Source organism: Hyperolius riggenbachi, chromosome 2 (assembly GCF_040937935.1).
Source record: "Hyperolius riggenbachi isolate aHypRig1 chromosome 2, aHypRig1.pri, whole genome shotgun sequence".
NCBI classification, from domain to species: Eukaryota; Metazoa; Chordata; class Amphibia; order Anura; family Hyperoliidae; genus Hyperolius; species Hyperolius riggenbachi.
In genome coordinates this window covers 92,755,425-92,899,603 of record NC_090647.1, presented here as the reverse complement: position 1 = coordinate 92,899,603, position 144,179 = coordinate 92,755,425, and the positions used below count along the sequence as shown (strand labels likewise).

Here is a 144,179-nt window from a genome sequence, read left to right as displayed (position 1 = left end):
AAGAATCCCAAGTGTTAAAGGACTATATTGATGAGAACCTGAAGAAGGGGTTCATCCGTCACTCCACTTCACCAGCCGGGGCAGGAATCTTCTTTGTGGAGAAGAAGGACGGCTCACTCCGTCCATGCATTGAATACAGAGAGTTGAATAGAATCACGATCAAGAATCGGTATCCTTTGCCACTCATGTCGGACTTATTTCAAAGACTTCGTACTGCCCGGATATTCTCCAAGTTGGACCTCCGTGGAGCCTACAATTTAGTCCGCATAAGAGAAGGAGACGAGTGGAAGACGGCTTTCCGTTCCAGGTTCGGACACTTTGAATACTTAGTTATGCCTTTCGGGTTATGCAATGCCCCAGCCACGTTCCAACACTTCGTGAATGACATCTTCCGGGATTTCATCGATGACTTCATGGTTGTGTATCTGGACGACATACTGGTATTTTCCTCATCTCTGAAGGAGCACCGCATTCACGTTAAGAAGGTACTGTCGCGACTCAGAACTCATGGACTTTATGCAAAACCCGAGAAATGTGAGTTCGAGAAGGGGTCTAACCAGTTCCTGGGTCTAAGGATTTCCCCAGAGGGGTTAGAGATGGACCCACAGAAGGTCTCATCCATTCTGGACTGGCCAGTTCCTTCAGACAGAAGAGCCGTACAAAGGTTCATCGGATTTGCAAACTTCTATAGAAGATTCATCAGGAATTTCTCCCGAGTTGTGGCTCCCATCACGAGGTTGAACAGTACCCGACAAACCTTTCACTGGACTTCCGAAGCTCAGGAAGCTTTTGAGAGACTGAAGACTTGCTTCACTTCAGCACCCATTTTGAGACATGCAGAACCCTCTAGACCCTTTATCCTGGAGGTTGATGCCTCGGAAATAGCTATTGGAGCTATCCTGTCGCAACGGTTTGATTCGAAAGACATTCTTCACCCCATTGCCTTCTTCTCCCGGAAGCTTAACAGTGCTGAGAAGAACTATGATGTGGCAGATCGGGAACTCCTTGCTATCAAGGCAGCCTTGGAGGAATGGCGCTACTTGCTAGAAGGAGCAGAGCATCCTATCCTCATCTTCACAGACCACAAGAATCTCGAGTATCTCCGTTCAGCCAAAAGATTAAAGCCTCGACAGGCCAGATGGTCCCTGTTCTTCTCAAGATTCAACTTCCACTTAACCTACCGCCCCGGCTCTAAGAATACCAAACCGGATGCCCTGTCACGCATGTTCCATTCAGAGGCCAGCCCTAACTCCGTTCCAGAGAAGATCCTTTCCTCACAACATTTTCTACTCCTCCAATCAAGCCTACTTACCTCTATCCAGCAAGAATCCGCTCTCCTCGATACCCCTTCTGACCTCCTTCTCAAAGATGGCCTTTACTATCATCAGGACAAGATTTTTGTTCCCCGCAAGTCACGACTTCTGGTCCTGCAGGCCTGCCACGATGATAGACTCGCAGGTCATTTTGGAGTTTCCAAGACTCTCGATCTACTTCTGAGAACCTTTTGGTGGCCTGAAATTTCCAAGGATTGTAAACACTTTGTGAAGACCTGTGAGAATTGTGAGCGATCCAAGAGCTCCCGCACTAAGCCATGGGGTTTGTTGAACCCATTACCAGTTCCAGAACGGCCCTGGGAGGACATCGCCATGGACTTCATTGTTGAACTACCCCCTTCTAAGGGGTTCACAACTATCCTGGTAGTGGTTGATCGCTTCTCCAAAATGGCGCACTTTCTCCCTCTCCAAGGGTTACCTACGGCTGCAGAGACTGCTGAGATCTTCCTGAAAGAAATAGTCAGGTTGCATGGTTTACCCAAGAACATTGTCTCAGATCGGGGAGTCCAGTTCACTTCTAAATTCTGGCAGGAACTGTGCAGGAAACTTAAGATTCATTCTTCATTATCTTCAGGTTACCACCCGCAAACGAATGGTCAGACAGAACGGACCAACCAAACTCTTGAACAATACCTCAGGTGCTTCACCTCTGCTTCACAAGACGACTGGTCCTCACTGCTGGCTACTGCAGAATTTGCCTTTAATAACACGGTCCATACCTCCACTAACCAATCCCCATTCTTCATGAACTATGGATTTCATCCCTCATTCCTACTAGATATCAAGTCTGAATCTAAGTTACCCGGAGTCCAGGAGAGAATATCTTTTATCACTAAAAACTTCACTAAGATACAGGAAGCTCTGAAAGCATCTCAAGAAAGGGGAAAAAGATTTGCAGACAGACGCAGAAAGGAGGGGCCAAGTCTTGTACCAGGAGATCAGGTTTGGCTCTCCACAACTAACCTGAAACTGCGCTGCCCTTCGAAGAAACTTGGGCCAAAGTTTATTGGGCCTTTCCCTGTTCTGGAACAGATTAATCCAGTGGCTTTTAGACTATCCTTACCAAGATCCTTACGGGTCCATCCAGTGTTCCACGTCTCCTGCTTGAAGAAGGTTGAGGTTAGTGACTTTCCGGGACGTTCTGCTTGTCCTCCTGCTCCCATCCTGGTTGAGGGAGTGGAGGAATTTGAGGTCGAGAAAATCATTGATAGCAGAAGGGTTAGAAATTCCATCCAGTATTTGGTAAAGTAGAGGGGGTTTGGGATAGAGGAGAACTCTTGGGAACCAGGCCAGAATGTTCATGCTCCCAGATTAGTCAAACAGTTTCATCAAAGATTCCCACAGAAACCTAGACCTGGAGGCACCCAGAGGTTGCCCGTAGGGGGGGGGGGGCAATGTCATACTCACCAGGTCAAGGACTCTCAGCTTGCTCAGGCAGGGGGCTTCACGCGTACGCGCGGAGGAACGCTGGGCCTGGTAGTTCCTCTCAAATCCAAGATGGCGCGCGGCGCGGGGCGCTGCATGCGCATACACAGAGTTGTGCGCGCGCACGCCGCTGCGCACAGCGCTTGCGCATGAGTGCGCGCGTGCACGGAGCATTGCGCACTGCGCACGCGCAGGCGTTAATTCTGGCGCCAGAATTCAATTGGCCACCAGTATTTAAGCAGCACTGCCCTTCACTGCAGTGCTGCTTGTTCTGGCAGTTTGGCTTAGTGTTCCTGTGCAGTACCTATTGATTACCTGATTTCCTGTTGTGACCCGGCTTGTGACCTTGACTCCGCTTGATCTCTGCCCGCCCTGACCCTTGGCTTGTGACCTCGATAACCTGGATTGCCGCCTGCCCTGACCTCAGCTTGTGACCCCGACCATCCTTGATATCCGCCTGCCCTGACCTCCGGCCTTGCCTTGTGGACTACGCCTATTATCATCAGTCCTACACCCATCAGTATTCACCTGTTCTCCGAGTCACTGTGGAGCTATTTCCAGCGCAACCTGGTGGGCACTAGGCAGCGAAGCGCGGCATCCCCATTAGGGGGGTGTTCCGGCATTCCCTTTAGGGGAGTGTTGGTGAAGACCCGTGGTCACTTAGACTCTGCGCTGGGGTAGTTCTATCTCAGTGGTAAGGTCAACAGTCTCCTGGACTCTAACACTCTTATCTGGAACATCTACTGCACACAGGAAGTTGCAGGGTTTGCTGGGTTTTCTTTTTTTCTGCTTTACTTTCCCCTCAGACAAAACTAAAGCCTCTTTCTCTCCTGTTTTCCCCTCCCACACCTTTGATCCTCTCTGATTGGCCAATATTTCTCTTGCTGAGACAATGCTCTTTCTAATGCAGAGCCGGGTGAGAGTGTCTGAAGACTGGGAGGAGGGCGGGCAAAGCATACATAAACAGAGTAAGGTAGGAAATTATGTTAGGATGAGCTTCAAGATAGGCAGATTCAAAATGGAAAATCCTAAGAAGGATTTTCTCTTTTTTTTCTATAGAAAAATCACTAAAATCAGAATGTGTACAGTGCAATTCATATGTTATGTAAGTAGAGCAAGAATGTATCTACTAATATATGTTAGTTAGCTAGAGATCGTTTGGCTGACAGCTCCTTTTAAAGAGGTATAGTGGGAACAAGGCAAAAAAAAAAAAAAAAAAAGCTTTTTCAAAAATACCTTTGTAGTTTTTTTTTTTTTTTGCAAAGGTTTTGAAACCATTTTTCTAAGTTTAAAAATCATTTTTCTTTGCATTTTCAAAATCCCCCAAAAAAATATCAAAAGATTGTCATTTACAGAGGTATTTCTCCCACCCAGCATGGGTATGTGTAAAAATACACCCCAAAACACATTATGCTACTTCTCCCGAGTACGGCGATACCACATGTGTGGCACTTCTTTGCACCCTAACTGTGCTAAGGGGCCCAAAGTCCAATGAGTACCTTTAGGATTTCACAGGTCATTTTGCGGCATTTGATTTCCAGAGTACTCCTCACGGTTTAGGGCCCCTAAAATGCCAGGGCAGTATAGGAACCCCACAAATGACCCCATTTTAGAAAGAAGACACCTCAATGTATTCTGTTAGGACTATGGTGAGTTCATAGAAAATTTTATTTTTTTGTCACAAGTTAGCGGAAAGTGACACTTTGTGAAAAAAAAACAATAAAAATCAATTTCCGCTAACTTGTGACAAAAAATAAAGTACGGCAATACCACGTGTGGCACTTTTTTGCAGCCTAACTGCGCTAAGGGGCCCAAAGTCCAATGAGCACCTTTAGGCTTTACAGGGGTGCTTACAATTTAGCACCCTCCAAAATGCCAGGACAGTAAACACACCCCACAAATGACACCATTTTGGAAAGTAGACACTTCAAGGTATTCAGAAAGGACCATGGTGAGTCCGTGGCAGATTTCATTTTTTTTGTCACAAGTTAGCAGAAATGGAAACTTTTTATCTATTTATTTTTTGTCACAAAGTGTCATTTTCCGCTAACTTGTGACAAAAAATAAAATATTTATGAACTCACCATGCCTCTCAGTGAATACTTTGGGATGTCTTCTTTCCAAAATGGGGTCATTTGGGGGGTATTTATACTATCCTGGAATTTTAGCCCCTCATGAAACATGACAGGTGGTCAGAAAAGTCAGAGATGCTTCAAAATGGGAAAATTCACTTTTTGCACCATAGTTTGTAAACGCTATAACTTTTACCCAAACCAATAAATATAGGCCGATTGTTTTTTTTTTTATCAAAAACATGTTTGTCCACATTTTTCGTGCTGCATGTATACAGAAATTTTACTTTATTTGAAAAATGTCAGCACAGAAAGTAAAAAAAATCATTTTTTTGAAAAAATTCATGTCTTTTTTGATGAATATAATAAAAAGTAAAACTCGCAGCAGCAATCAAATAGCACCAAAAGAAAGCTTTATTAGTGAAAAGAAAAGGAGCCAAAATTAATTTAAGTGGTAGGTTGTATGAGCGAGCAATAAACCGTGAAAGCTGCAGTGGTCTGAATGGAAAAAAAGGGTCTGGTCCTTAAGGGGGGTAAAACCTGCGGTCCTCAAGTGGTTAAAGTGGTCTGAAAGCCAGAATTTCTACTTTGCTCTAAAAGATTCCTCGCAACTTTAAAGCTACTGTCCCGGAAAAAAAATTGTAGTAAAACATCACTGAAATGGTTAAACAAAGCACTTTGTCCAGCTATTCAGCTTCAAATTCGCATCCAAACTGGAGATAACAATATCTTTGTTTACATTCCAATGTTGTTACATTAAAACAAGTAAAAAACACTTTCTGAGAAGCTGTCTCTGCTTCAGGCACACACAAAGTTTAGAACAACTCATTAGAAGATTTTAATATATAATAAAAAGCAGCTGGAATAAAATGCAATGGCAGCTTTCAGGGCAACAAAAACGACACTATGGAAACTTGTAATTTGTAGACAGACAATATTACTTGTGCACAAAAGCAAATAAGATAACTGTATGAATAATAAAAAGAATGTTATGTCAGAGTTTCAGACCATTAAGAAGACAAGGATAGTAATGAAAACAGGACATACTGTATATTCTACCGCTTCCCTCATTCTAAATAAAATAAGAAAAAAAATAGCTGGCGTTCTGCTTTAATACAACCAGAATTCATCTAAAAATTGAGTCATGTTTTTTGGTTCAGGGTCCTTTTACTCCTAATCAGATGCTCTCAGTTATAACTGAAAGACAACTAATTTTCAAAGTTATGTCCAGGTTTTCCTATGAGTCAGTTCCCACTATATACATTTTAACTGAAAGCTTTTTCACAATGCCAGTGCATTGTGAAAAAGCTTTCAGTTAAAATGGAGAAAAAAAAACTGCGTACTAACGTATTAAGTGTAAAAGGACCCTAAGGCGTAGATCTTCAAATGTATGCCTCTTAAAGTGTATGTGAATGGACATATGTCCGGCTCTGTCAGGGGCGTGACCAGCTCTGTCATGGGCATAACTATAAAGTCATGGAGTCCCCCAGGAAACTTTGATGGCACCCCCAATGTTTACACTCTTTCACTTGCTAACCCCTTGTGACCCTCACAGCCTGGTGCCTGTCTTGCAAGGGTCATAACACAAATGTGGCCATCACGATTTATACACCCATCAAAAACTTGATCTGAAGGATGGACCCATTTGTCAGAGGAAGTGAAATAATAGTTTGGGCCCCCTACAGCTCTGGGCTCCCCTGATGTCACTGGGACTGCTCCCTTCTAGTTACACCCCTGGGTTCTGTCATTTTAAGCCTAGGTACTCTTTAACCATTTATGCCGCGCGAACGTGAGCTTCACGTTCACAGCGTCAGCTGCTAGAGCCGCAGAGACGCGCTAGTCACGTCCCTGCAGTTTGGGGGGTCTGCAGGACAAAAGTCCCCTGTGCCAATCCGAGCATGTCCACCGAGAATAAACTGTTTTTGTTCAAAAACAGTGTTTATTCTTACATAGAGCTGCCACTCTCCCGCCGCTGATTTCCACCACCCAATCTTTAAATTTATGAATGGAAACAATGTTTCCATTCATAATCTCCCAGCCAGCAATGTGATTGCAGGTTTCCGATGGAAACCTGCGTCACTTCCTTAGTTACAATGTAGTGATACATACATTGTATCCTATGTAGCGTACAAAGTACGCTAATAGGATTTTTGCTTGTGGCCAAATAGTAAAGTACACCTACTGACTTTAGGGAAGATAAAAAAAATTATATTTATGACAAGAGGGCTTATAATTATGAAATAATGGGCTAAAAATGAGTGATGGATGAAAAATGCACCTTTATTTCCAAATAAAATATTGTCACCATACATTGTACTAGGGATATAATTTTAACGTTGCAATAACCGGGACAAATGGCAAAATAAAATGTGTGGATTTTAATTATGGTAGCATGAATTATTTTAAAACTATAATGGCTGAAAACTGAAAAATAATGATTTTTTTTCCATTTTTTTCCTTATTATTCCCTTCATAATGCATTTAGAATAAAATAATTCTTAGCATAATGTACCACCCAATGAAAGCCTAATTGGTGGCGGAAAAAACAAGGTATAGATCATTTTGTTGTGATAAGTAGTGATAAAGTTGTTGGAGAATGAATGGGAGGAGTGCTGACAGGTGAAAATTCCTCTCGTCCATAAGGTGAAAAATACCCGCGGGCTGAAATGGTTAAATAAGACTGATTCCCTGAAAACAAAGTTACTTGATGTAGGATATGTTACTCTAGTTGAACCACTATTATGATTCCCCTTGAACTGCTGTTCTTTCTCACTAATGTATTCTGAAGCAGTCAGCTGAGCGCCTCTATCAGTTTCAATTAAAACATGAGATGGAAGCAGTGTGCAGCCATTGTGTAGGTTGTACATCATGATTACTGCAACAGACTGGGCTGGTCAGTTTACTTAATATATTGCCTCAAGTCATACTTCTAGAGCAGCCTTCCTTCACAAGATAACAAATCACACAGCACCGGCTCAATATTGGCAGGGTGACCTTCCGTTCTGAAGTATGACTAACAACAGTGACCCTTCAATGACTGAGCGCGGTGGGAACGGCAGCGCATGCAGAGAGACAGCTGCGTTTCAGAAAAATGTCATTGCCGCAGGTAAAATTACACACTTCCAGAACATGCTTCACAAAATATCATTCAGATATAAAGATGTATTTTGTGGAGCAGATTACATGCTTTACCACTAGTGGCACTGCTAGATACATCTTTTAAGGCTTACACCGCCATACAAGGATATTGAGGGATGGCTGATGAGATGTTAATTATTTTATTTTGGCTTGCATGCAGATTGTATGCAGCTTAGAAATGAGCCAATCAGAATTGGCAGGAAGTGTATTTGATTGGCCAAGATCCAAGTTACATAAAGCTTGCCTTAAATTAGCACCTGCTAAATTCCGATGCCTTCTGCATAGGTGGCTCCATGTCACGATGCAGCAGAGCTCGGGAAAAGTCTGTAAAGTGTATCTAAGACAAAGATTACCTAATAAATGGGATACAGAGGCATGTTCCCTTCCCAATCACATAATTCTGTGTTCTCTCTGTGCTGATCTCCGTCCACCCTGGCCTCCGCAGTCACCCCCCCCCCCCCAAAAAAAAACAAAAAAAAAACGTATATCTGACAGGGAGTTCTGGGTACTGTTCTAGTATAGAGTTGGGCCGAACGGTTCGCCTGCGAACGGTTCCATGCGAACTTCCGTGGTTCGCGTTCGCGTCCCGCAGGCGAACGTTTGCGGAAGTTCGGTTCGCCCCATAATGCACCATGGAGGGTCAACTTTGACCCTCTACATCACAGTCAGCAGGCCCAGTGTAGCCAATTAGGCTACACTAGCCCCTGGAACCCCACCCCCCCCTTATATAAGGCAGGCAGCGGCGGCCATTACGGTCACTCGTGTGCTGCCTGCATTAGTCAGAGTAGGGCGAGCTGCTGCAGACTCTCTCTCATAGGGAAAGATTAGTTAGGCTTGGCTTGTTCCTGGCTGCATACCTGTTCTGTTCAGTGAGCCCACTGCATACCTGTTCAGTGAACCTGCCACTGCATACCTGTTCTGTGAACCCACCACTGTATACCTGTACTGTGAACCCACCACTGCATACCTGTTCAGTGAACCCACCACTGCATACCTGTTCAGTGAACCCACCACTGCATACCTGTTCAGTGAACCTGCCACTGCATACCTGTTCTGTGAACACACCACTGCATACCTGTTCTGTGAACCCACCACTGCATACCTGTTCTGTGAACCCACCACTGCATACTTGTTGTGTTCAGTGAACCCGCCACTGCATACCTGTTCTGTTCAGTGGACCCGCCACTGTATACCTGTTCAGTGAACCCACCACTGCATACCTGTTGTGTTCAGTGAACCCGCCACTGTATACCTGTTCTGTTCAGTGAACCCGCCACTGCATACCTGTTGTGTTCAGTGAACCCGCCACTGTATACCTGTTCTGTTCAGTGAACCCGCCACTGTATACCTGTTCAGTGAACCCGCCACTGCATACCTGTTGTGTTCAGTGAACCCGCCACTGTATACCTGTTCTGTTCAGTGAACCCGCCACTGCATACCTGTTGTGTTCAGTGAACCCGCCACTGCATACCTGTTCTGTTCAGTGAACCCGCCACTGCATACCTGTTCTGTTCAGTGAACCTGCCACTGTATACCTGTTCTGTTCAGTGAACCCGCCACTGCATACCTGTTGTGTTCAGTGAACCGGCCACTGTATACCTGTTCTGTTCAGTGAACCCGCCACTGCATACCTGTTGTGTTCAGTGAACCCGCCACTGTATACCTGTTGTGTTCAGTGAACCCGCCACTGTATACCTGTACTGTTCAGTGAACCCGCCACTGCATACCTGTTCTGTTCAGTGAACCTGCCACTGTATACCTGTTCTGTTTAGTGAACCCGCCACTGCATACCTGTTCAGTGAACCTGCCACTGCATACCTGTTCTGTGAACCCACCACTGCATACCTGTTCTGTGAACCCACCACTGCATACCTGTTCAGTGAACCCACCACTGCATACCTGTTGTGTTCAGTGAACCCGCCACTGCATACCTGTTCTGTTCAGTGAACCCGCCACTGTATACCTGTTCAGTGAACCCGCCACTGCATACCTGTTGTGTTCAGTGAACCTGCCACTGTATACCTGTTCTGTTCAGTGAACCCGCCACTGTATACCTGTTCAGTGAACCCGCCACTGCATACCTGTTGTGTTCAGTGAACCCGCCACTGTATACCTGTTCTGTTCAGTGAACCCGCCACTGCATACCTGTTGTGTTCAGTGAACCCGCCACTGTATACCTGTACTGTTCAGTGAACCCGCCACTGCATACCTGTTCTGTTCAGTGAACCCACCGCATCAGTGCGCATACCTGTGCAGTTAAGTGAACCCACCTACCTACGTGAGTGCACGCAGTGTGATATACCACTCCGTGCATACCCGATATGGACAAAACAGGTAGAGGAAGAGGTAGTGCCAGAGCCAGAGGAAGGCCACCCGGCAGGTCTGCACGAGGTCGTGTAAATGTAATTTCGTGTGGACCTGGCCCACAGTACAGTGCTCGGAAGAAGGCACGTCCCATCACCTCCCAAGATTGTCAGGACGTGGTTGAGTATTTAGCGACACAGAACACCTCATCTTGCTCAGCCACCAGCGCTACTACTAGCACCACTTCCGCTGCATTTGACACTTCGCAAGAATTATTTAGTGTTGAAATCACTGATGCACAGCCATTGTTGTTACAGCCAGATGAATTTTCACCAGCTCATATGTCTGAGTTACGCGGCAACACTATGGATGTAACGTGTAAGGAGGATGAAGGACCTACTGATGGTGCATGTTTGGATTTTTCTGAGGCAAGCGAAGCTGGGCAGGATGATTACGATGATGACGATGATAGGAATCCTCTGTATGTTCCCAATAGAGGAGATGAAGAGGGGGACAGTTCAGAGGGGGAGTCAGAGAGTAGTAGGAGGAGAGAAGTTGCTGAAAGAAGCTGGGGCAGCTCTTCGTCAGAAACAGCTGGTGGCAGTGTCCGGCACCATGTATCGCCACCTATGTACAGCCAGCCAACTTGCCCTTCAGCATCAGCTGCTGAGGTCCCCATAGTGCCCACATCCCAGGGTAGCTCAGCGGTGTGGACATTTTTTAATGTGTGTGCCTCAGATCGGAGCAAAGCCATCTGTTCGCTCTGCCAACAAAAATTGAGCCGTGGAAAGGCCAACACTCACGTAGGGACAAGTGCCTTACGAAGGCACCTGGAGAAAAGGCACAAACAGCAATGGGATGGCCACCTGAGCAAAAGCAGCAGCAGCACACAAAAGAAAAGTCACCCTCCTTCTCCTCTTCCTCCTTCAGGTGCATCATCTGCTTCTGCCGCTTTCTCCCTTCCACCTTCACAGGCACCCTCCTCCACTCCGCCTCTGCCCTTGAGCGCTTCCTGCTCCTCTGCCCACAGCAGCAGTCAGGTGTCCGTGAAGGAAATGTTTGAGCGGAAGAAGCCAATTTCGGCCAGTCACCCCCGTCTGACAGCTGGCGTGGCGGAACTGTTAGCTCGCCAGCTGTTACCATACCGGCTGGTGGACTCTGAGGCCTTCCGTAAATTTGTGGCCATCGGAACACCGCAGTGGAAGATGCCAGGCCGCACTTATTTTTCGAGAAAGGCCATACCCCAACTGCACCGTTGAGAGGCAAGTGGTGTCATCTCTTGCGAAGAGCGTTGGGTCAAGGGTCCACCTGACCACGGATGCCTGGTCTGCCAAGCACGGGCAGGGCCGCTACATTACGTACACAGCCCATTGGGTCAACCTGGTGGTGAACGATGGCTAACAGGGCGCAGCGGACCAAATTGTGACACCTCCACGGCTTGCAGGCAGGCCTCCTGCCACCTCCTCTCCTCCTGCTCTATGCTCTTCGCTGTCCTCCTCCTCCTTGGCTGAGTGGCAGTTCTCCTCTCCAGCTACACAGCCCCAGCTCCGCAGGGCCTATGCTGCATGCCAGGTACGACGGTGTCACGCCATCTTAGACATGTCTTGTCTCAAAGCGGAGAGTCACACTGGAGCAGCTCTCCTGGCTGCTCTTAAGAAACAGGTGGATGAGTGGCTGACCCCGCACCACCTGGAGATAGGCAACGTGGTGTGCGACAACGGCAGCAATCTGCTTGCCGCTTTGCATATGGGGAAGCTGACACACATACCCTGCATGGCACATGTCATGAATCTAGTTGTTCAAAGATTTGTGGCAAAGTACCCTGGCTTAGCGGCTGTCCTGAAGCAGGCCAGGAAGTTCTGTGGGCATTTGAGGCGGTCTTACACAGCCATGGCACGCTTTGCGGAAATTCAGCGGAAAAACAACATGCCGGTGAGACGCCTGATTTGCGATAGCCCGACTCGCTGGAATTCGACCCTGCTCATGTTCTCCCGCCTGCTAGAACAGAAGAAAGCCGTCACCCACTACCTCTACAACTACAGTAGAATGAAACAGTCTGGGAAGATGGGGATGTTCTGGCCCGACAACTGGACACTGATGAAAAATGCATGCAGGCTCATGCGGCCGTTTGAGGAGGTGACCAACCTGGTGAGCCGCAGTGAGGGCACCATCAGCGACTTAATTCCCTACGCTTACTTCTTGGAGCGTGCTGTGCGTAGAGTGGCGGATGAAGCTGCAAATGGAATGAGCGTGACCAGGAACCGTTACGGCAGGAACAGGCATGGGACCAATTTTCATCAGACCCAGCTGTTTCCTCAACACCTGCGGCAGCACAGAGGGGGGAGGAGGAGGAAGAAGAGAAGTCGTGTGCAGAAGACGAGTCAGACTCAGAGGATGATGAGCAAGGTGTTTCTTTGGGGGAGGAGGAGGAGGAGGGGATGGCGGCAGGAGAACAACTGCAGCAGGCGTCGCAGGGGGCTTGTGCTGCTCAACCTTCCTGTGGTATTGTTCGTGGCTGGGGGGAGGAGGTTGACTTACGTGACGTCACTGAGGAAGAGCAAGAGGAGATGGAGGGTACTGGATCCGACTTTGTGCAGATGTCGTCTTTTATGCTGTCCTGCCTGTTGAGGGACCCCCGTATAAAAAACCTCAAGGGGAATGAGCTGTACTGGGTGGCCACACTACTAGACCCTCGGTACAGGCACAAAGTGGCGGACCTGTTACCAACTCACCTGAAGGTGGAAAGGATGCAGCACATGCAGAACCAGCTGTCAACTATGCTTTACAATGCCTTTAAGGGTGATGTGACAGCACAACGCCAGCAAGGTACCACTGCCACTAATCCTCCTCCCGTGTCCACGCAGTCAAAGACAGGACGCTCCAGCGATCTCATGGTGATGTCGGACATGCGGACGTTCTTTAGTCCAACGCCTCGCCGTAGCCCTTCCGGATCCACCCTCCACCAACGCCTGGAACGGCAGGTAGCCGACTACCTGGCCTTAAGTGTGGATGTAGACACTGCTGTGAACAGCGATGAGGAACCCTTGAACTACTGGGTGCGCAGGCTTGACCTGTGGCCAGAGCTGTCCCAATTTGCCATCCAACTTCTCTCCTGCCCTGCCGCAAGCGTCCTGTCAGAAAGGACCTTCAGCGCAGCTGGAGGCATTGTCACTGAGAAGAGAAGTCGCCTAAGTCACAAAAGTGTTAAGTACCTCACCTTTATCAAAATGAATGAGGCATGGATCCCGGAGGGCTGCTGCCCGCCCCAAGACTAAGTCAGTCCCCGCACACACAGCATCTCTGCCTGCACGCCGTGTGACTGGCTGCCTGGCCTGCCCCAAGAAGACTAAGTCGCTCCCAGTCCCTCCACACAGCATGTCTGCCTGCAGGCCGCTTGACTACCTTCTCCGCCACCACCAACAGGGTCCGGGACTCCGGGCGGATTGCTGAATGTTTAGGCCGCTGCTAGCAGCGGCCACTGTAATTATTTTTCTGGTGCGTGTACATGACTGCCGAATTTTTCTGGCTGCACTGTGGGCAGCTGCAACAACAAAAGAAAAGGCATGTACATGCGCCCATTCCCCTTCGTGATCATTACCTTGCCGTGATGAAGGGGCTTGCGTATCACAATGAAGCAATGACCGGCGCCTAGATGAGTGTCTCGGGGGGCACACAAAAGACAATAAGGTCGTTGCTTCATTGTGGTCAGACCAAATTTGATCAGCTGGACAGTCACTGTTCTGTCATTCAGCTACATCAGCCAGGCGACCATATGGGCTGTAAAGCCACCAAAACCTGCACTCTCGCCATGGTGCGCACCAGTCCAGCACGGCCGTCACTACACAAACAGCTGTTTGCGGTGCGTTACACGGTGAGTTTGGTGTGTCAGTGTGAAGCAGTACCTTAATTAAACTACCTGATTGATGTATACACATGCAAGATGTTTTAAAGCACTTTAGGCCTGTCATTTAGCATTCAATGTGATTTCTGCCCTTAAAACGCTGCTTTGCGTCAAATCCAGATTTTTCCCGGGGACTTTTGGCGTGTATCCCACTCCGCCATGCCCCCCTCCAAGTGTTAGACCCCTTGAAACATCTTTTCCATCACTTTTGTGGCCAGCAGAATTTTTTTTTCCAAAGTTCGCCTCCCCATTGAAGTCTATTGCGGTTCGCGAACTGGTTCGCGAACCTAAAATCGGAGGTTCGGCCCAACTCTAATCTAGTATCGCTTAGCAGATCTCGGAACAAGAGCCTAAAAAAGAGTCTAGATTTTAGAGAAGGAAGTTAAATCTGGTGAAATGTGAGGGCAGGTGGAAGGGAGCTGCACAAATAGGAAGATCGGTTGAGTATAACTAATGTACAGACATGCAATATGTGTCGTTGATCAGGGATCGGGGCTCAATCCCTCAGGCAACAGTTTGTGGCCAAGTACCATACAGATTCATCACTAGCCTGCAGGCTAGGGATGTGTTTGTTTCCTTGGAAAGGGGAAGAGGGACAACGAGTGGTGCCCTACACAGGGCCGGATCTAGGGGGGGGGGGGGGCAGGCGGGTCTCTTGCCCCAGGCGCAGTTTGTTGAATTCTTAAAAAGGCGGCAAAATTTGGATGGGGAATGGCAGTTTAGGCGCCAAAACCTGATCTTTAGGCGCCAAAACCTGACCTTTAGGCGCCAAAACTGGATGGGGAATGGCAGTTTAGGCGCCAAAACCTGACCTTTAGGCGTCAAAACCTGACCTTGCCCCAGGCTCAACTTGGTCTAGATCCGTCCCTGGCCCTACAGAGTGCCTTCTCACGGCAGGGAGGTGGGAAAAACTATGCACTCAGTGGTAGCTCAGGGGTCTTGCATAAAACATCCTTAAAGGCTTTAAATGGAGGCTACAGAGATGTGTCTCCATTAGTGCAGAGGTTTACCGATCACACCTGTGCTGCTCCGTTCCCCTGCTAAAGGCCCCATCATTAAGGTTGGTGACTTTGATGAGTTGCTGACCTTTAACCTGGCTGTGCAGTATGCACGATTCACATCCCCTATGACTGCGCTCCTCTAGCTCCTGCATGCCAGGCACGCACGCTCCCATCCAGACCACAGTACAAGGGGGTGGATTGGGCATACTGCACACGTGCATCATTAACATGTTTGGGTTCAAGATCGGCACCTCAGCCAAGTCACGGCCACTAACGAGGCCTTTAGCAGGGGAACTGAGGTATAAACAGTAAGCCTCTGCACTGATGAAAACAAATCTGTTTGTGACAAAAGACAAAAGCAAACCTGGCACTGCTGCAAAAAACTTGCCTGCAATTTATTTAGCAATGGTGCATAGACTGTGATCAGATGCAGACATCAATCAAGTATACGGTGCAAGAAAATGCATATTGTGGACCCAGGGAATGTAGGTGGACAGTGGGTGCGTGCACCCGAGAGCCTGACAGCCGTTTTGCGCTGGGCCGTGCTTCCTCTGTGGCCTCCATTTAAACATATCTGTTTTATCTCAGGTATCCTTTTTAAGTGATGTTGGGCAGTCACCATAAACCCACCAAACGTGTTCACAATTCTCGTCTGAGGAGGTATAGTGTGTGTCCACAGCTTTAGATGTGGGGAAGTGACAGAAGCAGAAACATATCGGAAGCGATCTGCCACAATACGCACATCAGAACAAAGTAAGACTCTGGAATAATGTTTGCCTGAATGCTTGCACGTACAGAGCCATCCTGCAGCAGATGGATCGCTGCTGTTTCAGCAGAAATAGGGTTTTAATATAACATTTAAGGTGTCAGAACACTCACCGCTGCCCACAGACACCGAACATAAGTTGCTGCATTTATGAGCCTATGTAGGATGACGATACCTAATGAAAACATGTATTTTAGTGCTGCGTCCTGATGGCAGACAACTCCCATATTGAAACAGATTACGTTCATGAATCCACAGTGTGCCTCTTGTCTGATGGGATGTGTTGTGTCTAATTAAAGTTTATGGAGTAGCTCCAATCACAGCCACAGGGAAGTAGTCAGGAGAGCCATGCTATCAGAGATTCTGGCACACAGGAGCGATACCTCCGTGTGAGTGATGAGGTTATAAGTGCAAGTTTGTAATCACAAACAGGTTTTCATTGTAATGACTCGCCCATTCAGTTTAATGATTTAAAATAAATATTGTGCCACAAACCAACCTGATTACGAGTGTTACGGCGCTCAGAATTACGCCGCGTCTCATTTTCATTTCGCGGAGAGGTTAATCAAACGCGCCGGCACTTCCCTGCTTTTTTGGTTAATATAACGAGGATGCGAAAACTCCTGAAAGCTTTTTGATTTAAAGCATAATTATAACAATCAGTCCGAGCTCAATTAGATAACTAATTTCAATATAAAATTCACTCCGCTGCTTTGATAAGTGTGCCGCTACAAATCAAAAACGAATTTATGCCCTGCTAGCTGCAGGTAACATTTTAAAAAGTAAATCTGCAACAGAATGACTGTATAATTTTGTTACCTACTTTAGATGCTGTTTGTTCTCAACCCTCCTGGCGGTAACCCCGGGGTAGTTCGGGGTAAGCCGCGCAGGAGGATTTCTCAGGCCCTGCTGGGCCGATTTGCATATTTTTTTTTTTGCTACACGCAGCTAGCACTTTGCTAGCTGCGTGTGCACACCAATCACCGCCGCTACCCGCCGCCCCCCCCAGACCCCATGCGCTGCCTGGCCAATCAGTGCCAGGCAGCGCTGAGGGGTGGATCGGGACTCCCTTTGACATCACGACGTTGATGACGTTGGTGATGTCATCCCGCCCGTCGCCATGGCAACAGGGGAAGCCCTAATGGAAATCCCGTTCAGAAAGGGATTTCCGGACGGGCTCGATCGCCGGAGTTGATCGAAGAGGGTGGGGGGATGTCGCTGCACAGCGGCTGTCATGTAGCTAGCGCTAGGCTAGCTACATGATTTTTTTTTAAAAAAACTGCTGCGCTGCCCCCTGGCGGTTTTTAATAGACCGCCAGGAGGGTTGAAGAGGACCTGAATTCTTGCACAGGACAGAAAGAAAACATAAAATAATACACTCTGTATGTACTTAGAGAGTGTAGCCTGTCTAATTCCCCCTCATCTGTGACTAATCACCACTGTAATTTGATCTCTCAGCCATGTCAGCTGGCTGCCTAGGCAGAGCAGCTAATTTGTAAACACAGGCTGTTAACCTTATGTCTGCTTCCATGAGAGCAGAAAGTAGGTACACTGCAGATTTGTTGCAGGAATTGTAACAGCTGTAACAAAGAAAGGTTTTCCTTTAAAGGTTATTATGCTGTTACTTATCTTTTACTAGCTGATGACCCGGCGTTGCCCAGGTATGCATTTGGCTGCTGTTGGCCCACTTTTTCTAACCTTGACATACAGTCGCTCAATGATTAAAGGGAACCAGAGACGTTGGGGGAAAGGTTTTATACATACCTGGGGCTTCCTCCAGCCCCATAAGCCTGGATCGCTCCCACACCGCCGTCCTCCGCTGCCTGGATCCGCCGGTACTGGGTCCCGTCATTGCCGCGAGTCAGCCAGTTGACCGGCGGACGCGGCCAATTGTCCGCATCACAGGGGCTCCCTACATATACCTACGCGTGCGGCTGCATACTGCGCAGCCGCATGCGTAAGGGTATGGAGGGAGCCCATGGGATGCGGACAATTGCCCGCGTCCGCCGGAAGTGACGGGGCCCGGTACCGGCGATACAGGAAGCGGAGGACGGCGGCGTGGGAGCGATCGGTGCTTATGGGGCTGGAGGAAGCCCCAGGTATGTATAAAACCTTTTGCTATTTTTCCCTATCCTTCCTCTCCGGTTCCCTTTAAATTTGTGAGCTTTGTGTTCCTTGGCATCAATAATTTAAATTTCCCTACTGAAATGAAACAAATCTGATTGGCTTTTTGTGGCTTCGCCCCTTTTCTGAATTTGAACTCCAGTCACTCAATGACCGAGTGTACCAGTTTGAGGCCTCTGTCATTAACTGTGTAAGAATGGCAGCAAATTAAAAATTACCCTTTAAAATCATGAATTTTGATTAGCTGTTGTAGGCTCCACCCACTTTCCTTAATATTAATCCCAGACACCCAGTGGCCAACTGTGTCAAGTTTGAGAACCCTGCCATTAGCAGTGTAAGAATGACTGCAATTTATATTTTCCCATTTTAAATGTAGTTGAAGTCCCAGATGACATACGACAGGTTTATGAGAGGCTATATGCACACTGTTAGTCGACTGATAAGGAAAGTAGCCTTATACTTATCGTCCAATTCCAGTGGCATACCAAGAATATCCAGTAACAGTCCTAGTCGGATCAGGTGGCAAGCAAGGGATGTCCAGTAACTAGCAGAAGTCAGTACAGATGGCAAGCAAAGGGTTTCCAGGAATCAAGCAGAGGTTAAACACAACAGAGTGTAACGATTGTGGAATTCTCTCCGTGATCAAGACGTGCGCTGACACTGCAGAAATCCTCCACAAGCGTGTAATTTGAGGGAACCCAGCAAAAGGTGCAATGCACCTGTAGAGGGAAATTCCTGTCGGCAGGTGGAGCTGAGGAGTGCAGAGGAACTGCTCCTCTGCCCTACCACACACGCCAGACAGGAATTGCACGAAGGGAAGAAACGCAGGGCAAGATAGCCCTGAATGAGATTGAGCAAAGGGACAGATTGTATGTGTGTGCACCAAACTAGTCGCCAACCCGCGACGGTGCATACACAACAGCAGATATGAAGTAGGAACGCAATCGCGAGAGAGGCGATTGCCAGAGGCGACACAAGGCTACAGCAAGGCAGAGCACGAGAGTAGCAAAGGCACAGCAAATCATACAATGAGAAGATACAGAAAATAACAAACGCTAGCTAAACGCGAACACCGCACTCATTCGCAACAGTGCACGCGTTTATGCGCGGTCTCCGCGTGATAAGCACAACAGAGACAAGCACGCCTAACTAACCACTGACAGACAAACATGAAACAGAGGACGCGAGCGCTTGCTTAACGGTTACCTCACCGAGCCTCCAGCAAGCGTTCGTAGCAGACAAGACAGATACACGAAAACAGGAATAAGTGAGAGATAGGATCCAAAGCACTAGCGCAAGAGGCTAGTGCGATCCAGGAAGACAGAACAGAAGGATCCACAGCACTAGCGCAAGGCGAGTGCGATCCAAGTACAGCAAGAGAGTAGCAGACCAGAAGGATCCATAGCACTAGCGCAAGGCGAGTGCGATCCAAGTATAGAAAGAGAGATGGAGATCAGACGGATCCACAGCACTAGTGCAAGGCGAGTGCGATCCTGGCAAGACAGATCAGATGAGATAGCTGGTAGCAACCGCTGCTCCAGCTATACTCCAAGAACAACAGATCAGAACGACTTCCTGTCGACCACCGCTGGGACAGGACAATCGCAACAGACAAACAAAACAGATATGCAATCCTAACTGCACTAGGGAAACTGCCTAGTGCAGTTCCAGGAATTACTCTAAGCTAATCTTCAAACAATGAGCAAGGCTGACACTCAGGAGTGTTCCACAGGACTAACTCTTATGACCAGCAAAGGACTCTGGGAAACATAGCTCTTTATACTGCCAGTCATCAAAGGAGGCAGGTAGGGGATTTGCATAACGAGTGTATGCAAATTCCTCAGCAGCAGAAATGACCAGAAACTTGTAATGGAAAGACAGGTCTCTCTTGCAGAGACCTGCAGCCCACAGACTAGAGGAATGGTCAAACAGCTGTCTGCCAGTGCATCCAGCTGAGCGGATCATTACAGTACCCCCCCTTCTAGGGTCGGATTCCAGACGAGCCTCTAAACTGATATTTGCAAAAGACTCTAACTGAAGACTCATGAAGGTCGGGGCAGCCCGACAAGGCCCAATTACAGAGTCAGCCCACCCGAAACCGACCTCATCGGAAGGAGAAGCCACCGAAACATGCCCATCAGCACCACAAGTCTCAGCGTAACACCCATCAGTACTGTGAATGCCAGAGAAGAAGCCATCGACACCCACCGAGCCATGCCCTACACCTTCCAAGGACTGTCCAAAAACACCAAACCTGCCACAATACCCATTCGAAGTGTCCCTTTCCACAAAGCACCCACTGCTGATCTCATCCAAGGTACCAGGAAATATTTCTCCCAGGATCTCCCAGAACACTTTGAAGCTACGCAGAGATCCCAGGAGGGCAGAACGATCACCAGGCTCACATGGAGAACTATCAAGAACCCCTATGGAACCAATGACAATTCCGGATTCAGAATTACCAGGGCAAGCATCAAGAACAGGGCCTTCAGGGACCACCTCTGGGCATGCAGGCAGGCAGGCAACATCAGAACAGGTTTCCACTGAGGAAGCATCTGAGCAGGCTGGCAACCGAGACACACTTGGGCTTTCTGGGTCACAGAACACATCGGGGTACACTAGCCCAAGGGGAACCTCAGGACACGTCGAGGAACAGCCAACCTCAGAGTCTGTCACGACAAGACCAAAACCAGAACCGGGCAGAGAATCATCATGAGCAGTGGTCTCAAGCACTGGACTTTCAAAAAAAAACTCGGACTCAGGCTTAGAAGTCTCAGTGACTGTAATGGTATCTGATAAAAACTCATCATTAACTACGCATAACTGAAGCTCCACAAGAGCTACAGAAGTAGTCAGCATGGCAGGAATGCCTACTGAAGTGGGCAACACCCCAGAAGGACTTGGGGGGCAGGAGACATCTCCTACAAGTTCTGCACCCTTTGGGAGGAACTCGGAGGTCTCCAGGACATCAGACAAGACCTCAAGAACATCATTTTCCAAGTTTTCTAAGAAGGATTCTGAACTATCCATGTTACAGGGCGAAACTGGAACTTTATTTTGTGGACAGGGCAGATGTCCCAGGGAAGGTTCCACCATAAACTGAGACTGAATTTCATCATCATGAGCGGAATGTACAGGAATATTTACTGGAACATACACTGACTCCCTAACTTTAACCACTTCCCGACCGCTCACTACACAGGGGCGGCGGGGAAGTGGAGCCCTGCAGGACGGCCTCACCCACAGAGGCGGCAGTCCATTTAAGGGCATGGGCGGAGCGATCGCGTCATCCGTGACGCGATCCTCCGCCCGGGATCGAAGCACGGGCATTTTGTCTCCGCTCGCCGGCCACTTAGCAGAGCCGGCGAGCGGAGGAATCCGCAGGATCAGCCAATCCCTAAGTATAAGGCACTTTGTTAGGTAAACAAAGTGCCTTATACGTGCTTCCTCCTCGCCTCGTGGTCTCATTGTTCCAGAGACCACCAGCGAGGAGGAAGCACTTGTAAGTCTCACTGCACGCAGCTTGATTTTGCCCACAGCCTCCCTGATCACCCACCCCAGGCCTCATACCCCCCCTGATCACCCCAGCAGACCCCTGCCCAGCACCCTTGCACCCCTGCAAAACCCCCACCCCCCCCACCTGCCACTAACTAGCGACGCTGCCCCTTAGTTTAGGTCCCTAACTGCCTCCTAGTCACCCCTGATCCCCCCTCCCTACCTTTAGATCACCCCCACACCCCATCCCAGACTACCCCCCTGTATACTGTATACATTTGTATACAGCTACATTACCCTCTGATCCCCCTCTGATCCCCCTCTGATCACCTGTCTATCACCTGTCCATCAGCCCTCAGCACCCCCACCCATCAGAGCAGACCCTAACTGCCCCGCGGGGGTAACCGATCACCTGCCCAGGCCCTCGATTGCCCTCGTACCCCCCTTCTGATTACATCCCCTGCTGTTTGTTTACATCTGTCCTCCCCAGCAATCACTAACTGATCTTTGATCAGTAACCCCCTGTGTCTGCCTCTCATCAGATCAGGACTCAGTCTGCCCCGTGCAGGCTCCTGATCAACCCCCCATCCCCTCAAATCGCCCTCAGACCCCCCCCCCCTAATCACCGTCCAAGTGCATTGTATTTGACTGTGCTGCGCTTGTATTCGATTGTGCTGCGCTTGTATTCAATTGTGGTGTAATTGTATTTGATTGTCCCGTGATCGGCTTCGATTGCCCCGTGATTGTTTGATTGCCTGAGACCCCACTTCCCGCCACACCCAACCCCACCCTCCCCCCCACCACACCCAACCCCACCCCACCCCCCCCCCCCCCCCCACCACCACCTCCAACCACCACCTTCCGAGTGCATCAGATTTGCTTGTGCTGTGATTGGAGTCGATTGTGCTGTAATTGTATTTGATTGTCCCGTGATCGACTTCGATTGCCCCGTGATTGTTTGATTGCCTGAGACCCCACTTCCCGCCACACCCAATCCCACCCTCCCCCATCACCTTCCGAGTGCATCAGATTTGATTGGGCTGTGATTGGAGTCGATTGTGCTGTAATTGTATTTGATTGTCCCGTGATCGGCTTCGATTGCCCCGTGATTGTTTGATTGCCTGAGACCCCACTTCCCGCCACACCCAACCCCACCCTCCCCCCCACCACACCCAACCCCACCCCCCCACCCCCTCCAACCACCACCTTCCGAGTGCATCAGATTTGCTTGTGCTGTGATTGGAGTCGATTGTGCTGTAATTGTATTTGATTGTCCCGTGATCGACTTCGATTGCCCCGTGATTGTTTGATTGCCTGAGACCCCACTTCCCGCCACACCCAATCCCACCCTCCCCCATCACCTTCCGAGTGCATCAGATTTGATTGGGCTGTGATTGGAGTCGATTGTGCTGTAATTGTATTTGATTGTCCCGTGATCGGCTTCGATTGCCCCGTGATTGTTTGATTGCCTGAGACCCCACTTCCCGCCACACCCAACCCCACCCTCCCCCCCACCACACCCAACCCCACCCCCCCACCCCCTCCAACCACCACCTTCCGAGTGCATCAGATTTGCTTGTGCTGTGATTGGAGTCGATTGTGCTGTAATTGTATTTGATTGTCCCGTGATCGGCTTCGATTGCCCCGTGATTGTTTGATTGCCTGAGACCCCACTTCCCGCCACACCCAATCCCACCCTCCCCCCATCACCTTCCGAGTGCATCAGATCTGCTTGTGCTGTGATTGGAGTCGATTGTGCTGTAATTGGATTTGATTGTCCCGTGATTGTTTGATTGCCTCTGAGACCCCACTTCCCACCAACCCCAATACCTCTCAAATACTCCCTTTTTGCTAGGTAGGTGCTCTTTTTTTCTGGGTAGTCTCGGAGGAAAACCCCATAAATTTAGCAATCCAAAATGGCAAGAAGGGGGCTTTCCGATGACGAGGTATACAGGTACATGGACCAGTCGGATGAGTTCTTTTGGGAAGAATCATCCGTCGAATCTTCCGGGTCCGATTTTGAACCTGTAGAAAGCAGTGGTTCCCTGACCGATACTGATGACGAGGCTATGGTCCCGGCTAGAGCCAGGCGTACCAGACCCCAAGTCGTTAGACCGCAGGTGGCGCAGGATCCGCCTCAAGGGCAGCAGGGTGGTGCTAGCGCTGTTGATAGTTTTCTTGGTGAGGCAGGCACCAGCAGCGCAGCATCTCCTGGACTTAGTGCCAGTGCTTCCGTAGACCCTGACGAAGTGGTGAGCGTCAGCATGGAAGTTGAAACTGGTACGGTGGCAAGTGCAGTAGTACCCCCGTCGCAGCCACCAACAAGAAGACGGGCCCGTAGTACCCATAGACTCCCAGAGGTGCTGGCACAACCAGATTGGCAATCCCCTGATTCCGCCGCACCCGTAGTGCCCCCTTTCACCGCCCAGTCTGGAGTCCAGGTGGCGACAGCTCATCTAGGAACGGCCCTAGACTTTTTGCAGCTGTTCATCACCCAGGTTCTCTTGGACTTAATTGTGGTTGAGACCAACCGTAAAGCCACACAATTCATCACCGAGCACCCGGAGAGCATGTATGCCCAGCCTTTCGGGTGGAAACCAGTCCAAGTTTCCGACATTAAAATCTTTTTGGCCCTTATCCTTCACTTGGGACTAATGAAACAGAATGTACTGCGGTCGTATTGGTCTACGAACCCAGTAAATCATGTTCCCTTGTACCCTGCTGCCATGTCCAGGACACGATTTGAGTCCATCCTGCGCTTCCTGCACTTCAACGACGACAAAACCTGTCATGAAAAGGGCCACCCTGCTTATGACCGGCTCCACAAAATTCGGCCCCTCATAGACCACCTGTCATCAACATTTGCAGATGCTTATATCCCTGAACAGAACATCTGCGTAGACGAGTCCCTCTTACGCTTTACCGGGCGCCTTGGCATCAAACAGTACATCCCAAGCAAGCGCGCCCGGTATGGGGTGAAACTGTATAAGCTCTGTGAAAGGGCCACAGGCTATACATGTCGTTTTAGGGTCTATGAGGGAAAAGACTCAAAATTGGAGCCGGTCGGATGCCCTGACTACCTGGGGAGCAGTGGAAAGGTTGTGTGGGACTTGGTGTCACCCTTGTTCCAGAAGGGGTACCATCTTTTTGTGGACAATTATTACACAAGTGTGGCCCTCTTTCAGCACTTAAAGTTAGAAGGAATCCGATGCTGTGGCACTGCGCGGCCTAGTCGCCAGGGCTTCCCCCAACGGCTCGTTACCACCAGACTTTTACGGGGGCAGAGGGTCGCCTTGCGTACTGAAGACCTGCTCGCGGTGAAATGGAGGGACAAGAGGGACGTTTACTTTCTGTCCACCATTCACACAGACACGACAGTCCAAATTCAACGGGCAACTGCGGTCATTGAAAAGCCCCTTGTCGTCCACGAATATAATGTCAACATGGGAGGGGTGGACTTCAATGACCAGAGGTTAGCGCCCTATTTAGTTACCCGGAAAACAAGACGCTGGTATAAGAAAGTGTCTTTTTATCTGATTCAATTGGCAGTTTACAACAGCTTTGTTCTCTACAGTAAGGCTGGGAGAACTGGATCTTTCCTCCAATTTCAGGAAGAGATCATTATGGACATCCTGTATCCAGGAGGTGCCAGGCCCCCCCCCCCAGATGCAACTAGCCGACTGCATGGAAGGCATTACGCCTATCAGCTTCCGTGTGCCCCAGGTCAACGCATCCGAAGAAAACGTTGCCGTGTCTGCAGCAGGGCTGGAACAAGGAGTGACACCGTTTATTATTGTCCCCGCTGTCCTGACCAGCCTGGTCTATGCGTAGGGCCGTGTTTTGAGAGGTACCACGAGCAGGTACACTATTAGAACCTAGGGAACTCCAGACACAGGAGTAGGCACACACTCAGTGGTCTTTCGCACATTGTCGCAGGGAGAGGAGAGGTAAGCTTGAAGACCAAACGGGTAAGCATAAAAATGGGAAGAAGGATCGGTTTCCATGCTTGATATTGCTGATCTGTCCTGGGTTGGCGATATAAGACGGCATGTTTGAATTTCCCTTGAGTGTGGACACCCCCGGTTTATATGTGATTTGGGCCTATGATGATGCTTTAATGCCACACAGAGTCATCTCTATTGGCAGGCATATTGCTGTATCCTACAGGCATAATGCTGTATACTAAAGTTCTGAGGCCCAGTCACATAAGTTGGTGGCTCACCCTGAGTGCAGGGTGGCACGGGGTGTCTCTCTCCTGAGGTTATCACTGCCATTGATGTGGAGGAAGATCTGCCATTGATGTGGAGCAAGGTATGTTTGCCGTTCATTTTTCCTTTCAGCCCAGAGTGCATTACTTGTATACCCAATATAAGGAGTATAGCAGAAACTCCTAATACTGGCCATACATGTAATGATTGCAGAGACCCTAAAATGCCAGGACAGACTCCACAAATGACCCCATTTTGGAAAGAGGACACCCTAAAGTATTATGTGAGGTGCACGGTGAGTTCATAAAAGATTTTAGTTTTTGTCACAAGTTAGCAGAATTTTTTTTTTTATTTTTTTTTAACAAAGTGTCATTTTCCGTTAACTTGTGACAAAAAATAAAATTTTCAATGACCTCACCATTCCCCTCATGGAATACCTTGTTGTGTATTCTTTCCAAAATGGAGTCATTTGTGGGGTTTGTTAACTGTCCTGGCAAGTGGGCGGGGTGCTAAATTTTGAGCACCCCTGTAAAGCCTAAAGGTACTCATTGGACTCTGGACCCCTTAGCGCAGTTAGGGTGCAAAAAGGTGCCACACATGTGGTATCGCCGTACTCGGGAGAAGTAGTACAATGTGTTTTGGGGTGTATTTTTACACATACCCATGCTGGGTGGGAGAAATACCTCTGTAAATGACAATCTTTTGATTTTTTTACACACAATTGTCCATTTACAGAGTTATTTCTCCCACCCAGCATGGGTATGTGTAAAAATACACCCCAAAACACATTGTACTACTTCTCCCGAGTACGGCGATACCACATGTGTGGCACTTTTTTGCACCCTAACTGCGCTAAAGGGCCCAAAGTCCAATGAGTACCTTTAGGATTTCACAGGTCATTTTGCGGAATTTGATTTCCAGACTCCTCCTCACGGTTTAGGGCCCCTAAAATGCCAGGGCAGTATAGGAACCCCACAAATGACCCCATTTTAGAAAGAAGACACCCCAAGGTATTCCGTTAGGAGTATGGTGAGTTCATAGAAGATTTTATTTTTTGTCAAAAGTTAGCGGAAAATTGATTTGTATTGTTTTTTTCACAAAGTGTCATTTTTCGCTAACTTGTGACAAAAAATAAAATCTTCTATGAACTCACCATACTCCTAACGGAATACCTTGGGGTGTCTTCTTTCTAAAATGGGGTCATTTGTGGGGTTCCTATACTGCCCTGGCATTTTAGGGGCCCTAAACCATGAGGAGTAGTCTGGAAATCAAATTCCGCAAAATGACCTGTGAAAGCCTAAAGGTGCTCATTGGACTTTGGGCCCTTTAGCGCAGTTAGGGTGCAAAAAAGTGCCACACATGTGGTATTGCCGTACTTGGGAGAAGTAGTACAATGTGTTTTGGGGTGTATTTTTACACATACCCATGCTGGGTGGGAGAAATACCTCTGCAAATGAAAATCTTTTGATTTTTTTACACACAATTGTCCATTTACAGAGATATTTCTCCCACCCAGCATGGGTATGTGTAAAAATACACCCCAAAACACATTGTACTACTTCTCCCGAGTACGGCGATACCACATGTGTGGCACTTTTTTGCACCCTAACTGCGCTAAAGGGCCCAAAGTCCAATGAGCACCTTTAGGCTTTCACAGGTCATTTTGCGGAATTTGATTTCCAGACTCCTCCTCACGGTTTAGGGCCCCTAAAATGCCAGGGCAGTATAGGAACCCCACAAATGACCCCATTTTAGAAAGAAGACACCCCAAGGTATTCCGTTAGGAGTATGGTGAGTTCATAGAAGATTTTATTTTTTGTCAAAAGTTAGTGGAAAATGACACTTTGTGAAAAAAACAATAAAAATCAATTTTCCGCTAACTTTTGACAAAAAATAAAATCTTCTATGAACTCGCTATGCTACTAACGGAATACATTGGGGTGTCTTCTTTCTAAAATGGGGTCATTTGTGGGGTTCCTATACTGCCCTGGCATTTTAGGGGCCCTAAACCGTGAGGAGTAGTCTGGAAATCAAATTCCGCAAAATGACCTGTGAAATCCTAAAGGTACTCATTGGACTTTGGGCCCTTTAGCGCAGTTAGGGTGCAAAAAAGTGCCACACATGTGGTATCGCCGTACTCAGGAGAAGTAGTACAATGTGTTTTGGGGTGTATTTTTACACATACCCATGCTGGGTGGGAGAAATAACTCTGTAAATAGACAATTGTGTGTAAAAAAAATTAACAAATTGTCATTTACAGAGATATTTCTCCCACCCAGCATGGGTATGTGTAAAAATACACCCCAAAACACATTATACTACTTCTCCTGAGTACGGCAATACCACATATGTGGCACTTTTTTGCAGCCTAACTGCGCTAAGGGGTCCAAAGTCCAATGAGCACCTTTAGGCTTTACAGGGGTGCTTACAATTTAGCACCCCCCAAAATGTCAGGACAGTAAACACACCCCACAAATGACCCCATTTTGGAAAGTAGACCCTTCAAGGTATTCAGAGAGGGGCATGGTGAGTCCGTGGCAGATTTCATTTTTTTTTGGTGCAAGTTAGAAGAAATGGAAACTTTTTTTTTTTTTTTTTCGTGTCACAAAGTGTCATTTTCGGCTTACTTGTGACAAAAATTAATATCTTCTATGAACTCACTATGCCTCTCAGTGAATACTTTGGGATGTCTTCTTTCCAAAATGGGGTAATTTGGGGGGTATTTATACTATCCTGGAATTCTAGCCCCTCATGAAACATGACAGGGGGTCAGAAAAGTCAGAGATGCTTGAAAATGGGAAAATTCACTTTTTGCACCATAGTTTGTAAACGCTATAACTTTTACCCAAACCAATAAATATACGCTGAATGGGTTTTTTTTAATCAAAAACATGTTTGTCCACATTTTTCGCGCTGCATGTATACAGAAATTTTACTTTATTTGAAAACTGTCAGCACAGAAAGTTAAAAAAATCATTTTTTTGCCAAAATTCATGTCTTTTTTGCTGAATATAATAAAAAGTAAAAATCGCAGGAGCAATTAAATAGCACCAAAAGAAAGCTTTATTAGTGACAAGAAAAGGAGCCAAAATTCATTTAGGTGGTAGGTTGTATGAGCGAGCAATAAACCGTGAAAGCTGCAGTGGTCTGAATGGAAAAAAAGTGGCCGGTCCTTAAGGGGGGTAAAGCCCTAGGTCCTCAAGTGGTTAATCTCACTGCACCCAGAATTCTGCGTAGCAGTCAAACTAGCTTGCAACTCCAAAACTGCAGAAAAACAGGTAAGTATAGTAGCAATACCTAGACGAGCCTCTAGGGACACTGCAGGAGACTCTAAACAAGGCCATATTAACTCATCCAGAGTACAGGGTGCAGAATCAGCATTTTCCTCAGAACAAGAAAGGGACTCACAAATGTCAGTGCGAGTGGAGATCTGGTTTTCATTCATGGTACAGGGCAGATTCAGAGAAAGCTTCTCTGGGCAAAGCAAAGAAGCTTCAGCATCAGATTCGCAAAACCGAAGCGCTGTCTCACTCTTAGATTCGGTTAACAATGTCAAATCCGAGGAGTCAGAACGCAAAACTTGCGAATCAAAAATCGCTTTAGGTTGTGAAACTGACGCTTGCATAGCGCAAACCTCCGCGATCTGCAGGGCAGACTGTAAGGCGTTCAGGACAGAAACACTGGAGCCACTGTCACCAGGCAACGGGCCCTTACAGGTGTGAACAGGGTGAGACAAAGACGCATTTGCAGTAGAAATAGCGACAACATCAGGAAAAAATGTTATTAGACATATTAATTTTACTTTTGATGCTGCATAATTTAGGAATTTTAACCATAGCAGGATCACAGATAGAAGATCTTAAAGATCTGTCTCTAAATGACAAGGGGTCCCACACATCCTTGAGAAAACTGGCACATCCATGCCGATCACAATCTGCAGGAACATCCGAGAAACAGGCATCAGATCGCACAGATTCAAACTGCACGCAGTCAGGAGAGGATCCTCCAGGATTCGCACAGGAGTCAACCACAGTGGTACACCCACTCATTTCAGATCGCACAATGTCAAGACTCACATGCTTTACCCCAGAAAGGCAGGAACAACCATCCGACAACGATGTCTCTTTATCGGAATCAATTGATTGGTGTGTGTGCAACTCATCCAAAATCGTCTGCCATACATAAATCATCAGATCCACATCACCCTCGTCACATTCATCGGAATCAATCAAAAGGTACATAGAATCGAGACAATCATTCAAGACATCTTCGCTTTTTGCGATGTAAAAATCGCAAAAGGCTTTCCAATCAAAATCAAATTCCTCCATCAAGGCCCCAATGTCCCATGAGGCAAATGGAGGTTCAAACAAGCCAGTATCCAGATAATCTCCATATGGGTGGAGTTCAGGAACAAGAACAGATCTTTTAACTGCTTTAATATAGTGTGCGATCCTACCTATAATAGGATCCACATAAGCTTTGGATTGGGGCAAAAAACCCGGAGACTGAGAAACATCATTGTAAACATCATTATCATACTGAATGGTTTTGCACATTTCAGACTTGACAGAAATAACCTCTTTATTTGTGGTTGCTATGGGCAACAAATCTTTTGGCTGACAAGCCAAATCAGCAGATTGGCCTGCAAGCACCAATTCATTAACATATGGTAATGACACAGAAATGTTGCATAACCTAATCTGATCAGCATCATGCACTGCAGGCAAAAACTCATAGAAATAACTTGGCATGCAAGTTCCAAGCTTACGAGAAAACACGTGATCGAGAAATCTGCGAGGGTTATGTTTCAGATTCTAGTGTCTGGCATACTCATCAGCTCACACAAACAGATTCCCTTGGAAAAGATTGTAAGCAATCTGACCACTCCAAGTGGAAATATTGGTGGCCTGAAATTCAGGATTTACCAAGAATCTGGAACATTCTGAAATGAACTCATCTCTGGTTTCAGAGTCCAGTATCTTAAACCTCTTAAAGACACAGGACCCATATTTGACCAAATCGTACAAATCGGAAATTCCCTCTACACTGGGAATTTCGGTTTGGCTGGCCATACTGTAACGATTGTGGATTTCTCGCACAAGACGCGCGCTAACACTGCAGAAATCCTCCACAAGCGTGTAATTTGAGGGAACCCAGCAAAAGGTGCAATGCATCTGTAGAGGGAAATTCCTGTCGGCAGGTGGAGCTGTGGAGTGCAGAGGAACCGCTCCTCTGCCCTACCACACATGCCAGACAGGAATTGCACGAAGGGAAGAAACGCAGGGCAAGATAGCCCTGAATGAGATTGAGCAAAGGGACAGATTGTATGTGTGTGCACCAAACTAGTCGCCAACCCGCGACGGTGCATACACAACAGCAGATATGAAGTAGGAACGCAATCGCGAGAGAGGCGATTGCCAGAGGCGACACAAGGCTACAGCAAGGCAGAGCACGAGAGTAGCAAAGGCACAGCAAATCATACAATGAGAAGATACGGAAAATAACAAACGCTAGCTAAACGTGAACACCGCACTCATTCGCAACAGTGCACGCGTTTATGTGCGGTCTCCGCGTGATAAGCACAACAGAGACAAGCACGCCTAACTAACCACCGACAGACAAACATAAAACAGAGGACGTGAGCGCTTGCTTAACGGTTACCTCACCGAGCCTCCAGCAAGCGTTCGTAGCAGACAATACAGATACACGAAAACAGGAATAAGTGAGAGATAGGATCCACAGCACTAGCGCAAGAGGCTAGTGCGATCCAGGGCAGATGAGAGGAAATATCCTGCACGCTGGTGCCCCCTGCTGGTCATATAGCCATTGTCTATATGCAACTGAAGCCCTCTCCAACGATTGGCTGACCTGCTCAGCTTCTGCTTGATTAATCACTGCAGACTAGGTGTAACATGGCTCTTGGGGGTGGCAGCTCCAGGGCTTGACTGCACTCATATATGGTGCTACATGCTGGTTCTGGGGCCCCGGGCAGTGAGAGTTCCTGGGGCCCCAGGCTGGCTTGTGCACCATTGTTTTTAATTTTATTGTAGATTCCCATGCAGTTTAGTTAAGAGGGGGGCAGATGAGAGAGAATATCCTGCACGCTGGTGCCCCCTGCTGGTCATATAGCCATTGTCTATATGCAACCGAAGCCCTCTCCAACGATTGGCTGACCTGCTCAGCTTCTGCTTGATTAATCACTGCAGACTAGGTGTAACATGTGTGTGCACTTCTTATTGGCTTATTAGCAGCCTGCAGGCTTTATAAAGCAGCAGAGGACTGTTTGGGAGTGAGCATTTCCCTTTGTGTGTTTGGTAAGTTTCAGAGCAGTTGGGGACAGGCTCTTGGGGGTGGCAGCTCCAGGGCTTGACTGCGCTCATATATGGTGTTACATGCTGGTTCTGGGGCCCCGGGCAGTGAGGGGACAGGCTCTTGGGGGTGGCAGCTCTTGGGGGTGTAACATGTGTGTGCACTTCTTATTGGCTTATTAGCAGCCTGCAGGCTTTATAAAGCAGCAGAGGACTGTTTGGGAGTGAGCATTTCCCTTTGTGTGTTTGGTAAGTTTCAGAGCAGTTGGGGACAGGCTCTTGGGGGTGGCAGCTCCAGGGCTTGACTGCGCTCATATATGGTGTTACATGCTGGTTCTGGGGCCCCGGGCAGTGAGCGTTCCTGGGGCCCCAGGATGGCTTGTGCACCATTGTTTTTAATTTTATTGTAGATTCCCATGCAGTTTAGTTAGGAGGGGGGCAGATGAGAGGGAATATCCTGCACGCTGGTGCCCCCTGCTGGTCATATAGCCATTGTCTATATGCAACTGAAGCCCTCTCCAACGATTGGCTGACCTGCTCAGCTTCTGCTTGATTAATCACTGCAGACTAGGTGTAACGTGTGTGTGCACTTCTTATTGGCTTATTAGCAGCCTGCAGGCTTTATAAAGCAGCAGAGGACTGTTTGGGAGTGAGCATTTCCCTTTGTGTGTTTGGTAAGTTTCAGAGCAGTTGGGGACAGGCTCTTGGGGGTGGCAGCTCCAGGGCTTGACTGCGCTCATATATGGTGTTACATGCTGGTTCTGGGGCCCCGGGCAGTGAGCGTTCCTGGGGCCCCAGGATGGCTTGTGCACCATTGTTTTTAATTTTATTGTAGATTCCCATGCAGTTTAGTTAGGAGGGGGGCAGATGAGAGGGAATATCCTGCACGCTGGTGCCCCCTGCTGGTCATATAGCCATTGTCTATATGCAACTGAAGCCCTCTCCAACGATTGGCTGACCTGCTCAGCTTCTGCTTGATTAATCACTGCAGACTAGGTGTAACGTGTGTGTGCACTTCTTATTGGCTTATTAGCAGCCTGCAGGCTTTATAAAGCAGCAGAGGACTGTTTGGGAGTGAGCATTTCCCTTTGTGTGTTTGGTAAGTTTCAGAGCAGTTGGGGACAGGCTCTTGGGGGTGGCAGCTCCAGGGCTTGACTGCGCTCATATATGGTGTTACATGCTGGTTCTGGGGCCCCAGGCAGTGAGAGTTCCTGGGGCCCCAGGCTGGCTTGTGCACCATTGTTTTTAATTTTATTGTAGATTCCCATGCAGTTTAGTTAGGAGGGGGGCAGATGAGAGGGAATATCCTGCACGCTGGTGCCCCCTGCTGGTCATATAGTCATTGTCTATATGCAACTGAAGCCCTCTCCAACGATTGGCTGACCTGCTTAGCTTCTGCTTGATTAATCACTGCAGACTAGGTGTAACGTGTGTGTGCACTTCTTATTGGCTTATTAGCAGCCTGCAGGCTTTATAAAGCAGCAGAGGACTGTTTGGGAGTGAGCATTTCCCTTTGTGTGTTTGGTAAGTTTCAGAGCAGTTGGGGACAGGCTCTTGGGGGTGGCAGCTCCAGGGCTTGACTGCGCTCATATATGGTGTTACATGCTGGTTCTGGGGCCCCAGGCAGTGAGAGTTCCTGGGGCCCCAGGCTGGCTTGTGCACCATTGTTTTTAATTTTATTGTAGAATCCCATGCAGTTTAGTTAGGAGGGGGGCAGATGAGAGGGAATATCCTGCACGCTGGTGCCCCCTGCTGGTCATATAGCCATTGTCTATATGCAACTGAAGCCCTCTCCAACGATTGGCTGACCTGCTCAGCTTCTGCTTGATTAATCACTGCAGACTAGGTGTAACGTGTGTGTGCACTTCTTATTGGCTTATTAGCAGCCTGCAGGCTTTATAAAGCAGTAGAGGACTGTTTGGGAGTGAGCATTTCCCTTTGTGTGTTTGGTAAGTTGACAGAAATAACCTCTTTATTTGTGGTTGCTATGGGCAACGAATCTTTTGGCTGACAAGCCAAATCAGCAGATTGGCCTGCAAGCACCAATTCATTAACATATGGTAATGACACAGAAATGTTGCATAACCTAATCTGATCAGCATCATGCACTGCAGAAAAAAACTCATAGAAATAACTTGGCATGCAAGTTCCAAGCTTACGAGAAAACACGTGAGCGAGAAATCTGCGAGGGTTATGTTTCAGATTCTAGTGTCTGGCATACTCATCAGCTCACACAAACAGATTCCCTTGGATGAAATTCAGGATTTGCCAAGAATCTGGAACATTCTGAAATTGACTCATCTCTGGTTTCAGAGTCCAGTATCTTAAACCTCTTAAAGACACAGGACCCATATTTGACCAAATCGTACAAATCGGAAATTCCCTCTACACTGGGAATTTCGGTTTGGCTGGTCATACTGTAACGATTGTGGATTTCTCACAGAAGACGCACGCTGACACTGCAGAAATCCTCCACAAGCGTGTAATTTGAGGGAACCCAGCAAAAGGTGCAATGCACCTGTAGAGGGAAATTCCTGTCGGCAGGTGGAGCTGTGGAGTGCAGAGGAACCGCTCCTCTGCCCTACCACACATGCCAGACAGGAATTGCACGAAGGGAAGAAACGCAGGGCAAGATAGCCCTGAATGAGATTGAGCAAAGGGACAGATTGTATGTGTTTGCACCAAACTAGTCGCCAACCCGCGACGGTGCATACACAACAGCAGATATGAAGTAGGAACGCAATCGCGAGAGAGGCGATTGCCAGAGGCGACACAAGGCTACAGCAAGGCAGAGCACGAGAGTAGCAAAGGCACAGCAAATCATACAATGAGAAGATACGGAAAATTACAAACGCTAGCTAAACGTGAACACCGCACTCATTCGCAACAGTGCACGCGTTTATGCGTGGTCTCCGCGTGATAAGCACAACAGAGACAAGCACGCCTAACTAACCACTGACAGACAAACATGAAACAGAGGACGCGAGCGCTTGCTTAACGGTTACCTCACCGAGCCTCCAGCAAGCGTTCGTAGCAGACAAGACAGATACACGAAAACAGGAATAAGTAAGAGATAGGATCCACAGCACTAGCGCAAGAGGCTAGTGCGATCCAGGAAGACAGAAGGATCCACAGCACTCGCGCAAGGCGAGTGCGATCCAAGTACAGCAAGAGAGTAGCAGACCAGAAGGATCCACAGCACTAGCGCAAGGCGAGTGCGATCCAAGTATAGAAAGAGAGATGGAGATCACACGGATCCAGAGCACTAGCGCAAGGCAAGTGCGATCCTGGCAAGACAGATCAGATGAGATAGCTGGTAGCAACCGCTGCTCCAGCTATACTCCAAGAACAACAGATCAGAACAACTTCCTGTCGACCACCGCTGGGACAGGACAATCGCAACAGACAAACAAAACAGATATGCAATCCTAACTGCACTAGGGAAACTGCCTAGTGCAGTTCCAGGAATTACTCTAAGCTAATCTTCAAACAATGAGCAAGGCTGACACTCAGGAGTGTTCCACAGGACTAACTCTTATGACCAGCAAAGGACTCTGGGAAACATAGCTCTTTATACTGCCAGTCATCAAAGGAGGCAGGTAGGGGATTTGCATAACGAGTGTATGCAAATTCCTCAGCAGCAGAACAGACCAGAAACTTGTAATGTAAAGACAGGTCTCTCTTGCAGAGACCTGCAGCCCACAGACTAGAGGAATGGTCAAACAGCTGTCTGCCAGTGCATCCAGCTGAGCGGATCATTACACAGAGTAGTTCAATACAAGCTGCGGTCAAATTCCAGAATATCAATAACGATCAGAGTGCGCACCCAGCAACTAGCCAAAGCTATGCTTATCACGGGCGATGACTGGGAGCACTCTGCAGGTTTAAATACAGAACAGCATCCAATCAGTGGTGGGCCACACTCCACACAACCAATAACATGGCAGGGCCCTGCCTAGGTGTCAGCTGAATGATCAGCTGACACCACTCTGTTTGCTGACCGGAGTCAGCTGATCACTGTTTACCTTTGTGGAGGGTGTACTGGGAACGTGCGGCCTGTGAGTCACCGACAGCGTCATCAGCGGGGAACAAGCGCTGAGAACCCGGAAGTGGCAGACTCAGCCCGGGTCTCGGCGGAATCATGCCCCACAGGTATATTCCTTATAGCCGCAGTTTACATTTCCCGAGTGTAATTTATTTTTGGCTCCACCCACTTTTTGTAACCTTGATACACAGTCGCTCAATGACAAAGTTTGTGCGTTTGCAGGGCCATCAGCATCAACAGCAAATCAGATTGGCTGTTTGTGGCTCCACCCCCTTTAGCGAATTTGAACCCCAGTCATCCAATGACCGACTATAGCAAGTTTGAAGCATCTGCGATTTACAGTCAAAGAATAGCAGCAGTTTCAATATTCCCCTTGAAAGTCAATAGGTAAATTTTGATCGGCTGTTGTAGGCTCCACCTACTTTCCTGAATAATAATTCCTGTCATCCAGTGACCAAGTCTGAAAACCTTAAGTCTTAAGAACCTTAAGAAAACCAGTCTTAAGAATGGCTGCAGTTTACATTTTCCCATTGAAAATGTATGGCTGAAATTTGATTGGCTGTTTTATGCCTGCACACTTTGCCCGAATTTTTTCACCTCAGTCACCTCAGTCACAAAGTGACCAACTGTGCCAAGTTTGGGGACTCTGACTTTACTGTGAGAATGGCAGGCTTTTACACTTTTCCCATAGACATGAATGGGTAAAATCCGATTTGCTGTTGTGCAGGTGTGCAGGGGGGATGCAAGACCCCCAGAACATATCATCCCAGGTAGTAAGGGATCTGTATACCAAGTTTCATTGAAATTGGTAAAGGTGTTTTCCAGTGATCATGGCACATACACGCACGCACGCACGCGCACACACACACACACACACACACACACACACACACACTGCGTTCAGGTCCACTTTAAAGTGGAGCTATAATACGAAGGAAATAACAGAGGTGCCAAAAATCTGAAAATTCCTATAAAACTATTTTTTTTTTGCATAAAGGAGGTAGTGGTACACTTACCTCCTATTACTCAGACAGTCAATATCAGAAAGTTACTTTTTATTGGTCACTTTTTAAAAAACTCCAGGATGCTATGCATTTCTGGATGGGGTAGCTAGTGTGTTAGATGCCTCTGTGAGAAACTTATAAATACATGGACTCCTGTGCACTATGCAAAGAGAAATTATTTGCTTTATTAGAATAAAATCAATTAAATGAATACAATTCACAGTAAAAAACGGTCAAAGATGTCTCTAGCAAACACTAGAAAACACACCCTTAGCTGTCTAGCAAAATATCCTGCGAGCAATCTCACACCTCATCCACACCACCATACACACTGTGAGATCTCGAAAGATAATTGGACAGATCACAGGGATCGCTTCTGCAATGTTCCTGTAAATAGAGCCTCCTTCTGGCTCCTGAAACAAGATAAAATGTATACAAACACCAATATCCATGTGTAGATAGCATAGGACATCGAAATCCACTTGTGTTTTGGCAATCCTAAATCGGTTTCATATCTTGCACAGTTTATATAGAGCAGCACAATAGCGGCATTCGATAGGAGTGTATCTCCTGGTATTCACGGCTCCACTCGATTAGCGTGTCTTTCAGTCCGATTTGCCGTGCTCCAACAATCGATCAATGTCCTAGTGGAGCTGCGGCATCTGTATGTGGGCTGGGGAAACGGAGAGATTCGATTCCGACCTACTCGACTGCTGCAGAGCTCCGGCCGGTGGCTTCCGCAGTCAGGAGTATAACAGTAGAATCAGTCTGTTGCTATGCTTGCAGTCCAAAAAAAAGACCCGGAAGTTGTGCTGTGTGACGTCATGGTGCCAACTACCAACCTCGCCAAGGCCAAGTACTGCAGAAAGCGACTTCACAAGCCAGAGTGGGGTCGGGTCTGATCTCCTCACCTGCCTTTACAGTGGTTACCTTATTTATTTTATTTATTTCAGTATTTATATAATGCCGACATATTACGCAGCGATGTACAGAGTATATATTGTCACTAACTGTCCCTCAGAGGGGCTCACAATCTAGCCCTTGAAGGTAACCCAGACTTGTGAGTATAGACATTCTCTTAAATCACACACTTTACTTCCTGGTGTATTCAAATACGCTCACTATATTGGGCTCTCAGGTGTCTTTTCCTTTGTTTAAAGTGGATCTAAACTCAGAACTTTCTCTCTGCTCTAAAAGATTAGCCACAGCATAACAACCTTTAGGGGGAAAAAAAGTCATTACAATTTATGGAAAGCCTAAAAAAAACCCTTAACTTCATATTGGTTTTGTATTCCTGGGAGCACAGAAAGGGTTACGCTTGGTTTACTTTACCAGGAGGCAGCCATGACTCTCACAGAGGAGGCAGCTCTGATTCATATCTGCTGATAAGATTAATTGGACACTCTGCTATGCCTAAACAGGAACAGAACAGAGCTGTACATTTATTAAGCAACTATGTGTTGAATAAAGACTTTTAAAGAGATACCTAAGCCTTAAAAAAAAATCAGTTTTACTCACCTGGGGCTCCTATCAGCCCCCTGCAGCTGTCCCGTGCCCTCGCAGCCACTCTCAGATCCTGTCCCCTGCCGCCAGCCGACAGGCTCACTTTTTTTGGCCAACAGGCTCTCAGCGCCTGGCCTGGCCGCATGTCACCTTCTTCGCGTTCCTGTCTGCAATAGCGCTATTGCGGACGGGAACGCGAAGAAGACTACGCGTCACCAGGCCTATTGAAGAAACAAAACTAGCTGATGGCGGGGACAGGAGGATCTGCAAGTGACAGTGAGGGCACAGGACAGCTGCAGGGGGCTGGTAGAAACCCCAGGTGAGTAAAACTGATTTTTATTTTTAAGGCTTAAGTATCTCTTTTTATTTGTATGCTTTCCTATAGTTTGAGTCCACTTTACGTAACATACTGCAACCTGTTGTTCCGCAACACACCCGTTGCATTGTTAAAATAAGTTTATTATAAAACATATTTCCCTAATTTCACAATATTGTTAGGTAGTAATTAAAAGGGTTCTCTTGTATTTTTAAAAAAGCTAAAACTGATACTTACCTGGGGCTTCTATCGGCCCCCTGCAGCTGTAATGTCCCACGCGATCCTCCTCCAATAATCCGTTCCCAGCCGCCGGTAACCTGCTAATTATTCGTCTAACTAGACGAATAGAACTGCAGCTGCGCGGACGTGGCCATAAGCGTGCTCGCTCCCACGCGCGTCATCAGGAGCTTATTGCGCAGAAGCAGTACAAGAAAACGTCGTACTGCGAAGTAAGCTCCCGATGACATCCGCGGGAGCGAGCGTGTGGCCACGGCCGCGCAGTCGCTGTTCTATTCGTCTACTTAGACGAATAATTAGCAGGTTACCCGCGGCGGGGAAGGGGGCATCGGAAGAGGACGGCGTGGGACATTACAGCTGCAGGGGGCCGATAGAAGCCCAGGGTAAGGGTTGCAACCTTTATCCAGTTTGTGTAGTCTGCTGATATGTTGGCAGCCTATACCTCCATCTTCCAAATATAATATTTTGTATTTATCTCTGATCCTACATGGTGGGATGAGTGAATAAGTTAGGAAAAGTGTATTATGGTGCTTGACAGAAAAGCATTCTAGCTGGGTCGTATAAGGAGAACCGTCTGGCACATTACTATCAAAACAAAAGCAAAGATTTCTATTACATTATGCTCACAAACAAGACAATATTAAACCAGAAAATCTGATTTGTGAGCTCCCCAAATAGATCACAACTCAAACTAACACGACTTGGAACACATATAAGACTTTTGTTTTCGGAAGCTGCACTGTCTCTTTCCCTGTGCCTAAATTGTGGCATAGTCTAAGTTCTGGACTCACACTTTTTGATCCCCTTGGCCAACTCTTGAATCCCAGCCAGGGCACTACACCGTCTGCACAGTTTGTATGTTCTCTCTGCATCTGTGTGGGTTTCCTCCAGGCTCTCCGGTTTCCTCCCACATCCCAAAAACATACAGATACAGTAAGTTAATTGGCTTCTCCCTAAATTGTAGTTGTAGGCTTGTAGCTTGAGTTTATTTTTTGGTTTTGTTTCACAGCTTTATGAACTACATGAAGAAGTTCTACAGATAATTGCACCAAGTGTTACTTTAAAATATCTTTTTCAAATAAGCTATAGCGTCTATAAAAAGTCTTCACCCCTTTGAGGTTTTTATGCTTTATTGTCACATAACATTGAATCACAGTGGGAATTTTTTTTTCCCAACTAGATAACAGAAATACATTAAACTCGTTCATATTAACCACCCTGGCGTTCTATTAAGATCGCCAGGGTGGCTGCGCACTGTGCAGCAGTATTTTTTGAATTTTTATTTTTTAAATCATGTAGCTAGCCTAGCGCTAGCTACATAATTCCCCCCTTCCTGCTGCATCCCTCCCACCCTTCCGATCGCCGGCGGCGATCAAACCCACCAGGAAATCACGTTCTGCTTATCCATACCGCCAATGAGGTTAAAATGAAGACATATCTCTGCAAAGAACGTACATTTAAATTGTAATCCCAGTGCCGGGTTTTTACAAAGGCCACATTTGCGGCTGCAAATGGAAAAGGGAATGGATGCAAATGGAGGAGGATGCAGCTAATAGAGTAGGGAGGTTGCAATTAAAGAGAAACACATAGAAGAGGGAAGTTGGCTCCCCTAGAGGGGCTATATATTGGAAATTGTAATTGTATTCCACCTGTGTGGATGTTCATGGGTGATTCTGAACTGGGCATGCACGAGCACGACTTCCAAACCATACATGCCCAGTAGCAGAAAGCGCTCATAGGGCTGGTGCACACCAAGAGCGGTTCTGAGCATTTTTAAAGACGCTTTTGGGCTGAAAACCGCTTGGCTAATGTATTGCAATGGGATGGTGCACACCAGAGCAGTTCGTTTTTTCCACAAATGCAAACTCGGGTCCTGCAGCATTTTTGCGGTTTTCTGAGACATTCTAACTCAATGTAAAGTATAGGAAAGTGGAAAACTGCTGTGACAAATGCTAGATCAGAGCGGTTTTCTAAGTGTTTTTGTCACAGAAGCTGTTCAGTTATCTATGCAGAAGAGCTTCTCTGAGCTAGTTGACCAAACTAAGTGCTGTTTTCTGAAGAGCTTAAAGCAGAATATAACCCTGCATTTCAACTTTGCTCTAAATCATTATTTACAGTATATTATATGCAACCAGTATTTTTTTTTTTTTTTACTAGACCAGCATTGGAAGGGTTACACAGTGCTTTAAAGTTCCTGGAGATTTCTGCAGACGCATCCGAAGCTGACATAGATACATTTTGTTTACATAAATGTATCTAAATGTTGAATGTGACTCATCTCTCTGACTGAGAAGGAGTTGGAGGACAGCCAAAGAGTGTGTCACATTTCTCAATAGATACATATAACTAAATAGAATGTAACAATCTGAACTTCTGCATATCTCTCCACGGAACTTTAAACCTCTGTGTTTAACCCTTCCAATGCTGGTCTAGTAAGAAAAAATGCTTTTTGCATATAATATGCTGTAAATAATGTTTTAGAGCAAAGTTGAAATGCAGGGTTATATTCCGCTTTAAACAGCCAAGAAACAGTGAGAGACTGCTTGAGATAAGGTTTCATTATTATTATTTCTTATTTATATAGCGCCAACATCTTCCGTAGTTTTAAACATAGTATAAAACAAATATTTGGGAACATATAAACATGAGACGTTAAAGACACCGTACAGTCAACAGTACAAGTACAAATACATACATAGTTAATGTGTAGTTTGAGAAATCTCTAAAGTTGGTACAAGTGCATATGGTAAATTACAGCAATATAAGAAACACTAGAAGGAGGTCTGCAGGAAAGTTCAAAGGGTCATTACTTCTGCTTTATATTACAGCTTAAAATACTTAGTTCTGATTCTAAAATGCAACTGTGATAATCTGATGCAATGTTATAAATAAAGCTATATAACATAAATTAAAATATGAGACTCTTATTTGCTAGTAATGTTCTATTTATTATCCGTACTACACACATAATTCATTATCTCCTACGTTTTATTTTCGTTTTGCTTTAAGGGATACTTTATTATTGATATTTTGTTTTCACCTTGTTATTAAAACAGTTTTGTTTGTTGAGTGCTTTTTATATAGATGAGGTGAAAAAATATAAAGGATAGCTAACCGATAAAATAAGTTGTAAATCAACCCTATAGTGGCCACTGTATCCCTTCAGTTTATGGCATTTGCTGACCATATTGCTGTTTATTTGCTTTTAGAAAATTGCAGATTCTGACTTTGTAGAATACATTAGGGTATGTTAGCATTTTTATGTTATGTGTCAAATAATTCCATAAAATCAGATTTCTCTGGTAGCAAGTTAAGAAGCACAGAATTATCCCTATATATCTACTTAATTCTGATCACAGGAAATCTTTGATGTTAGAACACCAGATATAGAGCCCTACTGCGTACAAAATTTGTATGTAAGTTGAGTCCCGTGTTAAACATGGATACATTATTTACTTTCGGACAACTCTGGATTTGCACATATAGTATAAACCATGTTTTTTGGTTGCTTTGAATGTGGTTTGAACTACTTATAACAGTTTATACAATACTGTAATATTTACCAACAAAAATATGTAATTAAAAAAATGGTATATTTTGTAGATAAAGACAACATTGTTTGTATCTCTGAAACATTGTAACTTGAGTCATTTGTAAGCAGGGGACTATCTGAAGTGGCTCCTCAAGTGACATCATCAAGCTGGGACCAAGTACTTGTACAAGGCTGACAGCTGTACTGGTCATATGGAAAAAGGCAATAGCCAGTTTAACGGAGAGAGATGACATCATACTTACCTGGGCTTTTCTTCGGGGGAACTGAGGCTATGGGGGGCTGGATTCCAGGGAGGGCTTCACTAGTTTGGATGCAGCTAATAGTGAGCACAGGCATGTGCTGGCATGCTTGCTGTGCTCATTAACTGTAGCTTACAAATATCTATGTTTTGGTGCCTATAGTGGTGCCACAGAGGACACAGATACACTGTGGTCAAGGAAGAAGTGGTTAAAGAGGAACTCCAGTTAAAATAACGTAATGAAAAAAAAGTGCCTAATTTTTTACAATAATTATGTATAAATGATTTAGTCAATGCTTGCCCATTGTAAAATCTTTCCTCTTCCTTATTTACATTCTGAAATGTATCACAAGGCGACATTTTTACTGCTGGCAGGTGATGTCCGTGGAAAGAGATGCTTTCTGCTTTTTTGGCAGTTGGAAACAGCTGTTATTTCCCACAATTCAACAGGGCTCCCACAGTGTGATGTCAGCACCCTGGTGCTGACAGCACACTGTGGGAGGGGATTGAAAGGAGTGGTATCTATTTAAGTTCATGTCAGATATCAGATGCTTTAGACTACTTCATTTCCTGGTGCCAGGACATAACGTGGTTAACAGAACACACACACACAGGAGTTGTGAGCACAAATTATGCTGCCTCTTTATTACAGTTGCTTTCCTTATATCCTACTCAATACAGGATTTTGCTCATGCGCAGTATATCATCATATGTCACCATAATTACAGAAAGTCATGTGATTTACGAGAATTAACACAGTTCAATGATCACGGGGAAAACATGTTATTTATGACCTTCCAGGTGTCCCTATTTGGGGCATTTATGGGTTTTGCCCAGAGAGAAGAATTTGGCTATTCTCTACCTCATGCAGCCAGCTCTTCCTGCACAGATGTGTGTGGGTGGCTGATTGTTCTATAGACACATTAATATCACACTGAATAGATACATGAGGCACAGACTTAGATACATGTATGCTTGTATATGAAATTGATCTATATACTAATATATATACATACATATATATATATATATATATATATATATATACATATATACCTACATATCCTTTCAGTCCCCCCTTTGGTCATTTCTTCCAAAGGAAGAAGATGACCATACTAAAGCCAATACCTAGAACAGGCAGAGCTAGCATCATAGTGGGCAAAATTTTGTTCGAAGTCTCCTAATGGTCAAACCACGAATAGCTATTTGGTAAAGTACTCATAACAAAGAAAATGATTAACTAACCTGTAACCTTAAATAATCAATTAAACAATGTTGGCCAATCTAATGGCTGAACAAATCAGAAAAATCAGAAAAGAACCCAATCAGGAATTATTCAGGAAAAAACCCAACAATTATTTTTCCTGATGCAGATCAGAACTAAGAACAATTCTCTTTCCTGATGTAATTTAGTAAAAATCTTATGCGGACTGCATGCATGGAGCACGCTCATGTGTTTAACTTAGCCTGCGGCAGGAATATTTCTCTTAGATCAATATAAGAAGCTTTCTTATCTCATCACTTACTCCAAGAGAAACTTCCATCTGCTCTATTTTAGAAAAGGGCTTGTCTAAATACTAGGCCTCAGGTAGGCCAGGGTCAAAAACCCTTATGATGGCAACTAACTCATGCATAAGGTGGCTATATTTGGGAGATGGTGGTCTTGACTCGACAACCGTTTGTGAGGCATGGCAAACTTCTCACCTTCCATCAGCCACTGTACTCCAAGCTATCTCTGTATCCTTTACTCTAAGTCACACACTCCTGTTAACCCAGGGGGTGGACACCAACCCAACTACAATCATACTCAGGTCTTAATGCCCAGAGTACAGAGGCTGAGTTCAGAAATACAAGAGTACTGCCAGAACTCACCAAACAAATCAAAACGTAGCTACAGGCCTCAGTACAGGATATATTTGTGAGAAGGAATGCACAGATCACAGCAGGAGACTTAGGGAACAAGGCTACATGAGACCATCAACATCTCTGGCCTTCCAATTATCCCATATTAAATATACCAATCAGGTTGCTCAAGGCAACTGTGTTGCTGTGAATTTGTAGTCCATCACACCAATCATACTGACAAAAGCCTGTTATGCTTGCTCAGACAACCAGATAAACAAACTGATTTAACAAGGGAAGGGAATGTTAACTAATTGACTTTTGACCACAGTAATGGTAAATATCTAAACAGACATACTACAAATCAAAGCAGAAAAAGATGTAACTAATAGCAACCGCTGCCAAAGATACTCTTTCTAGGTCAGGACTAACAGGACAACTGTAATGATGGCTACCTTCAGATTTAACCATACTAGAAGGACTCTGCTAATCACACATATGGACACTCATCAATTATACTCACAATCAGGATAGGACAAAACACAATAGCAACATGAACCCTTCGCAAAACAATTATGGCCAGATTAAATCTACTAATGACCAAGGTATCAAAAAGTAGGAGACTTGTTCCCTGAAAATCGCCCACTGAGATCAGGCCTGCTGAATTATATGTGTCGTAACACATATGAGTATGTATGTATATATATATATACATTTTACTGTCTGATAAATATACATAGTTGAAGAAAGATGTGTGTACATAAAGTTTAACCAAAGCAAAGCACCCCACCGGCCCATTTCACTGCTGGTCCAGAGGAAGGCGAAAAACCCTTATAAGGCATAGTGTAATTAGCCCCAGAAAGGGAAAATTCCTTCCCGACTCCAAAATGGCAATCAGAAAAAATCCCTGGATAATCAGCACTTGGCCTTATTTAGTAATTGAGATAAAAAAATTATCAGCTCATTACATATCAACCCATTATCTAACTTACAAAAACCCTAATCCTAATCTTTACTTAAAGAATGATATAGCAAAAATAAAGGCTTTTTACTATTCAGAAAGCATTAACCCATAATGTGACTTCCAACTAACTCTCCATCTAGAATATCCTTAATATCGTAGCCCACCCCTCTAGTACTGAACCAATAGAAGTTATTTTTAGATAAACCAAGGTTTTCCCCATAGCTACTATTAATAGCTTTCCTACGGGCCCAATACACATAAGAATGTCCCACAATCCATACAATCTTCCTGGGTCTGAGATCCAGATCTTGTTCCATTCTTCAACAGATGACACAAGCAACCTTGAAACTTTTATCAGAGCACGCGTTACTGTCCACCTGATGAATAGTCTCTTTTTTTCTTGGGATTCAGGACTTAGTCGAACTATTTCACCCGATACAGTGGATCCAGTAGGAAATCCTTCTGTAAAGATAGCCTCAGGATAGCCTCTGGTCAGACTCCCACTGGATGGATTACCTTCCGGATGGACTCTGGTAAGGCAGTCAGCTCTTATCCTCCTCAGGATAGATGTCTGGCAAGTTGTTTCTGAAAGAATAAAGAAAAATGTGCGAGTATCATGTTTTTCCCAAAAATCCAATAAGTCATTTATTTTTCCTAGTACTTGTAATACTAATATGATTCATACTCTCCACCATGAACTTCAAAACATACTTATCGGATCTTTCTATGATCCTAACGGATCTCTCGCAATACCCCGTTCGCATGACGTCGTGTCGCTGTACCCGTGCGAGTATGTGACTCCATACATGGCAGAGAGGATAAATTCCCAATGAATTTTTACACCATAATGAATTCCCATTTTTCATTCTTCCATTACAAGTCACATTCTCATTCCATCATACCTTCCACAATCATACCAAACCCTAAATAGTGATGTATTTAAAGAACTTAGGTGGCCCTAGTGCAATATCTACCTCACTACCCCTTCTTACTACACCACTACATGAAATGACATGACACAGATCACTAGGCCTGGGCAGGGCTGGACATGTGTATAGACAACAAACTAACATGACCGTTCCATATACCTCCTTTCCCCCATTTGACCATACATTAAAGTTATTTTAATGTCTGGTCAGAGTTAGTAAAAGGCTATATGGCATAATATGAGCAGGGTCACAGTACAGCGGAAAAGTGGCCAGCACTGTCTCCCTGTAATAGGATTGGGTCCCCTTTCAGATTTAAAGCTACCGACATACAAAGAACCTCTTATAGTGTTCTTATCCCTATAGTGCGCTTAAGGTACTACAGCTATATTTGTCCCCGAGACACACTTCTATAGGCACATATACAAAGAACAGCACTACAGAGACTAGGCTAAGGCCTCCTTACTAAACAGACACTGAACTACAGATCAAGCAGAACTGAAATTAGAATCCTGTCAGAGGTAAAGCTTCTAACCAGCACACTATAAAACAGTGTATTTTTTTCTCTGGAGTCTTCAGAACAGTGAAAAATCCATAAAATAATTGTCATACCAACATCAAATGATTCTGCAGTTTGTCAAAAAGTTCAAGCAAACTAAAATAAACTATTTTCCTAAGGATGAAAAAATGTACTTATTTTCCTATGCTGCGTGCAAGGATTTTGGGCTTACAAAAAACCATATATTCTCACTAAAACCACGAGTGACTTAGAGTCAGAGCCTTAAACAACTCTCTGCTAATATATGTCATTAATTACATACACGCAAAGATGTTGTGTCACCCGGAGAGGAGATATTAATTTAAAGGAGATGGATTTATTAACAGGAAGAGGGGTTATTAAGGTCAAAATCCCACTATTGGAAAAGAATTCCCATAATCTAAAGGGTGATATGAAATAAACAGCAATCGTGACCCAGAACTACACATGCGATCTTAATTGACCTAAAACTGTATACCTGTCCTGACTATTTAATATGTCCTCAATGTTTTCCATACATTTTCCCAAATGAATATGGCTTTCACAGTTTCACAATATCCACTAAAATATAAGTACAAACAGTATACAATGCATTATTTTTTCCAATAGTTGCATGGCATTTAGAAATATTGAAGTTACAATAACTGTGCTTTATCAGTGTGGCTTGGAGGAGGAGCAGTTTTCTTATCAACCTCTATATGGCGAAGAGGCTGAGAAAATTTCTTCTACTGGGTGACCAGGCCAGTGAAGAATTAAATCAGGCACAGTTTAGTTACAACAGCAAGTAACACTTCAACAATGAGTTGCAAACAACATTAAATGCCTTTTCTGCTGCGATTTATAAAAAATACAGCCTACCAACTATGATACAATATTCAAGAAGGAACTTATCCATGGAGAACTATTGAGTAAATCATTTGAATCTATATGCTTCAAAGTTACAAGCTATATAAATTCTGTTCAAATATGAACATTATTCTAACAAACTTATGGCCAACTACCATGCCATGGGGAAATGATTTAACTCTACTCACTTGTATAAGTCTGGGTGACAAATGCCATCAGTTAATTAATCCACTTTAGACTAAGGGAATTAGGTTGTACTAAAAACTCAATTCACTTTACACTATGAACCTAAGGTAACACGGTGACGTAGCAGCCAGTGTTCTCGCCTTGCAATGTTATTCAAATCTCTGCCTGGTTAACATCTGCCAGGAGTCCACATGTCCTCCCCGTATCTGCATGGGTTTCCCCCAGGCACTCAGTTTCCTCACCCAAAAAAACACAGACAAATCTATTCTGTAATATGAGAAACTTAATTCACATACATATAGACCGGGGTGACAGTTGGCATCAGTGAATTAATCTAATTTTAATCTAAGGACACTAAGTTTCAGGAGAAAAATAATTCTCAAAAAAACTTCCTATACTAGACTTTTGGACTTATTTAAAGACTGCCACATGTGTAGTGAACACAGAAGCAGGTATATTAAGGAATGATAGGGACAAAACTTATTAGGTCATTATTTATTAAACTCTAACATCTAACTAAGAGAAAAACCTAAGAGGTTGTTTAGATAAATATGACAATTAAATTACATCTTAAAACATTTCCCAAAAGGAATATATATATAAATTATTCACTGTTCCAAATAATCTAATAATCTAACTCATAGAATTCCTTTCTACGTCTATACACATGCATTTTTTTTTCTCTCTGCAAAGTAGTACGTTGTCACTGTGACAGGGTCATGTTAGTTCCTCTTTTTACTTCTGGTGGCATAGTTTCTCAGAGAAAAAAACCCCACATTTAAAAAATGACATTTAACCCTTTCCATACTCTGCCACTATCAAGTATACATCCGTATATATGCAGAAATCATTATTAACAGAGAAAAAGAGATAAAAATACTACTATTTCAGAAGAGGAACCCACACAGATATTGGCGGGCGTAAATTAGATCCCTTAAAAATGACATGTCCTCATTTTTAATCCTTTCAAACGTAAAGGGGAATTTTAACACTTTTTATTAAACCAACTTAAGTATTTCTGACTATTTCAAAATTACATCTGCATTTAGCTAAAAAATCATTACCCATAGCTCTGCAGTATCTGTCTAATTAGAATAACTAATTTAAAGAAGTAATTCCCTAATGAGAAAGAAGAAAATCTATTTTATGAGGCACATATACCCATAGTTTCAACACATACTTTCACGGGTGAACTAAGGAGCTGCGGGCCCTGGTGTAGGTTTTACATTAGGCCCCCCCCCCCCCCTCAAGAACTCTAACATAGCAATTGATACAGGGCGCCAAAACTTGTCAAAGTACAGTGTCAGAGATACAAGAAGGGGATTGGAAACAGTGTGTTAAGGGTTGTTACTATTCAAAGCATCTATAGAAGTGATTATTACCACTACAGGACCAATAGAGAGCTAATACTGTGATAGAGGGTGGACCCTTCAGGGCCCTTGTGAACCAAAGGCCTCGGTGTGGCCACTACCTCTGTAACCCCTATTGTTACGTCCCTGCGGGTATCACCTTTCTATAATACATATCACAAGCATGTACTCAATACAATCTCTCAATTTACACACATATGTGTCAATTTGTACACACTACATATGAATACATTATGATACATGTTATTGTATAACTATACCTTAATTTACAGGAATTAATTACATTACTGTATTTCGGAAATGTTCTCTTACAAAAAAGCTTATATTAAATGACCCATGGATAATTCAGATAATTTTAATGATCGGTCATCCACAAAAACTCAGCATAACAGATCTTTCCAAAGGTGGCGTCTGAAACCAGTTTGTACGTACGTAGAATTTATACTGGCGATTTCAGTAAGTGACCGCTCTCATCTGAATCCCATGAGTGTCTCCAATATTACTAATCATCTCTTTAGAAATCTTCAGAAAATACAGTAATGATCTTATAACACTTTATATAATACTCTATCATCGCTGGCGCAACCAGACGGAGAACAGACATAAAACACACATTACTAGTCAAGATTAACACACAAACAAGACAGACTTGGACATATATAATTCTAATCACCGTTAGACATAGTTCTTTAACCAATTGTATATGGATTGAACTATTATTCCTTTCTCCCCCCCCCCCCCCCCCAAGGGAATGACAGCCCAAGACTAATATACTATATTATATTCTAACCAAGAATGAACAAAATATTTTTCTTCCAGATATTCTGGCAACATAAAGGTTCATAAGTTTCATCTATATTAGGGATTGGGATAGGAAACATTTTGACAATATTTTGACCCATTGATCTAATTTCAGTTTTATACTGTAATTTATTGGCCCTCTATTAAATCTATGTGTCAAATACAAATATAAGATATTGCCGTACCAATAGACAATTCTTAACTAGATAAATTATAATTTATGTATTTTTCAAATTTATCGACACTATTTTTATCAATAACTAATATTTATCAATAATTCTATCTATAATTCTCATCTCATGAGAACAAAACAAACTTTGTCTAGGGATTTTATCTTTCTACAACCTCACTAAACCCAAACTGTTTCTCAGAATTTAATAACTTTTTTTCTTAACCTTACTAATAAAACAGATTATTATTTACAAAACAAACGCAGACAAATAATCCAAAACATCTGAATCTTATCTGACATTATAAAAACCTTACAAAAATAACCTATAATAAACCCATTCAAAACCTAAGAAGAACTACAAGTACCCAGAAATCCATACCATATGGTGCCCTGTTCATTTCCCAAATGAACTCTATTTTCTTGCCAAAAGAAAATTTATTGAAGTTGATCAGACTTCAAATTTGCTAGATTTTTCCCAAAAAATCTATATTTCCCTTAGACCTACTAAGAGAAGTGTAATAGACTTACCAAAAGTCCTTTTCTCCCTAATAATTTTTTTTTTAAATTAAACTAAGGCCTTCTAAAAACCTTATAATCTATATAATTAAAATTATACTATCAAAAAACACAAACTCCAAAACCGGATTCGTTTTGGTATCAACAGAAATTTCACATAAATAATATAGACACCTCTCTCCTTAAAAAAAAATAAAAAGAGAAGTATAGTCATATTACTTACGTGAACTCTGAAGAAGACCATCCGCGGCGAGCCCTCAGCTGAAAGGAGTGGTATCTATTTAAGTTCATGTCAGATATCAGATGCTTTAGACTACTTCATTTCCTGGCGCCAGGACATAACGTGGTTAACAGAACACACACACACAGGAGTTGTGAGCACAAATTATGCTGCCTCTTTATTACAGTTGCTTTCCTTATATCCTACTCAATACAGGATTTTGCTCATGCGCAGTATATCATCATATGTCACCATAATTACAGAAAGTCATGTGATTTACGAGAATTAACACAGTTCAATGATCACGGGGAAAACATGTTATTTATGACCTTCCAGGTGTCCCTATTTGGGGCATTTATGGGTTTTGCCCAGAGAGAAGAATTTGGCTATTCTCTACCTCATGCAGCCAGCTCTTCCTGCACAGATGTGTGTGGGTGGCTGATTGTTCTATAGACACATTAATATCACACTGAATAGATACATGAGGCACAGACTTAGATACATGTATGCTTGTATATGAAATTGATCTATATACTAATATATATACATACATATATATATATATATACATATATACCTACATATCCTTTCAGGGATTCACCACAATATCAGCCATACAGAGCCCCCTGATGGTTTGTTTGAGAAAAGGAAAAGATTTCTCATGGGAAAGGGGGTATCGGCTACTGATTGGGATGAAGTTCAATTCTTGGTTACGGTTTCTCTTTAAGTTGCTGAGGTATAGGGACCCACCCTATATAGTGGCCAATAGAAATGCATGTTAACAGAGTGTCACCAGCAGATGAAACCTAAAAATGCACTAGAAAAATGTGCAAAACTCTAACAGGAAGAGATTTGGAATACCCAAAGCCACAGCAGAATTGACCGTCACAGGAAATGCGTTTAACAGTCATACAGTCATCCAAGTATGGAAGTGTTATTTTCACCTGTCAAAATATAACCTTTAAGTTGCACATTTGACAGATTTTGTGCCAAAAGCTCTGTTACTAAAATGCTAAATAAGAAAAAGAGACTTGCCTGGACCAGGAACCATGACCAGTAGACTACTGAAGGGTGGAAAAAGTTTTTAGGAACTGATTCATCAAACTTAGAAATCTTCAGTACAATATGCAGGGTTTTCTTGTTACTAAGTACATGAAGGAAGGATGTTTCAATGTCTGGTGCCAACAATCATGCATGCAGGAGGAAGAGTGATGACATGGGGCTACTTACTATACCCAAAGATGGCGACTAGGGATGATCAATGAGATGTAAATAATTTCTCCTTGCATTCAGATTTCATGTAAATTATATGCAGCTTGAAATTGGACCAATCACTATAACTTACTGACAGTTTTTATTGGTCCAACTTCATACATTAACATGACATTTAAATGCAAGGAGAAATGAATTGCATTTCATTGATCATCTCTAATGGTAACTTGCATACAGTGACTGGCAACCTTAACCAAAAGACCTAGCACAACCTCTCTGTTCTTTGCCTTATTGGTCGCGATTCCTCCTACAGCAAGACAATGACGCAAATCATGTCTTTGGGCTGTCAGAACTATCTTTATCAAATCTTGGAATGCCAAACAGTTTACAGTCTTAGGAGATAAAACCCCATTAAGCAGATAGAATAAAATGGTCATCGCATACGTCGGCCATCTCAATATCAATATCGAGCACCGTTATCACTGCACACCTGATCGAGCACGTTTGACTAAGATTTTCAAGCACGTCAGAGCAAGATTTACCGAATCAATCATCAGCACAGACGTGCTGCAACACAGATTTCTATCCGATTTGATAAAATTATCGAACCGGATGGATGACCAGTCTTCAAAATTGCTAGATGCATGGCCACTGGGTTATTCGGCTGACATGCCACTGGCGAGCACTTATCTTTTTATCTCATTGTCATCTTTTCATTTTGTTGAACTTATCTGATGTGAATAACGTAAATACATACCTCCCAACTTTTTGAGATGAGAAAGAGGGACACGTAAGCCACGCCCCTGCCACACCCCTGATCACGCCCCCAGCACACCTCGAATGCCACATACCATAAAGATTTCATAAGAAAATTTTTGTTTTATAATTCAAACCACACTGGTCCTTTCTATCTTGGTTCATTTTCCTTCATATTAACATTTGAAAATTAGGAACTATAACAATTTTAAGGATGGGAATAACATTTAGAGCCAATTAAACACATTTTACAGTAGATAAATACATATATTTACATAGAAAGAGGGACAAAGTCCTGAAAGAAGTACAAATGAGGAGAAAAGAGGGACAGGGCTCCCAAAGAGGGACTGTCCCTCCGAAAAAGGGACAGTTGGGAGCTATGTAAATACATCTATTAATTTGCGCTACCTATCTAATGCTCTTGCCTGATTAGACGTACAGCCCCGTGTTTCTTGAAGGAAGCAGAGAAGAAAAAATATCGCCATGGTAACAAATTACTGTCATCATCTCTGAAATGTTGAAAAGCAAAAAATAGCTCTCTCTCTCTCTCTCTCTGTCTGGAAAATGCATTTAAAATGCATGACAGATTAAAGGAAATATTACATAGTTGTGTGTACAAGAGAAGAACAAGTCTCCTCACCTGTTTGAAGAAACATAATGTTCAGCTTTCAACTTTTGTTTTTTGTTTTTTTTTATTATTATGCAAGTTCTTTGTTGAAGGGAACTTTTACTGTATCGTTCATTCTCCTTATCTTTTCCCCTCACATTTCCAGACTCCCATTTTGTCGAAACTTGGTTCTTTTTGGTTTTGCCTTGCAGGAGGATTGGAGGAGGCAGCCTGGGTGAAGCTCCTATTAATAAAACAGACATGACAAAAGTTCTGTAGTAGTTGAGTGTATTTGACTGCTGTGACCTAATGGAATATTGTTGCAGTGGAGGAAGGAATTTGGTGGAGCACACAGTCCTGATTCTTCATAAGACCTAAAGAGGAACTTTACTGAATGTACCTTAAAGGGAACCTAAACCCTAGGAAAAAAAATTAGTTTCACTTACCTGGGGCTTTTACCAGCCCGTTGCACCTATCCTGTGCCCTCAATGGCACTCCTGGATCTTCTGGTCCCCCGCCGGCAGCTAGTTTCGTTTTTGCCGACTCGGAGTCATTACACGCGTTACTGCAGTAACAGGATGCTATAGCGGGTGTCAACACATACAAAGATACGTGTTGACACCCGCTATAGTGTCCTGTTACCACGGTAACGTGAGTAATGATACGCGTGGCGGCCCGCTGACTCCGAGTCGGCAAAAAGGAAACTAGCTGCCAGCGGGGGACCAGAGGACCTGGGAGTGACGTTGAGGGCACAGGATAGGTATGGTGAAAGTTTGTGAGTTTTGAGTCATAGATTGGTTGAATATCTGGGGGTCCCTCACCCCACTGTCCCCATCTTTCACCACCTGCCTAAAATCCACAAGCCGGGCACTCCCCCAGAGGGTAGGCCCATAGTTGCGGGCATTGGTTCTTTGGGGTAGCGCCTTAGTGATTGGGTGGATTCCATGCTGCAGCCTCTTGTGAAAAGACTGCCTGGCTACTTAAAAAATACTAAACATCTGTTGTCTAGCAGGGAGGGGGTATCGACTGGTCCCTCCCTTTTGGGTGGGTCCGGCCGGTCTCCTCCCAGCCTACACCTCTTTTAAACTGTGTACTTTAGCTGTGTTAAGTTGCTATGATTAAGGACCATATTAGGTCCGAAACATGTCAGCATTGTGCATGTCTATCTGTATGGGATAAGTCCTGAATAAACTTTTGAGACATTGAAGCGGGCCTGCTCCTTCCTTCATCCAGCTTACCCTTTGGCCCAGGCCGCCCAGGTCCAGCTCTGTCCATTGCCGGAGTGTAGCGGTATACACATCTTTCCATTTCAATATATAGACATGGGAAGTGTTGCTGGAACCAGGATAATTAACTTAAAATCGGGTATCCTGAAAAATCTATTAGAGTCTACTATATGTATGGTGACTCTTTAAAAGGAACCTAAACTGGGAGAAAAAAACAGCAGTTTTACCTCCCTGGTGTTATGATTATTTCCAGATTTAGGCCCAGTGCACACCAAAAACCTTTAGCAGATCTGCAAAACGCTAAAGGTTTTTGAAGCAGATTTCAGGGTGATTCTAGGCATGTTTAGAGACGATTTCTAAACATGGCTAGCGTTTTTTGGAGCGTTTTTGTGTAGCAGATTACAAATATTGTTACAGTAAATCTGTTACTGAACAGCTTCTGTAACAAAAACGCCTGGAAAACTGCTCTGATCTAGCATTTATCAGAGCGGTTTTCCACTTTCCTGTACTTTAACATTGAGGCAGAAACGCCTCAGAAATCTAAAAAATGCTGCAGCCCCCAAGTTTGCATTTGTGGAAAAAATGAACTGCTCTGGTGTGCACCATCCCATTCACTTTCATTAGCGAAGCAGTTTTCCCCCTGCAAGTGTTTTAAAAAACGCTCCAGAACCGCTCTGGTGTGCACCAGCCCTCAGGGTCTAAAAGCCGTGCAATTTTTTCACAAGCTTTTATACCTTAAAAACAAGAAAAAATATATACCACATAGAGATCTACAGCAGCTCCTGCACATAACTCACTCAGGCACGGGATTACCGCTCTGAGCTGTGGATTTCCACCCCGAGCCTGACTCGGGATTACCGCTAAGGAGGTTAACATACCTGGGGCTTTTTTTCAGCCCCTGCAGTCCTTCTGTGCCCATGCTGTGATTCTGCGATGCTCCAGTCCCCCGCAGTGCCCCTCTGCCAGCTGGATGCGTGGCCCTGGTCACGCACCTGCTGATCGCACTCCTGTGCACAGGAGTGTATCGAGCTTGTATGCAGTACGGAAAAAATGTCTACTCTGCTTGCCCAGAATGTTCCCAGTAATGGGAGCATGATCAAGGATGCCTGCTGCCAGCGCCTCGCATGCGCAATGACCGCCGACTGGCTGAGTTCCCCAGCTGACAGAGGGGTGCTGCGGGTGACTGGAGCATCGCAGAATCACGCCGTGGGCACAGAAGGACTGCGCGGGGGATTTGGAAGAAAGTAAGTTCAACTGCAGTTTTTTATTCAGTTTAGGTTAGGTACCGTTTAAAGTGGTCTTTAACGCCGACATAACATTCAATACAAATGTGTTTTCCTACTTTTTATTACTCATACAGTTATCATATTTGCTTTTGTGCATAAGTAATATTGTCTGTTTACAATTTACAGGTTTCCAATGTGTAGTTTAACTTGCCCTGAAACCTGCCATTGCATTTTATTCCAGCTGCTTTTTATTATATATTAACATCTTCTAATTAGCTGTTCTGTGCTGTTTGTGTGCTTGAAGCACAGAAAGCTTCACAGAGAGCTCATTTTCATTACACATTTATCAATATTGGAATGCAAATAAAGATACTGTTATCTCCTGTTTGGATGCGGATTTGCAAATGAATAGCAGGAGAAAGTGCTTAGTTTAACCATTTCAGTGATGTTCTGCTAAAAAAACAATTCTGGGATAGTAGCTTTCAAGCTGTGAGGAATCTTTTAGAGCAAAGTAGAAATGCTGACTTTCAGACCACTTTAAAGGGATTTTGAAGTGAGGTAACACACTTCAGGTTACATACATACATATTTGATGGGAAAGCCCTGGATGAATAGCAATTCAGCACTTGTCAGGCAGTCTTCATAACTATAGTTCTGAAGATGAGCACATCCGTACTACGACTGCAAGTGACTTCAATGGGGATGGCGCAGGAACGACGGGACAGACCGAAGACTAGGAATGCTCCATGGTATCCCGAGTCTTCCTGCTACATAGGTGTATATAAAACCTGAAGTGTATAGCCGGTAATTTGGGCACTGAAGACACCAAGCCGATACTAGCAGGGAAGTAGCCAGGCCAGGATTTACCTCACAGGAGCCTATAGGCACAGATGTCCTGGCACCTTCCACTTCTCCCTCCATTAACCTACAAACCTCCACCTTATTGCACCACAAGTGTCTCAGCTGTCATTTCTCCCTTATTTCCCTTGCCCACGATAGGTAGCTACAGTTGCCCCTTCATATTAGGTAGCCAGAAATACTTCCAATACTAACCAGCTAGAGATGCCCCCAAGTATTAGGTAGCTAGAGGAACCTCAGTATTAAGTAGCTAGAGGTGTCCCTGAGTGAAAGGGGATCTCATCAGTGGAATGCCGAGAGCAGGATGAGTAACCTCTCATTTACACTCTCATCAGGACTCTGCATAGGAAAGGAGGGAGAGAGGAGAGTGAGCCACTTTTCCATCATCCGGCACCTGTAGGCACGTGCCTACAGTGCCGCATGGTAAATACAGCCCTGGAAGTAGCAATGGCACTGAGCATCATAGCAGTGGTGCAGTTATAGTCAGGCTTATCCCAGTAGCCTGATTTTCACTATCATGGTCCTTTAAAACAGACTCTTTCTTCCAATAAGCTCTCAGTCTAACACCTGCTGTCTGTGCGCAGCATACTAACTGTTCCTCTGCATGTGCCAATTTATAGCACATTTATAAACATTCCCTCTGGGCACATTTCTATGCAGTCTCTCCTCTTATAGTTCCTATTCTATCATTTTGTAATGCATTTATTTTAGTCGTATGAAAATATCAAGTGCATTTCAATTTTTCTGGTTAGGATTGTAACTTTCCAAAAGCCTTTGAGTAATTTACGCAGGAAATGAGCCTTCAATATCTTTATGTATCTTCTCAGTGAATCCTATTGACATTTTTATGTTTGCTTCCAAATCCATTAAGAAGGCAGTATAACCACGCTGAGTGGGTTGCCACAGCATAAAGGGACTAAAGTGCAGTACTGTCATCAGGTTCATCACAAACAGAAAACTCAAGGACTTTATTCCTAATAGGTGGTAGATGGTGCTGCAATGTCCAACCCTGAGACCTCTTATTTATTTCATTATGTGAGCCCTGCTGTTACTCTTCTCTTCCTGCTGCTATCGTTTTTTCACCTCTTTATACCTATTTATTCACTGTGTGCCCCTTATGCCACTATTCTCTGTTCTATGCTGCTATTTACCTTTATGGTTCTACCTCAACTTGATCTATTTCTAACACGTACTACCTCATGAATATATATTTTCACTACCTCATGAATATATGCTCTCACTACATGGCTATATGAATTTCATAGTTTGTATGTAAGTTTGTTGTTGAGCACTGGCACTTTATTTATTTGTTAGCAGCAGCGTTTTGAAGGTGTATGTAACCTAAATGTGTGTATGTATGACTCTCTAGTGATTACAGTGGCTTGCAAAAGTATTCGGCCCCCTTGAAGTTTTTCACATTTTGTCACATTACTTCCACAAACATGAATCAATGTTATTGAAATTTCACGTGAAAGACCAATACAAAGTGGTGTACACGTGAGAAGTGGAACGAAAATCATACATTATTCCAAACATTTTTTACAAATCAATAACTGCAAAGTGGTGTGTGCATAATTATTCGGCCCCCTGAGTTAATACTTTGTAGAACCACCTTTTGCTGCAATTACAGCTGCCAGTCTTTTAGGGTATTTCTCTACCAGCTTTGCACATCTAGAGACTGAAATCCTTGCCCATTCTTCTTTGCAAAACAGCTCCAGTTCAGTCAGATTAGATGGACAGTGTTTGTGAACAGCAGTTTTCAGATCTTGCCACAGATTCTCGATTAGATTTAGATCTGGACTTTGACTGGGCCATTCTAACACCAGGATATGTTTTGTTTTAAACCATTCCATTGTTGCCCTGGCTTTATGTTTAGGGTCGTTGTCCTGCCGGAAGGTGAACCTCCGCCCCAGTCTCAAGTCTTTTGCAGACTCCAAGAGGTTTTCTTCCAAGATTGCCCTGTATTTGGCTCCATCCATCTTCCTATCAACTTTGACCAGCTTCCCTGTTCCTGCTGAAAAGAAGCAACCCCAGAGCATGATGCTGCCACCACCATATTTGACAGTCTGGATGGTGTGTTCTGAGTGATGTGCAGAGTTAGTTTTCTGTCACACATAGCGTTTTGCATTTTGGCCAAAAAGTTCAATTTTGGTCTCATCCAACCAGAGCACCTTCTTCCACATGTTTGCTGTGTCCCCCACATGGCTTGTGGCAAACTGCAAACGGGACTTCTTATGCTTTTCTGTTAACAATGGCTTTCTTCTTGTCACTCTTCCATAAGAGCCAACTTTGTGCAGTGCACAACTAATAGTTGTCCTATGGACAGATTCCCCCACCTGAGCTGTAGATCTCTGCAGGTCGTCCAGAGTCACCATGGGCCTCTTGACTGAATTTCTGATTAGCGCTCTCCTTGTTCGGCCTGTGAGTTTAGGTGTACGGCCTTGTCTTGGTAGGTTTACAGTTGTGCCACATTCCTTCCATTTCTGAATGATCGCTTGAACAGTGCTCCGTGGGATGTTCAAGGCTTTGGAAATCTTTTTGTAGCCTAAGCCTGCTTTAAATTTCTCAATAACTTTATCCCTGACCTGTCTTGTGTGTTCTTTTAACTTAATGGTGTTGTTGCTCCCAAGATTCTCTTAGACAACCTCTGAGGCTGTCTCAGAGCAGCTGTATTTGTACTGACATTAGATTACACACAGGTGCACTCTATTTAGTCATTAGCACTCATCAGGCAATGTCTATGGGCAACTGACTGCACTCAGACTAAAGGGGGCTGAATAATTACGCACACCCCACTTTGTAGTTATTGATTTGTAAAAAATGTTGGGAATCATGTATGATTTTCGATCCACTTCTCACGTGTACACCACTTTGTATTGGTCTTTCATGTGAAATTTCAATAAAATTGATTCATGTTTGTGGCAGTAATATGACAAAATGTGGAAAACTTCAAGGGGGCCGAATACTTTTGCAAGACACTGTATCTCTGTGGCACAGTTCCACTTTATTATATATTAATTACTACTTATTTTGTGGCACTGTTTAATATTACTAGTTCGCAGAGTTTCCTGGGTGAGCCATATATTTATTTATTACTAGCGCGGCGTAATATGTTGGCGCTTTATAAATACAATAAATAAATAAATAAATAATAATAAATACTACTAACACAGGGCTTTGAATATATTATTGTACCATTAGGGGCCTATGGCCCAGGTCTCGCTGCCTTGTTTTTAATTGTTCTTAACACCTCCCTAGCGGTATGGACAAATCTATCCATCCATAAAAACATGCTGTGAACAGTATAAACGGGCACACACATCAATACTCTCCTGCACTGTATACTAGACCCTTGCTTGACACATTTTGGCAAGTTGCAGGAAAAAAAAAGTTTTAAAAATACATTTGATCACTTTTTGCACAGAAATCCTGGGAAAATTGAACGCCAGGGAGGTTAATTTGTAGTTGGCTTTCAATAAAGACTGTTATATTTATCTTACATCCTGATTTTTTACAATCATTGCTCATCTCCAAGTATTTACAACAATAGGGGGGATTTCTAGCTTTCTTGCACTTGTTGTAGTTTATTGTTTGAGGTCGGTGACCTATTCCCCCCCCCCCCCCTTAATTTTAGCCTACTATGGCAGTTAGAGTAACAGTGGTTACCTAGTCATGCTTGCTCGTTTGTTTTGGTGCTAAAAGATGGTGCTGCAATGTCAGGCATTTCTCACTTTGCCAAGATGGCGAAAGCCCTTCTTCTCAGCAATCATGGTTTCATTCCCTGGCTGTATCTGAGCTATACATGCTACATGCTAGAACATGAACATGCTACCAGGGGCGGACTGACAACTCATGGGGCCCCTGGGCAATAGGAGATTATGGGGCCCCGTACCAGTGTTGCCCACCTTTCACATTACTTTTTACAAGATATAATAATTTACTGACAATAGATATTTTATACTGATAAAAACCCCGCCGAAAAATGGGTGTGGTCATGCAACAGAATGTAGGAGTGGTTATGGGTGGGGCAAAATATACATGACCTTAGCAGTGGTGTAAAAGGTCTGGCGCGGAAGTTTAAGCTCTGCCATAGTGTTTCCCCACAAAATACATGTAATCTGTCAGCATTTCATAAAAAATCCACGCAATTTGGCAGAGGTTCCTCCTAAATACAGATAATATGGCAGTCGTTCCCCCAAAATAGACGTAATCTGGCAGCAGCGTTTGCCCCAACATACACATAATTTGGCAGCAGTTCCCCAAAATATGCGTAATCCGGCAGCGGTTCACCCAAAATACATGTAATCTGGCAGAAGTGGTTCCCCCAAAATACACATACTCTGGAAGCAGCGGTTCCTCCAACATACACAATCTGACAGCGGTTCCCCAAAAATACACATAATCTGGCTGCTGTTCTCTAAAATACACTTAATCTGGCAGCAGCGGTTCCCCAAAAATGCAGTAGTTAATCTGGCAGCAGTTCCCCCAAAATAGGTGCCCCCAGTATAGGTAACCAGGCTTAAAGGTATCCCCAGTGGAAGTAACCAGGTCTATAGGGGTTCCCAGTACAGGTAACAAGGTCTATAGGTGTCCCCAGTATAAGTAGCCAGGTCTATAGGTGTCCCCAGAATAGATAACCAGGTCTTTAGCTGTCCCCAGTTTAGATAGCCAGGTCTATAGGTGTCCCCAGAATAGGTAGCCAAGTCTATGGGTGTGCCCAGTATAGATAGCCAGGTCTACAGGTGTCTCCAGAATAGGTAGCCAGGTCTGTAGGTGCCCCCAGCACAGATATCCAGGTCTATAGGTGTCCCCAGTATATGTAGCCAGGTGTATAGGTTTTCCCAGTATATGTAGCCAGGTCTATTGGTGTCCCCAGTATATTAGCCAGGTGTATAGGTGTCCCCAGTATATTTAGCCAGGTCTATAGGTGTCCCAAAGATTTGAGGCTGTGCAGTGAAGGGGAGAGGTGTGCACAGCGGCTGGGAAGAGGGGAACGTCTCCCGCCCTTCCCTCACCTTGGGGCCCCTCTTCCTCGCTCTCCCCTCTGGAATTTTTAAGTGTCAGTGGCTGACAGCGGGCGGTGACTTACCGCTGTCTTCCAGCCGCTGGAGGGAGCTCTGCTCAGTGTGCCGCTAATCTGGTCTTGAGTAGACCAGATTAACGGCACACAGAGCAGAGCTCCCTTGCGGCTGGAAGAACAGCGGTAAGTCCCTGCCCACTGTCAGCCGCAGACACTTAAAAATTCCGGAGGGGAGAGCGAGGAAGGGGGGCCCCAAGGTGAAGGAAGGGGGGGAGATGCCCCCCCTTCCCCGCCGCTGTGCACTCCTCTTTCTTTTACTTGCTGCCTCCCCTCCTGCTCAGGGTGCTCTGAAGGGCACCCCCCGCGACCACGGGCCCTCGGTCCATGCCCAAGTGCCCGAGTGGTAAGTCCGCCCCTGCACGTTACCACTAGTGATGGTCATGTCTAGGAGAACTCATAGAGAATCATGTGATTCGCTTGATCAGCTAATAGATTTGCAAAGCTCTGATTTGCTGTGATCACATCCTGCTTTAGCACATGATCATGACTATCAAATCAGAGACTTACATATCTATGTAAGGGGGCTCTGTATTGCTGATTTTGTGGTGAAACCCCTCCCACAATGTGATGTCAGCACCTCATAGCACTGAGGTACTGACATTACACTGTGGGAGCCGTATTGCATTGTGGGAAATAACAGCTGTATACAACTGCCAAAAAAGCAAGCAGCATCTCCTTCCAGTAACATCACCTGCCCGCAGTAAAAATGTCACCATGTGATAAATGTCAGAATGTAAATCAGGGAGAGGAAAGATTTTACAATGAGCAAACACAGATTAAATCCTTTGTACATAATTATTGTAAAAATGAAGCTGTGAGAAAACGCGGAAAAGCCGCTGCGTGTGCTCAGAACAAGGCGGCTGATTCCGCATCCAACGCGGCGGTTTGCACGCGTAGGCCTACATCTGCCAGTATGGCTGAACGCGGAGAGACCGCCGCATGCCCTGATGGCGGTGCGGCTGGTTCCGCGTCCAGTGCGGCGGGTGGTACGCAAGACATATCTGGTGTGGCTGGGACTGATAGTCCACACAGGTTCAGAAGGACGCGCGCTGAGAGGCAGAACTTTTATGACAGCCAGAAGGGAGTCAGCTGACCAAGCCGGTCAGCTGACGATTCAACCAGTTCCCATTGGTCCAGCACTTAGGGGAGGCGCTGGAGAGCCCTGGGCTATATATACTGGGTGGTGGTCATTGGCTGGTTGTCTGCCGTTGCGATCACTACGTGGAAGCACTCAGACCTTATTGTCAGAATCTGTGTTATCATTCTGTTATACTTCAGACTAGTTCCAGGGTGTTGATGATCAAGGACCTCACACCCAAGATTAGGGACTTGTGTTATCATTCTGTTATACTTCAGACTAGTTCCAGGGTGTTGATGATCAAGGACCTCACACCCAAGATTAGGGACTTGTGTTATCATTCTGTTATACTTCAGACTAGTTCCAGGGTGTTGATGATCAAGGACCTCACACCCAAAATTAGGGACTTGTGTTACCATTCTGTTGTACTTCAGACTAGTTCCAGGGTGTTGATGATCAAGGACCTCACACCCAAGATTAGGGACTTGTGTTACCATTCTGGTATACTTCAGACTAGTTCCAGGGTGTTGATGATCACGGAGCTCACACCCAAGACTAGGCATTGTTTATTATCTGTTATGACTTTCTGCTTTCCTGACCACTCTTCTGTTCACTGATTCGGTACTTCGCTATATCTGATACTCTGTTGCCAAACCCTGCTTGCCTTAGGATTACCGAATCAGCCTCCTGTCTTTGTACTTTGTATGTCCGTGTGTTGCCGACCTGGCTTGTCCGACCTTGAGAGCTATCTCCTCAGTTAAGAGATAGTTCACAGATCAGTCAGTGACATCCTCCTATTGGTGTCACTCACGCTCTGGTCCTTTCCTCTCCCAGTCTGACTCCTCCCTGCGGGAGATTCTCAGGCTGCTGTAAGGTACTCATACTCTAGCAGTATTCCTTACTGCCTTTGTACCTGTCCTCCTGATATTGTTCTCAAAGTATTACTGTTGCACCAAACACTCATATCTCTCAGGTGTCCAGAGATTAGTAATATATCTGATTATCGGTGATACTGCAGATCATCAATAATCAGGTATATATATCTGTATTTTTGGTGATACTGCAGATCACCAATAATCAGATCCTCTCTGTGTTACACCGATCGTTACAGAAGCACTTTTTTATTACATTATTTTCACTGGAGTTCCTCTTTAAAGTAAACCTGTAACAAAACAAAGTCCCCCTTGGAGGTACTTACCTCGGGAGGAAGAAGCCTCTGGATCTTAAAGAGACTTCCCCATCCTTCTCAGCATCCGAGATCCAGCGCTGGCACCTCACGAGAATCCACCAACAAGCATAACAAGCCTGGGATGTGCCTCGTGCAGGCGCAATTGCGGCTCTCTGTTTGGGCCCAAACTGTTTGTCCAAATGCCACCCCTAGATTTTTCCGCCTGAATCATGTGATTCAGGTCAGGGCTGGGCCAAGGCAGAGGCTAGAGAGGCTCCAGCAGTGTATGAGGGGCGTACAACTCACTCAGCTATCATTCCCCTATTGTGTTTGAAGCAGAGAAAAATAAGAAAAGGGAATACATGGCAGTGACTACAAGCCAGATAACAAGATTATGGTGCTGGGGAGGGGCGCCTTTTAGTCTAATAGCAATCAGTGTGACGGCTGGGGTGGGAGGGATGGAGAAGCGCACTTTGGTGTCTCAGCCTTGGGTGCTGGAGGACCTTGTCGTCAATACTCTGATTCAGGTGGCTTCATGGTAGGTTTGATTCTGCTTATCACAATATGCTTTTACTAGTACTTTTAGCAAAACCGATTTCTGCAAAAACAGCCTGTGTTTTACAATTATCCCAGTCCAGTTGACTCATCTGGAGAGTTTCAACGGCTTCCATACTGGATCCCTGGATGCAGAGCTGGGACAAGGTCCTCCAGCACCCAAAGCTGAGACACCAAAGTTGGCCCCTCCATCTCTCCCACCCCAGCCGTCACACACTGATTGCTATTAGACTAAGAGGCACCCCAGAGCCCGCAACACCTTAATCTCTAGTAACTGGATGCAGTCACTGCCATGTAACCCCTTTTCTTATTTCTCTCTGCTTCAAATACAATAAGGGAATGATAGCTGAGTGAGTTGTGCGCCCCCCTCCTACACTGCGCCCTGAGGCTGGCCTCTGCCTCGGCCCGGCCTGGATGGTGCTTACACACAGATGGAACAATTGAGGACAGATCAGCAGTGGTTTATCCATTAATACGCTTGCATGCAAAACGATCAACATTGGCATTTTCAGCCATCTAATAAGGTGAGCCGCTCTCTGCATTGAGAGGCGAGGATTTATTTTATACTTTTAAAGTGAGCGTCCAAGGTAAAAAAACAAAGATCCACTTACCTGGGGCTTCCTCCAGCCCGTTGCAGCCGTCCTGTGCCCTCGCCGCAGCTCCGGAGACTCCCGGTCTTCTCCCCTGGCACAGCCGACCTCGACCAGGTCTGGTTCCGGGGCGGCATCTTCTGCGCTCCACCGCGCGTCACGTGGTCCGGCCGACGTCATCAGGACAGTACTGCGCAGGCACAGAACTACTGCGCCTGCGCAGTACAGTCCTGATGACATCGGCCGTGGAGCGCAGAAGAGGCCGACCCGGAACCTGACCTGGCGAGGTCGGCTGCGTCAGGGGAGAAGACCGGGAGCCTCCGGAGCTGCAGCGAGGGCACAGGACGGCTGCCACGGGCTGGAGGAAGCCCCAGGTAAGTGGATCTTTGTTTGTTTTTTTTCACCTTGGATGTTTCCTTTAAACACAAGGAGCACTTCCTTCTTATCTTTTATACAGTTTCCCAGCTGTATTGTGGTATTCTACGGATGAACAGTTGCATACTTGTGTTTTTAACCTTGTAACTATTTACAGTGTGCTCCAAGTGAGCTGCCCCATGGACTGGGGGTTTGCGATACAATTTTACATCTTCAATATGGAATTTAGTTCTGAGCACCATTTGACAGGAGGGACATTATGATTGTAGAGCAGGTGCAGAGACAAGCAACAAAACTGATTAAAGGGATGGAAGGTATCACTTACCAGGAAAGGTTAGATAAACTGGACTTATTTAGTCTGGAGAATAGACCCTTCGAGATCTAATTAGCATGTACTGTATAAATACATCACAGGGCAATATACAGTAAAAGCTTGGCAGATGAGCTATTTGCCCCAAGGCTAGGGAGGAAAAAAGTTTTTGCCATGTGCTAAGGAAAGGGTTTTTTTATAGTAATTACCAGGAAGTAGTTATGGCAAATTCTATATCTGTGTTTAAGGGGGCTGAGATGCTTTCCTTTCATTGAAACACATCCATGGCTATAATAACTAGGTAACTTATGAGGGTGTAGATCCATGGATTTTATTTGATTGCCTTTCGGAGTCAGGAAAGATTTTTCTTCCCTTTTTAGGGCCAATTGGACCAAGCCTTGTAACGTTTTTTCGCCTTCTTCTGGATCTACAGGGATATGTGAGGGTGCAAGCTGATGTTGTACCTTATTTTCTGTGTAAACATGATAGACGTGCTGTATATACTCGCGTATAAGTCTAGACATTTAGGTCTGACTTACGTAATGAAAGTATAGGGGTGGACTAGTACACGAGTCACTGGCAACACTGAGCACATGAGTAATGTGTGTGCTATTTAGTGACATTACCATTTGCAGCAATTTACACAGAGGAAAGTGACATTTTCTTGATAAAGGAAATGCCAAGAAAGCACAGGTCTGAAAGTCCTGGCCACAGCAATTTACAGGGAAAGAGCAGGAGTGCAGCTGTTAATTCTTCCTGGTCCCCAAGTGAAGCCATTAACTTATTGGAGTCGACTTGTATTCAAGTATATATATATATATATATATATATATATATATATATATATATATATATATACGCAGAGATGGATTAGGATGTATTGAAGTCCTAGGCAAGGTAGTAGATTTGGATCCCCCTTGTGGTCCTTTTGGTAAGCTGAAGTGGAGAGAGGTAAGAGAAGGTGGCAGGTAGGCCCCTTGACACCCACTAGGCCCATGCACCTGCCTAGGTTGCCTGGTGGATGATTCTGCTCTGTATATACGTGTCTATTTTCAACCCAAATAACTACTGTATGTAACATGGTCTTTACACCCCTGTCCTGATTAACATGTCTTGCAAAATAGAAATAGAACAATTTCCATTTTCCAGGTGTACATGACAATAAAGGTACACTGCTCTAGCTCAGCTGTTCAGGTTTACATAATAGATAACATGTCTGCATAGAATGCCTGCAATCCACTCATTTGATATTAATGATTATGGCTGTCTGTGGCTCGTCTTATGCAACACATCATGCCGCGGATAAGCTTGTCCCTGCATAGGGTTTAAACATAAAACTATACACATCTAGCTGTGAAAAAAAATCACAGCACATGAGTCATAAACATTTACTTTATGCTATGGTGAATGCCGTCTCCCTGACTGTTGAAGCGGAACATATATAACACACCCTGGCAGTCCGTGAAGGCACTGAGTAAACACTTGCTGCTAAGCTCCTAGTAGATTAGCACAGAGATTCACTAGCACTGAGCGGTTATCGAGCTGTCTACAGAAACAAATCACTCTAGATATCACTGACCTACTTTTACCTCATAACTCTTTCAAGTAAAGCCGTGTGGCTTCCTTTTTATCTTCTTTCGCTATGTTATACTTCTGTTTTTACATTTTGAGCCCCATCATATCAAACAGAATTTGCCACGAGTAAGGCTAAAAATCAAGGTTTTGCTTGAAACAGCTAATGTATTAATTACCTTTTATGTTCTTGTACTTAGAATTTAGAAGGGCAAAATGAACTGCATTAGTACCTTTAACATGGAACATGTTTTATATTTAAAAGAGAAGGTAAAGTTGAGAGCCTTTGGACCAGACTTACCGTATATACTCGCAAGCAAGCCGACCCGCATATAAGCAGACCCTCCAACTTTTACCTGAAAAAACAGGAAAAAATGATTGACCCTCATATAAGCCGGGGGTAGGAAATGCTGGCCGGGTGATCCCCCCAGTGTGTCCCAGTATAGCTAGTATAGTTCCCAGTATAGCTAGTATAGTGCCCAGTATGGGTAGGTAGTGCCCTAGTATAGCTAGTAAAGTGCCCAGTATAGCTAGTATAGTGCCCAGTATGGGTAGATAGTGCCCCAGTATAGCTAGCATAGTGCTCAGTATAGCTAGCATAGTGCCCAGTATAGCTAGTAAAGTGCCCAGTATAGCTAGTAAAGTGCCCCAGTATAGCTAGTATAGTGCCCAGTATAGCTAGTATAGTGCCCCAGTATAGCTAGTAAAGTGCCCCAGTATAGCTAGTAAAGTGCCCCAGTATAGCTAGTATTGTGCCCCAGTATAGCTAGTATAGTGTCCAGTTTGGGTAGGTAGTGCCCCAGTTTAGCTAGTATAGTGACCAGTATAGGTAGGTAGTGCCCAGTATAGCTAGTATAGTGCCCCAGTATAGCTAGTATAGTGACCAGTATAGGTAGGTAGTGCCCAGTATAGGTAGGTAGTGCCCAGTATAGCACCCAGTATAGCTAGTATAGTGCCCAGTATAGGTAGGTAGTGCCCAGTATAGCGCCCAGTATAGGTAGGTAGTGCCCAGTATAGTGCCCCAGTATAGCTAGTACAGTTCCCAGTATAGATAGTGCCCCCCGGCTCCCCCGCCCCGCGGTCACCGCTATCACCTGAGCTGGCGCCGCATCTTCTATTATTCCCATCTCCGCTCGTATAGTAATTCACAGCAGCGCACCCCACGGCGGCTGCTGTGATGACGAGGCAGGAAGCCATAGAGAGAGAGCGGTTCCCATAGCTACAGGAAGCCGCTCTCTCTCTATGGCTTCCTGCTTCATCATCACAGCAGCCGCCATGGAGCGCGTTGCTGTGAATTACTATACGAGCAGAGAGGGGAATAATAGAAGACGTGGCGCCAGCTCAGGTGATAGCGGCAACCACGGGGCGGTGGAGCGGGGGGCGCGGACCACAGGTGACTCGCAAGCAAGCCGACCCCCCCAACTTTTGACCCCCGTTTTGGTTGTCAAAAATTCGGCTTGCTTGTGAGTATATATAGTACTGATGGTCATAAGTAATCTTACAAACCTGACCTGGGTTCAAAAAAGTGGTAGGAAACTCAAAATTATGTTTTTGTTCTAAAATATTGAACACTAGCATACTCTTATGGAGCATAAACAGACTGGTCTAATGTCAGTTGAAGGGAGCATATTTACACTTTACAGAAACTAACTGATAACACCGCGGTCGACAGGCAAATTATGAGATTGTCTAGTAATTAAGTAATTACTGAGCAGAGAAAGTTATCCAAGTCCCTTTAGAGCTTTTCTGCATTGTTTACTCATCTTAGTATAGCTTAACACAATCTAAAAATTTTGGATAGCAACAAAAAAACGTATCAATCGGCTTCTGAGTGGAGTGAAAGTTTGAATTATTAACCCTTCTAATAATTTTGTAAACCAATCATATGTTTTTCCTTTTTAGCTTTCAGATGATATTTGAGTTTCATCCCACTTTAAAAGTTGCTGAAAAAGTACTGTATATACTCGCATATAAGCCTAATTTTTCAGCACAAAAATATGTGCTGAAAAGTTACCCCCTCGGCTTATATGCGAGTCAGTTGAGCAGAATGGATGGTGGAGCAGGTTTTGTTACTGGCAGAGGAGCGTAAGGATTGTACACTAGTGATCCTGCTCTTGCCAGTTGGCTCCCTGCTGTGTCCGTGCTCTCCATCCCCTGCAACATGGTGTGCAGAGTGTGCTGCTCTAGACTACCTGTCTCCCCTGGCTTGTGGAGCGGAGCTGGTGCAATGATCCGGGATTCTTCATATGTGGCATTCACTGTCTCATATATATGACCCCATCTAGTGGCATCTTGAGACACTACTATCATCCTTGTGGCACATGTGGTTATTGGGAGGGGTGCTGACTTGTACTCGGGGCACATCTGGCTACTGTGGAGGGGGCTTTACTGGGGAGGGGGCTTATATGCGAGTCAATCACTTTTTCCTGGTTTCTAAGGGAAACGTGGGTACCTCGGCTTATGTGCGGGTCAGCTTATATGCGAGTATATACAATAAGTATAATGAATCAAATCAATATTTGCTGGGTCAGAATAGATGGGTAGAGAACTCAGATACCGTCATTCCTAACCTTGACATTAATATATCGGTTAGTGATACCGAGTTGTGATGGACAAGTTTTATATATTGATGCAAGATCTCCAGTCTCGATGTCCAAATAATCTTGATGATTTATAATTATGTGATAATTCAATGATTTATTCCATCTGCTTTACTGAAATTTCTGAGTCTATGTGCTGAAATGTACTGATTGTGTTGTTTTTTTGTTGTTGTTTTATACCTGCAATATGGCCAGAAGTACATTTTTGGCTTCCAGATAAAAATTTAAATACAAATTCTCTATTAAAAAAAAAAATTGCTGGGTCTGAAGAGAATAGATACAAGGGTAATCTAAAAAGTAAAAATGTAAAAAGTTGGAATATTAGCGCTAGTGGCAAAGTACCTCCTCAATATAAATACAGAACAATTTACAACAAAAGATACTAATAAATATGTTCAAAGAATAATTAACTGCCACACCAGGCCAGAGATCAGCAGATCTGATTCATGGATAATCTGGTGTCAACCAAAGGTTTGTGTAAATTCACAAGCCAGATGCGGGGAAAAAGAGGTGCCTAAAGAATGGAGGAGGAAATCTGATGAACATATGAAAGAAATAGAATATTACAAGATGTGGAAAGTGGAGATGAATCATCATTCTACGTATAACTGGTTAAATATTAACTAAAATCATGTTAGAAAGAATGAAAGTAGACAGTGTGTTCAGACCGAATCAAATACAATTCTTGCCTAGACTGATTAAAAAATTTAAGAATCTTAACAGAGCAGTTTCCAGAATGGAATTCGATGCTGAGCTTAAACTTTATTGACTTTCAAGGAGCTTTTGGCACACTAAAAATAGCAAACACAAGGGAAATAATGGCATTAAATGGAATATCAGATACATTTATCAAAATAACTTCATCCCACTACAGAGACTTCTCAGCCAAAAACAAATGTAACTTTCCGGACCTTCTAGAAATAAATCATGGAGCTGTACAGGGTTGTATCTTCTCTTCTCACCTTGTTATTAATTATAGTAACAAGGTGGACATAACCACTTTGCATCCAGACCTTGTTTCTCCTCTATAGACCAGAGCAGTTTTGACATTTAGCTATGTCCCTATTTAATTAGCAATAACGTTATCCATTGTTATGACACCTTAATGAAATATATATCTTTTTCTTTTCAAAACAAACTACGGTAGGCTTGCATTGTATAGCATTTTTCCCTCAATTTTGTTTTCTATGCATTTTAATGGGAAAATGATGGGAAAAAATAGAAAAAAAAACGCATTTCTCAGTTTTACCAATTCCAGTTTAAGAATAAAAAACTCTATGGTAGATAAAAAAAACACAAAAAATTTGTTTGGCTATTTCTACCGTTTATAACAAAACTTAGAGTATGTTCCTGTCACAATTTATGGTGAGGAAGGATATTTGATTCTGAAATAATTCTACAGTGTGTATGTAACGAAAAATCCGCAACACCGGATGGATTACGGAAATATGGTCGCATCCAGTCCGGCAAGCGGACCTTCCAACGCGGGATGCGGAAATTCATCCGCATCCGCTGTGCAAACCTGTCCGAGCACTCTGCTCCAAACTCACCAGCATGCTGCTCACCAGGGCTCTGCCATCTTGCCTCTAGGGGGTGTGCCCGCACGCCAGACACGCCTTTATACTCTTAGGGCCTTTTTCCACTAGCCTGCGATTTGCTTCTGATCGCAAATCGCAAGGTACATTAAACTAATGTAAACTGCAGCAGCAATTTCCATTAGTGCAATCTGATTGCGATGCGATTTTGGTCAAAGCGCAATCGTCGTCCTGCCGCGTTTTGTATGCGATTGAGCTGGACTATAATGAGTATAGTAGCTCAATCGCAATCGCATGGTGGAAATTGAAACGCGATTGCAATCGCGATCGCATTTCGTAGTGGATAAGAGCCAGAGACTCCGTAACAAAAATTGCATCCTGTTTTTTATCATCCTACAAGTTCCAAAAGCTATTCTAATGTGTTCTGGCTTACTGCAGCACTTTGTACTATGACAGTCTCTGTAATAAATCAATTTATCTCTCTCTTGTCAGACTTGTCAGCCTGTGTCTGGAAGGCTGCCAAGTTCTTCAGTGTTGTGGTTCTGCTATGAACTCCCCCTTCCAGGCCCCTATATGCACACTGCCTGTGTGTTATTTAGATTAGAGCAGCTTCTCTCTTATCTTTTACAAGCTGGATAAATCGTCCTCTGAGCTGGCTGGGCTTTCACATACTGAGGAATTACAGACAAGGGCAAAGCTGTTTGCAGGAAGAAAAGAGCAGCCTGAAACTTCAGTGCATGAGAGATGCAGGGGGAAAGAAACACACAAATGATCTCTTGAGATTCAAAAGGAAGGCTGTATACAGCCTGCTTGTGTATGGATGTATTTTCTATGTGTGGACATACTGTACATCAACCTACTTCCTGTTTTGGTGTCCATTTTGTTTGTTTATAAACAAACTTTTAAAAACTGTTTTTAACCACTTTTAATGCGGCGGGGAGCGGCGAAATTGTGACAGAGGGTAATAGGAGATGTCCCCTAACGCACTGGTATGTTTACTTTTGTGTGATTTTAACAATACAGATTCTCTTTAGAAAGCGTGTCAGCTGACCTGGAGGTCAGCTGACATTTTAGCCTGCTCTGATTGGTTGCTGCCTGGGGTGGAGACTTCTCTCCCAGGCAGTATATTAGGAAGTGCTTTTCAGTCACACTTTGTCTGTGTTTGCGATACCCTGTGTCAGCACTCAGACCTAGTCAGCCTTGTCTCTGGTATTGTGTTATATATTGGTTTATCGCCAATATATACACATATTATACTGTTTTATTTATCGTGTATGATTCTGTGCCTGTCTTGACTACTCTCTTGCTTCCTGATTCTGTACTTCGCCAGCCCGTACCGTTATCGACTATTGGCTTGGTTTCCGACTATTCTCTTGTCTCACGTTTCTGTACTGCTGCCGCCTGATCTGTTGCCGAACCTCATTTTGTTTGACCTTTCTCCCTTCAGTGGAACGTCTCCCACTGTTGGGTTCTATCAGAGGCTTGCCTCTTTGAGACAACCGCCACTAGCAAACCCTTGCTGCTAGAGGTCGAGACTCCTCCACTCCGTCCTTGGAGGATCTCACACACGGGGTTCCCATTCAGAGGTAACCACACCTCTGAGGAATTACGGTGTGGTGGATATTTCCACAGACTTGAATTTACACTGTATATTATTACTGTTGTCTGCTGTTCCAGCTTGCTGGAGGTTGTATCTCTGTGCCCTATAGAGATACTCTATTGTACCGAGCACCCTCTTGCATACGATTGTATCGTGTCACGCTATACTTGCATTATTGGCGATTCTGCAGATCACCATATAATCAGGTATAGCATCTGTATTATTGGTGATACTGCAGATCACCAATAATCAGAATATCTGTGCTTGCTGACACCAATCGTTACAGTGTATTTTTCATTATGAACTAAGAAAAAATAAAAGCTCTTTTAATAGTAAAAATCAATCTTATTAGCTTAGGGAACATATATTCCCTTTCACCAATTAGTGCTGCAGCAGATAGTGCCAGAGGTGTGCACTGGAGCAATGTCCAACCATGCACAGCTGTGCTTCAGCTACAAGATATATATATACTGTATGTCCTCATTTGGCTTAGATGAGGTCACAGAGGATGTAGATATACTGTAGTGGTGGATAAAGTGGTTAAAAAGATCTACCAATAACAAGTAACAATAAACAACAATAAACAAATATAAAATAGAAAATATTACACCTAGAGCATCTGAATTTCCCGGATGACATATTGTATTCCTAAAGCTGTTCACCAATAAAACAATCTTGATGGTACAAACTTACCACTTTGATGTAACATGAGTACAAAGTATACAAATATACAAAGTATATTTACTCTGTTTGACCGTTCTCCAGGCAGCACAGTGTCCTAGTGGATAGCACTCTCGCCTTCCAGCGCTGGGATTCCCAGCCCAGGCACTTCGACTTTGAGCCCCTCAGAGAGACAGTTAGTGACGCGACAATATACTGCATGTATGTTTATACATGTGTGCGTGTGTGTATGTAGATATACATGTGTGTGTGTGTGTGTGTGTGTGTGTGTGTGTGTGTGTGTGTGTGTGTGTGTGTGTGTGTGTGTGTGTGTGTGTGTGTGTGTCTGTGTGTGTATATACAGTATATATGCATGTATGTTCTGTAAAGCGCTATTGAAGATGTGCTATATAAATACTAAATAATAATACTAGCCATCATTTATTTTGCTAGTAAGAATTAGTATCACCTCAACCTCTATGGCCTGAAGATCTGCTGCAAGAAAACATAAGTACTGGGGAAATAATTTAATTTGAATGCTGGGAAAGACATAGGATTTTCTGTTAAAATTAAGAAAAGTGCTTTGTAGGAAAATTGTTGATGTGGCATTGCCCTTAGAGGGCCTGGGGCACGCATGGCATAGGCGAATGTCTGAGCATTGCAGCAGATCTGACAGTGTATACACAGGTAAAAACTTCCACATGACAGAGCTAACAGATCACACTATGCATCGGGGAAATACAGAGGATGCTATTTTGGCTTTCTTCTAGAAATGATGCATCTTTCTAAAACACTCACTTGGAACACTTAGAAGTTAGTTGTCCTGATTCCTCTGACCTGATTTGTAGAGGCTCTATTTTTTTCCGGCAGTTAGAACTTTCATAATAAGGTCAGCAACAACCTCAGGCACCATTGATGGTTGGTTAAAGCGAATTTCCACCTTCATTAGAAACATGGCCATTACATATATTAGTGATACACAAGTCATTTTGTAACTGAATATTATAAAAAAAAAACCAACACATTTTTAATTTTGCAGCCTATGGCTTCAATTCATCAAGCATTACCGCATTCGGTAATGCTGAAAACAGCTGAGTTAACGGAGCACTTAAGAAAATGTTAATTCATCAAAGCTGTTACCGAATGAGAAGCTGAAATGACACAGCAATGAGATAAATTACCGACTTGTGCTCAACACATGTCAGCAAATGTCAGTAAATGTTAATTCATCAAGGTTACCACATTCGCTAGCACATTCGGTGTTTATCTCCAGCTCTCCCCTGTCGTTACAGGCTTCGAAAGCCTTCTGTGTGAATGTTTTCATGATTAGCAGGAGCAGGCAGCCAATAGAAACAGCCCCTGTTCTCCTGCAAGTGCTGCTGATAGGTCACACAGGCTTCTCCACACAAGCTTCCAGACCTCCCAGGCAGTGAGCAGAGATAACGGGACAAAAGATATCCCCAGATGTCCTTCGGTGGTTTAACCCTTTGAGTCCCTGTTTGAATATACAAAGATGCATGTGGTGAAATCACCAAGCATGGCATTTGTAAAGTCTCCAGGAAGTTTATCTACGTTGTGGCAAAGAAGTAAAATGTTAAGAAACACTGATGGACAGATTCAGAGCAGCAGAGGCAGTATAAGTAACAGTAAATATAACACGTTTACATAAAGGGATGTCTGGATGCCTTCTGTTGTTATCAGCTTGTAACAACACAGAGACATTCCAAGCTGCTCTGCACCACTCTGCTGTTATCCAACAGCCTTTGATGAACTGAAGTCATAGTACTTCGGTAACTTAACGAACCTCTACCGCACATGGGAAAATATTGATGAATTAGCACAGTGAAGTGTAAAATACCGAATGCGGTATTTTAAGGACTGGGATTTTGTTATCGAACACCCTTTGATGAATTGAAGCCTATGTGTCTTAGACTTAGAGGGCTCATTTTTTTCTCCCAAGACAAGAATCAGAACATTTTTTTTTTCCAACAAGATTTATTGACAGAAAAAATAAACAAAAATATCTCATTTGCCAAAGAACAAAGCACTGTGTAACAGCAAGTCAAAACAAAGAACAAATTATAAGAAATTAAAAAAAAGAAAAAATAATACAAATAAAAAGAAATTATAAGCTTATAAAAGCAGCTGAGCACCAGCAAAAATATTGCAATAACGGATAGGAGTAGATCTAGCAGAACCCAATCACAAGCCAAGCCATATCTGAAACTCTACTCCGAAGAGCTCCAATCCTCCCAAGGGGCCCATACACTATCAAATAGGCTCCCCGGTTTGTTTAATGTCATAGTGCTCTTCTCCATCCAGTAATATTCTTTTATTTTATTGATAACTGCAGAAAATGGGATAGAGGTGGATCTCCACTCTTTTGCCAGAATAGCCTTTGTAGCATTACAGAAACGTAGTAGCAGTTTGTTTTTGTACTTCGACAGTGAAGAGATCAGTTATCCAAAAAGGGCCATCTATGGGTTGGGTGGAATGTCTGTTAGCAAGAGCTAAGGTTAGCGGAGCTAAGGTCAGGAAGTGATCGGCAGAAGTATGAGGAGACGCCCTCTGGAGTTTTATTATACAAAGCGCTTTTTTACCACATGTTTGTGAGTACAAGTCCTTTTATTGGCTTATCAGTCTATAGAATTACCCAGTGCTGGATACAGAGGTGATCCGGGAGGTTGCAAGTGCCGGGAGAGATACCACACACACTTAAGTGAATGCAGCTGTCTGTAAGGGTGGACAGCAGCGATAGAGGGTGAGCAAGGAACCCGGTGTGTGGATATTGTGCTGTGTTTTAGAACTGGTGGCAATAGGAAGCTCTGCACTATGATATGTTGTTTTGTATCTTTTTTGAGATATTGAGCTGCTGAGAAAATAGATGTGGAGCCTGTGGATTTGAATAAGCGATATTGCTGTCTGTGAGGCGAGGATGCCTTGCCAATAGGTGAGCGTGCTAACTACTGGGTGGAGCACCAGGTGGTGGAGTTGGCCCAATAATAAAACCATTTCACACAGAGAACCCTGTAGGGTGGTGGTTACTCTACCAAAGAAATATACAGTAATACAGACTATACTATGATCTTTCTTTTTGTATTTCTTCTGTTATAATGGTTGACGGTGGTTTCTGCGGTGGCGACAACTTGAGAAGTGCCGGACGGAATGTGATTTGAACAGAGGAGCATTTCAAAAACTGTGAACTGTAGGCTCCCCAGTTTGTTTAATGTCATAGTGATCTTCTCCATCCAGTAATATTCTTTTATTTTATTGATAACTGCAGAAAATGGGATAGAGGTGGATCTCCACTCTTTTGCCAGAATGGCCTTTGTAGCATTACAGGAACGTACTAGCGGTTTGTTTTTGTACTTCGACAGTGAAGAGATCAGTTGTCCAAAAAGGGCCATCCATGGGTTGGGTGGAATGTCTGTTAGCAAAACCCCAGAGGCCAGCCTAAAGCACTCCAACCACACACCTTGGACTATAGGGCAAGACCACCAGCAGTGAACCTGATCTGCCATAACTCCGCAGCCTCTAAGGCAATTATCACAAGGCATAAGACCCAGAATCAGTACATTTTATAGACCTTTGAAAACGACTGACTGACCAGTAACTTTCCTTTAGCTGCATGTGTAATAAGCTGCATTGAACAGAAAGCATTGCAACTCTGGAGGAGTAGCACCTACACCAATCGGAAAAAGGACACACCCAATTCTTACTGAGCTGGCAAGAAATATAAGGGAAGACGCCGAGAGCCCAGTATAGTGTAGTATGTACTGTAAATTGGGTATGGAAGGTAAGTATAGGTAGATTATACTCACAAACAAGGGTTACCGTCCAGGTAACCACTATGAAGGCAGGTGAGGAGATTAGACCTGTCCCCACTCAGGATTAAGAAGTCGCTCTCTGTAGATTGGGAAAAAAGAAGAATTTCCCTCCACCAGGGGTGGAAACAACTGCAAAAGTAGTACAGAGGCGCCAACAGGGTAAAAACAATATTTCTTTAAAATGGACAAAATGAAGTAGGTAGCGGTGGACTTACCCCTCCAAAACAGACACAAAAATTGCTGTTTTAAGCAAAAATCAGTTTATTTACATACTCCGAAAAAGGTGCAACGCGTTTCGCGGGTATATCCCACTTCCTCAGGCAATAAATAGGAGCATATCACCAATGCGGTCCGGTACATAGCCTGGCGCCTCTGCCTCTGTCAGAGGTGCCAGGCTATGTACCGGACCGCATTGGTGATATGCTCCTATTTATTGCCTGAGGAAGTGGGATATACCCGCGAAACGCGTTGCACCTTTTTCGGAGTATGTAAATAAACTGATTTTTGCTTAAAACAGCAATTTTTGTGTCTGTTTTGGAGGGGTAAGTCCACCGCTACCTACTTCATTTTATCCATTTTAAAGAAATATTGTTTTTACCCTGTTGGCGCCTCTGTACTACTTTTGTGAGTTGGCAAGAAGGCTGTGCCATGTAAGTGCTTACCTCCACAAATAAACCACAGCAACAAATCAAAACTAATATTTGCAAACTCTTTGTGATGTACAGATCTAAAATGAGGCAATTGCATTTTTAAAGGACCACTACCACAAACAAATTTAAAGCACATGTATACACATGCTTATATGAAGTATGTTTTTCCAAGAGTAAAATGCATTATAAATTACTTTTCTTCCATGTTGCGGTTTCTTACAGTTGGTAGTAAAAATCTGGCAGGTTTTCTCATTAGCATCCTTAATATGGTCCCAACCACCACCAAAGCTTCCCCAACAACATATACTCCCAACAATTAAATTCACCATGCAGATATGGCGTACTACAGTCGATATGGCCAAGTTGAGGTCCTCTCCCTCCCCTCTCCTACCGATATTGGGCAACCCTAACTTCAAACCAGGCCTCTCTGAGTCCTTCATGACCACTTGGTATAAATTGGGTTACTTCAATTTGAACAACTGGGTTCACCCTCTTACAGGCAAAATTCTCACCAGATCACAACTGGAAGAAAAAACTTCTTTCACCCCACAAATAATTATGGGATATAACCAAATCACCCATTTTATACACTCAATTATGCGTAAACCCAACACCACTCTCTCCATCTCTCCATTTGAGCGACTGTGTCTACATGCGGGATCTCAGAGAGGCCTAATCTCACAAATCTATATACTTCTCCTCACTAAATCGGGCTCCTGGGTTCCAAGTCACCCATACATGTCTAAATGGTCAACCTCCCTCTCCAAAACCATATCTATGGATGACTGGTATGAAATTTGGGAAAACGCTAAACATTCGTCATTATGTGTACAAATCAGAGAGAACATCTACAAAATTATCTTTCGCTGGTACCTGACACCAGAAGTTTTATCAAAAATTTACCCAGACACAACAGATTTATGTTGGAGAGGCTGTAATGACAAGGGCACATTGGAACATATTTTTTGGCTATGTCCCCTCCTCTCCCCCCTATGGAACAAGGTCCAAGAACTCATTATATCCGTCACTGGTATCACGGTTCCTCTTGATCCTCTACATATGGTATTAGGTAAACCAATGCCCGACATAAACAGACATGTAAATCGTCTAATTACACATATCCTAACAGCCACTAGACTAGCCATATCCTCAGCATGGAAAAATCTAGCTCCACCAGATATCTCCGAGGTGATCCTTAAAGTTAACTGGACCAGATCTATGGAACAACTTACGGCTTCACTAAGGGACCAAGAAAAGAATTTCCATAAAATATGGGATTCATGGCCCTACACCTCACCTGACTACCAGCCCCCATGAGCTATAGATTCTTAATTTCTATCATTAACGTAGGCCTGAGAAGATACTGTGACACCACATAGACATCTCTCTCACTACCCAATATAACATTGGGCCTTTACATACCCACCTATCTAAACTAATTGCACCCTTCAAAAAATTGGCTAACCACTGACACACCATATATCATAGGAGCTGAGAATACTACTCTATACCTTACTTCTTCTTCTTCTCTCGACTATCCTTTCTTTCTATTTCTTTCAAACTAACCTAACCTTATCTATCTCCATATCGTTGTTGATTTAAACATAGTTCTTTACTTCTGTTGGTTTAAATTTATGCCGATGAAGCAAACCTGTAATTTCACTCCACTAAATGCTTCAATTCAACTTCTATAACAAGTATAATGGGTTATATTCCTTGGCTTTGTTGGTAGTTAATATGACTCAGGTCAAAAGAAACTCTAATCACTTGTTATTCACGACTTGAGCACTGCCAAACTGGACTCTATTAGAACTAATATATTCTTATGTTATTCTGTATGCTTAAAAATAAGTGACTTTGAATACTTCATATAATACCTTATCTCATAAGAACTTGCTCAATATCAGACCATCTCTGCACATTACTTGTATGTTGAATACTGTAAACTGAAATTTATTTGAAATTTTGTGAACATTCTGATGTTAAAAACCAATAAAAACAGTATAACAAAAAAAAAAAAAAAAATCTGGCAGGTTTTGGACTAGTCCAACTCCTTATAGGGGATTCTCAGAATTTTTTTTTTTAGAAAAGCACTCTCTGGAAAGGATTTATACAAAGATGCCGGCAGCCTCCCCACATATTTTCACACTATTTGGCAGTAGGACTAAGAAACTATCATTCAGGAAATGCTTCTGAAAATAAAGAAAACCCTGAGAATCCCCCATGAGGATATAGATTATTCTAAAACCAGTCAGATTTTGCAACTAACTGGAAGAGACAGCAACACATGAAAAAAGTAATGTATACTGCATTTTCTTTGAGACACAATGTACATTCTACATTCTAAATGTTTTCCTGCTAGTGATCCTTTAGTCAACAGAAGTGGAATATCGCTACAAAAGCTGACTCAGGAAAACAGTGCTTTAACCAGTATTATATCTACACTCTGTGGGAGTACTCTTACCATCCCAGGGGCGTAGATAATCATCTCTGGCTTTTCATGTGCATGCGAGCGCACCCACGCTCACTCCCGTGACCAGCAGTTACAAGACAGATTGGTGAATGAGAACATGCTACCATTCACCAATCTAAGTGCTGGAATTATCAATAACCTCTTCTGTAACAAACAGCAGAGATTATTCATTGAAAAACTGTAAAAAAAAACAAAAAAAACCACCACTTTCACTTTCATTATAGTACAGAAAGCTGTGATTCAGATATATAGTGTAGATAGCTGTGATTCGGACAAATAGTGCACTTCACTATTATTTTTGTCCACAATAAAAAGCCAACACATATGAATAAAAACCCCATTAAAGGGACTCCGAGCACAAAAAAAAAAAGAAAGTTGTACTCACCATGGGCTTTCTCCAGCCCAGTGCTGGTCGGGAGGTCCCACGCCGGCGTCCTGGCTCCTCTCCTTCTCCCCGCTCCGGAATGGCTGGCAGGCCGCAGCCCGGGCGACACTCTCCCGAGTGTCGGGCTTCTTCTTCCGCATATGACGCGGATTACGTCACACGCCGGCCGCCTCGCGTCATCATGGCGGCCGGCGTGAAAGTACTGCGCATGCGCGAACAAAGCGCGCATGCGCAGTACTTTCACGCCGGCCGCCATGATGACGCGAGGCGGCCGGCGTGTGACGTAATCCGCGTCATATGCGGAAGAAGAAGCCCGACACTCGGGAGAGTGTCGCCCGGGCTGCGGCCTGCCAGCCATTCCGGAGCGGGGAGAAGGAGAGGAGCCAGGACGCCGGCGTGGGACCTCCCGACCAGCACTGGGCTGGAGAAAGCCCATGGTGAGTACAACTTTCTTTTTTTTTTTGTGCTCGGAGTCCCTTTAACACATATCTGTACCCACAGTTAATAAAAAAAAACTTTAAAAAACACACACTAAAAAACAGAATACATAACTTGCTACGTTAGGGACTTCATTTTTAAAATATGTATGCTATGAGGGTATACTATTGGGTTTTTGTTTTGTTTTTTTGCAAATAAGGGATTGTAATAAATAAAAATACAAAATGGTAAAAAATACACCTTTATTTCCAAATAAAATATTGTCGCTATACATTGTACTAGGGACATGATTTAAATGTTGCAATAACTGGGAAAATGAGCAAATAAAATGTGTGGGTTTTATTTATAGTTGCATAATCTATTTTAAAACTATAATGCCTCAAAACTGAGAAGTAATGACATTTTTTCATTTCTTTCTTATTATTTCTGTTAAAATGCATATAAAATAAAATAATTCTTAGCGAAAAGTACCACCCAAAGAAAGCCCAATTTGTGGCAAAAGAAAATGTATAGAACATTTCCGTGTGATAAGTAGTGATAAAGTTATTGGCAAATGAATGGGAGGAGTGCAGAAATGTGAAAATTGCTCTGGTCCATAAGGGGAAAAACCCGTTGTTGGTGAAATGATTAAATACTAAAGTCTTGATTGCAAGCTGCTGGCTATATGATACATGCATATGTAGTATTTACTAAAAGGTGCACCAAGTATGGAAAAGAGGAGTAGCCCAACAGATTCAAAACTGTAAGTAAGGCAAAGGTGGTTCTGCAAAGAAATGACATGAGGGGAGGTAACAATCTTTTTTTTCTTTTGAAGTGTTTCTATTTTTTGTTTTCTTCTTACAACACTGTTGGAGTTTCACTACTAGGCTGTCATGAGTTGCACAGAGTAGAGTGATACAGCTGTAAGAAAAATGATGTGTTTGTGTTTGTCTTCATTTTCGAGCTGCAAACTCAAAAAATGAGATTTTATTTAGTAGGAAGTAATTATTTTCTATACCCGCTTTATGTTTATAACAGCAGAGCCGGTATAGCATTGTGAAACTACAGCAACCGGTATCCTCATATTGAAACTGGAGCATGGAGCATCAATCTCAGTCTTCACAGCAAAACTGTCACTATTCTTAACAATCTCTGTAATAAAGCCATTTCCTTGTGAGATAATTCTTCTTCTCATTGTTTACACAGGACCGCCATCTTCCAAGGATAATACACAGGCATGGATGGATGAGAGAATGCTTGTTGAGCAGCAGAATGCAGGAAAGTTGATATGGCACAACAAAGTCTGAAAGCAAACCTGAACTGAAAATAAACTCATGTGATAAACAATTGTATCTATCCTCCTACTCCTAAATAGGACTTTTTAAGAATCCCACAGTTTTATTGTGTGTTTAAAATCTTTAAAGAGGTAGGTTAAATATGTTTATTGTCTGAGCTGAATGACAGTGTCTTGGTGTTCCAGAGTCACAAACTATGAACTACAGGCCTTTTTATCTTTTTGGCCATTCACTTAAAAAGTTATTTTTGTCTTCCAAACAAGTGTTTTATGGCTTGTAATTAGTTATCAGTGAGACTTACTATGGTTTGATAGGCTCAGTATTGAAGTAAGCAGCCTTCCCATCAAACATGCAATTATACTCAAATTGAAGCGCTGCCAAGGTGTAGCAATAATGTAATACCGTGTAACAGATGTAACACCTCACTGCTGCTCATGCTATCAAAATTACTTTATTTGTGCGGTGTAAATCAATGTATCATACAAAAGGCTATCCATACACGGCAGACAATTCAGCTAGGATCGGTGGCGATATTAATCATGCAATGCATCAATTCTATTGAAGTGTTTTGAAAGAGACTCTGTAACAAAAAAAAAGTTCCCCTGGGGGTACTCACCTCGGGAGGGGGAAGCCTCTGGATCCTATCAAGGCTTCCCCTGTCCTCCTCCGTCCCACGGTGGTCTCACTGCAGCCCTCGGAACGCATAGCCAACAATTTGTCAGGCTGTGCAATATTTAACTTTTGTGGCTCCAGCTCGAAAATAGCCGATCTCTGTCGGGTCCGCTGTACTCCGCAGGCGCAGGAGACTTGCCCCTGCGCAGTAGAGTGGACCAACAGCGATCAGATATTTCCGCCTATTTCTGAGCGGAGAGCCGATACTGCGCCTGCCCTGGAGTCGGGAAGGTAAATATTTACATCCCCGCCATTAGGGAAGCTTATTTCATTGCCGCCATGGGACACAGGGGGACGGGGGAAGCCTCGATAGGATCTGGGAGGCTTCCCCCAACCGAGGTGAGTACCCACAAGGGGAACTTTTTGTAGTTACAGATTTTGTTTAAGGGGGAGATTTGATATTATTATTATTGATTTATAAAGCGCCAACATATTCCGTGGCGCTGTACAAAATAACATGGGGTACATAATAATACAGACAATGGTGTACACCAATATACAAGATACATAATTAGTGACAAAATACAAAGAATGATACAAAATACAAATGATCGAATTGGTAATGACAGTGATAAAATTAACATGATGAATAAAATGTATAATGGTTACCAAGACACAAAAGGGGACAGAGCCCTGCCCTTGCGAGCTTACAATCTAAAGGGAATGGGGGGGGGGGGGACAGGAGGAGGGGTAGTATGGAGCAAATATATAGAGGCTTTGTGTTTTAGGATACCTAGTAGGAGTGCAATTTGGTCTTAGTACAAAGGGAAGTGGCCTAAGGTAGAGCATATACTTGTCGGAACAAGTGTGTTTTTAGAGAGCATTTAAAGGTAACAAAGGTTGGCGAGTGACGGATGTGTTGTGGGAGGGCATTCCAGAGGAGGGGTGAAGCATGTGCGAAGTCTTGTAAACGTGAATGTGAGGAGTTGATTCTAGAGGAGGTCAACAGAAGATCATGTGCCGATCTGAGATTGCGATTGGGTTTGTATCTGGAGATTAGTGAGGATATGTACCGGGGAGAGAGCTTGTGGAGAGCTTTGTAGGTTAGGGTTAGGAGTTTGAACTGAATCCTCTGGTTAATTTGCAGCCAGTGAAGAGCTTGACAAAGAGGGTCGGCAGAGGAAGATCGAGAAGAAAGATGAATGAGACGAGCAGCTGAGTTCAGTACCGACTGGAGCGGGGCCAGTTTGTTAGACGGCAGTCCACAAAGTAGTACGTTGCAGTAGTCCAGACGAGAAATTATGAGAGCATGTATTAACATTTTAGTTGTGTCTTGAGTGAGAAAGGGACGGCTGCGAGATATGTTTTTGAGTTGGAGATGGCAGGAGCTGGTTATGGAGTGAACATGAGGAATAAAAGAGAGAGATGAGTCGAATATCACCCCCAAGCACCGAGCTTTGGGAACTGAAGTTATGGGACTGTTATTAACATTTATTGTAACTTCAAGCAGGGAGGTGGACAGAGACGGTGAAAAAATTATTAGTTCTGTTTTACTCATATTAGGTTTTAGGAAGCGAGAGGACATGAAGGAGGTTATAGCAGACAAGCAGTCAGGAACACGTTTAAGGAGGGAGTTAAGGTCTGGGGCAGAGAGGTACAGTTGTGTATCGTCTGCATAGAGGTGGTATTGAAACCCGAATGAGTTGATTAAATCACCAATATGATATGGGTCCTTTTGTATGACACATTGATTTACACCGCACAAATAAAGTAATTTTGATAGGTTGAGCAGCAGCGAGGTGTTACATCTGTTACACAGTATTACTATGGTTTGACTAAGAAAGAGACTGTAATTTGTAAACCTGAATTCTTAACCCTTACAGAGAGAAAAATTAAAGAAAGAACACAGCCTACTTCTATGCATTAACCCCCCTGGCGGTATAATTCCCGCGGCTGCGCAGCCGCGGGAGGGTTTTTTTCACTTTTTTTTTTAGCATGTAGCTAGCCTAGCGCTATCTACATGCTTTCCCCCTCCCCACGCCGTCCAACCATCCCCTTCGATCGCCGCCGGCGCTGCTTGCCTATAAGGAAATCCCGTTCTGAACGGGATTTCCTTGATGGCTTCCCCCGTCGCCATGGCGACGAATGGAGTGATGTCATCGACGTCATGACGTCACAGGGAGTCCCGATCCACCCCATAGCGCAGCCTGACGGCGATTGGCCAGGCTGCGCAAGGGGTATGCGGGGGGGGCTGTATCCACGGCGGGTAGCGGCGCATCGGCGGCAGGCGGCGGCGATCAGACCAAACACGCAGCTAGCAAAGTGCTAGCTGCGTGTTCTAAAGAAAAAAAATTATGTAAATCGGTCCAGCAGGGCCTGAGCGGCACCCTCCGGCTGCTTACCCCGTGTCACACACGGGGTTACCGCCAAGGAGGTTAATGGCACTGTACATAGACATGTTTATCTCATCATGCCACATCTCAGTTCAGGTACCCTTTAAGACTAAAGATGACCACTAACCATACAATCTTGATGTGTAATCCTACTACCTCTACATAGTGTAAGTACCAATAGAGAATAATCTGAACAGGTTGTTTATATAAACAGTCATACCACATGAAAGTGGTAGGATTGAACAACCAAGATTGGATGGTTAGTGGCCAGCTCTCAGACAACAACCGTGTTAGTTGCCTCGGTACATAGCAGGGAAGAAATGATAAACTAATAGCAACAAAAAAGTACACAAACTGGCAATTATTAAAACTATAACAGTAAAGAGCGGTGGCAGACAAAGTTCCATAGGCAGGCCCTCCGATACAAGGTCAGAAACCTCCCTTCCTATGTCATCTGACACACACACTACCAACTACAGCATTTTATGCAGAGCCAGGTCATCCACAAGGCAAACCTGGGCAGTTGCCTAGGGCCTGGAGAAAGTCTAGAGACCTGGTGGATGCTACTCCCTAACAAATTTTACTAAAAAAAAAAAATCACATCACATCACATCATGGCTGGACCACTGCAATGCCCTCCATACAGGCCTCCCAAACAAGGACCTGTACCGCCTGCAATTAGTACAGAATGCTGCTGCCAGATTACTAACAAATCAGCCTCACCACTGTCCCATTACACCAATTCTTCACTCGTTGCACTGGCTACAAGTATAATAGAGAATACTCTTCAAGATTGGACTGTTGACATTCAAACCCCTACACCCCTATTAGTGTCCTGGATACATGAAGGACTTGCTGAAACTGCACCACACCTCTCGCAACCTCAGATCAGCAGGATCCAGAAACTTGGTGGCTCTCAAAGAGCACCTCAAACCCTTTGGAGCCAGAGCTTTCTGTCATACAGTGGCGGCGCTACACTGGGGCTTGCCGGGGCTGAAGCCCCAGCAGAGAAACTGTAAGCCCCTCGGAAAGCCCCCCCTGAATTAATTGCCGACTCGAGCGTGGGGCGAGACACTTATCATTCCCTCACCTCAGGGAATGATAACAGGAGAGGGGGCCTTTCACGCGCGGCGCCGATCGGGAGATACAGCTATAGTTTCCGGGCTGAAGCAGACACTAGAGTTTCAGCCGCCTGGTCCACTTCTGTCTCCTCCTCAGCAATACCGCTCTGCACGCACTGAATCAGGAAGTAGTGCAGAGCAATATTGCTGAGGAGGAGACAGGAGTGGACCAGGCGGCTGGAGCTCTAGTGTCTGCTTCAGCCCGGAAACTATAGCTGTATCTCCCGCTCGGCGCCGCGCATAAAAGTACCCCCGTACGCTGAGGTGAGGGAATGATGGGGCTCCCCTCCCAGTCTCTGCAAATAGTCCCCCCACCCTTCTGACCAGGTAGAACTTTATGTGCCAGAATATAATTAACATCTTTGGTGGCCACATGTTTAAAAATTAGCACCACTCGCTTTCGGAGGAGACAAACTGGTTACTCAAACACTGTTCGCTACTAAATAGAAAACCAGTATGTCTACATAGCCGATTGGCATGCATAGGCTTTGGCTGGGCGGCCAATGCGGTCTTAGATCCTCACAATGACAGTGGGAATAATGCTTAAGTAGTCCATGTGCCAGCCATGTTGTTTTTAGGATGTTTTAAACAAGTTTGTGAATCACTTTTTGTATGACAATTTTGCAAGTTATAATTAAAATTAATTAAGCACATGTAGACATACTGGTTTTCTATTTGGTAGAGAACTTTATGTGCATTTACTGGGGTAACGCTGTCTTACGTGCATTTACTGGGGTAACGCTGTCTCTTATATGCATTTACTGGGGTAAAGCTGTCTTACGTGCATTTACTGGGGTAACGCTGTCTCTTATATGCATTTACTGGGGGTAAATCTGTCTTACGTGCATTTACTGGGGTAACGCTGTCTTACATGCATTTACTGGGGTAACGCTGTCTTACATGCATTTACTGGGGTAACGCTGTCTTACATGCATTTACTGGGGTAACGCTGTCTTACGTGCATTTACTGGGGTAACGCTGTCTTACGTGCATTTACTGGGGTAACGCTGTCTTATGTGCATTTACTGGGGTAACGCTGTCTTACGTGCATTTACTGGGGTAACGCTGTCTTACATGCATTTACTGGGGTAACGCTGTCTTACATGCATTTACTGGGGTAACGCTTTCTCTTATGTGCATTTACTGGGGTAACGCTGTCACTTACGTGCATTTACTGAGGTAACGCTGTCTTACGTGCATGTACTGGGGTAACGCTGTCTTACGTGCATTTACTGGGGTAACGCTGTCTTACGTGCATTTACTGGGGTAACACTGTCTTACATGCATTTACTGGGGTAACGCTGTCTTACGTGCATTTACTGGGGTGACGCTGTCTTACATGCATTTACTGGGGTAACGCTGTCTTATGTGCATTTACTGGGGTAACGCTGTCTTACGTGCATTTACTGGGGTAACGCTGTCTTACGTGCATTTACTGGGATAACCCTGTCTTACGTGCATTTACCGGGGTAACACTGTCTTACATGCATTTACTGGGGTAACGCTGTCTTACGTGCATTTACTGGGGTAACGCTTTCTCTTATGTGCATTTACTGGGGTTATGCTGTCTGTCATTATGAGCATTAACTGGTCAAAAGCTGTCTCTTATGTGCATTCACTGGTCAAAAGCTGTCTCTTATGTGCATTTACTGGGGTAACGTTGTCTGTCATTATGAGCATTAACTGGTGAAAAGCTGTCTCTTATGTGCATTTACTGGATAAAAGCTGTCTCTTATGTGCATTTACTGGGGTAACGCTGTCTGTCATGATGAGCATTAACTGGTGAAAAGCTGTCTCTTATGCGCATTTACTGGTGAAAAGCTGTCTGTCATGTGCATTTACTGGTGAAACGATTTCTGTCATGATGTGCATGTACTTCATATTTTTTTTATGTAACTACATTAGCTGGTGCAACTACATTACAGTTAGCCCCGCCCACATGATGTCATGACCACGCCCATTTCGTCGCCGCGGCGCGCAGATTCCCCCCTGTAAGCCCCACCTGCCAGCCCTTGTGCCCCCTTTGAGCCCCCCCAAAAACCTGAAGCTGGAGCCGCCACTGCTGTCATACTGCCCCTACCCTATGAAATTCCCTACCACACCCAGTAAAGACAGCCCCATCCCTAGAGTTATTCAGTTCTGGACTGAAAAGACACCTGCTTAGCCTGGCATTTGCAGACTTGTAGAATTCTTCCTCTGTACCACAATTTGCCAATCAACCAATTACTGGTCTGAGCCATGCTTATGCTATTTGAGTCCTACGGGAGATAAACGCTTTTCAAATGTTATTTGTTGTTGTTTTTGTAAAAAAGCCAGGTGATAATCAGCGGTGGGCAAAAACTGCTATCTTGCCTAGGGCTCCAGTTTTTCTTATCCTTTTCTGATATGTTACGCTAGCATTAGTTAGTAGCTGCTGAGACATCTTCTGTAGCCAGCTGCCACGTATAAAGGTTTTGCTGCAATATTTTGTACCGCTCACGGGCTATGTCTTCAGAGATGTAGTAAGATGCTGCCAGAGGCTGGTAGCAACACCTCTTGATTTACATTTGTAGCTGCTACAAATCTGTATGTGTGCGGGAATACATTCTGTGTTTTATCTGTTGATGTTCCTACAGGTTTTCTTTCAACATAAGCAATTCGCACAGATACTGGAAAACTGTGTACTCACCTTGGGTAGTTTTCCTTTCCTAGTGTTTGTCCATGTCAGCGTACTGCTGGGGCTTTGCCCAGCAGTACGCTGACATGGCAAACACTAGGGAAACTGGAAAACTGTGTACTCACCTTGGGTAGTTTTCCTTTCCTAGTGTTTGTCCATGTCAGCGTACGGCTGGGCAAAGCCCCAGCAGTACGCTGACATGGCAAACACTAGGGAAAAACTGTGATAATTGCAAAGAAAAATATGCAAGGAGGACTTTTACGATCACCACTACACATAAGAAACGCAGCATTCTCTACATATGGGGTATATCCTTTCACAATGTTCCATTCATTGACTGCCATCTGCTGGCTGATATATGGTAATCACTAGGGATGAGAGTGACTTCAATTTTTTTTTGCTCCACAGGAAGCGGAATTTTAGCGGGCTGGACCAGAATGTTGCATGGGAGTAATTGGATTTAGAAATGGTAATTACCTGACAGTTGATTAATCTTCTCTGTCACATCTCAGTTGCCAAAAACATCCCCCACTCTTGATTTACAGGGTGGTCTGGATCTGCTAAAAGACTAAATACCTGGGAGATTGCAGCTGCTCTCGCTCCAAGATGGGAAATGCATGTGTACAACAGGCAGTAAAACTTAACACTCCACTATAACAATAAAAACAGAACACCCAAGAGTACCTTTTTTTTTTAAAAAAAACAGCAGCCTTTTTTTTAGATGCGGTTTAAACCATTTAACTTCAACCAATTTTTATTTAATTTCTATACTCAACAAAAATTAACGATTGGCAAACATTGCCCCTAGACTGTAGACACCAACAAATAACATTTTACTACCAATCCGTACCTCCACTACCCGCCTATGCCCTTAGGAGACACTACCTCACCCACCAGGCACTAAAGCCTGGACTGCTACTCTGTGGCCTCCTCAATAGTGGACTTCAAATTAACTTTAAAAAGATCAAGACCAATGTCTGGCAAATGGACATCATCACCTCGATATAGGCCAGCACCAAACCTTCCAGCTTCCAGTGCCGGTAAGTCAAAGCCAAGCCAAACCTCTGATACTAAGCATAAAAAGTTTTCGGTGGATCCGCCTTACGGATCTTGTTCAAAACTATTAACCCTTGCAATTTGTACCATTTCAAATGGGGTATGATTTCCCCCAAAAAATAAACGCTATATCAGGCATTTATCCATGCCAAGACCTAAGGTCATTCATTATAACATGCCTAAGGTCAAGTGTTTTATGGTTGTCTAAATCATCTCCACCCATATGTAACAATAACATGTCAGGAAGCTGCTCCTGCAACAAACACTCTGAAACACTACCTTTCCAAATAATATTAAAAGAACGGTCTGGCAGGTCCAGGTTGACCAAATAAGATCTCACAACTTCCCTCTTACAGCCCCATCATGTGTCCCAATAATATAAAACACACCGGTCTACGCCCATCCACAAAAACTATTTGTGATATCCTTTTAGAAACTGCTTGACCAAAAAAACGGCATTACTAGACGGTGCTTCATTTCGTTTTCTAAAAAAGCAGACACCTGCCAAGCAACAACATAAAGCACTGTAGTACAATAGTACTCCGCAGGCACAGCTGACGTGGGTGCCCTCACACGTGACCGTGCATGCACAGAAGACGCCGACCCGATAGGAATCCTGTAAAGATCTCCTTAACAGTGTAAATTATAGATTTCATTGATCATCTTCTAATATATAGTTATAACTACTTGCTGGATCTTTTTCTTATGAATCTCTCCCTGTGTCCCATGTCTGCCGGCTTCCGCCCTCTTGCAGAAAAGGGCCGTGACATTTCAATGGCACTTTCTCCATCTCACGTAGTTTATGTGTTCCATGAGAAGTTGCAAGTGGCATAATCATTCACTTACCTATGTTTCTGGAACTTCACCATGACAAGTCAATTCACTCATAACCTCTTTTTATGTTTTTTTTTTTCATCATATGCTCACTTTTGAGTTTTGTATGTGTTGTGTAGGTTTGCTGTTTGCTAGACGCTCACTATAACAGCTTGGAAAGAGCATCCAATCACTCCCGCCAACACCACTCTGCTGAGCTGAACCACTGCCTGTTATCTAAGCCCAAAATTAAACACAGGGTTGGGGAAATTGACTAGAGATCAAGGCTTCAGTGGGTTTCCCTGGACTCAGGTTTGGTAAGCAATCACTACATTAGGACCTTGCCCATTCATTAAATGACTGTTGAATGAGCCATCTGCCAATGGCCTGCTATGGTCATTTTGCATATTTATGAGCGCTCTAAGTACCCTTTCTAGTTTTTCATGGGTTTCTGGCAGCTATAGAGTCCATCTGGTGTGCTCTTTCCTCCAATACAGTCCTATGAGGAATTCCTCACTGTGCTGTTCTGGACTGCTCAACATCATCTCTACCTGTATGCTTCCGTCAGTCACATCCTATTTTATATGAGTGATTTATCATAACACTGTCAAGTAACTGCTTATGCTTCATTCTCAGCAACACGCATAGTAGATGTCTTCTGCTATCTGATAGCTGGCATTGAAGATAATGAGATCTCGGAAGACCGCAGGAAATTTAAGCCAATGCTAGTGGGCAAGAGACAAAGCTGCTCTCTCCATCATTCTGGCTATAACTCTTCCCTGTTGTACATTACTCTAGTCTGATGTTTCTTCATAACATGCATATTGTAATGTCCTAATTGCAATGTGAAACAGCATTCCAGTGGCCATTACACATACCGACATTGATACAGTACATTCCTAGGCAACCGTCCAATTAAAGCAGAACTCTGAGTGGTTTAAAATCCCTGTCAGGCTGGGAGCACACTCGTCTGTCAGTTTCATGTTTCTGTTCTTCTCTGCGATCCAATGACATTGACTGTTGTGCCTCAACAGACTTAGTGTGAAGGGGCCTTACAGTCAACAGGTCCCACTATGCACAGTACTCCCTACAGCTAACCTTAAAGCCCCCCCCCTCCCCCGCCAATCTGCCGATCACCCCCTACCCAGGGCCGGCCCTAGACTTTTTGCCGCCTGAGGCAAACTTAGAAAAAACGTACAATACAGTCGGCGGCGTTGCAGGAAGTGACATCAGTGGAGCGTACGCTGGAACCGGAAGAGGTGAGTGATCCCGCCTGTCCCTCTTACTATCGGCTGCTACGTAAATATTTAAAGCTGGAGGTGGAGCGCAGATTGGGGGACCCAGGCGAGGGAGGGAGGGGGTCCGACCCCCCCTCCCCACCGCTAGGCCCAATACCCCCTTCCTGCCTGCTACCCCTCCAGCTCGGCGGCCGGCCCCCCGCACCCACGGACAGGCGGTTGCCGCCCCACTAGAAGTGCCGCCTGAGGCAAAAGTTTCACCCCGCCTCATTAGCGGCCCTGCCCCTACCCCCACCCCGCAAAAACACAAGTTTTCGGGTGTCACCATAGACACCCATGGAAATATCGGTAATGCTGGGAACTTTGGGTGCCGGTCTGCCCGCAATGCAAGATACGGCTACAAATAGCAGGCACCCCAAATTTCCCAGCATTACCGATATTTCTATGGGTGCCTAGGGCAGTGACTAATCTTCTGCTACTAGCAAGTGCCCAAATGTCCTCTTACTACCCATTAACAGCTTGCACTACATTAATTGTGGCCAGCCTTAAAGTCTACCAGGGCTAAAATCTTGGTAAAAATCGCCGTAATTTATTGCGTTCCTAATCGTGGCAATTTTTACTGCGATTTTAATGAAAGTGAATAGGAGCAATTTTTAAAAAAAGCACTCAGAAAGCACTAATCAATCACAAGCACTCAGAAAAACGCTTATAGTGTGGCTGAGCCCTAAGGCCTTGTTCACTTCTAAAATCGCAGTCGCTGACGCCAGCGTTTTGCAATTTTGCGCACGATTATTTTTAGCACCTCCCGATACTTACCTGCGCGTTGCGGTTTTTTTGTAAAGCTCTTTTCTAAGCGCTATTGCAGAGCAATTTGTTTTTTCACTTCCTGATGCAAGTCAGGAAGTGAACTCTTTGACCCGGAAAAGAATAAATACAATGCATTTATTCTTCAAAGAGCTGCGTAAACCACTATACAAAGCGCTTTTTCAAGCATTTTGCAATTTCCCTATACCTTCCATTGAGGAAAATCGCCCCAAAAATGGTACAGGCAGCGCTTTGCTAAGCAGATCGGAATCGAACCGCTCAGCTGTAAACACTCATAGGGCCCTTTTCCACTAGAGCGATTGCGATTACTGAATCGCAAAATCGCAAATTACTAGCGATTTTTAAATCGCTAGGGTTGTTACTTTATCATAGAAATCACGAGAAGTATTTTCCACCACAGTGATTCGGTTTGGAAATCGCAATCACTTTCTGGAGCGATTTTTACAATGATAATGCAATGCAAATGAAAATCACAAATCGCAATCGCATAACAGAATTAATGAAAAATCGCAATCGCTGGCGTTTGTGATTGCTAGTGGAAAAGGGGCCTTATAGGGAATCATTGCACAAGCGCTTTTAGGGCGGTTTTGAAAATCCCCGGCGAAAACGCCCTTAAGTGTGAACAAGCCCTAACTGCGCTTGTTCAGATCGCTTACACCAACAGGGACGTGATGGAGGAAGTGCGTGGCCCAAAACAGGATATGCACAGTATCCCGTCCACGGAGATGGGTCCTGAATTTCACAGCAGCACAGGGGATAGGACCTGAGGCCTGGAACCCACTGAAATCCGCAAACGCAAAACGCAACCGCTAGCGTTTTGTCTGAGCGGTTTGCAAGCGGATTCATGCGCGTTTTCGGTCGCGTTTTGCAACAGTGTATTTTTTTGCTTAGCGGTTGTGCAGCGTTTTGCGTTTCGCGTTTTTATCCTGATTGGTCCTGTGAATTATTTTTAATTTTGTTACAGTGTGCTGAACCGCAAAACGCTAGCAAAACCGCTCAGTTTAGGTTTTGCTGAGCGTTTCTGCTAGCGTTTCAATACTTTACATTGAAGCGCTAACGCTCCCAAAATGCTGCAGGTCCTGCGTTTGCGTTTCTGGGAAACGCAAACGCTCCTGTGGAAGTTGCCCCATCCATTAACATTAGCTGAGCGTTTTGGCAAAACGCTAGCATATCGCAGCGCTGCCAAAATGCTCAAAAAACCGCTCTTGTGGGTTCCAGCCCTTAAAGAGCAGACAAACTACAGGGGGCTAAAGGAAGTCCCATTTAAGTAAAAATCCTTTTCTTGCGTTCATCTCAGGTTTCCTGTAAGCACTTTTATAAACTTGCCCATTTGTAATACAGGTTTTTTTTGTCTGCAGAGTTTGTGCTGGCAGCTATGCAAATATGTCACTATAATTGTCTTGCTGGCCCTGTTACAGTTCACACTGTCACCAACCTAGAGATATGTAATAGTTCTAAAAATAAAAAGGGCAAGCTGATGTCACTCGAGTCTGCAGCGATGCCGATCTAGCAGAGAAATCGTGAACATCATTCTCTCAAGGAGACATTCCAGAGAGTATTGAAATGCCCTCTGACAATCTAACACTTAACGTAAAACACTTAAAGGGTAAATTTACTGAGATACTCACTCTAGATTTACTCGGAAATCAAATGTTATTTTAAACTTCCTCAGAAAGCAAAATGAGAAATTAACCACTTGTCCTCCAAATCTAGTCAGGCAAATGAAGATGATCAAACAGATGTTACTTTTTCTGACTTGATGCACATTGGGCATAGCCCCCAACCGTCCCGAATCCTGCGGGACTGTCCCGATTTGGGGGGGCCCTCCCGCTATCCCGTGCTGCCCCCCCCCTTGTGTCCCGGGCGGCAGAGAGGGTGAAAAAAATAATTGAGGCACCAGCCATGCCGAAGTGGGATGCGGGATGCCTATCCTGACATTCCTTCCTCCCTCCCTCGCTTGGAATCTGCCCCCCTGTGCCCCCCCCCCCCCTGCTAGCAGAGTGCGCAGCTGAGCGGAGCGGGCTGTCATCTTACCGGCATCCATTCATGCGAAACGGTATCCGACTTCACTCTGCTTCCTGTGACGTCACAGGGAGCAGGATGAAGCCAGACATCGGTACGCATGGATGGATGCCGGTAAGATGACAGCCCGCTCCGCTCAGCTGCACACTCTGCTAGCAGGGGGGACACAGGGGGGCAGATTCCAAGGAAGGGAGGGAGGAAGGAATGTCATGACCGGCATCCCACTTCGGCGCGGCTGGCGCCTCGATCATTTTTTTTGCCTTCTACAGTGGCACCCTCCTCCCCACTCATGGCCATCCTCAACCTCCTCCCCACCCAAGGGCAGGGTATATGAGGAAAATATTTATAAAAAAAAATATATAAGGGGATAGTATTAATAAATAAAAAAAAATATTTCAAAAAGCTTTATAGACGTGACTAGGGGTGTGTGTTGGGGGTGTGGCTAGGGGTGTGGCCTAAGTGTCCCGATTTCTAATTTTAAAATGTTGGGAGGTATGACATTGGGCTCTATTCACAAAGCATTACTGCATTCTGTAACGCTGAAAATAGCTGATTTTACCGATCACCTTCCCAAATTTCAATTCACTAAACCTATTACTGCACAGACCGTTAATATTACCGATTATTGAGGTAAATTACCGACTTGTGCGGTTATTGCCTCAAGAAATGTCAAGAAATTGCAATTCACAAAGATGTCCGCATTTGGTTTACAGAGCAAAAGTGTTTGGTATTTTTTTCCAGCTCACAGCAGCCGATATCTCACTCTCTCCATGCTGTCTCTGTGCGGTAGATTTGTTAGGCAGCCACTAGGGAGAGCCAGGCAGCCAATAGGGAGAGCCACACAGCCCTACTTCTCATGCTGATTTGATGCGAAAGGGATTTTGGTGGGTCTTTCATTGTATCAAAGCAAAGCAAGGTAACTTTTTAAGAGGCTTTTCTGCATCCCTTTAGATGTGGAAATCTGTATTCTGACATACAGAAGAGCTCCCCCTGGTGGCTGCAGCACATCTAAAAGGGATGTCAGGATACACTGCACAGAAAACATGCAGCTCCCTGCCTCACCACTGACCTGCTCCACAGCTGGAAAGTAACACCTACCGAGCAGGGCTTGGTGAATTGAGGCATGTTTGTTCGGTAAATTACTGAACTTCTGCCTCATGCGTTAAAACTTTAGTGAAAAATAAAGAAAAAAACTGGCACCAGTATGCGCCAGGGATGGAACGGCCGCCACTGGGCTTACCTGCAGCGTGCTCTGGTAAACATCAACGTCTGTAGGAAGAGGAGGAGAGACGGGCACTGCTGCATAAAAGCCCTTTATTGTGGCCGGGTACAAGTGGTACAGCAGTGGGATAAGGATTTGCCTGACAGTTGTTTTGCAAGTGTCAAACTTGCTTCTTCAGAGGCTGACTCTGAAGAAGAAATGTTGACACTTGCGAAACAGCTGTCAGGCAAATCCTTCCCCCACTGCTGCACCACTGTGTAAACCTGGCCACAATAAAGGGCTTTTATGCAGCAGTGCTCGTCTCTCCTCTTCTTCCTACAAAACTTTAGTGAATTTGGAAAAAAAAAAGTGTAACATACCAAATGAGGTATTTTACCGAACTGCCCTTTGTGAATAGAGCCCATTGTGTTGCAATCTGTATGCAGTTTGAAATTTGACTAATTTAACGCAGTTGCTGCTGATTTAGATTGGCCCAAACTCTGCTGCATACAATTTTGTAACAATATTTGCATCAGCTGAAAAATTTTGCATCTCACTGATCATTTTTACTTGCAAATTCATTGGCAATCCATACAAAATAGGAATGAAAAAAAAATGGTATTGACCCCTGTGGTTATTTATAAAGCTGCATCAACAATGCAAACTGACTGTTTGCATTTTGACCATAATCTGGACAATGCAAACAAAAGCTATGGACAGTTCCACTCATACACTTTGTTTGAACATTTCCAGCTGTTTTCAGAAGATAGTGACTTAGAGCTGGTCCACACTAGGTCCGGAAACGTATCCGTGGCTGCGTTTTTCAGCCCCGATGAAAAACGGAGCCCCGGATACTAATGTTAAAAATAGCATCCAACCTCACCCAAGAAAAAAAACCGTCTGCGTTTGCAGGGACTCGTTCTCAAAACCTGAACGGAAGGTCCGGATCTGCTGCATTTTCACGCAACGGATTAGGACCCTGATACACGCAGGGGTAGTGAAAAGCAATGAGAAAACGCAACTCCATCTCCACAGGCAAAATAGCACCAAAAACAGGTGAAAAAATGGATAGCCTGAACTTTATTATTGGCCCAAAAAATCCTCCCACTACCTTCCTAATGACAGAGACATTTTTTGTCCGTGTTTTGGGGTAAAAAACTGAACAGAAACTGATGCAAAACTGATGCACTTTTTATGAAAACGGATCAGTTTGCAGTCTGGTGGTACTTCCCCTGATCCCGGACTGCAGTGTCCGTCCTGCAACCGTGCCTAGTGTGGACCTAGCCTTATCGCAGTCTGCTTCTCTACTGAACAGCTGTGAATGTTGATAATGCAGACTCACTGCTTGATACTGCTGTGTCTGTTTTGCATACATGCTTTCATGCTCAGGGCAACTTATCTGAGAGCTGGATATGGAGGCTGCCATGTTTATTTCCTTTCAAAGAATGCCAGTTGCCTGGTAGTCCTGCTAATCCTTCATGCATCAGTAGTGTCTGAATCACATCCTCCAAAAAAAGGCATGTGGCAAATGCGGTCAAACTTAAAGTGGACCTGAACGCTTACACAGAACACAAGGAAAACATAACAGAAATGCACCCTGTATGCATTTAGAGAGTTTAGCCTGTGTAACTCCCCCTCATTTGTGTCTAATCACTAGTTGTAATTTGATCTCCTCCTGTGTCACATGACTGCCTATGGCAGAAAGGCCCATTTGAAAGTACAGGCTGTAAACAACATGTCTGCTTCCAATTACCACAAAGTAGAATTATTTTAGGAGTTGTATCAGCTGTAACAAATACATGTTTTTTTTGTTTAAAGGTTTTTATGCTGTTGTGTATCTTTTAGAGCAGAGAGGAGTTCTGAGTTCAGGTCCGCTTTAATCACATCAGGACCACAGTGGTAAACCCCCCTAAAGACCAGGCTATGTTTAGTTAAATTGGCCACTGCAGCTTTGCGGCCGCACAACATAGCACACTAGTGATTCCCCCCCCCTTTTCTCCCCACCAACAGAGCTCTCTGTTGGTGGGGTCTGATCACCCCCCTGTGTTTATTTTTTTAAAAAAACGATATTTAGGTTACTTTTTTTTCATAAAAATGACATTTTTTTCCCCAGCCCTGCTCCCTCCCTCCCCCCACCAGCCAATCAGCATGATCAGCTGTCATAGGCTTCAGCCTATGACAGCTGATCACTCCCCTGCCTCAAGAGGGGACATGGCTGTCCCCAGTACAGCGCTGCTGCTGATCGCAGCGCTGTACATGTTAATTAGAAGGCGGTTTTGCCATCTATAAGTCTCCCGAGCGGCGAACGCCGCTTGGAGACTGAAGGCGGGGTGGAGCTCCGCCCCCCGAGCAGGAGAACTCCTGCAAACTGCAGCCCCAGGACTTGACCCCGATCGGCGTTAGGCAGTCCCCAGGAGGTTAAACTGAGATCTAGCAAAAGAAAGACAGTATACATACCTGGGGCTTCCTCCAGCCCCCTTCAGGCTAATCGGGCCCTCGCCATCTTCCCAGGCCACCTGGAACCTCCGCTAGGTGGCCTGGTAATTTCCACCAGTCGGCACAGGTGCAGTCCATTATGCGCCTGCACAATGGGGCGCACGCTCTTCTGGGTCCCGCGCATGTCCAGTACACCCTGACTGGCAGAATTACTGAGTCGTCTAGTGGAAGATGGTGTGGGAAAATGATGAAGGTACGGATCAGCCTGAAGGGGTTTGAAAATGGCAGTTACCCCATAACAGCTTCCTGGTCAGCACACTGTTAAACAGTATTATCGACCACTTGAGCCATAGGGAAACATGGACATTACCTTGCTCATCAGTTGTCCTTTCATCTATAACTGACAGCAACTGATATCAACCTGACAGCAAATTATAGATAATATATATTAATATACTCTGTACAGCAAGTCCTGCTGAAGACAGAGCAGGCCCGGGAGAGTTATACTGGGGAGGTACCAACTGTTCCCCCCACAGGTGTATTTATGTAGGATTGCCTGGTGTTCCATTTTACAAAATCCAGGGCCACATAAACTTGTGGAGAAATAAAATCCTCAGTGCAGCGTGTGCTCAGAACTGCAGTCTTCACAAACACTCCACCACCCTGTGATGTTCTGACATGACGCAAGCGGGGGCTGCAATAACTCTGCCACATAACAGACCAAATCCAATCCACTTACAGTATTATAACTGGGCATCATTGGGAATCATGGGAAACACCCTTAGTAAATCAGGCCCAGTGCGAACTGTTACATCATCTGTCTTAATATAACCTTATACATTAAACTTTGCTACCTGTCTTGCTACGTTTCTCATAAATGATGAAATTATATAGTAAATGTATGTATATTTAGTGCATCCAGAGCCCAATTCTCCCAAGCAGAAGACAAGGGTTGGCCAAGCAGGCAGGATTAAACAAGTCAATGAGTGAAACTGGAACTTTCCACTATAATATAGCTATAAAGACTCACGCCAAGTCTGCACAGATCTCAAAATTGGATTAGCCAGACCTCTCCTCACAACAGGTGTTCCCTGACTAAACCTGTGTCACATAATGGGGTATATACCAGTACAAGGAGATGTATATCAAAAATATTGAAGAAACTTGAAGAATGTATATGCAAAAATACAAAAAGTCTTTATTGAAGACAACACTTGTGCAAAAATGTTAATAAAAGGTATCCTTCAGGAAATATTTTCCATAGCAAATGGCGAACATATAGCAGTGATTAACATCAAGATTAGTGCAGTTGTAAATATTGAGGCGACAACGTCGACTTATTTCGGGATGGACCCTTCATCAGGCCTCCACATATAAAGACAAATCTGTATAGTTAACACATGTTCTTAACAAACATCTGGACAAAATGAAGCCAGGTATAACCACTCATCCTCCAGCACCCAAGGCTGAGACACCAAAGTGCGCTCCTTCATCCCTCCAACCCCAGCCGTCACACACTCATTGCTATTAGATTAAGACACGCTCCAGGGCCCCCAACCCCTACCCAACACCTTCATCTCTAGTTATCTGGCTTGCAGTCAAGGCCATATATCCCCTTTTCTTATTTCTCTCTGCTTCAAACACAATAGGGGAATGATAGCTGAGTGAGTTGTGCGCCCCCTCCTACGCTGCGCCCTGAGGCTGGAGCCTCTCTCGCCTCTGCCTCGTCCCGGCCAGATTGGCAAGCGCGCAGTTCAGCCTCCTTTCTGAAAGAGGCTGCAACATAGGAGAAAAGTGATTAATAGCTCATTCACACTGAGAAAATGTTTTGCTTTTTAAGGCTGCTTACACACCAAGACGTTACAGGCGCACGTTAGTGCGCCTGTAACGCTCCCCCAACGCACAGCAATGTAACACAAGTGGGCTGTTCACACAGCCCACGTTGCGTTACATGTAACGCTGCACGTTCTGCGCAAAGTGCAGCATGCTATGGTGTTGGAGCGGCAATAGCCGCGTTAAACTGTTTGCACATGCGCAGTGGGGGGCGGAGAGGAGGCGGGGAGAGCCAGCTACAGTAGCCGCGCACATGGCTACTTAATATTCACTGCACTGGCGAGCGCTGATTGGCCGGCGGGACCACGTGATGCGGAGTGTCTCGCTCCGCATCACGTGGTCCCGCTGGCCAATCAGCGCCACTCTGGGAGACATTATAGGAATCGAGCCGCCTAACGCGGCTCACTCTACCGTCGGCTCTTGCAGCACCATACATTGTGTTAGGTGCACGTTATGCGACCTTAATGTGGCACCTAATGCAACGTCTTGGTGTGCAAGAAGCCTAATGGTAAAGTTTATTGCTTTTCAAGGTTTTTTTTAACAGCATTTCTTGGATCTGTGAGCAACAACAAGATGGCAACAGCCCCTGGTATTTACAGCATCAGCTATAATTGTGTTTGTTCCTGTTATTCTTCCCAACGCCCGAAGTAGCTCTCCCCCATAGTATTTAAAGAGAATCTGTATTGTTAAAATCGCACAAAAGTAAACATACCAGTGCGTTAGGGGACATCTCCTATTACCCTCTGTCACAATTTCGCTGCTCCTCGCCGCATTAAAAGTGGTTAAAAACAGTTTTAAAAAGTTTGTTTATAAACAAACAAAATGGCCACCAAAACAGGAAGTAGGTTGATGTACAGTATGTCCACACATAGAAAATACATTCATACACAAGCAGGCTGTATACACCCTTCCTTTTGAATCTCAAGAGATCATTTGTGTGTTTCTTTCCCCCTGCAGCTATCTTCCACTGAAGTGTCAGGCTGTTTCTTCCTGCAGAGTGCAGACAGCTCTGCCTGTATGTAATTCCTCAGTATGTGAAAGCCCAGCCAGCTCAGAAGAGGATTTATCCAGCTTGTAAAAGATAAGAGAGAAGAGAGAAGCTGCCCTGATCTAAATTATACACAGGCAGTGTGCAGAGAGGGTCCTGGAGGGGGGAGATGCATCACAGAACCACAACACTGAAGAACTTGGCAGCCTTCCAGACACAGGCTGACAAGTCTGACAAGAGAGAGATAAGTTGATTTATTACAGAGATGGTGATAGTAGAACGTGCTGCAGTAAGCCAGAACACATTAGAATAGCTTTTGGAACTTGTAGGATGATAAAAAACAGGATGCAATTTTTGTTACGGAGTCTCTTTAATAGGTCAAGCCAGAAGGAGCAGTTCCATCAGCTTGCTTTAGGGTCTATTATACCTCAATCAGTTTGCAGGTTATAATGCCTAATCCATCTAGTCCAACATCTATGGAACTTCTTTGTACTTTTCCTAGCCAACAATACTAGTTGTACAAAATTGAAGTCTTTATATACATAAGAGCTCCATCCAAAAAGGACTGGAACACCTTACTGTTTCCCCCTCACCATTACTTGTCTTCTTGTCATAAAGAGTAAATATTGCAGAGTATCTTTCTGTGTATCTGGCAGGGTCAAATGATGTAAATACCTCAGAACAAGAAATTCTGGATTCTCCCCCAGTTCCACATTATAATTGTGTTGAATTCCTAATTGTATTAGAGACCAAAAATCTTTTCTCTCAGGGCAGTCCCAAACTGCATGGAAACATTCAGCTGCCTTCTGGCTGCATCTGTAGCACTTATCAGGTAGTGTATTATCAAATGTATGCATGTTACCTGGGGTAATAGAGCATCTAACAGACATTGAGGCCTGGTGCACACCAAAAACCGCTAGCAGATCCGCAAAATGCTAGCAGATTTTGAAACGCTTTTTCTTATTTTTCTGTAGCGTTTCACCTAGCATTTTGCGGTTTTGGAAAGCGTTTTTGGTGTAGTAGATTTCATATATTGTTACAGTAAAGCTGTTACTGAACAGCTTCTGTAACAAAATCGCCTGCAAAACGGCTCTGAACTGCCGTTTTTTCAGAGCGGTTTGCGGTTTTCCTATACTTTACATTGGAGGCAGAAATGCCTCCGCAATCCAAAATTTGCAGCAGCCCGGGAGTATGCGTTTCTGCAAAACGCCTCCCGCTCTGGTGTGCACCAGCCCATTGAAATACATTACCCTAGCGTTTCCACATCCGCAAACGGATCTGAAAACGCGACCGAACCGCTCTGGTGTGCACTAAGCCTTAAAGGCTATAATGCTGGATACACACCATGCGTTTCCGCGTTCAAAGCGGCCGTCGATACACGTCGATTCGATTATTTCCGACATGTCCGATTCAAGCTTCGATGGATCGTTAGGTCGATTTGCCATACTTTACATGGCATTCGACCTAAAAATCATCGAAATTCGTTCGGAAATGTTCGGAAATAATCGAATCGACGCGTATCGACGGCCACGTGCGACGCGGAAACTCATGGTGTGTATCCAGCATTAGCTTGTCTTTTTTGGCAATGAAGATAATAGATAGACGGATAGATAAGGCTGGCATTTCAGGATGCTCAATAGAATAGAAAGTTAATTTTGAATAACATTCAATTACAAAATGAATTGTGTGCTACTTTAACATGTCATAGCATTTTTTTTTTTTTTTTTTTTTAAATTTGGAATTAAACCTCAAATCTTTGCTATGTGGTTTTTTGTTTTGTTCTTTAGGTTTTAGGATTTTTTATCATTGCACTTCTCATTTTGTCAATCTGCTTCATTGGCCACAATGAGTTATTGCATGTCTGAAATTACTGACTGAAGCATGACCATGTTCATTTTCACACTGTATTCGCCGTAAATTACCATATAGGGAAAAAGTGCGGTAAAAAGTGATAAAAATGCAGGGTACTTATCCGTTAGCCGGGCGCATCCTCTAGGTGGCGACAAAACTCCACCAGAGTTACATCTTTCCCTACTATCCATGTCGGCCTGGAGGGGGAATAGTAATTAGCGCCACCTGCCGGATGCGCCCGGCTAACGGATAAGTACCAAATGCAGTAACATGTCAGTAAAAATTTGTTATTTCAGAGGTAAATGTTGCAAAAAATTAAATTCATAATGCAAAAAAGAGTGCATTATTTTATTGGTAATTACTATTTTTTTTAATCACCTGTGAGTACCTGGTGCTATTTTTTACTTTGGTACTTATCCGTTAGCCGGGCGCATCCGGCAGGTGGCGCTAATTACTATTCCCCCTCCAGGCCGACATGGATAGTAGGGAAAGCTGTAACTCTGGTGGAGTTTTGTCGCCACCTAGTGGATGCGCCCGGCTAACGGATAAGTACCTTTACTTCACATCAATTACATGTAGTCTGGAGCCCTTTGAGCTATGTTTGGAGGACTTTGGAATTTTTCCACAGAAAATGATATTTTACGCACTTATTCCGCACTTACAAGGAACATTTAACAACTTTTTTGAACTATTACTGCCATGTTATCACATTTTTTTTCCGGCCTTTTGGGCTCAAACCCACTAGCTGCCTTTTCTAAGCGCTAGTTATTTGAAAAAGCTCTTGCTAATGCAATGCTATGGGGGATTTTTAAAAAAAATCACATTCCTCTAGTGGGATCACACCCATAGCATTACATTAGCAAGAGCTTTTCAAATCACTGAGCGCTCAGAAAAGCGCTCCTAGTGGAGGCTCATACATACATCAGACCATAGTCTTTGGAAAATGAAAGATCACAGACCAATTTTACCCCCTTCCATGTAGTATGAGAGCCATACTCTACACAGTCTATTCTATGGAGCTGAACTCCCCATCAGACAGAAATCTTTGCAAGATGCTGCACACACAGATGCTGTACAGACACAAAAGATCAGTATCTGCAAAAGATCTGTTCCTGCAAAATGCATTCATAGTCTATGATATCTGCAGATCCTCATACACACCTTGTTTAACAAACATTCATCTGCAGATCAGATCCACCAGGATGGATTTTCAGATCTGCAGATGATTGTCAGTTACACAAGGTGTGTATGATGATCTGCAGATCTCATAGACTATGAATGCAATTTGCAGGAACGGATCTTTGGCAGGAACAGATCTTTGGCAGATACTGATCTGTTGTGTCTGTACAGCATCTTGCAAAGATTTTTTTATGATGGGGGTTGGGGAGTTCAGCTCCATAGAAAAGACTGTGTAGAGTATGGCTCTCATACTACATGAAGGGTGGTAAGATTGGTCTGTGATCTTTCATTTTCCAAAGACTGAAGTCTGATGTGTGTATCAGCCTTGGGTTTCGGAAGTGAAATCGTTTACTACATCAATGAACCAATATTTGCTTCCTATCTATCACAACCAACAAGAAAATCCAAATTTTGGTGAGAGGAAAATCGGACGTTTTTATAATCGTTTGTAATTGATTGTGCCCATCAATGGAGATTATTTACAACCAATCCGTTCAGAATTTCTGATTGCTCGAACAATTTTTGCTAGAAATTGGACCATTAGTGGCCACCTTTTGTCACACTGGGAAAACTTTTTGTGAATGTGGGAAAAAAACCTGTCAGTAATTTTTCGTTAAAAATGTCCTAACCGCATATGTATTGTGAATAGAGGCTATTGTCTGCATTAGGTGATTGAGATATGGAGGCTATTGTCTGCATTAGATGATTGAGATATGGAGGCTATTGTCTGCATTAGGTGATTGAGGTTTACAGATTGCAAGTTTCAGCTTGCTATATAGAGAATGAGTGTAGCAGCAGCCTTTGTCTCTCATCCTCCTGAGGAGTGGCTATGTGGTTGCTGAGTATGCATAGACGACAGAGGGCTGGCCTGTGGTGACTGCTGTATCTCTCTCTACACACCTGCCGTGTCTCCTCCCCTCACTGCTAAGAGAAGCTAAACTTTCATTCAGGTGGAATTTTGATTCCTTTGTTCTGCTGGTTCATACTTCCCAGAGGACAGACTCTGATCGCTTCAAAACACCAAGCCTTCATCCAGGTAACATTTGCTGAGGGGCATATCATTCTGCTCGGCTTTTCCTCTATATTATTCAGAGTAGTTGGCAGCTTTTTAAGCTGGTGCATCTGCAGCACAACATACACACAATCTGTTGGGCTCAGTGCTGCAGTGGGGGACAAAGCAGCCTTGGCACTTTAGGGCAAATCCACCACAAAACCTGTCTGAGAAGCACAAGATGGATCAGAGGCATAGCTAGAGATTATGGGGCCTCTTAGCAGAATTTTGATGGGACCATCAGACCAAGGCACTCTTGAGCAATGGGATATGAGTTGACAGTGGGCAATGTGAACTACTATGCAATTTACACTGAAAATAGTCTATGGGCACTGAGGTAAAGTCAAAGGGTGGAGAAACACAGGAAAATAAACAGTTACGATTTGTTCTTATCTAATCGCAGACGCCAGCGATTTTCGATTTTTTTTTTTCGTGCTTTTTTTTTCCTCCTCCCGGCGCTTACCTGTGCGCTTTGATTTTGTGTACAGCGCTTTTCAAAGCACTTCTGAAGAGCAATTTGTTATTTCACTTCCTGACGCAAGTCAGGAAGTGAACTCTTTGACCCGGAAATTAATAAATACAATGTATTTATTCATCAACGCATGAACGCAATCGCCACACAAAGCGATTTTGTGAGCGTTTTGCGCTTTTCCTATAGCTTTCATTGTAGAAAAATGTCTAGTAGCCACCTTCCTCCTTTATAAAGTTCCCTGGTGTCTAGTGGTCCTACCTCCCCTATACAGTTCCCTGGTGTCTAGAGGCCCCTATACTTCCCTATACAGTTCCCTGGTGTTTATTGCTTTCCCTCTACCTCCCCCCATATGAATTCCTCTGTGTTCTAGGGTTTTACCTCCAATATAGCTTACCTGGTGGTCAAGAGAGGGACAAACATAATGCAAAATGTGGAAACCACTCTATGGGACTATATTGGGAATGGGAAGGGGAATAGGTAATGGAGAAGGAGACTAGGGAGGAAGGAAGGGGGGGAGACTAGGCACCAGGGAAGCTATATAGGGGAGGGAGGGGGAAAGCACAAGGCACCAGAGAAGCTATATAGGGGAGGGAGGGGGAAAGCGCAAGGCACCAGGGAAGCTATATAGGGGAGGGAGGGGGAAAGCACAAGGCACCAGGGAAGTTATATAGGGGAGGGAGGGGGAAAGCGCAGGGCACCAGGGAAGCTATATAGGGGAGGGAATGGGAAAGCGCAGGGCACCAGGGAAGCTATATAGGGGAGGGAGGGGAAAAGCGCAGGGCACCAGGGAAGCTATAATGGGGAGGATGGGGGAAAGCGCAAGGCACCAGGGAAGCTATATAGGGGAGGGAGGGGGAAAGCACAAGGCACCAGGGAAGCTATATAGGGGAGGGAGGGGGAAAGCACAAGGCACCAGGGAAGCTATATAGGGGAGGGAGAGGGAAAGCGCAAGGCACCAGGGAAGCTATATAGGGGAGGGAGGGGGAAAGCACAAGGCACCAGGGAAGCTATATAGGGGAGGGGGGGGGAAGCGCAGGGCACCAGGGAAGCTATATAGGGGAGGGAGGGGGAAAGCACAAGGCACCAGGGAAGCTATATAGGGGAGGGAAGGGGAAAGCGCAGGGCACCAGGGAAGCTATATAGGGGAGGGAGGGGAAAAGCGCAGGGCACCAGGGAAGCTATAATGGGGAGGGAGGGGGAAAGTGCAAGGCACCAGGGAAGCTATATAGGGGAGGGAGGGGGAAAGCGCAAGGCACCAGGGAAGCTATATAGGGGAGGGAGGGGGAAAGCGCAAGGCACCAGGGAAGCTATATAGGGGAGGGAGGGGGAAAGCGCAGGGCACCAGGGAAGCTATATAGGGGAGGGAGGGGGAAAGCGCAGGGCACCAGGGAAGCTATATAGGGGAGGGAGGGGGAAAGCACAAGGCACCAGGGAAGAAGCTATATAGTGGAGGGAAGGGGAAAGCACAGAGCACCAGGGAAGCTATATAGGGGAGGGAGGGGGAAAGCGCAGGGCACCAGGGAAGCTATATAGGGAGGGAGGGGAAAGCACTAGACACCAGGGAAGCTATAAAGGGGAGGGAGGGGGAAAGCACGGGGCATTAGGGAAGCTATATAGGGGAGGGTGGGGGAAAGCGCAGGGCACCAGATAAGCTATATAGGGGAGGGAGGGGGAAAGCGCAGGGCAGCAGGGAAGCTATATAGGGGAGGGAAGGGGAAAGCGCAGGGCACCAGGGAAGCTATAGAGGGGAGGGAGGGGGAAAGCACAAGGCACCAGGGAAGCTATAGAGGGGAGGGAGGGGGAAAGCGCAGGGCACCAGGGAAGCTATATAGGGGAGGGAGGGGATAGCACAAGGCATCAGGGAAGCTATATAGTGGAGGGAGGGGGAAAGCGCAAGGCACCAGGGAAGCTATATAGGGGAGGGAGGGGGAAAGCGCAGGGCACCAGGGAAGCTATATAGGGGAGAAAGGGGATAGCGCAAGGCACCAGGGAAGCTATATACGGGAGGGAGGGGGAAAGCGCAAGGCACCAGGGAAGCTATATAGGGGAGGGAGGAGGAAAGCGCAAGGCACCAGAGAAGCTATATAGGGAGGGCCGTTTCTTGCCCCGTTCAGCCGGTTCTGCTGAACGGGGCGCCGATGAGTGACAGATTGGGGGGCGCCAGGCCGTCCCTGTGGCCGCCGCCACTGCTCCCCCTCCCTCCCTCCTGGCGCCTCACTCAGACCTCGATCAGGCGGCGACCAATCGTGCGGGCGCTAGGACCTAGCACACCGCACTGATATGCGGAAGTGACATCACTTCCGCATATAGAGCGGTTGCGTCCGGCGCCCGCCGGTACTGGTCGGGTCGCCGCTGATCCTGAGGTCTGCAAGGTAAGGGGGGAGCGGGAGTGGCGGCTGGGGGCTCCCTGTCACTTACTGCTCAAACGGGCTCCCTGTCACTCACTTCCTAAAGGGGCTCCCTGTCACTCACTTCCTAAAGGGGCTCCCTGTCACTCACTTCCTAAAGGGGCTCCCTGTCACTCACTTCCTAAAGGTACTCCCTGTCACTCACTTCCTAAAGGGGCTCCCTGTCACTCACTTCCTAAAGGTACTCCCTGTCACTCACTTCCTAAAGGGGCTCCCTGTCACTCACTTCCTAAAGGTGCTCCCTGTCACTCACTTCCTAAAGGTACTCCCTGTCACTCACTTCCTAAAGGTATTATGGTAGAGAACAGAGGCGCCAAAAGGATAAAAACAATATTTAAAAGTTTTAAAATTATTGCTTAGGAGGCAGTGGTGGACTCACCTCCCACAAGCAGACACAACAACTGTGTATTCACAAAAGGGACATTTATTGGTATACTCCAAATAAGGTCGCAACGCGTTTCGCAGGTCAAACCCGCTTCATCAGGCAATTATAGGAAGGAGCACACAACAGCAGTATGTCCAGATAGCACCTGGCGCCTCAGTCACTCCCTGTCACTCACTTCCTAAAGGTACTCCCTGTCACTCACTTCCTAAAGGGGCTCCCTGTCACTCACTTCCTAAAGGTACTCCCTGTCACTCACTTCCTAAAGGGGCTCCCTGTCACTCACTTCCTAAAGGGGCTCCCTGTCACTCACTTCCTAAAGGTACTCCCTGTCACTCACTTCCTAAAGGTACTCCCTGTCACTCACTTCCTAAAGGGGCTCCCTGTCACTCACTTCCTAAAGGGGCTCCCTGTCACTCACTTCCTAAAGGGGCTCCCTGTCACTCACTTCCTAAAGGGGCTCCCTGTCACTCACTTCCTAAAGGGGCTCCCTGTCACTCACTTCCTAAAGGTACTCCCTGTCACTCACTTCCTAAAGGGGCTCCCTGTCACTCACTTCCTAAAGGGGCTCCCTGTCACTCACTTCCTAAAGGTACTCCCTGTCACTCACTTCCTAAAGGGGCTCCCTGTCACTCACTTCCTAAAGGTACTCCCTGTCACTCACTTCCTAAAGGGGCTCCCTGTCACTCACTTCCTAAAGGTACTCCCTGTCACTCACTTCCTAAAGGGGCTCCCTGTCACTCACTTCCTAAAGGGGCTCCCTGTCACTCACTTCCTAAAGGTACTCCCTGTCACTCACTTCCTAAAGGGGCTCCCTGTCACTCACTTCCTAAAGGTGCTCCCTGTCACTCACTTCCTAAAGGGGCTCCCTGTCACTCACTTCCTAAAGGGGCTCCCTGTCACTCACTTCCTAAAGGTGCTCCCTGTCACTCACTTCCTAAAGGGGCTCCCTGTCACTCACTTCCTAAAGGGGCTCCCTGTCACTCACTCACTTCCTAAAGGGGCTCCCTGTCACTCACTCACTTCCTAAAGGGGCTCCCTGTCACTCACTCACTTCCTAAAGGGGCTCCCTGTCACTCACTCACTTCCTAAAGGGGCTCCCTGTCACTCACTCACTTCCTAAAGGGGCTCCCTGTCACTCACTCACTTCCTAAAGGGGCTCCCTGTCACTCACTCACTTCCTAAAGGGGCTCCCTGTAACTCACTCACTTCCTAAAGGGGCTCCCTGTCACTCACTCACTTCCTAAAGGGGCTCCCTGTCACTCACTCACTTCCTAAAGGGGCTCCCTGTCACTCACTCACTTCCTAAAGGGGCTCCCTGTCACTCACTGCCTAAAGGGGCTCCCTGTCACTGCCTAAAGGGGCTCCCTGTCACTCACTGCCTAAAGGGGCTCCCTGTCACTCACTGCCTAAAGGGGCTCCCTGTCACTCACTGCCTAAAGGGGCTCCCTGTCACTCACTGCCTAAAGGGGCTCCCTGTCACTCACTGCCTAATGGGGGTCCAGGCTGGCTACATGTACTGGGGAAACTGGCTGTTTGTCATTATGTGCATTTACTGGTGAAAAGCTGTCTCTTATTATGTGCATTTACTGGTGAAAAGCAGTCTCTTATTATGTGCATTTACTGGTAAAAAGCAGTCTCTTATTATGTGCATTTACTGGTGAAAAGCTGTCTCTTATGTGCATTTACTGGTGAAAAGCGGTCTCTTATGTGCATTTACTGGTGAAAAGCGGTCTCTTATGTGCATTTACTGGTGAAAAGCGGTCTCTTATTATGTGCATTTACTGGTGAAACGCTGTCTCTTATGTGCATTTAGTGGGGAAATTTTGTCAGTAAAAATAATCTTTTGTCAGTAAATTTTTAGGTATTTGTCAGTAAAAAATAACGTGAAAGGTTGGCAACACTGGCAGGCTGCGCGGCGCAACGGGAAAGATACAGGCAGCCCACCTCACGCTTGGGCTTGGCGGGGGGAGGAGCCGATGACAGCGAGCGAGAGTACGGTGGCCGCAGGCAGCCATAAATACGCAGTGTGTGACTGCGTCGCACTCGCAGAGCCTCTCAACCTGAGTCAGTCCAGAGACTAACAGACTGCCAGGCAGTCAAAGCCAGCCAGGAGCAAGCCCATGGAAGAGGGGTAGGAATGGGGTACCACATGCATGCGTAAAGAGGTGGAAGGTGTGGGTGTGATTAGGCAGGACATGGGTGTGGTTATGTGGTTGGGCGCGGTTAATTTAACCACTCCCATAGGCGCCAGAGAAAATCTTGCTGCCAGGTGCCAGGCACCCCAGGCTCACCCCTGTGTGCAGCAGCAGTGTGCGGCGGAGCCCAGCCCCAGAAGGTGGAGTCTTTTTGGCCAGTTGGACTCGGGCTCCTCGCTGCCACTGCTGCTAGTGGGTGCCTTGGCCCTTGCTGCCGCTGCCCGCTAGCACCTCCATGGTCCCCTGCCCGGACCCCCACCGTTCCTGGCCCGGCGCCTTCTTCCAGTTCCACCTGCCATGAGATGGACCTCATGGTAAGTAGGCAGTAAGGCAGGCAGTCTATGTACAGCACTGCCTCTCTCTTTCTGATGTGGCTGCTGGGGGAGGGGGGCGCTCTTTTTGCCCTGGGCTGGTGGTCAGAACCCACCATGGTGATGGTCTAACAGTGTGACTCCCTGGCTGGGGGTAGGGGGGCACTCTTTTTGCTCTGGGCTGGTGGTCAGAGTCTGACCACCAACCAGCCCAGGGCAAAAAGAGTACCCCCCTTCCCCAGCCAGGGAGTCACAGTCAGACCATGGTGGGCTCTGACCACCAGCCCAGGGCAAAAAGAGCACCCCCCCTACCACCCACAGCCAGGGAGTCAAAGTCAGACCATGGTGGTCTGACGGTCAAACCACCATGGTCTGACTGTGACTCCCTGGCTAGGGGGGGAGAGGGTCACACTTTTTTTCCCTGGACAGGTGGTCAGACCACCATACTGTGACTCCCTGGCTAGAGGGCGGAGGGGGTCACTCTTTTTTTCCCTGGGCAGGTGGTCAGACGCAGAGTAAAAAAATTAAAAATAAAATAAAAATGGTGAGTTGGTTTCAAGAAGCCTTTTGACATGATTTCACTTAGCAGCTTTGATTGGGGGGGGGGGGGGGGGGGGGCAATTTTTTGACTCTCGAACTGGGTGAAATTTAGCCTAGAAACTGCCTGAGGGGGAAAGCGCAAGGCACCAGGGAAGCTATATAGGGGAGGGAGGGGGAAAGCACAAGGCACCTAAGAAGCTATATAGGGGAGGGAGGAGGAAAGCGCAAGGCACCAGAGAAGCTATATAGGGGAGGGAGGGGGAAAGCGCAAGGCACCAGGGAAGCTATATAGGGGAGGGAGGGGGAAAGCACAAGGCACCAGGGAAGCTATATAGGGGAGGGAGGGGGAAAGCGCAGGGCACCAGGGAAGCTATATAGGGGAGGGAGGGGGAAAGCACAAGGCACCAGGGAAGCTATATAGTGGAGGGAAGGGGAAAGCACAGAGCACCAGGGAAGCTATATAGGGGAGGGAGGGGGAAAGCGCAGGGCACCAGGGAAGCTATATAGGGAGGGAGGGGAAAGCACTAGACACCAGGGAAGCTATAAAGGGGAGGGAGGGGGAAAGCACGGGGCATTAGGGAAGCTATATAGGGGAGGGTGGGGGAAAGCGCAGGGCACCAGATAAGCTATATAGGGGAGGGAGGGGGAAAGCGCAGGGCAGCAGGGAAGCTATATAGGGGAGGGAAGGGGAAAGCGCAGGGCACCAGGGAAGCTATATAGGGGAGGGAGGGGGAAAGCACAAGGCACCAGGGAAGCTATATAGGGGAGGGAGGGGGAAAGCGCAGGGCACCAGGGAAGCTATATAGGGGAGGGAGGGGATAGCACAAGGCATCAGGGAAGCTATATAGGGGAGGGAGGGGGAAAGCGCAAGGCACCAGGGAAGCTATATAGGGGAGGGAGGGGGAAAGCGCAGGGCACCAGGGAAGCTATATAGGGGAGAAAGGGGATAGCGCAAGGCACCAGGGAAGCTATATAGGGGAGGGAGGGGGAAAGCGCAAGGCACCAGGGAAGCTATATAGGGGAGGGAGGAGGAAAGCGCAAGGCACCAGAGAAGCTATATAGGGGAGGGAGGGGGAAAGCGCAAGGCACCAGGGAAGCTATATAGGGGAGGGAGGGGGAAAGCACAAGGCACCTAAGAAGCTATATAGGGGAGGGAGGAGGAAAGCGCAAGGCACCAGAGAAGCTATATAGGGGAGGGAGGGGGAAAGCACAAGGCACCTAGGAAGCTATATAGGGGAGGGAGGGAAGGTGAAAGCGCAGGGCACCAGGGAAGCTATATAGGAAAGGGAGGGGAAAAGCGCAGGGCACCAGTGAAGCTATATAGGGGAGGGAGGGGGAAAGCGCAGGGCACCAGGGAAGCTATATAGGGGAGGAAGGGGGAAAGCGCAGGGCACCAGGGAAGCAATATAGGGGAGGAAGGGGAAAGCGCAAGGCACCAGGGAAGCTATATAGGGGAAGGAGGGTGAAAGAGCAAGGCACCAGGGAAGCTACATTGGGGAGGGAAGGGTAAAGCGCTAGGCACCAGGGAAGCTATATTGGGGAGGGAGGGGGAAAGCGCAGGGCACCAGGGAAGCTATATAGGGGAGGGAGGGGGAAAGCAAAAGGCACCAGGGAAGCTATATAGTGGAGGGAAGGGGAAAGCACAGAGCACCAGGGAAGCTATATAGGGGAGGGAGGGGGAAAGCGCAGGGCACCAGGGAAGCTATATAGGGGAGGGGAAAGCACTAGACACCAGGGAAGCTATAAAGGGGAGGGAGGGGGAAAGCACGGGGCATTAGGGAAGCTATATAGGGGAGGGTGGGGGAAAGCGCAGGGCACCAGATAAGCTATATAGGGGAGGGAGGGGGAAAGCGCAGGGCAGCAGGAAGCTATATAGAGGAGGGAGGGGGAAAGCGCAAGGCACCAGGGAAGCTATATAGGGGAGTGAGGGGGAAAGCACAAGGCACCAGGGAAGCTATATAGGGGAGGGAGGGGGAAAGCGCAGGGCACCAGGGAAGCTATATAGGGGAGGGAGGGGATAGCACAAGGCACCAGGGAAGCTATATAGGGGAGGGAGGGGGAAAGCGCAAGGCTCCAGAGAAGCTATATAGGGGAGGGAGGGGGAAAGCGCAAGGCACCAGAGAAGCTATATAGGGGAGGGAGGGGGAAAGCGCAGGGCACCAGGGAAGCTATATAGGGGAGGAAGGGGATAGCGCAAGGCACCAGGGAAGCTATATAGGGGAGGGGGAAAGCGCAAGGCACCAGGGAAGCTATATAGGGGAGGGAGGAGGAAAGCGCAAGGCACCAGAGAAGCTATATAGGGGAGGGAGGGGGAAAGCGTAAGGCACCAGGGAAGCTATATAGGGGAGGGAGGGGGAAAGCACAAGGCACCTAGGAAGCTATATAGGGGAGGGAGGGAGGGTGAAAGCGCAGGGCACCAGGGAAGCTATATAGGGGAGGGAGGGGGAAAGCGCAGGGCACCAGGGAAGCTATATAGGGGAGGGAGGGGGAAAGCGCAGGGCACCAGGGAAGCTATATAGGGGAGGGAGGGGGAAAGCGCAGGGCACCAGGGAAGCTATATAGGGGAGGGAGGGGAAAGCGCAAGGCACCAGGGAAGCTATATAGGGGAAGGAGGGTGAAAGAGCAAGGCACCAGGGAAGCTATATAGGGGAGGGAGGGGGAAAGCGCAGGGCACCAGGGAAGCTATATAGGGGAGGGAGGGGGAAAGTGCAGGGCACCAGGGAAGCTATATAGGGGAGGGAGGGGGAAAGCGCAGGGCACCAGGGAAGCTATATAGGGGAGGGAGGGGAAAGCGCAAGGCACCAGGGAAGCTATATAGGGGAAGGAGGGTGAAAGAGCAAGGCACCAGGGAAGCTACATTGGGGAGGGAAGGGTACAGCGCTAGGCACCAGGGAAGCTATTTTGGGGAGGAAGAGGGAACACGCAAGGCACCAGGGAAGCTATATGGGGGATGGAGTAGGGAAGCTATATGGGGGATGGAGTAGGGAATTCATTTACAGTCCCTATCTTGTTCATTAACTGGGGGATACCTGTACAGACGTGTGAACAACTTGGGAGGAGAAGAACATATAGAAACTAATTTATACACTGCAATTTGTTCACCAGTCTCTTTTATTAAATCTGATAAGATAATGCCAGGAAAAATATTTGTTCTTTAAGATCAAAGCATGAAGAGACAGTGAGGTCCTGACAAAAGCTTAGCTTCAAATTCCTGTATTTACAAAGCAAAAGACTGCTGTAATAAGCAGCTGTGGAGTCGGTACAAAAATACACCGGCTCCGACCCCTCAGTTTAGGATTCCACCAACTCAGACTCCTCTAATTTGCATATTACAATCTTGTTGATTGAAAGTATGTAACATAAAATGCATCTCTTAACTGCCAACGCTTAGGAATTTTAAAAGACGACTGAACTAAGAGATATATGGAGGCTGCCATATTTATTCCCTTTTAAATAATACCAGTTACCTGGCGCAGAGCTGACTCCTTCACTGTCAATGGATGGGATCAGCAGTGCCGCGGGTAGCAGCGCAGATGGCATGCGATCGTACTCGTCGCGGTCCGATCGCATGGCCATCTGCGCTGCATAGATTTGAACGAGGCCTAAAACTAGTCTTTGGTAAGAGTACTTGTAAAAGGTACAGACAGGAACAAAGAACATCTATCAGGCCCTAAGCAATGTAACTGTGGGTACATGTAAGAGTGATGTGCAGGTACTCTGCAGGGGAATGAGGGGATTCTTCCTTTATTACACATTCTTCATGCACAATCTGAACATCTATCAGGCCATAGGCAATGTAACTGTGGGTACATGTAAGAATGATGTGCAGGCAGGGGCGTTTCTAGGGTCCTTGGAGATCGGGGGCACCTGTGGGCACCAGGTGGGGAGGTATAGGCAAAAAATGGGCGTGACCATGAGGTGAGTGGGCGTGGCCATGGGTGGGGCCAAATGTACATGAACTTAGCAGCGGTGTAAGCTACAGATAACGGGCCTGCCCATCGAAATATTGGATGGAGCCCCCTGTCCTTTATTTAGATAATTTACAATCAGTATAGGCATAGATCAAAGATGTATACACACATACAATTTTGATTGGTCAATCACTGACCCCCAATTTTACCACCCCCGTGCAGTAAGTGGGCCAACAGACAATGAATTTTATGAACAGAGCTAAAATTGGCTAATCAAAATTGTATGTGTGTACCAGGCTTTACAGCTAATACTGTACATACTGAAAGTAGCAGGGATCAGCATACAATATAGCTGGTTTACAATCAGTAAAGGCACAGAGTAACACCTTACACTGTACACACTGGAGGTAAATCAGCACACAGTGCAGGCACTAGAGCAGTGTTTCTCAACATTTTATTGGTATGTACCCCCTTTAAAACCCTTGTACTCACCAAGTACCCCCTAGCATAGTAACCATTATGACAAGTAACCCTTAACAAATATATATTGAATCGTTGTGCATGATAATGGTTCTAAACAACTTCCAAGTATTTACTATTGCTTTTAAGTAGCTAAAATACTAATTTGGTGTTGTTTAAATAAGATTTATAATTTTCTAAAACTCTAAATTGGTTATTCTTGGTTAAGTGTATCAAGCCCGAGTACCCCCTGGAAGCATTAGAAGTACCCCCTGGGGTACGCGTACCGCATGTTGAGAACCTAGGCACTAGAGAACAGCGTATACTGTACATACTGTAGGCAGCAGAATTCAGCACACTGCAGCTAGCGTGCCAAAAATATGAGGATCACGTTGTGTGGCGTGCTTATCGCGCCGCACCGAAAAATGGGTGGGCCATGGACCAGAATATAGGTGTGGTAACGGGTGGAGACAAATTTACATGAACCTAGCAATGGTGGGACATTAGATTATGACAGTGGTGGCGAACCTTTTGGAGGCCGAGTGCCCAAATTGCAACCCAAAAGTCACTTATCTATCGCAAAGTGGCAACAGCAATTTAAACTAAATACTGTACAAACGTTTTAACTCATACATGAACATTATGGAAAATCCAAGTTGAAAATAAACTGTGAAGATAAACAATTTCATCCATCCTACTCCTGAAAAATGTATTAAATTTTTTAGAACCGCCCAGTTTTATTTTCTGTTTTAAAAAGCTAAAAAAGTAGGTTTAATGCTATTGTCTCATATGATAAGGATTCAGCTTTTCCCATAGTCTCGCAGTTAGCAATCATGTGACCCCCCAACAAGACAAATTCAGCAATCATGAGGCCCCCAACAAATCATGAGGCCCCCAACAAGACAAATTCAGCAATCATGAAGCCTCCAACAAATCATGAGGCCCCCAACAAGACAAATTCAGCAACCATGAGGCCTCCAACAAATCATGAGGCCCCCAACAAGACAAATTCAGCAATCTTGAGGCCCCCAACAAATCATAAGGGCTCCCAACAAGACAAATTCAGCAGTCATGAGGCACATAAATAGACAGCATTTCACATAAATAGGCAGAATGCCCCCTTAATATGGTAGCCCCCCAAGTTAGGTAGTGAGTGACAGGGACCCCCAGGTTAGCTAGTGGTGCCTCCAGTTAGGTAGTGAGTGACAGGGACCCCGATAGTGAGTGACAGGGAGCCCCTTTAGGTAGTGAGTGAGTGCCAGGGAGCCCCTTTAGGTAGTGAGTGAGTGCCAGGGAGCCCCTTTAGGCAGTGAGTGAGTGCCAGGGAGCTCCTTCAGGCAGTGAGTGAGTGCCAGGGAGCCCCTTCAGGCAGTGAGTGAGTGCCAGGGAGCCCCTTCAGGCAGTGAGTGAGTGCCAGGGAGCCCCTTTAGGCAGTGAGTGAGTGACAGGGAGCCCCTTTAGGCAGTGAGTGAGTGCCAGGGAGCCCCTTTAGGTAGTGAGTGAGTGCCAGGGAGCACCTTTAGGTAGTGAGTGAGTGCCAGGGAGCCCTATTAGGGAGTGAGTGAGTGACAGGGAGTCCCTTTAGGTAGTGAGTGAGTGACAGGGAGTCCCTTTAGGTAGTGAGTGAGTGACAGGGAGTCCCTTTAGGTAGTGAGTGAGTCACAGAGAGCCCCTTTAGGAAGTGAGTGAGTGACAGGGAGCCCCATTAGGCAGTGAGTGAGTGCCAGGGAGCCCCTTTAGGTAGTGAGTGAGTGCCAGGGAGCCCCTTTAGGTAGTGAGTGAGTGACAGGAAGCCCATTAGGTAGTGAGTGAGTGACAGGGAGCCGCCGCCGCTCCCCCCTCACCTCGCAGTCAGCAGACCTCAGGATCAGCGGCGACCCGACCAGTAGTACGAGCGGGCGCCAGACGCACCCGCTCTATATGCGGAAGTGATGTCACTTCCGCATATCAGTGCAGGCGCTGGGTCCTGGCGCCAGCACGATTGGTCGCCGCCTGATCGAGGTCTGAGTGACGAGGCGGCGGCTGGAGGGAGCTGCTGACAGAGGGGGTGAGCGGCACGCCTGGGGAAGAGATCCGTGGCACCCCAGGACAGATTGGGGGCACGTGCCCCCCAAAATAGGGCTAGCGACGCCCCTGTGTGCAGGTACTCTGCAGGAGAATGAGGCTATTCTTCCTCTATTACACATTCTTCATGCACAATCTGAACATCTATCAGGCCATAGGCAATGTGACTGTGGGTACATGTAAAGGGGCCCATACACCTAACGATTTTCCTGCCGATATACAGCCGTTTCGACCACAGTGATCGAAACGGCTGTGAAATCGCAGCGCACACCACTGACAGAACGATCGATTTCCGTCCAAAATCGATCGTTCCCGTCGATTCCCGTCGACCCATCCGTGCGGAAGATTGTTCTCGGTCGCCGGCGGGCCGGGAGTGCGTCGTTAGCGGCGTTCGAATGGCCGACGGCCGACGCAATACAGCGGTAATACATTACCTGCTCCAGCCGGCGTGAGTCCCCTGGTCTTCTTCTCCGCTTTGGGCTTCATGCTCCAGAGCTACACAGAACTTCCTGTCCCGGCAGGAAGTTTAAACAGTAGAGCGCCCTCTACTGTTTAAACTTCTCCTGGATAGGAAGTTCAGTAGCCGGAGCGGAGCAGAGCCGGAGCGGAGAAGAAGAGAGCAGAGAGGGACTTTCGCTGGCCTGAGCAGGTAATGTATGAGGGGGGGGGGCGGCAGCAGCGGCAGCTCCACAGATTGTGATCGGTTTCAGGCTGAAATCAATTCACAATCTGTTTGCAGTAAGGTGGCCATACTATCCCTCTCTGATCAGATTCGATAAGAGAGGGATCTATCTGTTGGTCGAATCTGATGGCAAATCGACCAGTGTATGGCCACCTTAATGCTGGATACACACCATGAGTTTCCGTGTCGAATGCGTCCGTCGATACGCGTCGATTCGATTATTTCCGAGCATTTCCGAACGTATTTCGATGATTTTTAGGTCGATTGCCATGTAAAGTATGGCAAATCGACCTAACGATCCATCGAAGCTTGAATCGGACATGTCGGAAATAATCGAATTGACGCGTATCGACGGCCGCATCGAACGCGGAAACGCATGGTGTGTATCAAGCATTAGAGTGATGGGCAGGTACTCTGCAGGAGAATGAGAGGATTCTTCCTCTATTACACTTTCTTCATGTACAATTTGAACCAGGTTTATGGGTGATAGACAACACCTCTGTGTTCAATGTGCACAACATTCTCAGTGGATTCCCTGCAGCTCTGTGGAGAGTGCATATGTAGAGTAAAGTACTACTGTGTAACAAAGTAAACCTGAGACAGATAAAAGTTTTACACATACCTGGGGCTTCCTCCAGCCCCCCTCAGGATAATCAGTCCCTCGCTGTCCTCCTACGCCGCCTGGATCTTCTGCTATGAGTCCAGGTACTTGAGCCAGTCTGGCGTAGTGCGCATGCACACACTCTGCCGCCGGAAGCGTACTACACCTGTGCAGCACTGTTGCGCAGGTGCAGAATGCTCCTGGCTGTAGGAGCGGCATGTGGCCCGACTGCACTGACTTGCTGAATTACCAGGACTCATAGCAGAAGATCCAGGTGGTGGTGGATGACAGCGAGGGACTGATTAGCCTGAAAGGGGCTGGAGGAAGCCCCAGGTATGTATAAAACTATTCTTTTTATCAGTCTCAGGTACCATTTAATTTGTAGTCACCAAGCCAAATGTTAATATATCTAATTATTTGATTTCATGAGCAAAGAGAGTGCATAAATTTGCATAAACCAGCATCGGCGCAGAATTATTTCCATCTCATTGACCATCTCTATTAGTGACACGGCTACACATCAGGCTTTATACTTACAGCATAGATGTTATTTAGTATATATAAGAGATTCCTGTGTACACATCATATAAACTGTACAGTCACAATCACATATGTATATCTGACTTTAAAAAATACGGGGACTGCTTTATTGAAGCAGCACAAGTAATTATTTTTGTTTGGTTTATTTCATTTTTGTGGGCTAAGCACAGCTATTACTGTATATATAATTTATGATGACTATTACCTGAGAAATCCTATTTTCTATTTTAATTACAGTTTAAATTCATTGAGAGTCGGAGTCTGTGCATTTTTTCCTGACCCTGACCCCAGGTACCCCAAAATTGTCCCGACTCCACAGCCCTGGTAATAAGTACTGTACTGCCATCAAAGTACACAACCATAGTTTGCCCTAAAAAAATCTAAACTTTACAGGGTTAAAAGTACAAGGGTCAATTAAGACAAGTCAATCAAGACTAAAGTTTGATTGCTTAGTTTTGTTCTCACAAGTTTAGTTTTCTGAGTTTGACATTCACTCTATACACTGCATAGAGGTTTCTTCTTTATGAATCATGGATGGTGGCTGTCACATCTGCTGAGGTTTTACTGTACATTAGTAGAATATTCTATGTTGCTTTAGGCTATTTCATCTGCTCAATGCCGTTGAGAGAAGAGTGATGGAAAAAGAGGCCAACCACCTGGAAAGGCAGCATGTCCATGATGTGTATGAGAAGATTGCTCCATACTTCAATGACAAACGCTACAAGGCCTGGCCAAGGGTACAGGAGTTCCTGCTGGCTCAGGAGGCGGGGAGTCTGGTGGCCGATGTTGGTGAGTGCTTTCATTCAAATACTTTTCCTTAAAGTGGACCTGAACCCTTGCTCAGGACAGAAGGAAAACAGAGAGAAATACACCCTGTATGTATTTAAAGCGGAATATAACCCTGCATTTCAACTTTGCTCTAAAACATTATTTACAGCATATTATATGCAAAAAGCATTTTTTTTTACTACACCAGCATTGGAAGGGTTAAACACAGACGTTTCAAGTTCCGTGGAGAGATATGCAGAAGTTCAGATTGTTACATTCTATGTATCTATTGATAAACAGTTACACACTCTTTGGCTGTCCTCCAAGCTCCTTCTCAGTGAGAGAGTGAGTCACATTCAACACTTAGATACATTTATGTAAACAAAATGTATCTTTTTCAGGTTCAGATGCGTCTGCAGAAATCTCAAGGAACTTTAAAGCCCTGTGTAACCCTTCCAATGCTGGTCTAGTAAAAAAAAAAATGCTGGTTGCATATAATATACTGTAAATAATGTTTTAGAGCAAAGTTGAAATGCAGGGTTATATTCCGCTTTAACTACTTTCAGACGACGCTAATTGAAATCTACGCCCTGTTTTGATGCTGATCTGGCTGGCGGGCGTAGATTTCAACTCACCGCTGCTGCACTAATCCGCCGTTTTCGGCGTTCCCACCGATCTTGCTGCTGTCTCCCCGCCGTCACCCGTCTCAGCTCACTTGCACTGCAAGTCTCTATGACTGCAGACCTCTGTGTGCGGGTCAGGAGCCGATTTCATTAGCTCCTGGCCGTGTCTATCAATGTAAGCAACTCCCATTGGCTTACATTGATAGACACGGTCAGGAGCCAATGAAAGTGGCTCCTGACCGGCTCACAGGAACTCTGCCTTCATAGCGACAGAGTGGGTGGCCCAGGTTCCCGACGATCAGCGATTCATCATAATTCTGTATTTCCTGTACCAGAGGTCTCTGGTGCTTAAAGAGAACCTGAACTGTAAATAAAAAGTCAAAGTAACAATACACAGGTCATATGTACCTCCTGTGTAGTCTACTCCCCAATCTCTTTCTCCTCTCCCGCACACTTTGTCCAGTGTGACCAATGGAATTCTGTCCTCCATTTTAAAAATGGCCATTGCCCCACAACAGCTTCCTGGTCAGCACACTATCACCCACTTGAGCCATAGGGAAACATGGACATAACCTTGCACATTCAGTTGTAACTGACAGCTGCTGATATATAACTGACAGCAACTGGTATATTTCAGTTCTGAGAAAATATTGTCAGAACTGGAAGGGATCATTGTAAGAAGAAAATGGTGAGCTTCTGAGAGGAACTGACGGTGAGGTTAGTACGTAATATTCATTGAAGCTACGTCATGTGTTTATTTTAATTAATTTTAATCGCTTTAGGTTCTATTTAAGAGGGCAGAGACCACTGGTACTTAAGTGGTTAACCACTTCAGGACCACAGTGCTAACCCCCCCTCCCCCCCTAAAGACCAGGCTATTTTCTTCAAAATAGGCCACTGCAGCTTTAAGGCCAAGCTGCAGGGCCGCACAACACAGCACACTATTGATTCCCCCCCCCCCCCCCCCACACACACACACCTTTTTCTCTCCACCAACAGAGCTCTCTGTTGGTGGGGTCTGATAGCCCCCCTAGTGTTTATTTTTTTTTTTATAAATATTTATGTCAGTATTTTCTTATTTTTTTACTGTTTATTTATTTTGAATTTTTTTTTCAAACCCCTCCCTCCCCTCAGCCAGCCAATCCTGGCGATCAGCTATTATAGGCTTCTGCCTATGAGAGCCGATCGCTCTCTAGTGTCCCAAGGGGACAACCGTGTCACACGGCTGTCCCCAGTACAGCGCTGCTGCAGATCACAGCGCTGTACCTAGTAAAAAGACAGCGGTTTCGCCATCTAACAGTCTCCCGAGCGGCAAAGCGGAGCTCCGCCTTCCAAGCATGAGATGTGTGTGCAGCCTACGCGATCTCCTGCAGTAGCCGGCCCCAGGACTTGATGCCAATTGGCGTTAGGCGGTCCTGTGGCTGCTGTCGCAGTCACGCCCATTGGCGTGAGGCGGTCTTAGGGTAGTTAAAGAGTTTAGCCTGTCTAATTCCCCCTCATCTGTGCTTAATCACCAGTGTAATTCGATCTCTCAGCTGTATCGTTGGCTGCCTTGGCAGAGCATCTAATTTAGAAATGCAAGATGTTAACCCTAAGTCAGCTTCCATAAAAGCAGGAAGTAGACACACTGCAGATTTATTGCAGGATTTCCGCTGTAACAAAGAAATGTATTTCTTTACAAGTTATTATGCTATTTCTTATATTTTAGAGCAAAGATTTTTAGAGGAAATTCTGCGTTCAGGTCCACTTTAAGTTACTAACCTCAGGTTGTTACGTGTATCAAGAAATGCACCTACGAATTGGTATAGCGGCCCTGTCCTTCTACACCAATCTACACAAGTGTTAACCATGCCTCTTTGGTTAATCAAAATGTATGCATTACATAAACATATCCCTGTAGGTATATGCTAGCGCACATACTTTTTTTTTAAAAAAAATACTTTTTATTTTATCCTAACTAGTAAATTTTATTTTTTCTTTCTTTTGGAGAAAAATGTATACAATGTTTTAATTTTTTTTTTTACATAAAAATTGAATAGTGTGTATGGAGGATTAGTTTTAATTTTTTTATTTACAAACAATATACTCAAAGAAAAGACATGCTGCAACCGATTAACAGGGCAGGCTGGTGTGATGGAAGAACATCTACTTTCATGTCACCTCCCAGGCAGAAGCCAGGACAGAGGTTAGGCCATAAGGCACAGGCTCAACACTCTTCACCCATAGGACACTGTTTCTACCCTGGATGGAAATTACTTATGTTTTCTAGCAGCACTAGTCACCCATGGTCTCTACTAGTCATTCTCAACTTTGTTAGCCCTCTTTGGATTTGGAGACAGTAACCTCTCAAAACCGCTGCCAGAACTTGTCACACCAACTTACGAGCCTTAAACTGTACCTGAGATTAACTAAGTACCAGCATTTATACTAACCTGGGGCTTCCTTCCAGTGCCCTGTAGGCTCTCTCGCATCCTCCCGGGCCACTACGTTCGTGGCTGGGAGCATTTTGCGCCTGCGCAGTTGCAAGACTTAACCAACTGCGTAGGCACAGAACGCTCCCGGCCATGGGAGTGCGGCCAGGGCCATGCATGTACAGTAGTCAGAAATTGCCAGAGCTGACTGCTGGAGAACGGAGAGGCCTGGGAGGATGGCAAGAGTGCTCACGGCCTACGGGGGCTGGAGGAATATAAATGCGGGGTACTTGGTATATCTCAGGTTTTCTTTAAATAGCCTTCTTTTAGCCCTGAGAGCCCCATGATTGGCTGAGCCACCTACTGAAAATAAGGTCCTTCAACAACACTAAGAGCTTCAAATATGGAAATTTAGCTATTCAGTACAGGTGGTGGCTATAAGCACCTCTTGTAGGCAAATTGAAGGTTATGCCATCCACAATATTTCCAACATATATAGCTGTTCTGCAGGGCCAGGGACTTCTTGTTCTTCTTTGAGAAAGTGGAGTTGCACCTTAAAGGATACAACTGACATGTGGCATAATGAGATAGACATGTGTATGTACAGTGCCTAGCACACAAATAACTATGCTGTGTTCCTTTTTTTCTTTCTCTGCCTGAAAGAGGTAAATATCAGGTATGTAAGTGGCTGACTCAGTCCTGACTCAGACAGGAAGTGACTACAGTGTGACCTTCACTGATAAGAAATTCCAACTATAAAACACTTTCCTAGAAGAAAATGGCTTCTGAGAGCAAGAAAGAGATAAAAAGGGGGGAATTCTTATCAGTGAGGGTCACACTGTAGTCACTTCCTGTCAGTCAGGACTGAGTCAGCCACTTACATACCTGATATTTACCTCTTTCAGGCAGAGAAAGAAAAAAAGGAACACAGCATAGTTATTTGTGTGCTAGGCACTTTACATACCCATGTCAATCTCATTATGCCACATGTCAGTTGTGGTATCCTTTAAGTTTACACACGCTCTGCTTGTCTGTCCAGCATGAAAGGAAGCAGCCTGCAGCTAGCTCCTGCTTCGGGTCATGTAACCAACTAGACCATTTCCTCATGTCCTGTTGCTTGCTCCTGCTTCAGGTCATGTGACAAACTAGACCATTTTCCTCTGCCAAAGCCTTGCTTCACACAAAAAAGGTAAATGGGCAAACTTGTAAGTTATAAAATTGAAACATGTAAATTCAGACCTGATTTCCAAATCCTAGAGATAACGGTCTTTCTCAGATTGCTTCGGTTAAAACAGTTGCCAGTTTTGTCATATGAACCAATTTTGTACCACATTAGCTAATACTGTGACAGGTGGTAAAATGGTCTACTTTAATGTAGTTATATGTGGAAGTGCAAATTATTCTTTGAATTATAGGTTTTTAATACCATTTTCTAATGTGTCTGCAATTTATCAGAAAGGTGTTTTTTTGTTTTTTTTAAATCAAAACTATACCAAGCCTTGCAACAGTAATTTGATCCCAATTTAACATAAACCAGTTGTTAACAGTTCCTGCTAATGGCTCATTTAAACACATCGCCTTTTTGATATTCCCCTTGTTGTAGAATCAGAAGTGTAAAATGAGTCAGGAGGTTGTAATTATTCAGGTGATACAAACAGCTGGTGTCACGAGATGTATAGCAGTCTGTATAACTGGTTTATGTAATTGCCTTTTTATATAAATAGTTCTCATCATAGAAGAACGTCATAATGGAAAGAGCTCTTTGTGTTAATAACATGGTGGATAAGTACAGGCTTACAGAAAAACTATGGAAAAGGTATACAGGTAGCCATAGACTACAAACTTTAGTCTGAAAGCATCTGCAGCCTGCCTGCCAGGGCTGGATTTAGGTCAAGGCCACCTAGGCCATGGCCTAGGGCACTACAGGAGCAAGGGCACCAAAGCAGCAGGCTCAACTGGTGGGGCAGGCTAATCATGGTGCAGCTTGCAAATGCTGCAATGCAGAGAGATAAGGTGAGCGCCTGACTGCGGTACTCTGCTGCTAGCCGCCTGTGCAGCAGCCATCTTGCTCTCTGTGCACATTCGCTTTGTTGGACTTGAGCAGCATTGGAGATGGAAATGAAGAGGAAGCTTCTGCACTGGAGATGAGTGGAGAAATGAGTGACACAGATGGCTGCTGCCTTCTGCAGTGTGAAGGTGAGCTGGCTACCTATACTGAAAGGGGGTGGGAAAAATAGGGTCTAAGGGAGTCATCTGGCTACCTATACTGGAGGGAAAGGGGGAAGGGATCATCAGGCTACCTATACTAGAGGGAAGGTGGGGAGGGGTCATCTCTCTACCTATACTGAAGGGGGGTGCTGGTGACAGTGGCCTTGGGCGGTAAAGAGTACAAATCCGGCCCTGCTGCCTGCCAGTATACAAAATTGTATACTAGCAGCAAGAAAAGCTATCTTCAATAGGTGGATTTATACAACAGCACCCACAGTCTGGGATGTCACAGAGGAACTAAAGCACATTATCCATTTGGAGCATCTACTGTAGATGCCACAATCAATAAAGACAAAAAAACAAAGAGATTTTTCTCTAGATGGAATCTTGTACACTTTTTCTGCAAACGAGCTGAAAAAACGGATGACTTTTTTCAAATATTCTTCCTGGTACCTCAAGGGACAGATTTCTGGTACTTTAGGCAGACAACAAGTCCTATAGAACTCAATACAAACTAAACAGGATTCTACAAGAATTATCCTGGGACTCCCTGGTGTAAAATAGAGAGTTGGGGATAGGGTGGGAAGGGGACATTGACGTTGTATGTTAAAGTGAACATCCGGACTAAAAATCGACTCAGCAGCACTGAAAAGGCTTTGTGTTTCTTTAACAGTTTCACAGCATCAGAACTTTGTTTCTCTTATACAAGACTCATTTTTAGCTGCACAGAAGAAAACTGCCCGGGCTTTTTTCCCCTGATGCTGTGCAAAGCATGATGGGATTTCTGATTTTGCTCTTTCTGCTGTTTTGGTGCAATTTTTTTTTTTACATTTTGAATTTGACATTTGAAGCCTAGCGTGTGCAGCTGGGAGGGGTAATCAGGACACAGGATAGTTGGAACTGTGTCTCCTGCTCCTTGTCACCTCCTTTCAACCAAAAAGATGGCTGCCCCCATGACAAAGATGGCAGCCCCCATGAATCACAAACATTTGCCTGTTCTTTTAAAACAGGGTGGGTAACAGATTATATTACCTATCTATTCTAATTAACATAACTAATGTAACTTGATGACAGTATGTTTGTTTAGGCCGAAGTTCCCCTTTAAGCTATGTAAGTTTTCACCTTTCGGATGTATGCTAATGATTTAAAACTAAAAATAAAATGTTAAAAAAATAAAAATTGTACTGCTTTCAGACCCTAAAATCAGAAGGAATCATGCCGCCAGGGAGGTTAATACTGAGGAATGGTACCTCTGGCTAGCTAATGCTAAGGGACACCGGTAGCCAACTATCACGGACAAGGGAAGGAAGTGGGTCCAGGCAGCACATTTACGGTGCAGTTCGGAGGGTGTTTGTAGGTTTATGGAGGGCAAAGTGTAGGGTGGCAGAACATCTGTGCCTATAGGCTTCTGTAATGTAAATCTTGGCCTGCCTACAACTTGTACCAGTTTCCCATTCCCTGCTGTCGAAAAACATCCTCACAGCCCGATGCTGCCACCAACATGTTTCAGGTAGAAAGCCAATACCAATAGGTAGAAAGTGAATACTTTTGCAAGGCTCTGTATATCAGTGCTGTTGCTCTCAGCTGTCATTGGCATGCATTTCTTTAATTCATAAATAGGTAGAAAAAACAAAGGTTTTACAGAAACTTTTTTTTTGCTACTTAATTCAGAAGTGAAACTCCCTGCATTCTTGTTTTTTCATGTTATTCTAGGCTGTGGCAATGGGAAATACCTGCATATCAATAGCCAGACCTTTAACATAGGGTGTGACTATTGCACACCGCTGGCAGAGGCTGCAAGAAATCGGGGCTATGAGGTCATGGTGTGTGATGGACTTCAGCTCCCTTACCGAGATGGATGTTTCGATGCTGTTGTCTCCATAGCTGGTAAGTTAATGGACTTGCCATGTGTCTCCTCACTATCAAATGAAATGAAATTGTACTTACCCTAAATAACACTCACTCAGAGATGGTCAATGAGATGCTGTCATGCTGATATTTCTGCCTTGCATGTAAGTTTATTGAAAACTGCATGCAGCTTGGAATTGGCCAGTAAAAAGCCATAGGTAGAGAAACTGATTGGACCAATTCCAAGATGCAAGGTGGCATGATTTGCATCTCATTGACCATCTCTACTCCTTCTGAAGCAATGGGAGCAGCTACTTTCTAAAGATGCTCATACACCTATCGACTTGGTGGCTGATCGACCATGCGGTTCGATAATTATCGAATCGGATGAAAAATCGGTGCAGCCAAGTGCATGCCCAATAGACGATGCAACCTTAGGCCAAGCATGTAGATTGTACATGCTGCAAGATATCGGGATGTCGTGGTCGATGGGGTGCGTGACGGTAATGGCAAGCTATATCGGAATAAGCAACGAACACAACGAAACCCCCAACGCTTTCCCCCCTGATGTTCAATGTGCCCAGCACACTATAAGTTACCTGTCTGTGTCTACCGCTGGCTCGGTCCATACACGCGCCCCACATATTTGCCAGCGTGTGTGTGGGCGCGTGTGTGACGTCATGCATGTGCCCACGTTACTCTGGCAACCATGTGGGGTTGGACGGAGGAAAGAGCCCGGATCCAGCGGCGGACACAGACAGGTAATGTATAGTGCACTGCGTACCGGGATAGCATATTGAACATTAGGGGGAGAGCTTTGGGCCAGCGAGGCAGCGAATAGGGCATCACAGGGCCGATTCTGGATCGATCCTTTTTTTTTTTTTTTGTGTGTGTGCATAAAATTGATAGGTAATTAGCGTGTGGTGTATGGGCAGCTGACAGATCTCTTTCCTGCTCAGATTAAGTTGGAAAGAGATTTTTTACTTGATGTATGGCTACCTTTACTCGTACTGGTCCCATAACAGTTGTATTGATCAAAATAGAACTATGTAAGGGCTAGGACACACCAAAAGCGCTTTTAAATGCTTGGCTACAGTAAGCCCATGAAGCTACTGTAACCCTATGAGGGTGTTACAACAGCAGCTTTGTTGGTTTTTTTTTAAATCCCCAAACTTGCTACATGTAGCTTTTTTTTTTTTTTAGGGATTCAGCTTGAGTGAAAGTGCAAAAACACACATTCATGCAAAAATCACCCTGATAATCACCAGCTAGCGATTGTGATTTTTGGTGTGAACTGAGCCTAAGTTTGTGTATACAGTCTCCATCCTCTTCATATGGCAGTTATGTTTACAATTGAAGTGGCCACTTACTGTCCATTTCCAGAACAATCGACTGGCTGATCCGATAAATGCAATTGGTTGGAAATAATCGATCAGGTCCACTAACAGGAATTGAACACATACCATTTTTTAGATTGATTCCATTGATCGGATTAATGGACCCATTAGTGAACCCGATCGATCGATTTTGAGTTATCACATTTATTGGTTCAGCCGGTTGGTTGTTCAGGAAATTGGACCATTAGTGGCCATCTTTAGACATGATACATTCCAAGAGGTGTAGCTCAGGGTGACCCAGGACCACTTGGAAAGTATAGGGGACTATTGGAGACTGAAAAGCCATCATACTTAAAAGCAATGCTCAGTATAATTTGCCTTCTAAAAACAGAAGGTATTTCAGCTTTTAGTGAGCAACTCTGGTTTCCCACAATGCACTACTCCTTAATATGCAAATGATCTCTTTATGCCCCTGAAGCCAGGCTTACATCCATACCACTGGTGGTGTATAGCAAGCCTATAGCTTCTAAATTTTACTGAGCCACATCAACACAACATGCAGACAACCTGTTTCGGACTGTTGGTCCTCATCGGTTCATATTCAGTATTGATGCATAGTGGGATCCACAGTTGCTCACTTAACCACTTCCGGATTCTCGGAGCGTATATACACGCCCCTGAATCCTGAAGTGTATTCCATGGAAACGGCCGTTCCATGTCAGTTCCCGGAGGGTGTCTCCGTGAACACCCTGCGAGCCGATCGGCGGCTCGCAGGGTAAATGTAAACACACGAGGAAGACCTTCCCCGGTGTTTACATGTATACGGCGCTGCTGCGCAGCAGCGCCGTAGAGGAGATCGGTGATCCCCGGCCTCTGATTGGCCGGGGATCACCGGCATCTGATAGGCTAAAGCCTATCCCATCAGGCGCAGGACGGAAATCCGTCCTGCGCCGCTCACAGGGGGAGGGAGAGGGAGGGAAGGGGAAGGAGGCCAGGAAGCTCTGCGGAGGGGGGCTTTGAAGAGCCCCCCCGCAAGCGCAAGCAGCCGGCGGCGATCAGACCCCCCCAGCAGGACATCCCCCTAGTGGGGAAAAAAGGGGGGAAGTCTGATCGGCCTGGTTGCAACCTGATCTGTGCTGTAGGCTGGAGAGCCCACGCAGCACAGATCAGCACAAAATAGCGTGGTAGGGAAGTGGTTAAAGCTGAATTATCACAAATACCTTCTGGTTTAAGTAAGCAATTTACACAAGGACTTGCTCTGACCTGCTAATTCAAAAGCAATGGAAAAAGTAGTGCTGGGGTCAGACTTAAAGGGAACCTAAACTGAGAAGGATATGGACTTTTCCTTTTAAAATAATACCAGTTGCCTGACTCTCCTGCTGATCCTGTGTTTCTAGTACTATTAGCCATAGCCCCTTATCAAGCATGTAGGTCAGGTGCTCTGACCGAAGTCAGACTGGATTAGCTGCATGCTTGTTTCAGGTGTAAGATTCCAAATACTACTGCAGCAATTAGATAAGCAGGACTGACAAGCAACTGGTATTGTTTAAAAGGAAACATACCTCTCAGTTTAGGTTCCCTTTAACACAGTAATGTTTTAGATTTTGGAAAAAGTTGCAGTCTACAACGATTACATGACATAGGATACTATTGTTTTTTGGCCACACTGAAAGCTCTTGTCTCAGTTTTGTTAACTTCCAAGATAACCTGTTTGATAAGAATATATACAATATAACAGATATTGTCAAAGTAGTCCAAGAGCACTGACATCCAGGGCAACTTAACATTCATATATCGACTTTACTCAGAAAGATTATGCTATGCCTCATCCCCTCCTATGCCTTATTAACCAATCATGAGTGCCTTAAGTGGTGTACACACTATGCAATTTTCACTTCAAATTCGAATCAAGCGATTGATCAGATCAATATTCAGATCTGACATCCATCGACTATAGAACAAAGCTAGCCTATACACTTATGCAATTTTTCCAAATTCCGATCACATTTTTGATAATTTTCTGGATATCGATCGAAAATGGTTCAAAAGGACAAACACACGGAACCATAGCCTGTATGACGATCAATATAGCCAGAAACAAACAATATTTTGTAACCTGTCTGATCTTCTTTTGAATGAGATTGAGATGAATTGGTTTCTGGCAATCAATAGGCTTTACAATGTTTTTCCCAATCTGACCTTTTTTTTCGATCGGAAGTAGAATGTAAAGTAAAAATTGCATGTCGTGTACCCACCATAACTGTACATGAACTCAGGACATATGATGAGGCGGGGGATACAGCTCTCTTAGTATCCTTAATATCTGATTGGTTAGTTTGAAGGAAAAAAATGTTTTTAATTTTCTCATGAAAAATATTTTTTTCCTTCACTGTAGGCAGCAGCTCCTATATAAAAAAGGGGGGTATATGGGCAGTTCTTAAATTCATGAACATAACAAGACTAGTCTTAATCATCTGCATCATATCATGAAGTATTAAAGTGGACCTGAATTATTGCAGAGGAGAGGAGAAGACAGAGAAATCAACCCTGTGTGTTTGTAGAGAAAAGCCTATCCAATTCTCCCTTCTCAGCAAGTTATGAGCTAGTGTAATTTGAGCTGTCAGCCAAATTCTGAGCTAATATGTAAACACCAGAGGTTAACCCTTTCTGTGCTCCAAGCAAACCAGGAAGTAACCACTCTGCAGAATCTTAGTAGGAGTTCTAAAATCTGTAACAAGGAATTTTTTAAAGGTTATTATGCTGTTGCTTATCTTTAAAAGCAGAGAGGAAGTTCTGAGTTCAGTTCCACTTTAACTGTTCTCTGCAAAAATCCAAGGTTACTGGAACTGAAACTGTAATCCGTGCCTTATTAGAAGTTCACACTGGCAGATATTACTGATGTCTGGGCCTCTAGCCAGGAGAGGATGAGAATTATTCATAGATATAAATTATGTACTCGTCTTGAAAAAAAAAATGTTCCACCTGAAACTTCTGTTCTGTGTGTAAATCAAAAAATGTAAGAGAAAGAAAATCGATAGGTCAAAAGTCACTGAAGAGTTCCTGACCTGCATTAAATAAGTCTGCTTGGATGTTACACATGTTGGCAGCATCCAATGATTATCTTTTAATGATGTAACTTGCTGTATTTTTTTTTTTATTTATTTGAATATCAGCACCTTCATTTTGTCACATGGCATTAGTACAGTCCACCCTCTACTGAAACCACAAGTTAACCTTTCCATACTACACAAGATAGGACTCATCAAAAAGGAATAACCAAGCAGCTCATGATGACCTAGAACCACCAGGAACGTATAAAGGGTTAAAAGAGACCAAAAAAACCCCCCTCTATTGAAAAGCATAGCTAAATGTAATTTTGCCTTCTTAACCTGTTACCTCAAAATGGACATTTTTTTTTTAATACATCCAGTTTCAGCGCTGCTAATTCAAACAGGATCTACCAGTACGTCTTGTCAATCAGTTGACGGTGGGACTAAGGCCACATACACACATCAGACCATAGTCTTTTGAAAATGAAAGATCACAGACCAATTTTACCCCCTTCCATGTAGTATGAGAGCCATACTCTACACAGTCTTTTCTATGGAGCTGAACTCCACATCAGAAAAAAATCTTTGCTAGATGCTGCACACACAGATGCTGTACAGACACAAAAGATCAGTATCTGCAAAAGATCTGTTCCTGCCAAAAATCCATTCCTGCAAACTGCAATGATAGTCTATGAGATCTGCAGATCATCATACACACATGATTTAACTGACATTCATCTGCAGATCAGATCCATCAGGATGGATTTTCAGATCTGCAGATGATTGCTTGATCTGCAGATGAATGTCAGTTAAACAAGGTGTGTATGATGATCTGCAGATCTCATAGACTATCATTGCAATTTGCAGGAATGGATTTTTGGCAGGAACAGATCTTTTGCAGATACTGATCTTTTGTGTCTGTACAGCATCTGTGTGTGCAGCATTTTGCAAAGATTTTTTTCTTATGTGGAGTTCAGCTCCATAGAAAAGACTGTGTAGAGTATGGCTCTCATACTACACGAAGGGTGGTAAGATTGGTCTGTGATCTTTCATTTTCCAAAGACTATAGTCTGATGTGTGTATGTGGCCTTACACTCAGGAGATTGGTGAACAGGAACATGTTCCCTGAGCCAATCAAAGTGCCTGTCTATGAATGAACATGACTCCATAGTGAAAGTAAAAAGTGCTGTAAAAAAAAAAAATGGAACACTTCCTGACAACCCAGGATAGTGTGTAGCACCCTCTTGTGGCCAAAAAGTAAAATTAAAATACATAAAAAATAAATGTAATATAGTTACTAACCCCCTTCTATCTCCCTCCCCATAGTTACCAAAATAAAAAGCTACAGCATAATAAAAATACATAGTTACGTTAGGGACTCAACTTTTTTTTAATATGTACACCGTGAGGGTGTGTTACTGTTATTTTAGCAAATAAGGGCTTGTAATTATTGATAGGATACAAATTTACTGGCAACATACCGGTAATTTAAATGTTATTATAGTTGGGACAAATGAGCAAATAAACTGTGTGGGGTTTATCTACAGTAGCATAATTCATTTTAAAACTAAAGGGGATGAAATTGGAGAAAGCGTGTTTTTTTTATTTTTTCCTTGTTTTTCCCCATAGAATAGAATAGTATAAAAACAAAGAATATCCCCAAAAAGATGACTGTGTGCAAAAAAAAAAAAAAAAAAAAAAAAAAGCAGTAAATCATTTAGGTATGACAAGTTATGGCCAAATGAATGGGAGTAGCGCTGACAGGTGAAAATATCTCTTGGTGGTAAGGGTAACATAGCATGTGGGATTAAGTGGTTAAAACAAGGGGTATTTGTAATAATTCAGCTTTAAAGGACTTCCGAGGCCAAATGTTCCCCCAAAACATAAAAAAGTTAGATACCTGTATAACTTTGGTGGACACGGAGGACACCGTCCGCTCCCTTCATGCCGTTCCGCCGGGTTCCCACCTCTCAATATACCCCCGAATGGCTCCCGACCCCACGGCCAGGCTCGGGCTCTGCTGCCTGTATAAAGATGGGCGCTGGCTGCGGCTGTTTCCTGTTGCGTGGATCGGGGGGTTGGCCCTAGTGCTGCGCAGCCGCAGTAGCGGCCATGCGGAGTGCGCAGCCGCGGCCAGGGCCAGCGGCCATCTTTATAAAGGCAGCAGAGCCCGACCCTGGCCGTGGGGTCGGGAGCCATTCGGGGGGATATTGAGAGGCGGGGACCCGGCGGGACGGCACGGTATCTAACTTTTTTTATGTTTTGGGGGAACATTTGGCCTCGGAAGTCCTTTAAGAGGGCAACCTTGGTTTTCCATGATAAAACAGACTGTATGTACAGGTCCTTCTCAAAAAATTTGCAAATTGTGATAAAGTTCATTATTTTCTGTAGTGTACTGATAAACATTAGACTTTCATATATTTTAGATTCATTACACACAACTGAAGTAGTTCAAAGCCTTTTATTGTTTTAATATTGATGATTTTGGCATACAGCTCATGAAAACCCAAAATTCCTATCTCAAAAAAGGCGCTTCTGCCGCTGTTTCTGGTTCAAAAGTGGCTTGACTGGGAAATGCGGCACCCCCATTTCCTGCACACGCCTGTACACGGTGGCTCTGGATGTTTCTACTCCAGACTCAGTCCACTGTTTCCACAGGTCCCCCAAGGTCTGGAATCGGTCATTCTCCACAATCTTCCTCAGGAACTTTATCACAATATGCTAATTTTTTGAGAAGGACCTGTATATTGAAATTATAAGGCTTTGTAATAATAACTAAAACAAAACCCAGTGGTTGCTGATACTTGCTAGATACACATCGCCTAGTGCGAGTGTCTTGAGGAGCCTGACTCTGTTCTCCTTAAAGAGTAACTGTTAGCCCCCAAAGTGAAATTTAAATCTCTACAGCAATGTTTTATTTAGTATTAAAGTGATCCAAAAAGCCAATGCAGAACTTAAAAATCAATATAATTTTGTTACTGTGTAGCCTTTGCCCAAGCTAATGACGCAAAGCCGCATATCTGATACTGATGAGCATGCAGAGCATGCCTATGTCTGCCCGACCCCCCTCTCTCCCCTCTCCCCCCCAGGACCAGGTGCCGATCTATTCGCACCACAAACAGCTGACCGCTCTGACAGGGAGAGAGAGCGGCAGCACTTCCAGCGCAGCCACGGCAGAGCAGCCGCCACCGTGCATCTCTCTCACATGTCTCACATGTGACTCGGTGGCGGCTGCTCTGCCGTGGCTGCGCTGGAAGTGCTGCCGCTCTCTCTCCCTGTCAGAGCGGTCAGCTGTTTGTGGTGCGAATAGATCGGCACCTGGTCCTGGGGGGGAGAGGGGAGAGAGGGGGGTCGGGCAGACATAGGCATGCTCTGCATGCTCATCAGTATCAGATATGCGGCTTTGCGTCATTAGCTTGGGCAAAAGGCTACATAGTAACAAAATTATATTGATTTTTAAGTTCTGCATTGGCTTTTTGGATCACTTTAATACTAAATAAAACATTGCTGTAGAGATTTAAAGGGGTTCTTTCGCGAAAAAAGTAGGCAGTTTAAAAATGTGACAGATGACAGGTTTTGGGCCAGTCCATCTTTTTAAGGGGGATTCTCAGGGCTTTCTTTGTTTTCAACAGCATTTCCTGAACAACAGTTGCAAAATCTAACTGACATAATAGTGTGCAAGTGATTAGGGAGGCCGGCTGGTATCTTGCTATTTTGGCAGTTAAACTGCTGTTCAGGAAATGCTGTTGAAAACAAAGAAAGCCCTGAGAATCCCCCTTAAAAAGATGAACTGGCCCAAAACCTGTCATCTGTCACATTTTTTAACTGCCTACTTTTTTCGCGAAAGAACCCCTTTAAATTTCACTTTGGGGGCTAACAGTTACTCTTTAAAGAAAACCTGAACTAAAAATTAAAAGTCAAAATAAACATACTCAACTCATACTTGCCTCCCGTGTAGTCTGCTCCTCAATCTCTTTCTCCTCTCCTATGTCCTGTTTATCCTCTGATCAAGGGAATTTTCCATCCGCCATTTTGAAAATGGCCATTACCCCATAACAGCTGTCAGGTCAGCACTGTTAAACTGTAACATCGCCCACTTGAGCCATAGGGAAACATAGACATTAACTGGCACATCAGTTCATTGTTTTCTCAGCTATAACTGACAGCAACTGATTATATGCGGCGCACGGCCATGGGAGTTTTTTTTTATGTAGCTAGCCTACAGCCTGGTGGTGATTGGCTGGCGGTAATTGGTCAGGCTGCACAAGGGGTCTGCCGGGGGGCCTCTTTCGCGGCGGATTGGCGGCGAGCGGAAAAACACGCAGCTAGCAAAGTGCTAGCTGCATGTTTAAAAAAAAAAATTATTCATATCGGCCCACCAGGGCCCAAGCAATCCACCGCGGCGTTACTGGACGAGCTGAGCTCGTCCGTAATGCCCAGGTGGTATTTAATACCTTGACAAAGCTGTGTTTTGTTTTTTTATTGCCGATTACAGTACATGGTTATGTTCTGTATTGTGTAATATTAGTTTAGTTTCAGATTTGGGTTTTACAAATATAAAAACTGTAGATAACTTTTTTTTTTCGTACCTTTTAGTGATTCATCATTTTTCAACGAAGCAGCGGCGTGTGCAGGCCATTAGAGAGATGGCTCGGATTCTGAGAGCTGGTGGCCAGATGATGATTTATGTATGGGCAATGGAGCAGAAAAGAAGGAAATTTGAGAAGCAGGACTTGCTTATACCATGGAACATGGAGCAAACGCAGCAAAATCCTTTAGAAAAAAGGAACGACATGATGGAACCAGTTATCCAGAACCTCCAATCGATCGATCCCTTGATGAAAGTACACAGAACTGTGCCAACAAAGAATACCACCAAAAGGCCTTTGTCAATCGATGGGATGACCGGACCGGGGAAAAGCAGACTTCATCCATCAAAGTTTTTAACACAGTCTCTAGATTCTGGATTGGACAAAAACAGTAAGTGTGTGAGCAGTGACCACACACATGGAAGTATCCTAAATAAAATGTTTGAGTACTGTATGGAGCTAACAAACCTTGCTAACAGATATCCAAGCAGACTTTCCAGATCTGCCCATGTCCTTAAGCAAATCAGTGACTTCCTACCAAAATACATGCAGAGCATGGAAAATAATACTGACTCTGTATCAGAATTGTTGTCATTACCACTTGCCAAAAGGTGTTACCAGACCAATGAAGGACATGAGCGAGAAATACTCAAAGATCTCAGTAAAGCTCCATTACCAGATCTAAAATCTAACCACAAAGGACCATGTGATGCAACGCCCAGTTTTACCTCCACCGGTGATTATGACAATGGTGCACAGCACCAACAGATTTCTCCGAACAAAAATTCAGGCTGCCTTCGATATTATCACATATTTAAGCAGGGGGAACTTGATGACCTCATTAAACAATGTATTCCTGAGCTTTGTGTTGTAAGGACATTTTATGACCATTCTAATTGGTGTGTTGTTGCAGAAAAAAAAAATCAGCTAATCAGCTTTTGAAGATTTAGTAAGTTTTTCCTCCAGCATCCATGGACACTACATAAACGTTTTCATTATACAAAAATGTGTTGCGGGCACAAAAACTCCAAAAAAGCTGGAACATGCACTGTGTAAACCCATCGGCTCAAATTCTCAAGATTCTCTGTAAGCTTGCACGTTTACAGATCTGACCACGAAGAAGTGTGGCAAGATGCCCTGGATTCCCTTTATGGCGATGGATTCAACTACAAACACTTTTTTTATATTGTACTTTTGTTTTTATCTTAAAAACACATGGAGAATCTTACTTTTTTACCTATCTGATCAGGATGAGTATATCTCTGGCAGACAACTTTTATTCTGTAATGCTATAATGCTGTAATGCTATTACTTTTAAGTTAATAATGGAGTAGACTGGAGTAGGCCTACAGATCTAGCCTTTCCCTCCAATCATGTCTGATTTCACAGTCGGGTTTCCCAGTGGGTCTTTGAAGTCAAATAAAAGTTCATTGGTAGACTCAACTCATTGATTAGAGTTTATACAATGGAAGTACAGTAGAGCTTTTTATTCTTGGGTTACTAGATATTGCAGAATTGGTGATAAGGTTCCATAGCATAGTCTTAAATGAAACCTGAGGTGAATGTAGCACAAGCATTTACACTTATCACATGGAGCTTCCTCTAGCCCCCTGTACGCTGTGGGCTCCCTCACCGTCCTCCGGTGCCACTCAGTTTGTCCATAGTCAGCACTGGTCGATGCGGACTACTGCACATGTCCAACCTTACCCATGCGCGTCCTTGACTACACTCCCGTCGCCTGGAGCGTTCTGCATCTGTGCAGTTAGTCTTAGCAAACTGCACATGCTCAGAATGCTCCCAGTAATGTCACACAGCCAGGCCCATGCATGTGCAGTGGAGTGGGACTGAGCCAGTCTGGAATACAGTGGGAGAATGGAGCGGCCCAGAAAGATGGTGAGGGAGCCCACAGCCTACAAGGGGCTGGGGGAAGACCCAGGTAAGTACAAATGCTTGTGCTACAATTATCTCAGGTTCACTTTAAGCCATGTACACACGGCAGATCTTCAGATCTCTGTCACCCAAGGGATCTTGCCAGTTGGTAGACCATTGGCAACACTGTACAGGCGCGTCATCAGCCCTCAGGCTGGGGACCTAACTCTGTTGGTATGCAGGAAAGGCGGAGAGAGAACGAGCAGCTTGTGACGGAGATTTCTGTGGGTAGGTAAAGGGGAGAACAATGTGCTCAGGCGTCAAGGATTGGTACAAATCCTGCATCCATGATCTTTGGCAGACATTGTGCGGCTGCTGTATATGCGCTGGTCTGACTCCAGATTCTCGGCCATGGCGGTAGTTATTGGTCACCACGCCCGAGTTTAGACCAGCGTGTGTAGGTAGCTTTACTAGTAGATTGTAGAATAGCGATCCACTTTATTTTCATACTTCTCCTTCAAGTATTACACAAGAAAAAGCACTAAATTTACCCTCCCCACACACTTTTGCAGCAGTATTTCTAAACTAAATCCCTTTTTTTTAATCCAGGAAAAAAAAAAAAAAAAGTACTTTTATCGTTTAGCACAATAAAAGGAAAAGTTTAACTGTTGACCAACCTATACTAGTTTTATATTTTACTATATAGTTTTTTTATGTAATAAAACTTTTTTTTAATCAAATTCCACGTTAATGTTTGTAATGATTTATGTCGGGCACATTCCACAATTAATAAACAAGATCAGTGAAGACTAAAATAAACTTATAGAAGCATTAATTTGAGGTGGGGGAAGTGGTGCAAACCACGGGGCTCCTGGGTGCTCAGATCAATGTTAACTGGACAAACAATCGTTCAATAAGGTAAATGATCGACACTCCAATCAATATATCATCTTTATTGCTCCATAGTAAAATCATCCAACATTGAGACAACAATGTCTCTTTTTCAAGGAACTAAATGTCAAAGTAAATGGGCACACAGGGAGAAAGTTAGATGTGCTCTCCTGGGTGTCTGCAGCCAGACATAAAGATGATATATTGGCGTGCTGACTATTTACCTTATTGTAGTAGCATTCTCACATTATCTGCAAACTGCATATCTAAGGCAATAACGTTCCCTTCAAACCTAACAACAACCCTGCACAGACTATTACTGCCCAGCTTGGTGCTAGATGTCATTCTACAAACATTAGTCCCCTTACTCCTTCCTTTGCACATAACCAGACAAAGCCATGAGTAGGGTGAGGCTGAATTAACAACACATTCACACTACAAGACTTCACTCACGTGACATATTGATTATGCCAATATTGTCATACATTCAGACGCAGGAAGCATAAACAATTACTAAAGGCATACAAATATAATCAGCAGACCAGTCCATTCACATAGTGCTACAGACGCTGTTCATAATCAACACAATCAGAAGATAGCAGGGTGCATGGCTACCTTAAAGTGTACCGGTGTCAAAAGGATTTTTACTTACCTGGGGCTTCCTCCAGCCCCCTGTATTCCGTCTGCTCCCTCGATACCCTCCACTGTGCCACTACCAGCCCTGTAGTCCAGGGCTCGGCTGAGTCTCAGACTACTGGGCATACAAAGTCCTGTCAGCACGCACCACCCAATTGTGCTCCAGTGGCCGGGAAGGTTCTGTGCATCTGCAGTTAATGAAGACTAACCGCGCTTACGTAGAACACTCCTGGCCACTGAAGTGCAATCAGGTGGTTTGTACAGCCAGAGCCACGCTTGTACAGAAGTCCGCAATCCATCTGTTTCACAGACTTCACAGCACCAGAAAAGGGCACCAGGAGGACATTGAAGGAGCTAGTGGACTACAGGGGGCTGATGGAAGCCCCAAGTAAAACTCCTTTTGACCCACTCATCTCAGGCGTACTTTTACGTAATTTCCTAGTATTAAGACAGATCCGAGATGAAAAACTAACTGTCACTTGTCTATATCATATCTAAAGTTTAGATAGTTTACACATCAAATCTAGCTGCAAACAGCTTCAACATTATATGATGATTTCTTCCTGTGATACAATGAGAGCAACCATGTTCTTTTTGTCACATTACACACAGGCAAGCTGCTGTGCATCTGCAGCCTTAAGGGCTGGTTTACACTGCAGACGTTTGACTTTTTTTTCGCCCGCATGCGCTTTTTAAACCCAGACCCACCTCCCCCACCCCGACCGTGTGAACAATGAATGTCTATTAGAAGGTTCATATCAGCGTGGTCATGCACTGTCTGGCTTGCAAAGAGGTGCGTGGACCATTTTCGGGGCGATTCCGCCTCAATGGAAGATATAGGAAAACCGCAAAACACTCACAAAATCGCTTTGTGCATCGATTGCGATCGCATTTTTAAGATTAATACATTGTATTTATTCTTTTCCGGGTAAAAGAGTTCACTTCCTGGCGTCAGGGAGGGAGTTAAAAAAAAATGCTCGGGAAAAACACTTAGAAAACCGCTTAGCACGAAAATTAATCGCCCACCCAAGCGCCGGGAATCGACAAAAAAAAAAAATATACGTCATACGCCCAAAGCCAACGGAACGCAATGTGAACAAGGCCTCAGCCTGTGAAAACTTCACTCCCCTCTCCTCTGAAATCTCTGGCTAGTAACGTCCTCCTGCCCAGACTGAACTCCCATGGCTTGCTACTAAGGCTCAGAGTGCCAAGGCACTCTGGAGAAGCTGTGGGCGAGGCTTGTTTAGTTTATAGCAGCCGTGCCCAACCTACGGCCCGCGGGCCATTTGTGGCCCGCAAAGCCAGTTTCTGTGGCCTGCGCGGTGTCTGCCTGCGGTGGGGGAGAGGATCGGGTGGTATTGCGTAGTATCGGCACTCTGCGGGACGCGCCTACACCAGCGTGTGCTCATATTCAGCCCCGGGTAGCGCTGGGATAGTCAGAAAGCCTCGCTCATTGGTTACTGCAGGAACCTTCCTCCAATTGGAATCAGCCTAATTCCTATTAGAGGAAGGTTCCTGCAGTAACCAATGAGCGAGGCTTTCTAACTATCCCAGTGCTACCCGGGGCTGAATACAAGCGCACGCTGGTGTATGCGCGTCCTGCCGAGTGCCATACTACGCAATACCACCCGATCCTCTCCTCCTCCTCCGTAGGACACCGCGGGCAGACACCGGGGCACACGCTGTGACAGCCTCCTCAGCCCCACACAGAGCTGACAGCCTCCTCAGCCAGCACACTACAGGACACTCTGATACCATTACTGCATTAATCTGCCCTGTGCATACACCCAGGTACCGTACTGGACTCTGATACCATTGCTGCATTAATCTGCCCAGTGCATACACCCAGGTACCGTACTGGACTCTGATACCATTGCTGCATTAATCTGCCGCAAACTTCTCATTAAGAAAAATGTGCATCAAATGGTGAGTACAACAATTCTTATATTGTCGTTTTCTTTCCATTTCCAACACCATGTTAACTGTTACTAGAAAAACGTTAAAAGTTTTACATCGAAATTTTGTATGCATGTGTTCCGGCCCTCGAGATTTTTCTTGATTTGAAGTTCGGCCCTCGGGTCAAAGAAGGTTGAGCACCACTGGTTTATAGGGAATTAGGGTATTAAATCGAAACAAAAAAAAGTATTTGGCTTGAGGAATGCCCTATAAACTATATGGTAGGAACACAATTATGCAATGAGTAAAAGTTTATCTCGAATCCACTTTAAGGACTGCAGCAGCAGGAACTACTAGAATAAAAAAAAAAAAAAAAAATACTACAAACTAGATCAAATATATGGTGTTATGCAGTTCCACAGAGGATGCACCTCTCTGTTATCAGTACTAAATTCACACTAATCTGGAATGTCCCAACAGCTTTCTTCCAGTAATGCGCTCGTTGCAATGTGCAGAATTTTGCAATATGATGCAGCAATGGAAATGGAGCCCGCCTTTGCTTCATTTAATGAATCCATTTTCAAGCTGCAAAAAATTGCATAACACATTTACATATTATATATCAACACAATTATTTGCATCTCATTGTCCATCCTTGGTTCTATCAGGCTACCAGGTCATCCAAATTCCTATAGGTAACTATTTCTTTCCACTCTAGCAAAAAAAGCTAATGCTCATCTGCAAATAACAGAAAACACAGCAAACAAATTACCAAAATTTGACAGTTTTATTCAATAGCAAA

General features: G+C 44.9%; 1 protein-coding gene and 1 long non-coding RNA gene across 3 annotated transcripts; one reads left to right on the top strand and one right to left on the bottom strand.

Moving 5' to 3' along the window:
* Positions 1-54,057: 54,057 nt before the first annotated feature.
* On the bottom strand, positions 54,058-126,332 carry LOC137543968 (uncharacterized). 2 transcript variants are annotated; one of them, XR_011025680.1, is made up of 4 exons: positions 126,293-126,332; positions 75,160-75,301; positions 68,268-68,322; positions 54,058-54,172 (listed from the first exon to the last, which is right to left on the bottom strand). It is a non-coding gene; the product is annotated as an uncharacterized lncRNA (long non-coding RNA). The 2 variants fall into 2 exon arrangements; XR_011025679.1 differs by lacking the exon at positions 68,268-68,322.
* Positions 106,630-140,577, top strand: LOC137543967 (probable tRNA methyltransferase 9B). Its single transcript, XM_068265025.1, has 4 exons — positions 106,630-106,668; positions 121,850-122,040; positions 128,975-129,148; positions 138,093-140,577. The coding sequence occupies exons 2-4, from the start codon at positions 121,887-121,889 to the stop codon at positions 139,025-139,027; spliced, it is 1,263 nt and encodes a 420-aa protein (XP_068121126.1). The 5' UTR covers positions 106,630-106,668; positions 121,850-121,886; the 3' UTR covers positions 139,028-140,577.
* The last annotated feature ends 3,602 nt before the right edge of the window (positions 140,578-144,179 follow it).

Excerpts from the sequence above, each read along its gene's own strand:
- LOC137543967 (XM_068265025.1), top strand. The coding sequence starts at position 121,887 with ATGGAAAAAGAGGCCAACCACCTGGAAAGGCAGCATGTCCATGATGTG. Across the intron at positions 122,041-128,974 it reads GAGTCTGGTGGCCGATGTTG|GCTGTGGCAATGGGAAATAC; the intron begins GTGAGTGCTTTC and ends ATGTTATTCTAG. Across the intron at positions 129,149-138,092 it reads TGCTGTTGTCTCCATAGCTG|TGATTCATCATTTTTCAACG; the intron begins GTAAGTTAATGG and ends CGTACCTTTTAG.